Below are 144,179 nucleotides of genomic sequence, written 5' to 3'. Positions count from 1 at the left end.
AAGGTTAGTTAAAGTTGGAATAACTGTATATTTTAAGGAAATTAGCGTAAGTGTTGGCTCTGTGTGTGTATGCTATTAATGCAAACGAGGAGTAAGCTAACATAATTATCGTTTGTGTGCCTTTGTACACAGCTCTTACGTTGGTTTTGGGAATGTATCAACACATTTGAAATCATCAGTCAAGTGCAGAACCACTTATTATCTGTATGCTACATGATATATGTATGTATAAATATATATATATATATATATATATATATATATATAATATACTGAATTGTATTAATAAGATGTCCTTAGTATGTCAAAGTGTTGGAATAAATTAGTAGTAGTAATGCGTGTTTGATACCTTTTTTTGCATCATACTGGGATGTTTGCTGAAATTGATTAGATGGCCCTACCAAAAAAAAATTACACCAGCCGCCACTGTTTACAAGTTTTCTTTTTATTCAAATGTTGCAATGGACATTGATTGTTGAATATGAATTGTTGTCTTTTTTACTGCAACGGCATGAAGCTGTGTCCTCTTCATTGGCTGATACGTCTGAGCTGCTGGAACCGAAGAGGAGCTTACTTTGTCCTTCGGCACAGCAGAAAGTACAGAAAAAACATGGCAGTCACCTTGAATGCAAATTGAAGGACACATATATGCTGAATCCACATTAATGTCAGCTGGCTTTCTCCATGTGAAGTAAACGCATTAGATTGGATGCAGATTTGATATCAATTTAGGGAGCTTTCTGAAAAAGCTCAAAGCAATGTCGACTAAAAACATATTCAGATACGGTATACTATAATGTTGTCAATGCTTATTTTAGGAACTACTTTAAGGAACCGACATGAATGGCCGTAGTAAAGAGGACAATGTTTGCTTGTTTTTGTAAATGCTCAACATGAGAGAGATAAAAGTATTCGCTGTCAGAAATGTGAATGAACCCTCAATGGCTTTTATATTGCAAAATAAGTTTTGGCCCTACATTTATTTAGCTAAAAGACGCCCTCTTATTTGTGCTGTGAAATGTGTTAAGCAACCGCCTGCCTTTGCTCCCGTTCAGTCCACCCCCAGCGAAAACATTCCTTTCATTCATCGAAAAATTCCACACGATTGAAATTGCCCTCGGTGGAAACATATCATAGCCATCCACGGCTCTTGGATTGCTCCCGTTGGGCGGTTCAGGCCATGCCAAGCGTCTGGGTTGGCCGAGAGCCTCCAGGGAGGCCGGGGCTTATGTCTCCATGGGCCAGTAAGCCTAGGGGCCCCCGCAGCCATGGGAAACGTGGCAAATCAGGGGAGCACCTTGGCAGTGGCGGCTCCCTCCTCCCCTTAGCCTTAGGACTGTTGTAGCTAAAAGAAGGCTAATGGTGGCCAACTGTGCAGCGAGAAAAGGTCTGGGGTGTTGGGGGAGCGTGTCTGTAGGTTCATCTGGATTGGCGTCGATAAGGATGTGCGCTCTTCGTCCTCTGCCTATCACTGCCGTGCACAGGGTGGGAGCTGAGTGTGACGCGTTTATGTGTGTGTATGTTTTGCTGTTGTGCAGCGGTGGCACAATGATGAGGGGCTGGCAGGCCGTCTCCAGAATGCCAGCAGTGACTGATGCCACACCAGACATTCCTTTCAGAGGAAGCGGTGGCGTGGTCAGCACCATGCCAGCTTCCACAGGCCCTCAGGACCCTCTCCTTTAAGCAAAGACCACGGCAGTGATGGCACGAGCTTCCAACGAATGTGTGGAACTCTGCAAAAACAGGAAAACAAACAAAGTAGGAAGATGTGCTTGGTCTCAACTTTTCAGATTTCTTTTCTCTTTTTTTTATTTTTTATGTGCTGCAGTTTTGTTTCTCATTTGACTTTGATGAAGCAAATTATTTTACATGCAGACTACAGACGTCAGGCAATACTTAAAGGCTGGGAAGAAGCCTCAATTATAAGTTATTCATCCACTTCACTCCTGGCTAATTGTTTTTGAAAATATCTTCTCCCACTTGTGTCTATGATCAGTGCTGACACTGATTCCACTCCATTCAGATCGCGGCTTTAAGTCCTATTCGACACACAGATCCAAGAGCCGCAGCTGTAAACCAAAGACCATATAATCACCGGGAACAATGGCTGTTGTCCGTGTTTTTAGAGACCTGTCAATCACAAGGTAGCCCCTGCTTTATGGTCTATTTGACTCTAAATGGGACCATCATCATTTACTAAATTAACATCATGCTGTATTGAAATAAAACTTAAACATTACAATGTTTACTGAGGTAATAAATAAAGTGAAATGCAGGGTTATTTTCAAATAAACTTCTATACAATCAAACCACTATGGAAGCCCGTTACCGCCACAAAAAAAAAGAAAGATAAAAAGTTATAATTATGAGATAATAAAGTCAAAATTATGAGATAAAAAGTCATAATAATGAGATTGAAACGCTGGCTTTTCTCCTTCCTGTTATCTGCGCTGTCTTCACAAATCTCCTCATCCCCTCGCCGGTCTAACAATATGCAAGCGTAACTGTTGACGTTTTAGTTTAAGAAATAATAGCATTGCTATTAATGTAGCTGTTGCATGTGTTTCTCAAAGAGGCTACCGGTACGACAGCCCTTTAATCAAGATGTGTCATCACAGCCGTGGTGTCCTACTACCTATGGGGTGGCTGGGTCATGAGTGTGGCGGAGCGAGTGAGGTGGCATGTGTTGCTGCCTGTGCAGAGTTACCGGGAGCGGTGTCTGAAGATCTCATTATTATGACTTTTTATCTCATAATTTCGACTTTATTATCTGCCACATGTTTACTGCGACAGTATGGTGGACCGTCATAGTTTGACGTGCTGGGCTGTGTTTAAGAAGTAGACGTAGTCACCATGACATCACCCATTGGTTTCTTGGATTACTTGTTTTTTTTTTGCAATTTTCTCGCCAATGAACGGAAGTTACTATAGGAAACCATAGAGGAGTGATGCAGAGACGACGTATATGGCTCTGGTAGCAGCAGTGACCTGTCAATCATTATAGCCCCGCCCTGAAGCATACTCTGCTTTATGGTCTATTTGTGGTCTAGATCAGCAATCCCCAACCGCTTGATACATCCGTCTGTGGGACACATGTCAAGAGGTTACGTGATACGTTACCCCAAAAATTAAATTGAAAAGTCTGTTTCAACTCTGCTGGTGTTCTGGATTAAAATCAATGCAGAATATCCTGAGATCGCAAAAAAGCTCTGAAAACCCTGCTTCCATTTCCAACATCCTGTCTTCCGTTTAAGTTACGGGGTAGACCGGATATAAAGAACACACATTGGGTGTCATTGTCTCCCACCCCCCGAGATGGGACCTTATATGTGCTTTATAATTGTCTTTTTGCCGGTCATATAATTGTATTAGGTCATATTTATTACATCATATTTATCACCCACACCGTGAAGGCCGGTCCGTGTTACATGAAACCAGTCCGTAACGCAAAAAAGGTTGGGGACCGCTGGTCTACATGATGTATTGAAGAAGACTTGAAACTAGAGATTGAGACTATAAACTCATTTTTACAATGTTTACTGAGAGAATAAATCAAGAGAGAAGTAGAGTCATTTTCTCATAGACTTCTATACCAGTGGTTCTCAACCTTTTTTCAGTGATGAAATATTTATTCCCCCTGGTGGACATTATGGATAATGCAAGTTTAGGACACGTCTGCATTGGCTTCACTCAACAGAACCGGAGGTTAAAAAAGTGACACCAATGTGTCAGTATATGAGAACGTGTTGGAAACAGTGTTGTAACGGACAGGTGACGTGTGTCACTTATAGAACCGTTGCACTAAAACAAGAATTATTAATGTTATTTTCTTTTCTTTTTCACACATGTCCATTGAAAAGTTACGTGTAAGAAGCTTTGTTTCCACACAATTTGGGTGAATTGACTTGTGCCAGATCCCTGTTCACCTGTTGTAATTACTCATAGTTGTTCAAAATGTGCTTTTGTATTACTGGCAAGATTCAAACGTGTTTGGACTTTGTGGGGAAATCCATTGTTGTATGAGAAGTAAATAATCGTTGGTAGGTTTTAATAACCGTCAACTCAGTTCCTGGCTTTAGATATTCACTGGAAACACGTTTAATGCTCACTGAAGAAGAAAAAAGTCAAGTGGCTGCAGCAGATGCAAGTGACTATCTGGATGGGACATTGTGTTCTGTGTTTAACACATTATCCACGGTGATACGGAAACTAGACCACCAATGAAAGAAAATAAAAAAACAGGGCAGGTTTTTCCTTTTATACATTTGCTGGAAAAGTAAAATACCTTAAAATCCACACAGCCAGAGGTATCATGAGCCACCCTGCGCTCCTCCTGTCAGACGAGCCTCTCGTATCTCAAATTATTCCAGAGGTTAGGGGGGTATTCAATCGTCCACAGCCCCTCGTGCTCCACCAGGGCTTAAGTGATGACACAGAATGATTATAGCACAGTTAAATACCTGGTCTAATGAGCCAATTAGCCCTATTGACATCCATGGCTGTCTCGGAGGTGGAGCGAGTACCACGTACATGCTCCTTAATCAGAACCGATAACACCATTTAGCCTTCAAACGCTAATCCTGACTCCCGGGCTCTCTCTGGAATCCACTGTGATTTCTCTGTACTCACGCTGAGAAACTTCACGCCTGATTCATTTTCAATTCCACTCTTCTTGCACAGTTGTGTCTTCGCTGTGGTTTTACAACCTTATGACTGGAGAGTTTTGATATGATTCTTTTGCACAGGATGTTTCCTCGCTCAATATCTTTTGAAACGATTTCTGCAGAAGGGTCTCTTTTGCTCTGACAGCGTTCACTTATATATATTTAAGCCACAATAAAAAACTTTTTTTTGTATTATTAGTATGATCTGAGATGTTTTTGAGGGTGTAAAAGCAGACAGTGGAAAGCCTTTATTCTCGGTTGATTTCCGTTTGATGGGCTATAAAAAACGAAACCGAAAAAGTGGTGACAAGTGCTTCAGGTAAATTTGGGGCATTTCATTAAAACCTGAGCCACAACAAAGGGACTGAAAGACAGTTTTATCTGCGGGCACTTGTTGAGTCATAGTTGTGTGAATGTTTTGATATTATTCAAGTAACTGTAAAACAATTATGCATCCTCAGCCTTTCAGCACCGTGAGAATATTTCAATGTGTGCATATGAAACCGTTTTTCTTTTCGCATTATTGCTCAAGTTTATAAAAAAAAAAAAAGTGTGAAAAGAATCAGTTTGACCAGAAGCAGAAAAAAAAATCAAGATCTGCCTTCCAGCTCTCTTACAAAAAGTTTACCGGAAGAGATTTAAATGTCATATTCGAGGAAACGGGCTGGTTTTCTTTTACTAAGCGCAGGCAGGATGTAAACTTGAGTTTGATAGGGAATTAACTGAACATCTTTTGTGTCTTTGTAGTTGAAGGGAAGCGAGTAAAGAAGAACAACTGAGGTGAAAGTCTGCTGCTCATCCTCACTTAAGAGTAACAGACTTCAAGGTCAGTGACACACACACACACACACACACACACACACACACACACACACACACACACACACACACACACACACACACACACACACACACACAGCTGCTAATGTCCTATCAATCATGGGCCAGCAAGCACACACAAATGTAATACACACTTGCAAACACTTTGTATTTGCATTTGCCACATGTGCACACAAGCGTGCACATAGCTGACAGATACACGCACACAAACACCCTACTGTCACGAATCCCACTTCCTATAAATGTAAAACACACCTAAATAAACAATGTGTTAACGAGCAAACACACACACACACACAGTGAAACCACAACTGTTACTCCCTCTTAATGAAACCTGTCAAACCAACATGCACACACACACACACACACACACACACACACACACACACACACACACACACACACACACACACACACACCATGCCCACAACACACACAACCTTTAAATCATCCCATGTACTCCCACACTTTCTCACTGTATCTCTCCATCTCTATTCTTCTCTCTCTCTTTCATAAACACACACACGCGTGTTTAGTTGACGTGTGAGGACCTCCTCTGATGTAATACATTCTCGCTCCAAACTTTAACCAGAACTTTTTGAACATTTCTGCACTCACTTTAAGAAAATGTTTTTACTTTCCAAAAAGTGATCTCACTTAAAACAAAAGGAAAAAAAAGAATCCTCACCCCATCTCCAAAATGGCATAATTTCTTCTGTCTTTGAAAATGTCCCACTTAAATAAAATGTCTTAACCTTTCAACAACATCCCCACTTTCTGATAAGTTTTTTGACACTCGTTTTCAAAACAGTACACACATAAAAAAAAAACACAACTCAATATTCCCCCCAAAATGTCAAACCTAATTCCAAGAAATGTCCTCACAAAACATCCTCACTTTCACAAACAAAATGTAAAAAAAAATAAAAATGGCTTCACTTTCCAAAACATGCCCTCACAAGAGTATCCTCAGTTTCCAGAAATCACTTCCAAAGTCTTTACCACTCAGTCTGGTCCTCACAAAGATAGAAATACAATAACGTACACAACCGCCAGTCTGAACATACAGAGGTGTTATGTTCTGAAAGAATCCCGTCGAGTCTCTCAGGTCTCCGTCGGTTCGTCAGTAAATCTGGAGTCCAGATGGTGAAGCAGGGAGACATCAGACGGCCGTCCCCACAGAAGCGGATCCACAGAGTAGGGGCGTCGGCGTGAATCTCTTATCCGCCGGCGTCCCCGTGGACCGGCAGAAGTGTCTACCGGGCCACGTCTGCCTGCTTCTCCAAGTGGCCACGGGGGACGGCCAATTAGCAGTTCCCATGGAGAGGCGCTGTGGCCTTAATAAGAGATGGAGGGAGAAGGAGAATCAATTAAACCTGCACTGACCTCCAGAAACAACACGGGAGGATCCGCCTCCTCAGAGGCCCCGAAATGAGACGACAGCATGGCGGCCCGGGTTTCAACTCATGTCCCGCTGGATATGACGACGTAGGCCTCGCTTTTTCTTTTTGCAATGTCCTCACTTTCCAAACATGCCGTCACTTTCCAACAATGTCCTCACTTTTTAAAACGTCCTGACCTTTTCATAATGCCCCCACCTTTATATATAAATATATATATATATATATATATATATATATATATATATATATATATATATATATATATATATTTTTTTTTAAACGGCATCACGTCTTGAAAATGTCCTCACTTCGCAACAATGTCCTCACTTTTTAAAACGGCCTAACCTTTCAAAAAATGTCCCTACTTTCCAACAATGTCCTCACTTTTCAAATTGTCTTCACTCTTCCAAAATGTCTGCCCATTATCTGAAGAAAATAAAATACTGAGACTTTATTGTTTTCTACGAGGAATGTCGCTGGTGAACAAAAATGCCATTTCATTTTCTGTGGAATCTCAAATATCACTTTTCAGACAGTTATCTGCTCCAGACAGAGCTAAAAGTAAAAAGCTTTTCTTTGTTTCAAAACAAAAAAAGGTCCGATAGGAGGAAGTAGTGAGAGAAAGTGTGTAGATATGCAGTGCATTGTGGGTAGCTTCCTCTCATTTATGCTGTGGGAGCATGCCGACAAAGAACCAGCGGAGGCACCTCAGGAGGGAGGATAGGATAATGAAAAGTTTGATTATCTGTTGCACTCTGTTTTCGACAATAATTCAAACCAGAAATTACATTCTGCATACAGTTCTCTTAATTTGACTTTAATTAAACAATACTCTATAAATGGTACTTTCAATGACCAAATGTTCCCATGTAGCAAGGCAGTGGGTCCCCAGCCATTAACACTGATATAAAGCTGGTCCCGGGGGCGGGTCGGAGTCTGATTTGCAGGAATGACAGCTGATGACTTCAAAAAGTTAATTAACTTTTCAATTAGGACCAAATCTAACACTGCGGTTGTGTCTGCTGCCAAGGAACTAGACTGCTGTTCGGGGAGAAACAGACTTGTAAAATAGATTGATGCACTACAGCGTCTTTGAACACTTGAATAATGGTTTGTAATGTGAGTTTGCTGTGTGTTTGTTTCTATCATTGTGTTTGAGGATGACAGGAGTTTGCATCGGATATCAGATATTTGTATGAGGAATTTTTGTGGAAGTGCTGTTGCTGTATTGTTTTTATTTTTGCACAATTTTTGCCTATTTTATTTTGTATTTGTTAATATTACTTTCACTATGACCCTTAAAAGTGCATCAAAGTAAACTGTGTATTTAAACAACATTGGGAATGAATGTCAATCATTATTAATCATTTTTTGCCACAAATAAACACAACTATCACATAACACATTTTCTAAATAACCCAAAACACACCTGTTTGAAAGGTACGTAAATGATTTAAATATCGTACACTTGACAACAAAACAACCCAAAACTTATCAAAGACGTATTTTCGTCTGGTATCCTCTCATTATTTAAACTTTAGCACACTATTTAAACTTCGACACTTTATTTTAACCTCCCTATTCAGCATTTATAAGCAGTATTTAAACACAAATGTATGAGAGCGAACATTCTTCGTCAGGCATTCTTGTACTGTAAGTCTTCTCTTTAAGAAACAGTCCAAATGTTTTCCGCCCTCGTCCACATCGTCGGCAAACACGCGACACACTCGCTCCCTCTTCCCCAGAAACAACAACCCCTTTGTTCATCTTCCAGGATATCACATTGAATGTCCTCGCCATTTGCTCTCTTCCTTGAATGCAATATTTTCAATTAGCGCTTGAATTCCTCAATTCTGAGCTAATATTAAGGCGTGTGCCAGGCTTTAATTGAAGTGGCCGTGTGCACTGACGTGGGGACGATGTGCTAGCGCGGCGCCACTCATTAGCCCGACGGTGCCTTACACCTGGGGTTCATTCAGAGCACGGGTCAGAGGGCACAGGAATTTGTGCGATAATTATTGACAAGCAGATGTTATAAAATCATTTATGGTAATGCAATCATAATAAATGGGCTTTGTGTCGCCGGGCAGATGAGCGGAGGGGGAGAAAGTTTATGCGAGAAGGGGAGAAAGGAGGGGAAATTCACACCAAGCTGCTGGATTGATTGCATTTAAGCTCATGATGGAGAAAAGCAAATGTATGGAGTGAAGAGCACCTGCATGCACGCCCATACACACACATACATATATATTTAATTAAAACATTTTGAAGAAGTGGGAGAACGCTGCTTTCATGCTGTTTTCTTTGTTGCCTGTAAATTTAGTAAAATGACTATTTAGCGCAGACACATTTAGATCTCTATTTATTGCGTTTCGGAACCTGGTGGGATGTTGTGTAGCAAATAATACAGAATAAATCCCATTTTCCTTATGTCTTCGGACCGAACTTCAAATGTGTTTTTCAATATTTTGCTGCATGTCTAGCTGCTTTTGATCACAACGCCGGCATTTAATTATAAAAATAACCTCTATCCCCTACGAAAAGGAGGCTCCGCACAAACAAAATATTAGGAACTAAAAGGGCGAGGGTGGGGAGGGGGGCTAGGTGTCTTTACATATATTGTCATTTGCTATAAGACACCCTATCTGTCTCTCGAAATGTGTCAGGAATTACCGCCAATTCCAAAAACATGCATTAGCCCCCACCTTAGGTGCAACGGTTCTTTTTACAGCGGGCAAATATCGCAGCGAAACACGGCTGTGCGAGGCAGCTAACCTGGCAGCTGGCGGAGAATAACCCTGCACAGGAAGAAAGCAACCATGTTATCATGCACACACATGTGGCCTGGGTAAAAGATTAAGCCGTATTCATCCCTGGCTGCTTTCGCTCTCTCCTGCCTCAGTCCATCACAAGATATGGCAGCCGTTCAGCCAGGAAGCCAGGAGAGGTGCCACGGATTTCACGGCGTTCCCAAATCAGGCCGTCTGGAGACTCGGGCGAGGTGCTCCGCCGCTCCGCAACTCGCCTCGGCTTTCCCACAGATCATAAGCTCTGCACTGATGCCGGGGGTTTGGAATTTTGTTGGATGGGAACGTCGGCGCTAACAGAGGAGCTCCCCTCCACCCACCCTAACACACACACACACACACACACACACACACACACACGTATTCTTAATACAATCCCCTGTTGTGTGCATGGAATTGGGAATCATCTGCTGATTCATGCTTTCTGAGGACTATTGTTCGCAGCTTGTTAATATAGAGAGTGTAAGAAAGAAAATGATCATTTAGCATGGAGAAGTGAGGGATCACTGCATGTCCCTGCTGACATGTACATTATCATTGAATGGGACCAGGGGCTCAGAGTACTGCTGGCCGCGACTCGGGAGAGAGGCTTACACCCCGAGAGCTACTTAGGGGCCTCTCGGTGCTAAGCCGCTAATAATTCCTGCAGTTCCCTTAAAAAAAAAATAGGAGAAACACAAAGGGGAAACAAAGTGATGAATGTACAGGAGGGCTGTGAGGTAAATACATCAGGCCGTGTTCACCAGGAACCGGAGGCTTTTCTCAGCGCAGGTGGAGCAGCGAGAGCCATCAACGGTAATATTAATGGAGACCAGGTTCAGAAGAAGAGGAAGGAATTAAAAACAAGTTAAAGTAAGACTCCAGATGATTATTTTCATCATCGATTAACCGGCTGATTATTGTCTGGTATAAGTGATCTTTGTGTAAAGTCAGAAATCTACTGACAAAAATGCGTGTCATCATTTTCCGAGGCCTTAGATGGTGTTTTGTCCAACCTATGCTTCAGAACCTCAACATAATCAGTTAAATACTCCAAAAGACAACGGAAAGCAGCAAATTCCTACAATTGAGAGGTGGTACCCCAGGAAAATGTTGTATATTTGTTGGAAAAATGACTGGAATAATTATTTGATTGGCAAAATATTTTTTTTCTTCGGTTAACCAGATATTTGATAAATAAACTAATTATGGCTATCATGCATTCATAAGGAGGAGCAGAGCTACACCTAGGTCAATAAAAACAACCAGAATGACAAGATGAAGATGTGTAGATTTTGAAATACATGTTTTATGTTTTTATTCGTGACATAGTGACATGCACAATGTGACAGTGTTGGTGTAAAAGTCAATGAGATTTAGCTCATTTGCACCAGCTGTCAGGTGGTAAAATCATCTTTCTCTTTTGTCGTTCGAGACACACTCCTCATCGAGGGTGTTTGTCACAAAACCGGAGACCGGTTTGCACTTTGCACAGCGATGATCGCAGGTTGTTGAAAGCACACAAAAAAAAGAAAGAACAAACCATTGGTCCAAATTGGGTGCCGTGAACGTCAGTCGATAAGAGTCCCGATGTGTGGCCTCAACTTTTTAATGGAACTAAACGGAAACAAAAGGCACTCTGCGCTCGCCTTGAGGGAGCTCAGGAGTGATGCAGAAGGAGCCAGGTAATCACAACGGTGTATCCAGGCAGAAGCGATTAGCTTACCCATCTGAACATTCAAGGTGATGCCCGAGCCATTTGTGTTGCGCTTCCTACATCCTCGCTTCAGCACACACGGATGAGGGTGGGGGGAGGCACTGCGGTGGCGAATCCAAAGTGGTTTCCCTGTGTCAGTAATTTTTTATTTTCCAAAAAGCCACTCGTGCAGTGTATTAGTCATAATTTATGTTTATCATCGCTTGTACCCCGGCTGACTTCAACAAACCGTTTAACGCTCCAAGCATATGTGCATATGGCTGCTTTAATGGCTATTCTGCATGGAGGAGCACTTTAAAGACTCTAAATCATTTCTTTGGACAAACACTAATGAATTATGTCACCACAAGTGCAATTCAAAAGTGCAGGGGAACCAGTGGTAATTATTGGGAGGCTTGGAGACTTTAATTATGAGGAGTGGGCTTCTTTAAAGTGTGTAACAGGGCGACAGCGGGACACATCATTAGATCCTCTGATGGGAAGAAAGGCGACGGACAAGACAACCGAGTTTCACTCCAAAAGGACATGGACGGTCTGAAATAGGGGAAATTTATGAAGAAAAAAAATCTATACAAAATATATGAGATATATATTGATTCAAAACAATATCATTGTGTTAAGTGATGAAATTTCAACAGGAATATCTGTGCAACATTTGGTAAATTAACTCTTGAAATGGGGTTGAAAATAAAAACACGGTTCTGGGTAAATTGTTCCTTCTCATAAATTAATCAAAAGTTTTGTTTGTTTCTTGCATGCGTCAAGGCCTCCTGTCGCAGGGTGAACAATAGTTAAAGCATCCTCCTGTTTGTAGTCTTTTAATAAAACATTAGCTTTCCCCCTGTGTAACGCTCACGTGTACCCTCTGTTGTACAAATAAACAATACACTTTTTAGATTTAGCTCTGAAACGTTAAAAAAAACATGTTAATATATTAATGAGAATATTTTTTTGACACGTTTATGCTGATTTCAAGCGCCTTCTCTCAGCTGTCTGGAAACAGTAACTTGTCAGGAGAGGCGTCTGAATTCTGCAACAATTTCATCCCCTAATTTATTTTTGAATCATAATCCCAGACATTTTATGAAGTTTGTTTGTGAAGCCGGATACAGCTCTGAAGACTACTCTCGCCGCGCGATCCGTATTTATGTCTGAATACGGAGGCAGGACCGTTATGAATGTCCTGAAATCAGATTTATTTCGGTAAAAATACCCTCATTTCAAATCATTAAAAAATGGCAACAAGCTGTGTGTTTTTTTTCACACAAAAAATAGCTGAAATATGGCGCGTGAGAAATGTGCAAGGTGGCCGTCTTACAGAAGGTGTAGAGGTGGGATAAATTTAATTACAGCTTCAAATATTCATTTGGCAAATATATCAAGGTTGGAAACACAGGCCCAGAAATGGCAAGCCAGTCTGGCAGGCGCTCACAATAACGGATGGCAAATGACAGTAATCCATGAAAGGAGACCAGACATTTATAGAATTTATAGAGAAGGACTCGCCATCCCAGATCTCTGATGTTTGTGGGATTTGCTCACTGGCATGTTATAAGAAGGGAAACGTATATAATAATCCCAACCTGTTTTTCTTTCCTTTACTTTAGTTGCTAAATTTCCAAAAATTGATTTAATTATTGAGCCACATGTGAGAACAACTTACCGTATTTTTTCTCTTTTTCTTCCCTCCACACATTCACGGTGTTCTTGTGAGGTGTTGTTGGAGGAGAGGACACGTTTAAGTGAGGAGGAATGTGAGTTAGTGGAATGAACACAGAATCACCTTCGATAGTAATTCTGGGTAAAACAAAAATCTTCTCTGTGTCTCTTTTGTTTCGAGGCCTCAGACGGTCACTCGACACCGCCGCCCGCGGCAGGAAGCGCGACACGTGAGCCTCGCTGCTCTCTGATCCGACTCGCGCTCGCTGCCTCGCTTCCAGCTGTGCAACGGGTTGTAGCGGCAGCACCAGCGAGGCACAGGTGAAGGTACACCAGGGCACTTCCTCTTCCTGTGACAGCGAGTGAAAGCGGCCTACTTTGCCTCTGTTATCGCGCTTTGCCCTGCATAGGGTTGATTTAATCAGCAGGCTGGGAGGGGTGTGCGTGTGTGTGTGGGGCCTCACCTTTCAGAGCTTGGAACTGGAGGAGAGCACGGGGGCGGTAAGTGGTTCTCCGAAGACCACACAGTCGCAGAGAGTCCCGGTACCGGTGCCAAACAGCTCCCCAATGTGCCCTCCTCCCACCGACAACCAGATTAGAGCAGATCCAAACTCACCCACCTCGCCTCCGCCTCCAGGGGGCTCCCTCTCCGACTGCTACCGCCGAGCTGGAATCGCTCTCGTGGAGAAGACCCGGGCGTCAGCTGGTGCTGGTTTGGATGAGGCGCTATTAAACAAACGGGAGCAAAACATGCAAAAAAGTCAAAAAGGTGGAAACTGACACTGACCTAGATTGCCATAGCCACAAGCTATCTGCAGTTCACATCTTGCCTGCATGCACAGTTGTAATTTCTTATTTCGGGCACACAGTGAGTTCAGTGTTGTGAAGTCAGTTTAAAGTCAACTGAAGGATGTTTGATTTTAAAGAAACAAACACATATAACGGTTTGTTTTGAGCGAACTTTCAGGTGAGCTTTGTGTCAACGTGGTCTCAAATGTTCTTCCTGGGTGACCTGTCAGGCAGGAAGTGATGCGTTCATGTTAACAGCAACTTTAGTTTGAGAATTTGGGTTATTCTGAACAACAATGTGCCCCAAAGCAACTTGTGCTTACGTTCCAGTGACACCGCCCTCTAGTGGCCGCGGCAACTCTGACGGGAGGAAAGAAGGGTGACGTTTGTTATAGAGCGGCAAACTCCATGTGGGGAGGACCTCAGCGTGATGGGTCAACAGGGAGGTCACAGGACTTTCGACGGCATTAACCTCAGCCACTTGTTTATTATTGCCATAATGAAGATAAAGCTGCCCAACCTTAACAAAGGAGTTATTCAAATCCAAACTGTGATCTTTCCCTGAACCTTACAGAGTCCTCTTTAATGCTCACCGAACCTCCACCATATTAATCAGCATTTCCGTTAAACTGATACTTTTCAACTGTGGTTGCATGGGTCGTCCTAGAGGCCACGGACAACAAGCTACTTTGTCAGTTCATCAACAAAACAGAAGCAGAAATGGTTGAACTGAGTTGGATACAGGGGGGATTTCGCAAAAATTGAAGTCACTCATACGGATTTGAAATTGCCGGGTTGAAATTGCAGGTTGTCAAACTGCGTTTTTGCTCAAGAACATCTACCTGGGCAAGCACATCGGCTCAACAGATGTATTTTGTTGAGAACCGACAAAATAAAATGTTAAAATAAAGGTCCGCTAACAGGAGCCAATTCATCAAACGGCCTGCCGCCCTCTTGCTGCTGCAAACGAGCGGCCCGTGTGGAGGTATGGGAGACGCTGGCGGGTGGGAGCGGGGCGGGGTAGAGGTGGTGGTGGTGGTGGTGGGGTACTAATCGGGGAGGGAAGGAGGGATGGATGGATGTAGGAGGAGGAGGAGGAGGAAGGGAGGGTTGATAAAGCCTGATCTGTGCCACGGGGCATTTATGGCTGTTGGGGAAGCAGGGAGGGGGGTGGGGGGAGGGAACGGGTGGGAGGAGGCATTGTCTGCTGTGTCCGCGCGTTTATAGGATTGAGCTCAAGTTTCCTTTGTGTTTCCATTTTGTTGAGGGATTATGTTCTTTGAGAGAGTTGTGCAAGCAGGCAGGCACACAGTGGAGGCGGAGAGAGAGAGAGAGAGAGAGAGAGAAAAGATGGGTGAGGGGGGAGGGAGGGAGGATGTCTTTGTTCTGAGCGTTGATCATGAACAAGACAGATAGCAGAGGGTGTGTGTCTGCATGAGTATGTGTGTACAAGTGTATCAGTGTGGTTTTAGTGCCTGTGTGTGTGTGTGTGTGTGTCTGTGTGCGCACGCGTGCGTGTGTGTCGGAGAGCAAAGCAAGATGTCAGGACATGAACCAGCCATGTAACAATTTAAAATCAATTTGCCTCCCAAGAAGGAATTGCTCTGCGAGACGTTTTCTTTTCTTTTTTCTTTTTTTTTTTCTTCTTTTTTCTTTTCTGTCAGCCGTTTACTGGACTTTCATCCTATCTAAATAGATATCAATTACATAATCGCTTTTCTTCTCTCTCCGCCCGGCCGCAGACTGGAAAGTTTGTCACGCCGAGCTGAAGCGTAATTGTCCCCCCCCACCGCCCCCTCGCATAATGTTCTTCAATCGCTCGTGACATTTGCAGTGTCATTGATCAAACGGGGGCAGAGTTGTAATGAAGACGCCAAACACTGCGTCTGGAGTTGAGGTTGGAGGGTAGAGGCTGGAGGTTGGAGGCTGAAGAGTGGAGGCTGGCTATTTCCTGCTAACTGCGTTGACTGAAGCAACACGTTTCATGTTTCAACCGCCTTCCTTCCCTCTTTTTTAAAGTCACATCCAAAGCTCTTTTAATCGATCGGCGACGGATGAGAGTCTGTTCTCGCCTCCCCACGAACATTCAGAGAGAGAAAAGCAAAAAAGTAACTGGGAGTGTTAACTGGTGATAATCTGAGCGCTGAAAGTTTTCCAACTCCTCTCATTTAGAAAGAGAGAGAGAAAAAACACACCCTGGTGTCTTTACCTTGTTCCAACCCCGCTGGGTACCGGCGCCCATTGTGTTCTCCCCAAGTTGTTAAAGCGCCACATGGTGCATTTGCATAGGATAACCAACATATAGCGAATCATTTGCATGCCTGAAAGTGCACTTGAGTAACCGTAATTACACGTGACACCAATTACTCTGTTACTTTGTATTAAATTATAATGGAAAATTCCACTAGAGAATTGGAGCCTAATTGCATCTTAATTTGCATAATTTTGCATATTAATCACATCTCAGATGAATAATAAATTTCAGCAGATTTTTTAATTCATGCATGGATTCCAAAAACAAAGTTGAAACATAATTTGTGAGTGTTAAAAAAACACAAAAAACAGGACCTATTACTTAGAGCATTTGTGCTAATTTCTCTCATTACCCCCCCTCGAGTCAAAGATATCTGTACTCTTGATCAACAAGCATCGCACGTTTTGAAATGGAGAGTTAGCAAAAAGCTTCAACAGAAGAAAAGAAATGGAGGAACATACATTTTTGGAAATATCGATGCATCAATTTTACATAAAACTTTGTGGCTCCATCTGAGCTCTTTCCACGTCAGGGAAGCCAAACGCATTCTACAATAATTCTAATCACTTTTCTGCATTTCCCTTTTTCTCTCTTCTTTTTTTATTTTTTTTGGTCAACACCTGTGCCTGCTACTGTGTGTGGCTCCCTGCCAGCAGACACAGACATCAAATACCTGTAGCCCAAATGAAATTAAAATTTACAAAAACATTTTTTTACTATTTTTTTTTTATATTTTCCAGCGGAAAGTTGAGCAAGTTAATAAACCTGATAATGAAGAAAGGGAAAAAAACTGCTCTTTTGAGTCCATTATCACTTCCCTCTGGAACATTTTGAATAACATGTTCAGTTGGAATCAGAACAGAGAAGACATAAAATACATAAATCAGTTTCATATGATGTGTACCTATGAAGACGTATAGTGTTTCCACGATGTTTCTACGAAACCGGTTTTCTTCTGACCCTTAAAACAAAGAGCAGGCCGTCTACTCGTGGCCCTCTAAGACACTTTGTTGCATAATAATTAATGCAAATTATTTTGAACGTTTTCTCTAAAAATGTAATCTGAAAATAAAAACAAAGATTAGGAGGAAAAATGTGAAGAAAAAAATAAAAACGGTCTACCTCCAAAATTAGTCCCTCAACACTCGATAGTTTACTTTATAGTGAGCAGTAAATTGAGATTTTGGACACTTTGCATTCCTCCCTCAGAATAAGGACGCAGTAAATTATGTGCACCGTAGTAAATACGGAGTTATTTTAGATCATCATTTTCATTTCTCCAAACCCTCAGATTCAGTTTGCGGCCCCTTTTTAAGGGTCCAAGCCCGCCATTGTCTCCGGTATCACCACACCATCACCAAAGTTGCACCGTCATCAGCTTATTTTCATTTCCACGCATCCAAATCCTGTTTTCAGATTTCTTGCCCTTGCTTTTTAAAAGTTGTATCCAGAAAGCCGCATATCTTATTGATGAGGTTGTCTCATGAATATTGATGGACCAGGCCTCAGGTTTAACCGTACGCTCCACCGGTGACCCGCCTTGGAACCCTCTGGAGGATTGCTCAACACGACATCTTCCTTGTGTTCCCGAGGACTTCAGCCGTGGACAACAGTGCCTTTCAGTGGCGCAGCGAAGGAACGAGACGACACTGAAGCATGCCGACGTTCAGGCGCTCAGCAGGAGCGTCCCGGTGAAGCCTCACATGCCAGAAGCGTCAACGTTACAACCCGAGGAGGAAGTCTCTCTCAGAAAGAGGAGAACTAAACACGGTCGGTCGAGGCCGAAGAGTCACGAATCCAATTCATTTATTTATTCCATTGCAACCCTTCAAAAGTCTGTAAATGTCATGTATTCAATTAAAGAGTTTAATTTCTATTATTTGATCTCTAAATGATGGTCAAACTTATACTTCTAAATACTGAATGCTTTCATTACATTTTTTTATTGAATCTGTGGTTGTTGTTTTTTTATAAATACAGCCACATTAAAATGTATGAACACTTATTAATAATATTAAATAATTAACAAGGCCGACTGTGGCTAAGTGGTTAGCATGCCTGTCTTTCAATCAGAGGGTTGGTGGCTCGCCCCCCGGCCCGGCTCCGCTAGTCCATGTCGGTGTGTCCTTGAGCAAGACACTTAACCCTCAATTGCTCCCAATTGCTGTCTCTACGGTGTGTAGAGCAAAAATGTAAGTCGCTTTGGATAAAAGCGTCAGCTAAATGTAATGTAATAAGAAGATAATCATCTCCAAGTTGATACCAGAAGCAGCACAGAGGACGTGACCTCTGCGCCCCCTAAGCTACTGTCAGTTGACCTGGCAGGCTGGTTCTGAACTGGTTTTAAGAGGCACACAAGTGTTAATACCAGATTCAAAACTTGATTAATTAACCTGACCAAAAAAATGTAAAATCTCAAACACTTGATTTTTTTCCTTCTGGATTGCGAAGACGAATGCAGATGTTGTTATGCTATTGTGACAGTTGACGATTTCATTTCACGAGTCAGACCAAGTGTTAATTATTCAAGGAGGAAAACAAAAGGTGTAAAGCAGCTCATGTGGTCCGACTACATTGAAGTATTTTTGTCTTTTTCTTACTCCATCTTTTTTCCTTTCTCTTAATTTTGTTGTCTTCCCTCATACCTTCACTCCTTTAATTAGTTCCCTTCCTCCTCCTCCTCACTCTATTCTGGTCTTGATTATTGTGCTATAAACAGCAGCCTGGACTCACGCTCTTCTTCTTGTATTTATCTGCAGATTCCCCAACAATTAATGTGTTTCCAGTGAGGAAGTCGTTGATATTCTGCTCCATCCCACGAGCAGATGTAGAAGGCATCGTGGAGAAAGGTTTCCGTGTCTGAGCGTAATTTCAAATAACCAAGAGCCGCGCTGCTAATTATTGATAAATACAATTAGTTTGGGAGAACTTCAGGTGGGCGGGGCCGCGCGCAGGTGTCTGTCCGCGTGCGTGCGCGCACGCGCTGAAGAGGAGGAGAGAGAGAGCCATGAGGAAACGGCGCTGACCTGTAATCACCGAGAACAGCGGGGACTTAATGATGTTTTGGTCTGCTGATCAAATTTCACATTTTCGCACAATCATTTTGGGGCACCTGCGAAGAAAAAACAAAAAAACACAAAGACTGGGCGGAAACTGTTGGCCCGAAGGAACAACTTGTTCTGTGTGTGTGTGTGTGTGCGCGCGCGCGCGCTTGCAGACATTACTGGATTTAGTTGTAGTATTAACATATGCACGTATATCACACACAAAATGTGTTTTCTAGTTGCCTCTATACTTTATAACACGCACACACACACGCACACACGCGACGTGAGGCGGCTAAATGGATATTTATCTCCCTCTACTGGGAAATGTGTGTAAAGCACCGTTGGTGCCTTTACGTGCTGCTTGTAAATGTTAAACTTACTCAATCATAAAGGCAGAATATCAGCACAATATTGTCCCATAAAACCTTTGTCTGGTTTATGAATGAATGGACGACACCTGTTAAAATGTGGGCATAAAAAAAGCTATGGAAATGTTATATAACTATATATGTTATGATTTTCTGCCATTGGTGAATTAAATGTTGTAGAAAGATCTGTCATTGTTTAAAGTGACAGCCTCCACATACTGTACAAAATATGTTTGTACTTGATTACAAATAATGTCACATTTGAACAATAATGTGTTAATTCAAGACGATAATATATATGAATAAAAACTTAATACAAATAATAAAATATACTTAATATTAATTAAAAAAAAGCCAAAGTCAGAAACACCAGCCTACTACCACTCTGAGAAATGTCCTTATGTGATTGTTCCTGCATTTCCAACAGCACCTGAAGGCAGCAGTCATGTGTGTTTACGTCGGGAGTCGCGATAAGGATTGTGGGTACAGCAAGGGGTGAGTTGCGTAAGGTTACCAAAGGCAACTGTGAGGATGGAGGCTGCAGCCCCGGTTCGTGGTTCAGACGCCGCCGGCAGCGCCGCGTCCTCCCCGCTCTGATGCAGCGGCTCTGCGGCCTCGCGACGCGCGGCCCCGCGACCTGCGCCTGGAGGAGCGGCCCGACCTGCAGCCAGCAGCCGGCTGTGTGCCGACAGCGGGCGGGGGCGTGCGTGCGCCCTGCGCGTCCTTTCACCAGGGTGCCCGGTGGAGGCCGGAGGTTGCTCAAGCGGAGGCTCGTGTTCGCCGCTCAGAAACACGGACCGTTCAGCTCGCAGCCGGACGAGCCCCCGGGGAGCTGCGCGGGGCGGCCCGCCGTCTCCGTCGTTGGCATCCCGGACCCGATCACGTGGATCCGGTGCAGAGCGATCATGTATCTGGTCGATCTGCGCTTTGCGTTAGACATGAACTCTGCGGAGTTTGAGAAGGGAGTGAAGCAGGTAACTACCGACAAGAAGTTATAACATCCGGGTCACTTTTCTCCAGCTGTGGTTGAAAAAACAAACATTAGTGTTTGTTTATGCAAATAGCTTGAAAGCTTCCTGAGAGTCTTCAGGTTTAAATGAAACAAACTATTTTTATGTGATAAAGGTAGATTAGAAACTAGATAGGATTTAGAAAATGAAGACTAAAGTTGTTTTATCCTCACATTTCTAAGGGAGAAAATGGAGATTCTCACTCCTACAATTGCCTGATAATTAGGCAAACTCCATCTGCTGATGAAGATGACTCATGTGATTGAAAGCTGCAGAACAATCCACTAAAAAGGACTTCGGTCTGCAAATCATACGCTCTAAGAATTCTAACATTATTGTAAATAAATGTTACGATTATTTCCGGCTTTAAGATAAAGACATGAATTCCTGACCTGGTTTTAATCGGAGGCGCGGCCCACAAACACATTTGTAATAATAATAATAATAATAACTTCACATCATCCACCACGATGCAGGTGACTAAATCACCTTGTTGTTCCTCATCCGTCTCAGGCTTTGGTCCACGTCTCCACTCTGATGTCCAGTGGCCGATACCACAGTCTAGTGGGGATTGTGTCCAGAGAGGTAACCACTCGTACACAACTTTTTTTTTGCCTAATTTGTATAAATGAATATCTTTATAATGTAATAAATAACAAATGTAGGTGCAAATTCATAGCCAGGAGTCCTAACCATCGGAAGTACATTAGTGGAGACAATGATTAATTATCGGCGTCAGCTTTAGTTATTGATGGCCTCTTTTGTCTTCTCAGACGATAGATTACGTGGAGACGAGGTGCCGGTCTCTCAGCGAGGCTCAGAAAAAGCAGCTCGCCGTCACAATGGACGACATTATATTCATGCTGCCGGAAGACGTGTCCGTCGTCTTTGATGAACATGGTAAGTTTGGGTGCGATCAGTCGTCCTGCGTCACACCAACAGGTTGAGTGACAAAAGTGATTCCGGGACACTTTGAGTTGCGATCCATCAGGGTTTCCTTCTAGTCAGTTCCTGTCGTCCATAATCAAAGCGACTTCTTGAAAGTGATGACATGTCAATTGTCATAAAAGTGTCCACGCCGTCGTCCCAAGGAAGACATCATGGACTCATGACCTGGGTTTTGATTTCTGTCTATTTTTCCTCGCAGGGAGAAAGTTCTGCTTCGTGGTCATGAGGTTCTGGCTCCTGTCAACGTTCGAAGGCCCCGATGACCCCGAGGGCACGAAGATCTTTAAAGTGGCCGCCGGGGAAGATGGCGGTACCCAGAGGAGGATCGCGACGGCTGTCTATGAGTAAGCGCTCTGCTTGTCGTCTGGTTTCATGCAGTGTGTGGATTGCTCCTGCTCGGGGCTCATTTCTAGATCATTAATCTGCGATGATGTAATGAGCCAAAATCGGCTTCGCTAAATACATTTTAAAAAACGGTACAAATATTTACTTTGAGACTTAATTATATGTTTGCAAAAACTCAGTTACCTGCAGGCCTTCCAAAATCTGGCATGTCTGTTTTAGTTTGGTGGGTAACGGAGCTGATGGCGGCCACTTTAATGTTTTTCATATTTAAAAGTGTAAAGCATCATTTTGTAGAATACACGTTCGGGTTGATGAGAGTTCATCTAATATTCAATGCCTTGCTCGGGGAAACAGAGAGTGACATTTATTTCACTGGAGGGCTGCCACTAATATAAAACACAGAAATATTTAGAAGCACCGATTCGGAAATAAAAGGAAACAAAAAGCAGAGCGAGAGACTCTCCTATGATCTCATCTGTATTCACGTGAATACTCCTGTCGGTTCAGGCAGAGTGACACACTTTACAAACATTAACAGACACATTGTTCAGTCTGTGGAGCGCAACTGAAAGGTCCAAATAAGGAAACAAATATCTTATAATCGGAGGAGCTGTCCCATTATTTACATTTGCAAAGTTTCCATTGATGCCAACTGCATGAATGAAACTCTGAATATCCAGAAAAACGCTTCACACGCAGCATGAGACGCCGTCTTGTTTTTCGAGACAAAGCCGGCAGTGTTGTGAGTTTTCCGTCTCTAAAGGATCTTCTGATTGCTTGTCAAAAAAAAAGTGAATGTAAAATTCTGCCACTGCATCACTTCAGCTGTTGTGTTTTTCGGCTCTAAAAGAACCACGGCTATGATACGGAGAGGGGACATAATTCAAGTCCCAGTGCATGTAACAGTCAAAGCCTCTTTCCAGTTCCCGTAATCCGGTTAGTTGCTGGACCACATGGGCCGGCTGTGCTACCTAATGCCCACCTATCTAGTTAGCCAGATTCTCTTTCCTATTGTTTCCGGTCTTGGAAATCCCCTTCTGAGAAAGCTCCGTTACACTTCAAATGTTATCCTGAAGGCTAGCAAAACAGTTTGGCAGGATAAGGAAGCTATTTTCAGAACCCTCACCACATTGTTTTTCAAGGTGAGACGAGAAGCAGAACTATTTTGAGTTGAGTGTTTTTACCAGACCTGCCGTTCGATTTCTTCCGCTTCCGTTTCAGGGATTAATTTGCCTACGATTGTCACATTTGTACCTCAGCTTTGTGTAGTTTTTTTCTCACACGGCAACGTTCAAGAGAATGTGCGGGCAAGCCGTTCTCTCTTTCTTCAAAAATGTTACCAGGAAGATTTGCCTTAAAATGACTTTTCATGTTTTCGTTGTTTAAAATGGTCCACTCCAGCGAGCATCAAGACTGCGTCTGGAAAACAATGTCCTGACGCATCTTATTAGGAGATTGCTATGTTCACATAACTCAAGGTTTCTGTGAACAGCGGTTGTTTTGACAGCTGTGATCCGTCTTTTCCTTCAGCTCTTTGTATCCACTTCTACGACAAAGAAGAATTTAGGATGCTTTTCTGATGATTTCCATCAGTCATGTAAACCCTCGTAGTTCTCGTTAAACATGTTGACCCCGTTTTTCCTTCCAGATTCCACCGAGAGCTGACGAGCGGAGCGTCTCCCGACTGGACGGTCACGACCGTTTGGCACTGGCACTGGGAACTGGCCGAGTGACGACAAGGTCATTCGTCAGTCATCGGGACAGAACAGGGGAGTAGCATTCGGCTGAATGAAGAACGGTGCATCGGGATCACTTGAAACAGGACTCAGAGCCATAACACCCGGAGACCTCAGAGCTTTATAAATGAACCTCACTGCTTGAAGGTCGTCCTCAGACCCTCAGATGCTTTTTTTTTTTTTTTTTTTTTTTTTTTAAAGCTCCCCTCCAGTGAAAAGAAAACTTTGAGCAAATGCTTTCTCTGTGTTCCTCTGAATCACCTGTAAAAAGGTGTTCACTTTGACACAGTATATATAACAGAGTGATGAGGTCACTGGAGGGAGACTTTTAAAAGTGTTTCTTGTGAAAAAAAACCCAACAAAACCTCACTCCAGGTCAGCTTTCAACCACATTTCTTGGTCTTCTTCCGCAAATAGGGTTTGTCTCTCTGTCATGGTGATGTCACCACGCGTAAGTATGGTCAGGTGACGACAACAGAGCCACCTTCATGACGAACTATCCTCTGAGGAAGGCCATGGGATGCAGCTGAAAGTTCCAGAAAGAGCTTACTGCTGTTTCCAAATGTCAACAAGTAACTCTGTTGAGTTTGTTAAACCAATATGTTGCATCAATAAATTGCTGGATTATAAGACCAAATAGTTCCCATGACCCTTTCTTTACACAAGAATCCACCCGACCCCTCACCAGAGCATGAGAGCACAGCAGTGAGAATGTAATTACGCTCCGAAATACCAGAGGGCGCACAAACCAAATGTACTGTGAAGAATCAAAAAGGACAACCAGTGTAATGGGAAAAACGGCAACAAACCAACATCCACAATGCAGAGGAGGAATTGTCATAACGGTAAACTCATATCTCATATTCATGGACTATATTGCCTTTTTGCAAGCCTCGTAAAGAAAGTAGTCAAGTAGTACGCATTATCACGAAACAAAGGTTGAATATCCTGTAAACTCTTTGATTTGGCTGCAAAATATGTATTCTTAAGACTTTTTAGGACCTTCTAAGGCATCTGGAAAAACAAATTGTCCCTAAACATCTATCGTATCATCGTGTGGCATAAATCCACCTTTTTGGAACCATCTAGTCCAGAGACCGTCGACCATATTAGGTCGAGGGAAATTAACGATAAATTCTGGTTTCTCTCCCTTCATAATTTCTGTAATTTAACAACGGTTTGTGACCTCGACATCATCAAGCTAATGTAAAAGCTGCATTTACAGGTGAAGCCCTTGTATTCCATGACTGTATTCTCGGCATGTGATACATGAACTATATAAAAGGGACCAAATATATTAGTGTAAATGTATGCAATAGTGCAGTAGTGCAAGCAACAAGATAATTCAGCAACAAGATAATTCATTCTCCATAGTAAGCAGGAGGGGGGCGTATGTTCTGGTACATGGGTTTTTGGCAATAAAAAATAAAATAAAAAAGCACTTAATGGATCGACAACACAAGTCTCATACCAAGTGAAGTACAGAGTTATTCCATCGCTGCGAGCCAAGAGCGACAAATTCTCCCAGAAAACGTTCCCCAGCCGCTTAACTTCTTCTCACGCAGCCGGTTCGTCTGAGCCCACGGTCACTGCCAGAAACGTGTCACTTGTCAAAAAGCATTCCGTCTGACAGGCTGGTGAATGCTGCGTGTCATCCCATTCTGTGAAAAGCGTGCTGCAATATTATTAATGTTGACAACGTATCGGACAAACAGAGGATTCTGTCATTAGCGGCCTTTAATTCATGCATAATGAAATACGCTGAGGATTATTCTAATTTTCCTGCACAGCAATATGTGGTCTGTGGAAGTTTGCGTGGGTTTTCTTTTTTTTGGGTGTTCCAGTGGAGCATCTCGCAGAGTCTTAATGAGATTAAATGAGTGCGGTTAGCTTAGCACATGTCAATATGCTCGTGGATATGGTGAGAGCACATTAAACAATTTGCCACGCCTGTGCATCACTCAGTTTAATGGAAATTAACAAGGAAACAAAAACAAGTGGTGAATGTACAAACAGCTAATGGTGTTTTTTATTAGTTATTTCTCCGTTTTATAATCTGCAGACACGTGCGGCAGGCGAGGCGGCGTGCCAACCCGTTTCATTAATCTGGTTAACAAAACAGATTGCAAACAATTCCTCGTACCTCTGAGTCTGTTTTCAATGTCTCGGCTCCAAGAAGCCATAAATTAATTTTTGCCATCTCCGTCAGACTTCCCATTTCAAGGTTGATGAATAGAATTACAAGATAAATGTGCTTGGAATTCAAACTCCGACCGAACAAATGACGGGTCAGGAGGACCGCAGCTCTCAGTATTTACTCGGGTCTTTCACCGGCACAGAAACAGTCACGCCAACCGTTATTGTTAAGTCCAAAGCAATCAATTACAGATTTAACACTGGCTCCCAGCAGCTTAGGTGGACCAACAAAAGATGACATGTTGCCTCCAACAAAAGACAGATGAGTTGTTGACATGACAAATGAGCTGTTGCTGTGCATGAAATTCTATTTTTTTCATTTTAATAGACATTGATACTCTATAAACAGACATGTAATTGGAACGCCTCTTTTGTTTGCCGACACGTTTCTCTGAATCTGTGGCGTTATTAATATTTTGTGTTGTGACTAATTGAATGCTTAGTGTAGGTTGTTTATTGTGCAGGGAGATTAAATAAAGCAAGCACTTTAATAACTAGTTTTCATTTTAATTTTTCTCTCATCTTCAGCCTATTTTGTCATTTATTTTTCATGCCATTCTCCTGTGTGCGATTGTAGTTTCTACTTTTGTTTTGACAGAAAACCAGTTATAATATTCAGGCCAGAACAAAGACTGTTTGAGTCAAAACAACTCACAACTGAGGCTTCTTCAACACAACTTGCGATTTCAAAGATATTATTAAAAGATAATGATGAACACATTCTACTTTGTTCCACCCCTAAGTGAGTTCTTGTCATTTCCCTGCATGCCGATGTGAAAAGACGTGTATAAATATGAACCTGGTTGGTTTGTATTGAAGGTGAAAACCCACCCAAACACCCGACAGGTGAAGGTTTATTTATTGGTGCAAAATGTGCTCCATAGTGTATCAATAGCTACTTTGAACACTGCATGTAATACCACGATCATGTTAAGCAACAGTGTGAAATAAAAGTTGAAGTCAGTTAAAGAGAATAGCAGCAATATGTGACTGAAATAAATGATGTGCAGATGATGTTGTTCTTAGTATTAAAGTCCGGTCACATAGAAGATTTAAATGAAACTTGGTTTTCTGGAGTTCTTGTGTTAATGCATCAAAGCTGAATTTGTTCATTCAGATCCCCAGTAGCTTGAGTTCATATAAACAACAGTGTAATGACAGAAAGTGTTCTATTGCTTGTATAAAAATAAACAAAATGCTGGCCGGGTAGTGGAGATATTGTTCGGTGAGGAAACACTGGGCCGGTAAAAATATATTGAGCATCATATTGCTTTTATTTCCTTGAGTACGTTACGGAAAACCTCGACACAGACCTCCCCGGTCGGATGCTTCATAGACGCCAGCTTCCAGGCTTCTTCGAACGTCTCTTCAGAAACATTATCACACACATTCCTGAAGATCTTTGTAATCTGTGAATAGATGGATGAAAACGTTAATATAAAACAAATATTAACTATTTCACTATTTCACATGCTATTTCCAGCTCTAGAAAAGGCAATTTCCATGATATTCATATATTTGACGGTCCAACCCTGGATTAGTCAGGCAGATAGGTGTAACAATTGTGGGTTTATACGTACAAGCATGACATTTTGCACAGTCATATATAATAGTCTAATGAATAATTCTAGATATGGAGCCACCACGAAAACGTCCTATGGTAGCCATGGCGGCCATTTTACAAAATGGCCGTTTTGACCCCAAATATGTTTATATTGCAACCCTTTTTGCAATTACAACAAATCAGTTGCCTTGATGAAGTGCTGGCTTCAGGAAGCGTGGACCACAGGGGTTTCCAGTTTTGGGGATCGATCCATCCCCAATCCCCAGGTGAGGGCAGATCCATAACAACCTTGAGCATGTTTCCCCAGCAGTGCCCACCCGTGTACACAGCCCTCTTGATTTGTTGGACCAGGACTCCTCTGGTAGGGGGAATAGCTTCCATGGCTCGTCCTTTCTTTGTGAAGAGTGCCTGTCGAGCTTTGTCTATGTTGAGGAGATTGCTGGTGCGATCGTAGAGAAGAATGGTGAACCGTTCAAGTACTGCCACAATGTCATCAGAGATGTCTGCTGTCCCCGTGGACAGATCAACTAAGGCTGGCGTCAATTCGTCAAATGCTTTCCAGGTATCCCAGGCTATCTTCTTTCCCCGTGTATTAAACGACGACACTGTGTCACACCCTGTGTATACATGGAACATCGGGAGGGCCTGTGACTTATCTGGTCCAAGGAATGCTGCAATTTCATGTGCTGGTATATACCTGAAGTGCTTCCCTGTCCCAAAGGCCACCCAAAGCTCCTTGATTTTGAGTTTGGTTGTTGCTGCCACAGCCAATACCACAACATCTGTGTCCACCGTACGCAGAAGAATTTTCTGAAATCCATCACAGACTGCATCCGCGAGATGTAGCATCATTCGTGTATCAGCCTCCTCATGGTCACATGGGGCAAGATGACTGGTGTCCCGTGCGGGAATGCACGTCACATCTGAACCATTCGTGGTGACTATCTGCTTATCTGATACAAGATGTGTGATGTGTTTTGTCAAGAAGGCAAACAGTTCTGTTTTGTTTGCATCAATTCTCAGGAACTGCTGCCAATTACCTGGTAGAACAGTGGATCCGTCAACTCTCCTTCGAATGCCTTTCCCACGTTTGTCCCTGGCTTGAGATTTCAGGCTGTTATTACAGTACTGGTCCCAGACTATATCCACACGACAGGCTCTTTGCAAGTGTCCTTGTATGAATGGCAAGAATACTTTCAGTGCATAATCATCAAAGGTTTTGGCAGCAACTGGTTTCAGAAAGTTGACCAACACTGCCCCGTCAAGGATAGCGACGTCAGTATCTGGTTTTGGACCATCACCTCTGACCTCTGCGCTGATGATTCTGATGAACAGTGATTCTGTGGGGCACTGCAAACGTTCTGGTGTGATTGTTTGGCACAAAACACACTTGTTCCAATCCGTCTGTACCGGCGCCTTTGATGGTCCAGGTTGCAGTGGATCCACTAGCTGATAACTGTTGGACATGTCTCCATTCCCAACACCTACAAGCAACTAACCACCACCTCTACAACTACCTGAAAATACAAATGATAATCTGTGTTATTTTATGTCACAAACATCCTGATGGAACCATGTCGAACCATCAGATGCCCATAGCTAATTCATTATTCTATTTAGGTCGAATTAACCCACAGCAACGCACATGAACTTCAATATCTGAAATAGGATCAGAATTTATATTTCCCACACATTGACGACGTATAGTCTAATTTCGGCCGCCATAGTTTCAATATCCGCCCAGAATTATTTTACCTAGGGAAATGTACTTCACTAGCTGCTATAATAATAATAATAATAAAAATAATAATAATTAATAATACCTACACAGGTGGGAATCCTCGCAGCTGGTTTGGCGCTTGAACGTTTTTTTCCCCCGTTGCCATGGCAAAGCGTCCCCCACGCCCATCCCACACACAGCTGCGCAAGCTTGACAGTGCGCGTATGTCAAAACAATAGCACATGAGGACATTTGTATAAGGAATTTAATGATGACAATCCCTTAAATGAGTGTTGGGGGCCAAATGTAAGACTCGCAAGCTCCCAAGTAGTATCCCCCCTAAACTTTAAAAATTCCCCCTATGTGGAGCTCTTAAGGGGGGAATCCCCCCATTTTGAAAAATTAAACTTATGCCCTGAAGTTGTGATCATTTGGTGATTGAAATGATGGCACTATATGTGTATCTAGAGTAATTTCATTGGAACATAATGAAGCATTTGTGTCGTCTGGTAAAACATATTTGCGGTCAAAACTGCCATTTTATAAAATGGCCGCCATGGCTACCATAGGACGTTTTCGCGGTGGCTCCATATCTGGAATTATTCATTAGACTATTATATATGACTGTGCCAAATTTCATGCTTGTACGTATAAACCCACAATTCTTATGTATGGATGCACCTATCTGCCTGACTAGGATAGAGTATTTACTTCCAGTACATCTTATTTTGTCATTTAGAGACGCTAGTGCGTACGTACCTCTTTCTTGCTGCGAGGACAGAAGAAGTGTTTCTCATAAACACCCTCCAGGGCATTAACTGATGGATGCAGAAGATCTGCAGCCGTGGACGTATCCCCATAGTTGTTCTTGTCACTGACTCTCTTGATGCGGGGAGCTGGAAGGTCGGAGCGCACAGATGGGATCCCATAGGTGCGGCCATCTACGTGAAGACAGACCACATGATTCGTGAGGCCTTTTAGAAGATTGGAGTCAATAGAATATAAATACGCTGAATTAGCGCATATACAACTATATAGCAGTAGCAATCTCTACTCTATTTCTGACTTACTGGACGTGGGCGGATCACAGACGGACCCGATGAGGGAGGAGGAGGTCATGAAGGGGTCTGGGCCTACCCCGGGTCGCCTCAGGGTCCTGGTGGTCTTCAGTGAGCTGCCTGGCTTAATGGGCTCCAGGTCCTCAGGCTTAATTAAGGCCCGAGAGGCAGGAAGCTGTGCCGACTCAGATTGAGGCTTCCCCTCTGTGTTGTCTGGAGCCGTGCTGGGTTCAAGCTCTGCAGGAGACAACATCAAAAGAAAAATGTTCCAGAAAATGAGCCTCCACATGGAACCTCTGCATCACCCTCATGCTAGATGATGAACGCTTTAACTACCATGACTAGAAAACGCATGGCTTTTATTGCCAAAATCTGATGTTTGTGTTGTGTAGTAGTCTGAAATACTATAATAATAAATAAATCTGCATTTGTAATTCAGTAGCTGAGACCTGAGTGAGGGAAATGCATTCAAATTGTAAAGCGAAGCAGAGCGGTTTGTAAAACTGACCAGTCGTCATAATGCATTGCTCTCGACTGTTGATGGGCATCTTGTCCTTCCAGTTGAGGAAGTTGGCAAACTCCAGGAAGTTGATGAGACCGTCCTTGTCTGTGTCACAGTAGTCTATCAGGTCCTTCAGCACCGGCTGGCTCACGTCCAGCTGGAATTGACGACACACTGCCTGCAGGTCCTCTTTGTCAATCCTTCCCTTGCCCGCCTCGTGGTGTACATAAACAGATGCACTCGTAAACACATATTGTTGAGACTTTTGTGCGACTGAGATAAGAGAACTATAGGAGCATTGTTACTTTATCAATTCAATTTGATTTATTTTGTATAGCCCAAAATCCCAAATTTCCCTCAGAGGGCTTTACAATCTGCACACATACGACATCCTCTGTCCCGGGACCTCACGTCTCATCTCAAACCCTGCGACTATTATTTTTGTATACTAAAAGAATGTGTGGTCAACTTTGCACAAGGAATTAAATTAAGAAGGCTCACTGTATTCCTCCAGGTTAACTTTGAAGGTGATGAGTTGAATAGCCAGCAGAGTGTTGGTCAACAACGTACCTTGTCATAATTTCTGAAGGCCTGCAGCAAAGAGGGGAAGAGGTGGAAGTTGACCTTCTTCAGGTAGTGTCGCACTGCGTTGACCAGGCTGCGCTGGCGGTCTCGACCTCTCACGTACTGGCCTGGCTCTGTGGAGATTAAATCTCCAACACCTGTACAGGAAGCAGACAAACTGTAATTTGATGATGAACAAAAAAAGCTTCAGTCTGTAATTTTTCTTTTTTACATAAACTTTACCAAATTCATCCAGCGGCAAGCGTTTTCCAAAAGTGTGACCTGGTGGAAAATTCAAGGTATTTCCTCTCCTGAACAGATGGGTTTTAATGAGAGAAGGAGGTTGAACTTTAGTTAGTAAATTATAGTCGGTTCACAGTTGATCAGAAAAAGTGACATAAAAACGTACACTTTGGTTGTTTTGCCAAGTTGTGCCGCCATCTTTTCCTTGGTCCCAGATCTCTTCCAAACAGGGTTTGGGTTACAAAACCTAAATCACGGGGAATGAAGGCATGAATACACAGTGTTGTGGAAATTGAAAACATAGCAAGTTGTGCTCACTTAATTTAGCCCTTACTTCTGTGTCTCCCCCAGCCAGCGGAGGGTTTTGCAGGTATTTCGTCCGTCACTGTGATGAGGTGTGACGATCCCAAAGCTGCCGTCTTTACTGAAGTGACTCGAGTCGTACTTCCTATCGATCCTCTCACCTGCAGAAGAGCAAGGTGAGTTTAAGGGGATGAAAGCTATAAGTCATTTTTCAAAATGATCAATAAAATTGAACAAATAGATTGTTGGTAGTGAAACTAAAAGGCAATATGCGTAACTTTTTTTTTCATTTGTCTTACCAACAAAGTAAGCGTTGTGGCTGCGAAGGTAACCCTCATGTCCCTCCTGAGCTTCCCTCTCCACCTCTTCTACGGTTTTTGAAGGGTTAATAATCTCACGGATATCCAATCCTGAACAAAAGAGAACATTCTCACTTTTAACTATTCATATTTATAGACCTAGAATATAACACTTCAGAAAAACTGAACACCTTTTTTATAAACAATTAGCATTTTCATGTTACAGCATTTGTGTTTTAACAGACCATTTTATTATTATTTATTTGTTATCGTGTCAGCCATGACATTGCTGGACGGATCACATACCTTTGACTGTCTTCACACCATATGTAGTTTTGTTATTGTTGCAGGTGGGAAGTCCAACATGCTGAACATGTGACCTCCCCACGGCCTTTTGACTGGAGGCGTACACTGATTTCCTGAGTTCTTGCACCTTCTCCTGGAACAAGGTCTTTGGGGGAGGATTTAGCAAACTTCTGACCTGTTGGAATCATGTAAAAAATTAATCAATTATATCCATATGCTGGGTGTGTTTATATTAAACTGTGAACTGGGTGAAGCCAGCTTGTGCCAGAACGAATACCGTACACATTACGGTGAAACTAACTGCAACAAATCTTCTTTTCTTAAGTTGAGCTATTGTGAACACCAACAATTACAAATTACAAAGAGGCAATTAAATAATTAATAAAGAGCATCTTAAAATGCCAACAAGCAAATAATTGTATGTCCTAAATATGTGTAAGATATATGTTTTGAGAGCCATACATCTCATCACCAAGCGGAGTAATAACTGATCCATAATCATAGACTTAAAACATACCAACCCACCGGTTTGGAGTTGTATAAACACAAATGTTTTGCCTCTTTAGCGTTAACCCACAATGAGACGTGTGTGCTTCTGTTCTGTGTGGTACTCACACTGAGCCCAGATCTGGTGCTGATGCCATGAACAAGGGTGCTGGCAACAATTGGATCATTTGCCTTCCCATGGTGCACCCTGATGGCTCCTGGCTCCGGCTGGATGCTGTTGCGAAATGTCTTTACCCCCGGTGGGGTGAGGGCCTGCAGAGGAAACATGTTGACATGCACCTTCAAAGCTGCCTGACACTTTAATGAGACATCACTTAAATTGAGCTAATGTGCACTCTATAGATGAAGATCAACGAAGCACAAACACTAGCACTAGCATCCCACACACACACACACACACACACACACACACACACACACACACACACACACACACACACACACACACACACACACACACACACACACACAATAAACAAAGGACTTACTCTTGCAGCTTCTTGAAAGCAACATTTAGCCCGGTCTCCTGAAGGTATAAGTTTCCCGGCCTGGTGTGACGAGCATACGTTAGTATTCCGTGTAAACGGTTAATTTAAAGCAGAGAACAGCAGAGTTGAGCTTACCCGCGGTATGTCTGGACAGCAATCTGTATATTTCTGTTGGTGGGAAGTACTTCCGTCAGTCATATTCAACTTGAACTCACGTGTGCAAAGGCAAACCCTCTCATTTGAACTCTAACGCTTGTCCTCTCGACAGTTTCACCAAATTCTTGAGCTGAACGCCGAGCGGTGCTCCTGTTTTTTTTTAGTTTCGTTGCCTAGCAACGTGAGACCTTCAAACTCCAAACGTTAATTTATTTTGTATAATAAAGATTTTGTGATTTTTAAAATGAGTAGTTATTAAGGTAAATGTAAATGGTTAGTCAATCCCATATTTGTATTTATTAATATTAAGGCACGAGACAAACATTTTTTTTGTTGTTGTCTTTTTTTGTTTTAAACCCAAGAGTAATTCTTCTTTCCGCCCTATTTTCTCGCTGTACGTATTACTAGTATTTTTATTTATTATTATATTTTCTATTTTTTTATGGAAAGGCACATAACATCGGCAATAAACCCTTCCCTGTGATTGGTCCGTAGCACCAGGGGGAAAATGACGTAGGGGGGATTGTCAATTCCAGTCATACGATCTGTCATCATCCTTCGTCCGATGCGAAAAGGGAAGTTGAAATAAGTGGGAGAGAGGGACATCGCGCAGCCTTATGAAATCTAACGTCACGGTAGCCGGCTGGGTCATCGACACTCCGAACGGACAGTGAAGTGCCACAAAGACCCGGAAGACACCATTAACAACAACTCTCTCTGTCTCTCTGTCTCTCTTTGGTAGGTGAGTAGCTACTAGCAGCATTAGCTAACTGGCTAACGGCTCCTCCCGATGCGGCTAAACAGCGTTAGCTCTCCAAGGGCCAAGCTAGGTAACGTCGTACGGCTAGTGAATCCGGGACCGGTCGTTATGTTTACATTGCCCACGTTATAACCCATGTTTGATGTCGGGAAGAAATATGTAAACACAGATTAATGATGAGGAGGAGGAGGAGGAGGAGGAATTCACAAAATGAACGTCATGCAGCTAATGTTAGCCAGCTGTCACTAGCTTGTACACACCCAAAAAACTGCATCATCTGTGTGTTGGCATTCTCAAAACGTTACGTGGAGGTAAACGGCGGTGTGTGCGCGCGTTACCACCCAGATAAGACCAGTGTGTGTTCTTATAGGTCACATTAGAGATTGGTTTGAACTTAATCTGGGGGTTGTGTTGTTAACGCTAGCGGTCGTTAGCTTGCTACGAGCCAGTCAACAACAACACGACAGGTTATTTGTGGTTGGCTCGGTGTCGTAATGCGATTTAGACAAGAAGTTGACAGTCATTATTTTTGGACTGATGCTCTGTGTTTTCTTAATCGGTGGCAATGCCAAATGTCTAAGTTAGAGAGCGATTATGTTGTTGTCTGTATGATGTTGTTCTTCACCTTAAATCTATAGACATGGTGTGTGCATATATAAAGAAAACTAACATTTCCCCAGATCCACCCCGTACTAATCCCCCTCTGTGAAGCTCTGCCTCACATAACGTGAAGCTACAAGCAGGAGTTGCCAGAGGTTGTTGTTGTTACAGTTACACCAGTTGGGCAACTTTGACATTTCTAGATGTCTCAGTGAAATCAGTACAGCTGAGACACTTTTTGGCAACTTTTAGAAGCAGAAGTTCAGATGCACAAAATGTTGGGGCGGAAAAATGAAACATGCAAATGACGCAGCTAAACCCCTAGAGTGTTTTTGCCATACCTGTTTGCTTGTTATGGCAAGCAACCAACTATTGTGTGGAGGGGGGAGGAGAGGGAGAGAAGTGTGGCTGGTAATGTGAAACTCTTCTTCACTCACCTAAAGTAAAATTCCCTCCATGGCCATTGTATCATCTGTTACATGTGTTTGGACCGCTTGTTTTAAAATAAATATTGTTCGAACAACGGCATCGGTCCAGAGTTAACAGTGCCAACATGAGTTATAATAAATAACCGCTGCAATATTAAACAGGTATGCTGCTTCAGTAAATTTCATTTGAAAATGTGATTAATTAGCTGGACAATACTTTCTACCTTTTTTTTATTTGGTACATAAAACCAAGTTTTTGCGTGTTCTGTACCATGTTTTAAGGCTCTTTCACCTGCAGAGAAGACACTTACCTTATGATACATACTATAACTGTCTTTCCTTGCTTGTCCTAATCATGATTCATAGTTACAGAATATATGTGCCTTAATTTTCTAATGAAGACAGTTAACCTCTACATTTTTATTTTATCCATAGCTATCTTCTGACATAGATCTTTTTTATGTGGCACTGACACTTTGCTTTATTTTCTCTCTCTTCCGCTCAGATATTTTCTACCGTTTCTCACAGTAAGTCAGCTCCCAAAAGAAGAGACCGGGCAGTGTGACATGGCAAGTAGAGGCGGAGCTACACGACCCAATGGGCCAAACGCAGGCAACAAGATCTGCCAGTTCAAACTTGTGCTTCTAGGAGAGTCGGCTGTGGGGAAGTCAAGTCTTGTACTTCGTTTCGTCAAGGGGCAGTTTCACGAATTCCAAGAGAGCACAATCGGAGGTACATGTCTTTGTTTTTCCCCTCTGTGAACAGGCCTGCGAAATTTTATGAAAGGACTGACACTCTTTTATTTACCTTCTTGTCACAGGGAGACTTGCAATGGGTGGCACAGTGGAATAAGCTTTGAATATGTAGATCATCTTCTTAAGGGTAGGGTACAAACGGATAGCCGTCACAAGACTCCTATTTCCCAGTCAGTAAATATATTACGAAGTGTGGCAAACATCAGCATATGCGGGAATATAGAAAATAAGAGCAGAGCAAATTGGTATACAAGTTGTTTAACATCCCCAAAAAGAGCATGGGGGCCAACAATGAAGGATACGCATGAGAAGAAGGGGACATGAAGGGGAGATTGAGAACTGTGAGTGTGAAAAAGGCCGACAGGAACTGCAGGAGTTATTAGGTGAATTCCTGGGCGTCCTTATCTAGTTCCTGGTTTGTCCAGCAAATTACGTGATGTTAAAGCAGTCAGTTATCATCTACATACCCTTTCACCCTATTGGTCTTACATCCTGCTTACTGGATATCGTGTGGTTGACGAAAACAATCAAATGTAAAATTCTGGATGTTTTTGACCCGGGGATCGGCAGTCCAACCCCCAACGGCAAAAGTGAAGTTGTTTCCAGTGGAAATGTGTGTAACTGACTAATTGACATTAAAACTCCCTGTTCGCATTCAATCTACCCAGAGTAAATAATAATAATGTAAAAAAGGTGTTTGAGTGGATCCCACCCTAATTAATGCTTCAGCACCCATACAGACTATCGACTGTGTGTGTGTGTGTGTGTGTGTGTGTGTGTGTGTGTGCGCGTCTGCAGAACTGCTCTTAAATTATTACCTTTCACAGAAACAGGCTTTGTGGACCTCAGTAAACACATTTGTCATCGGTTCCTCCACTTTGTGCAGCTGCCTTCCTGACTCAGACGGTATGTTTGGACGACACAACGGTCAAGTTTGAAATCTGGGACACAGCTGGTCAGGAGCGCTACCACAGTCTGGCTCCCATGTACTACAGAGGCGCCCAGGCAGCCATCGTGGTGTACGATATCACAAATGAGGTGAGTCGGGTTGTCAGGTTTGCGTGTCACACGGATGAAGTTCTTGGCAGGAGTGGGGGGTTATTTTGACAAATGAAGAGATGAGTCATCGTTCAACAACACTGACGTATTAATTGCACATTGTCTAATAAACAGTCACTTGAGCACAACAATTTGTATCATTACAGTAAGTGCTGATGGATTTTCATCACAAAGACAATATTTTGGACGTGGAATCGTTAACCTTCACATGGTTAATATATTCAAAAATGTAGTGTCTTTTACACTACATTTAAATGTCAAGTGCAACTGAAAACAGCTGCCACTAAAAAAGACAACAGCCGATTTGTTTCTAATCTATTTGAAGTTGAAAGATAAAAGTGTAGCACACAGGCCAAGTGTTTTTTTCTCGTTTGCGCTGCATAACTTCCTAATGGCAGTATAACCGTGCCTCCAGCACTGTACGCACTGCTCCTACTGCACTGTGTTGGTTTCATTTTTCGTCTAAAGCATTATTTAATTGTTCCCATTGTTGTGTTTTGATCAAAAGATTAGCAAAAGCCCAGCCAGCCATCCTGGGAAGCCTCTAGTCGTCCCCACCTTTCCATCACATGGGTCTTATTGTTATTTTCACTAACAGAGTCCCCCTCCCCCTCCCGTCCTCTCCCTGTTTTTGCTTGCCAGGAGTCATTTGTACGGGCGAAGAACTGGGTTAAAGAGCTTCAGAGACAAGCCAGTCCAAACATTGTAATAGCTCTGGCTGGGAACAAGGCTGACCTCGCAAACAAGAGAACGCTCGACTTCCAGGTTCGTGCTGTTATTCATCAGTCGTGTAAATGGAACCAGAAATATCATTATACATACATGTCTGTTGAAGCTTACCTAAAACAATTGTCCTTGATCCTCTCTACAATACCTTCCCCCACATGTGGGTTTTTTGAGCATGTAAACTGTGAGCTACCAAAAATCATTTTAATGAATGATTTCCTGATGTTGTTTTCACTTTCGTAGGATGCACAGTCATACGCAGATGATAACAGCTTACTCTTCATGGAAACGTCAGCAAAGACCTCTATGAACGTGAACGAGATATTCATGGCCATTGGTGAGTGTCTCATCTCTTTTGTCCTTTCTTTTCTCATTTAAAATAAATCGAAGCAGAGCTAATCACCCATGTACCAGCCAGCTGTGGACAGACGGTGGTGCATTTAGGCCCACAAAGTTGGGAAAATGTACGTGTATTTGCATTCATGTTATGACTGATGAACTGGACTGAAGAAAAAGCAGGATTTTAATAAAGGTAGGCTGGGTTAATACTGAAATGAAATGTCACAGCCCATAATGTTCAACAAGTGCTGAGTATGGTACTCTTCTTTTTTTTTTTTTCTTCTTTTTTTAAAGAAACCTCCTGGCGGTTGTTGAAGTAATGGTGCGTTTTGTTAGACCCTGTTCTCTCTGGGAGAGACGTAGTCTTGGCCTCCAGCAGGTCTAGAGGTCACTGTGGCCTTTTTGAAGGGCGCAGCATCTGAAAGCTGGAGCTCCGTTTGAATTTAAAGGACACCTGTTTTTCTGGAATAAAGCATCACAACAAAGTCCCGTCAGCCCCAGGGCCCTGTTTCTCGTACCTGGCTAAACAAAGTCAAGAAAATGTCCTAATCTCCATCTTAAATTAGCGAGATGATTGACATCAGGCTATCTGGGTTTCTTCACGGCTGATCCGCGCTGAAACTCGCGCTCGTTAATTCGAGCCAGACGTCAGTCATCTGGATAAATGCGCGCGCCCGCTCCTCTTCAGAAGGGATAATAATCGAGCACTGACACCACAATGTTCTAACAGTACAATGGGAAATAAACTCAGAGGAACCTCTTTTTTATTTATCTGCTGAGAAACAGGAGATGATCATGAAGGCATATGAGGAAGTCAAGACCGTAGTCATTCACAGCAAACGCATTGCTAATATTCCAAAGTTTTTGCAACGTTGTTGCCGTGAACGCAACTTTAACACCGCCCCCGCTGCGAGACATAAGCGTCGCAAATATATCAGACAAGTTAAATGCGTCAGTGTTGGGAAAATGTATCGGCACATTTTAAGTGCTTCATTACCCAAATCAATCAGATTATATTTACGAATAAATATATACTTATGAGGATATATGTACTGTATGCGCGTATGAATCATGTACTATATGTATATATATGTATGTGTAGATTACCATATAACTAGGAGTTTGAATATGTGTATGGGCGGATCAGTATGTATGTATTATTCATAATCAGAAATTCAATCAATTGAAGCAGTGAAAATAAATTGTGTGTGATTCTCTGTATTCTCATCACGATCACCTTAATCATGTTCTACAATAATGATATGTATGGTGTACTAATAGCACTGTCATATAATTATGAGTGCTTTCAACACATCCATAAGTTTCTTAAGAGCTAAATAAACTTAAGAACAGCGGCATGCAGCGGCTGATAGTCTGTGTCTGAGACGGGCGATCAGCTGCGCCTGTAGCGATCAGTGTCCGCGGCTCGAGAAGCTCTCATAAATAAATTATTTCTTGCCGGCAAAATCTATATCGCCGCGTACAGGAAGTCATGATAATGTAAAGGATGGATCCTGGCGATCTGAAAGAACTCTCTCCCTATAAAACTAATATAACTAATATCGCTCCTTCATCAATGAGGAAGTGAGATGCCTTTTTTGTCCGTGGGAGTGGCCAGCTTATCCAGTGAATTTCAGTAAGCCTGCCCGGGAGCAGGTTTAAATTTTTGGCTGTGTTTCTATGGTGATTTATCTAAGCTTGCTTCAAGAAACTGAGAAAGCCTGACCTACGTCATCTTATCCTGACAATTAGCCCGCTAACTCAGTAAGCCAGGTACGAGAAACAGGGCCCAGGTGTGACACCCATGCCCCACCCACACAGGTGTTTTCACTTATGTTGCCTGATTAGACTTTTTTTTCCTCAAACAGCCGGTGCTTGATTGACAGCTCCCTCACTTTCCTGTCAGGGCGGGACAAATGGCACTGTTATTAGGCTCGTTCGTTAGAGCTGCGCCTCGCCTGGAATCCAGACGAGAGCAGGCGGCCGCAGCAGGAGGCGTTGACAAAAAACTGCAATCAAGTCGGACAGTTTTCAAAGTATACACAGGAAGTCACAGAAAAAAGTACTTCCTGTTAGTTCCGAACTTTTGTTTACTTGTAGTTTACAGATCACGTTTAGATTTATTATGTGTTTATAAATATATATATTTATGTAGAAATGACTGTGTAGCTACATCCTTTGGTATTTTTATGTCTGCCTGTGAAATACATTACTACTGGTTTAGATATGTGTTATGAAAATACGATTTTGTATTATCAACCACACAAGATATGTTTTTAGATTAAACATAAGACGAATAGTCAATAATCGAGGGTTAAGTATTACAACTACACATAAAATAAGGATTTTCTACAACACGTGGTGTTTGCTGTCAGATCTAAGAGCCAATCAGCTCTCTGATGTGGCGAGAGCCAGGCGTTTTCCATCATGCACTGGGCCAAGCAGTCGTTTTGAGAGCAACTGCAGCGACTGACTCTGAAATCGACAGCCGGCTTGGTCTAGTGAGAGTATCGTTGACCACGTGTGCATGATGTCAGAGCAAGTCGGACACAAATCTAACCGGCATGCATTGCACGCCGATCGCCGCCGATCGATTCTGCGCAGAACTGGCTCATCTCGAACGAGCCTAATGTTACTGCCAGTGTGTTGTGTTTGGCGGCATCGCGTAATTATGTGATCATTATGTGATCACCTGTGTGAGTGTGCAGGTCCCTTTTTTTTAAAGGGATCTTTATCCTAAATGGTTGTTTGTTAAATACAAAATGATTGTTTTCATTAGAAACTCTTAATTTAGAATAATCCCTTGAGATGCACCATCTCTTTTTTTTAGGGGTGTCCTTAGCGACAAATAATGCAATAGAAGTCAAATTTGACAAAACATAAAAAAATATGTATATAAATGTTCTAAAAACACACTTGGAGATCATACTCCACATGATAGCATTGATTAATACAGTTATAAAACATAATGAAGGGATCCTACATTTTAATAACTCAAATACTGATCTATGTATCGACCTAAATATTCAGCATTGGCTGGAATTATTCCTCTCTTTTATGATTTTTATGTCATAAACGGTACAAATTATATTAAATTAATTAAATTAAAATTGACAAAGAGCCACGTAGCCCCCTGTTTTAGCCTGAACATGCCCCATTCACAAACTCAAAACATGCATTCAAAACCAGTCCAGCCCAAACTTTTTTTTTTAAACTGTTTTTCATCTTGTTTGTTTTTTGTTTTACGACCAGAAGTGACACAAGAGGGTGCAGTTAAGTTATATTAACGTGGAATGAGACCTTTTCAGGCCAACAAAATGTTGCATTTAACTTTCATGAACTGAAAAGTTGTGAAATGAAAACAACTCCCAGACCAGAACATTATTTATGAACTGTATTGAAGATGAAACTAGAGATTGAGACAATAAACTCGTGTTTACAATGTTTACTGACGGAATAAATCAAGAGCGAAGTAGAGTCATTTTCTAATGACTTCTCTATACAACCTGACCGTTGTTTGCAACTAGAGGAGTCGCCCCCTGATGGCCATCAGAGAGAGTGCACGTTAAAGACACTTTCACTTTTCAGAACCAGAGGTTGCCGCCTGGTCGGGTCCCGTCTTTGCAAGTTGGAACAGTTGAATCGGGGGCGTGGTGTCCCAGAGAATGTCATAGAGTTGTAGCAGTTCGTTTGGAGGAGTCTAGGGGACAGAAGGTGTAGATTATTTTTCTGAAAAATATTTAAATAACCTCTGTTGTAATGTAGATCGAAACAGTGAAAAGTATAAAGAAGCGACTATACCCGAATATGGAGGGCTTGGCGTGAAGCTACACTTAGGAATAGTTTTTCGGCGACGTCATTGTTGACCTCGTTGCCGTGTCATTGCAGCAAAGAAGCTCCCCAAGAATGAGCCTCAAGCGGCCGGAGCCAGCAGCGGCCGGAACCGGGGGGTGGACCTGACGGAGACGGCGCAGCCCACCAGCCGTTCCTGCTGCAGTAACTAACTCTTCCTGCCTCTCTCTCTCTGTCTCTCTCTCTCTGTCTCTCTCTCTGTCTCTCTCTCTCTGTCTCTCTCTCTCTCTCTCTCTCTCACACCCTCCCTCCCAACTGGACATCGGGCTCCTTGGCTTCTTGACGTCAGCCTTGACCGTCAACCTCACTCCCCTGGAATAGCTAAAAGACTTTGTATAGCTGCATTTCTAATACCTTATTTTTTTTGTTATGTTCTTTTTCAAATCTTTTTTTAAGAAGTGTATATCAGTATAATGGATGCATGTATCACTACAACGCCTACAAAAACACACATTTGTATCTCTTATTCAGTTGGAAGACTAACCCACATTTAGAAAGACGAGCGAGCGACAAACCCGCGAGCGTGTGATTTGTGTGAATCTCCAAGTGTGATCTGCTGATGAGAAGGCGTAGCCTCATCTGTCACTTCACAGGGTCGACTGGGTGTGAATGGTGTTGCCTGTGATGCTCTTTGTGCCGCGGGTCAAGTTATGCTCACAATCAGAAAAAAAACTAATTGTTCCCTATCTTGAGATGCCTGTCGTCGATGCATTGAGACGGTGCCAGGAAAAGGACTGTTGTTGCAAACCAAGAAATCATCTGTTACACGGGAAGACGTCTTCATCCGAGGCTCCTAATGAAGGGCGGAAAATAGATTGTTGGTACTGTCCAGTTTTTGGAAGAAGAAAAAAAGTTAGGAAATACACACACAAAAAAAGAGTCTTTGAGAGTATTGAAAAGAAAAAACGCCTTGATACACATCCAGCTTCCTGTTCCACCATCTGTAGAGCAATATGGGCCACGTTGCCGCACATCAACAGCAAAGTCTTCGCTGTGTGGAAAACATGGAGTTTTGTAAAGGAACCAAAACCTTCAGGTCAACATGACGGGGTTTTCTTCTTAAATTCCGGCTTCGCCATTTTAACAAAATCCTTTCCGCGTCACATTTTGACACCGATATGGCTTCACGTGGGGGAAAGAACATCAACAGGAGCTGCTTCGTGAGCTGCAAAGACTTTTGAACACACAATGTTAAACTCTCGTCTTTGTTAATCCGCTCCCTTTCTGTCCCGGCTGGTCGTCGACCTGCACCGATTTGGATGATCTCAATCAAACGTTCAGGCCGCACACAAACAGAATATTGGACTACCACCCATCGTCTGTGGAAAAAAAATAATATAAATATATATATACTCAAATGTTGTTATAGGGTGCAATGTTATCTTCTTCCTCCTTTAGCACAGCTTGCTGAGCTCCTGAGCTCACAAGGAAATTGTCTAGAGATTCCGAACAATTGTACAGTTCAATATAGGCCCTCCTTTTTTTTTTTGCTTTAACCTAGACCGTGTCACAAATTGGTCAAATGTTAAGCAGTGGTGGTCTCTCTTAGGTATATGTAGTGTTATTAACAAAATCCCTCTCTGGTGTCTTGTTACTTTTCTCATGAAATGGTCCATGGTCATGTTTGAAAGGAACTTTTATTGCATTGCACAGTGTTGATCATGTTTTAATTAATGACTTGCCCTTCGATTTTATATGACGGACTGTATTGGACGTGCTAACCTACAGCTATGAGCGGGTGGCATAATTAACCTGAATGGTGGTCTCTCTTACAGCTTAATGAATTTTAATGATGTAATACAGCATTACTAGTGATGGGCTGATCAGTTTTGAGTGTCTGAATACAAACTTAATAAATTCAATAAAGAGGTCTCTTGTACGCCTTTTTGCTCTGAATGTGGGGGAAGTAAATATTCTGCTTTTATTGAACCCAAATGTCATGTTACTTGACAACTTAGATGTTTTGTTTTATTACAAAACTCCAGCCACAAAAGTCTGTAGAGATCGGAGCTTCATGGTTCATCTGCTCCTCACGAGGATTGTGAGGATTTCTAACTGGAGCTGCAATGATTATATAGATTGAAATACAGCTAATCACTGTTTAATTTTAATTAAGAGTTTACAGCTGTGTTTAGGCACAGTGCATGCTTTCCTCTAAATGCAAACATGCATTATGTTTTACCATGTCCACCATCTTAGCTTATCAAGCTGACATGCTATATTTGCTTATTAGCACAGATTTGGGCTGAGGTTTAATGGGAATGTCATAGGTTTTGAAGATATTTTGTAATAAACAAATGAAAATGTTGACCTTGCGATGGTGCTAAATGAAACAGGAGCATTAATGTGTGTGCCAACTGCCATTGCCATTCATTCTCTAGTCATTAGAACATGTCTCTGTTTCACGTGATTGTAAATTTGAAAAACCTACAATTCCCGCAATGCAACTTGATTGCTACTGGCCAAGACTCAAATCTCAGTGCAGAGCTGACCGCCTGGAAAGAGGAGTCCTGAGGCTGCGCGGCACGGGGATCAACAACCGATTAAACTCACGATCTCCCTCTCCTCATGGGAGCCTTGATTATTGGGAAATTATTCCTCAAGGAACATCTCTTTCCTAAAACAGTGCAATTGGCACATCGCTAAGCCCCTCCCCTTTTTGATTACTGTTGCTCGGCCTGTCAAACTTTTGCACCATGACATGGTATGGTGTTTTAAAAATAAAATACTAATATAAACTAAATTATCCTGCTTTTCCATTTGTTAAAAGTGCGCCAGGATATTGCTCGCACCTGGCTACACTGGATATCATAGATTAATCATTCATTTTCAACAGTCTTTGTTTGCTAACTCGTTAAGCGAGCTAACACAATTAGCGTCTTACTTTGGAGCAAACATAGTAGTTTATTTTGTTTATCTTTCATGGATTCAGCTGTGACTGAATACTTCCACACTACGTAATTCATATCTGACACATCTCCTCAGTTTTTCCCTTTGGGAAGGGGGAAAAAACAACTAAACTTTGAGGAAGTCTGCTGTTGGACCGCTGAAGGCTTGACCAGCCTCCTGCACCTACTTAAGGTTGCTAACCAAGGATTAGATGGTGACCGTTAGAGAGGGGCTAAACTATCCAAGGGTCTATTTCTTCAGTAAAGTTGGTCCCTGAAAATGTACATTGAGATCTGTGGATTATTTTACCAGGGACACTGTTTCTGAAAAGACATTTTTGTTGCATTTTTCTTTTTTTATGTATTTAAAATGTAAAACCTGTGAGCGCCATGAAGAGAACTTCACTCACCTTCATTTACATACATTTTGCAGATGGATGATGAGGTCATTTAGGAAACAATGCGGATACTTCTTTAACTTTCAGGTCACCATTGGATCCAATTTCATTATGAAAAAAAAACCTTTAGTTGATTGTATGGAAAGATGAACATTTAACAAATCTATAGTATTATCACAAATATAACAAATGCATGTGATTAATGATATTTACAGGCATTTTTCCACATTCCGTTATGAATTATGTGGTTCACTGCTTTCCCACAATGTGCCCTTTTTATTATGTTGAGAACCCACCAACCCAAGAGATGCACAAGGAAACTTTTTGCACAAAAGTTACACAGTTTGCTTTCATCACAGCGGAGCTTCTTCGCGTTAGTCGGACCCGATGAGTCACTTTGGACTCGATGAGTCACTTTGTCGCATGCTGCTTCGACTGAAAGAGCTACAAATATCTTCTTTGTCCGGAGAGTCAAATCACAGCCCTGTGATGAAAAGTTCAAACGTTAGAGTAATGACGACAACAGTTTTTTCGATTACAATCTGTCCCGTGGGAGGTTTTGATCCCGGATCTTTCACACCGTGAGCCTGCATGTTACATTCATGTCAATACATTATTTTGAATAAAACTTGTAATCCCAACACTGTTTTATCGTATTTTTAACTTCATCTCATGACACTGTTGCCAATAATAAAAACAGCGTTACCATGAATTAACAGGACAACTGCTCTGCTGTATTGTCTGTTTACAGTATGATACTGCTATTGGGTTTTATAGTATGATGCAAAGTGCTTCTAAAATTCACAAGAGAGCTGGTTACCGATGAATATGTTATAATGTAGAGGGAGCCAGAATTGCAACAAAAAAAGAAACTTATTTCCAGGCCGTAGGACCCGAGGATTGATGGACGTAACCGCTCATCCCGCTCTGCACCACAACTACAAGCAATGATGGTTGAGTCTATCTCTGTTTGTCTGAAGATATACATAACATCTTTTAAACTGAATTCAGCTGTTTGCAGACCTTTCAACAGTTTCCCTGGCAACACAATCAATTTGGGATTTGTGCAGGATTTAACTGTCTGCAACCTGCCAAAGAAGAGAAGAAAGTGAGAACAAAATGTGTTGTTGGTGTTGTGACATTTTTGGTCAAAAGCCTGCAAACGAGGTGTATCAAAGTTTTCACGTGTAAAGTGTGAAAAGTTTCAGCGCATCAAAAGGAACTGCACTCTGTCTGCATTCTGTCTTTGGCCGTGCGTTTTGTCAGAATTGATGGCAATTGTTTCAGTTCCAAATCTGGCACACTGACGGGAAACGTGGAAAACATGTTTTTGTAAAATGTGACAGGCGCCGAAAATAACGCTTACTTTGTGTATAAACCTTTCCGTCAGCAGTATATTAAAAGGTGACAACATGTGTTTTTAAAATGCCAAACAATAAATGTCTTGTGGATTTGAGTGTTTTTTGGCGTTCAGCCCTCGGCATGGAAACCCAGAGTAAAACAGCCAGGCGTTTTCTGAAGACATGTTGCATCATCTTTCCCCGATTAATCACTGCTATAAGACCGCGTTCAAATAAATCCTCAGGGCAGATCTCTCTTTATTGTCACTGGATCAGCTCCAGTTTACACTTGAGACTGTCTGTATGTCCGCAAATGTCAAAGGATTATCGTGTTGAGGGACCGAAACTGTTCAGAAGAAGCCTGTTTCTGGGCCGTCAATCACACATTTCCAAATTTAGCATTATCAATTTTTTTAAAGTTTTCTTGCACAGCTCAAGTTTTCATAAACTGCATTAAACACACTGAATACCAATGTTAATGTGTTTTGTTTTGTTTATTTTTATATTTCACACAGGCCATCTTTTAAAAGCTACAATGAGGAACTTACATTTTGTGTTGATTCTGGCGCTCCCTGTGGACAAAAGTGATAGTGTTTCTAAGCGCCAGAGTCTCTTTTAGAAAACCTCTCATTTTACTGCAGCTGGGTCTGCCAGACCCGCTCAGTCCTGGTTCAGGTTCTCCTGTGCCTCCCTTCCCTCCAGCAGGCCCGGCAATACGGTCTGTAAGTATGTAGCTCATGTAGAGGCATCAGTATTAGACTGAGGCTGTTTCGTAACCAGTTAAAAGTTCCTTATTATAACTTTAAACATGTCACAGTTAGAAAAGCACAGATGCATTTAAGTGTATTTAGTTGATAGGAAAGTTGTAAAAACAAGACACTTTGGGCAGTTTTATTGCTGCATGTTATGACTTAATTCATTTAGACTTGTACTAAAACATCACTTCATGTGACAGACTCCTGTCATGAGGTCTTTACATCCGGCCTGACTTATTGAAACTCAGGATTCAATACTTGCACATCCATTTCCCTCTGGTTGCCATGTGGGGGCAGCAGTGCACCGCGCTAACACACTGTTCCCATAAGTCCAACCATCTCTGGTTATGTTTGCAAAAACAGCCTAGAAAATAACATCCATCATACACCCTCTTAAAAAAATGGATGCATTTGCAGTTAAAATGTTGACGTGCTGGATTGATAACCACTTTTCACAGCACATCAGGTTCACTGTCAGCTACATAAAAATGTCAAATCTTGAGTTGAGCGAGTGGCAGGAGGGATGATGCAGCATTATTTTTTCACAGAGTAGTCCAATTAAACGGAAAAATAAATCTATTCAGTGAAAAATAAATCAAAGAACACCTTTTATATTGCGACCATTTGCAATAGAAATGGCCTGACCGCACACGTTTAAGTCTTTGCATGCAATTCCAGCACTGATAAAGCAACACTCACATGCACTGACAGGAAAAAAGGGAAGAAGTGAGTCTACTTGGTCACATGTCCTTGAGGGAAATCAGACATTTACATCGGCGATAACATGTTGCGTTTTCTTCAAGTTTCGGTTCTCTGCCCTCATCACATATCATTTTGTTCAAACTAAAGGCTAAAGAAATATAAAACGCATGACCTCATGAGCACCAGAGGACTTTGTCGTTGTGCTTTGAAATATAAAAGCTTTTGTGAACGATCTGAATCTGTATTTTTGATTGCACGGCCTATACCGGTTTACAAAGGTAGACCAGCAACCTTTCCACTCAACAGAAATGCCAGGTAACATCAGAAGTGCTGGTTGGCTGCCTGCATTTCGCTGCGACCCCCACCTGTCCTGGCTGTCAGGCGGTCACCCTGGGACGTCGCCCCGGTGACAGCCCCATTACGGTGAGAACTTGTCCGGCTGAGGACGGTTCCACTGTGTTTTTGTCCTCGTGATGTTATGATGCGCAGTGTTCCCGGCGACGGCCGGGAGGACTTTACACTCCTGAGCTTCAGATGCATTTCATCCACGTCCGACCTGCAGGCCGATGACGGGACAGAGGGACCGGTTACCATGGCGACACGCCGCAGCATCCACCGGCTCATAAGCCCGTGTGGTTTATCGCTCTGTGGCTGATGCCGATCTAACGCACCCAGCTCTCCGGTGGCTCACACCTTGACAGTAAACAGGTCACGTGGCGTTATATGCGCACACAAGAATAACATCTTCAAACAAGGCTTTGATATTGGATATTGTGCTTTTGATATTTGATTCCTTGATAACAACAACAGCGATGCCAGGCGTAAAGTTTCCATCTGACCCGGTGCCTTATGTTATTATTATTATTATCTCTGTACGTTGCACATATTCTTAATATGTTATTCTGGGAACTTCTCCACGTTCCTTTTAAATATACAGATATATTTGAAGTATTGTTTTAAAATGTATTTTTCCTTGTTTGTATTGCAATGTTCTTTTCTTTTTCTATTTGTAATTCTTTACTTTTTCAAAACTTGCATTTCATTTTTTTCTTTTTCTTACCGTGCTTATCGTTATGCACCGGCATAGCAAGGCACATTGGAAGGGTTATTCAACGTTGTGCAGTTTTGTTTTTAAGTTTTAAGTTGTGTTTTATTTTGTGATTTTTATCGATGAAATGTTTATTTTGCCATCTTGGCCTGCACCCCCTTGGAAAAGAGATTTTAAATCTCATTAGGACCCTCCTTGATATTTATCTAAAGAAAACCTAACATTTGGCGTTTTCCAATCACATGCTGGATTGCACATTATTATTTAATATCCAATGAAAGATGCAGCAATGAAGTGCCTCATTGCCAGCAGGTTGTGACAGTGTTGTAATTGCATTAAGTGTAAATGTACTTGTCTGTAGGGGGCGACATCAGCGCATCTACATCTGCAGTTTTCAACTGCTGCTGTTATTTCATCTCCTGAAGGTGGTCCAGGTTCTCAGGTGGTACAACTCAACAGTTGCCCCTTGTGGAGAATCATGCTGCTAAATGTGAATGAGTGAGTTTTGTCCACCTATAATTACAGATACCACTGTATAGTCCCAGAAGTGGAGTTGCTATGGAGAAAGCAAGCCAGAATTACTTCAACTCATCCTATTGCATTTATTCAATGAGATGTTTCAGCATTCTCATTATATTTCAGTAACTAACAAAATATGGAAACACGAACACACCAGGACGTGAATGACCGAATGTCTTCACAAACAATATGAAAATGACAAACAATTTTGGAAGGAAAGAACTGAACATTTGCATTTATTTATCATATAGTTTTTGAGAACGAGGGTGGTGTAATTCATCGAAACAATGTTCACGTCCTTTTTGTAAAATACTTGCTGAACTGTTCGGCATAACTTGAAATGAAACCCGAATGAAAAAGTTTTCTGAATCTGCTCTTTTGATTTCCAGAAGAGGATTTCACAGGGCGAACATTTCCAGAAGGTTCAAAATGATGTGCTTAGTTTTAAGTCAAAAACCTTTCATTTGACTTTCATTCTTCTTTTTCTTATCCTCGTATCTTTTATTCACTGTAGGAATCCAGATTTTTTAAGCACCGACTCCAGCAGCAGTGAGTTGTGTATTTGTGAGGAACTATTTTTAGTCGTGGACTGATTCACATTTGGACTCTCGTGAACGTTTCTGGCAGCCGGGCAGTGTATGTTGGATTCCACTCAAAATAAACCACAGTCAGGGTAATGAACAAACATGTCACAGTGTGACGGTGTGGCTCACTAATGTGTTTTTAATAGTTTTTAGTTTTTTTGGACTCTGTGTTCTATCCGGCTTTGGATGCACAGACGATGTTTGTTCGTACTTATTGTTTATCTTTATTGTTTATTGATTATAGTTATTGGATTGTTTGATAGTAAGAAAGTAGAGAATATCACACCGTGGTGTCACCGAGAAGGATCAAACATTGAGTGAAACATTCCTTCATTTAGGGATACCTGCCTCACATCAGTACGGCGCTTTCATCCGAAGCGCCACATATCTAAATGAACATCAGCGTCGAGGCCCCAGAGGGAGTAAAAGCAGGAACTCTTGAGAGCTTTAGTGCAGCGGTCTTCTCACCGAGCTGACTGAAATAAGCCAAATAAGTCTGAGCAGAAGATAAAATCACTCTCTAAGCTGAGCGTTCACTCTGAAGGGCTCCAGGAAGGTTATATTAAGAGATTGTGATCTTCCAGCCACCACCAGCTTGCATAGCACCAGTGAATCTCCAACTCTTTTCACAGACGCGTTCCCATCCATATGGCGCCAATTAAACGCGGGAAATGTATTTTTATTGGGATGCTTATTTTCTCCTTCGAAAAGAAATGGAGCGTAATGCTAAGTATTTACACCATCATGCATTCTGTTATACGAGCCGGCCCTTGTCGTGGAAGCTCACCTTCCACTGGGTCCCCTGTCCTTGAAATTTATAGCGCCTCTCCAATGTGTTCACGCTCGAGCGCTCACGGCCGGACGGTCGTGTTATTCATCGGGGTCAAAATGTCCCGTCTCACTTGACTGACGTCCGTTTGAGCCAATAATGAATGGTTCCATAATTGATGGTGGCCGTTACACAGGCGGGGAAATTACAGAGGGTTGATGTCAATCTGCAGCGCATGCTAATGGGAGGTCACCAACCAGCCGCCGCGGTATTGGACGCTGTACATTGACTGATGCGTCCATGGTGGGATGCATATTCCACTGCTAATCCTTTTAGTTTCTAGTGCCTTCAATGCAGTGGACACTCCATGGAGCAGGTGTCAGCACAGTGCTGGCTGATTTCATTTGTTTTGAGTGTTCACGCTGTAAATACTATGCAGCCACAGCTGGCGAATGTTTTTATGGTGTTTCGGAAGAGCATTTTGAAATAATGATAATTTTCGCGAATAAATTATTACAAATCATTCATCGGTATCTGTGTTTTCAGTATTCATTTTCTTTGTATGCTTTGAAATTACTCGATTGATTCCTCACTGAGTTGAGTTCATTAGACATTATTTTCACATTGTCACTCTCACTATGAAACATTTAGCTTTATTTATTTCACCTTGGACTGGATCAGATAGTGTAATGTTTCAAATCTATTCATTCACGACCTATACATGTTTGGTTTGCTTTTGACAGCTACACAGTTTTTTTGTAAGACTGCAACAAACCATTGTCTAAGGTTCATGGTGATATCTATACATTATAAATGATCTTTACAGGTCCTTTTCCATTAATTAGTTTTTTTTTCTCTCAGACAGAATCGTCAGCAGCATTTCCTTACACCAAACTCTCATTCCTGTCTACATCTGGAACGTTTTTACAGAGTGGTTTGTTCACATATCATTCATAGCCTGATTTGTATAATATTATATTTCTCAATTATTTTTTTTAAGTTAGAAGTATTATTTAATGAAAAATTCCTTCTGTAAAAAAACTCTGACTCTAAAGTGTCAAAAAAATGAAAGAATAAAATCATGAACCTGGCGGGAGGCAGACTTTCTAACCTTTGAACAGTCAGGCTACTGTTTCCCTCTGCTTCCAGTCTTTGTGCTAAGCTAAGCTAACCGGCTGCTTACATTTAACGGACAGATGTAAGTTGTATCCGTCTTCTCACACATATTGCTGCCAGAAAGCCAAACTGTATTTTCCAAAATGCGTTTTCCTTTAACCGTCTTGTTTTGGGACTTTACTTGAACGATTACTTTCGACTTGCAAAAGAAAATGCCTTGTGTGTAGATAGTGGACTACAATCAACATCAAAATCTAAAGAAGATGAACAGTTAAATAGCGAGAATGATTTTCTGAGTAAGCTGCTTAGTGGGAGTCACAATAACAGGACAAGGCAATGCTGTCTATATTCATGAGCGCTGTGATAAAACAGCTGTCAGCCAAGTCCTTGAAATGTTTTGGATTGCTCTCTTTGATCATGTACCCCTGTTCTTAGTCCCAGAGTTTTCAAGAGCCAGATGCAAGCCAGCGTCTGACAGTGAGACACTTCACAAGCGGTGTGTTTCTAAACTCAATCATACTGAGGTATGAATCTGTTTTTATGTCAGATTATAGAAAAACAAAAAAGTTTTCTACAAGAATACGTTGCTGAAACAGTGTCACTTTTTATTTTTTATTTCTGCTGCTTTCAAATTGAAGCATTGAGGTTGTATTTCTGACGTGGGATGTAATGTTCAGGGTGCGCTCAGCCTTTGAGTGGCTGAAGTTAAAGAGAAGACTCTTGCTAGTTGACTGACGAAGGGTTTAAAAAAGATTGTTGCGTCCTTGTGTCCTTTTTTAAAGTAACCTTGATTGGCTGTGACATTTTTAGAAACATTAGCATTTGTCGCAACTCGTGAACTAACTTTTGCAAAACTTCCGCTTAAAAATTTGAGAAAAGCCTAATTTATTTCAAATGGACTCGTCTTGTAAACATGGTCAACACAACCTCAGTTCAATTCACCATCTGCCTCATATATGCATATTATTATTATTATTATTATTATTATTATTATTATTATTATTATTATTATTATTATATTATACTATTTTTCTGTCTTTTTTTTCTGTTTTTCTTCATCCTTAGAAGTGGTTTGTGATGGCAAGGCTTAAAAAATATCCAGGGTTTGGAAAACCCCTCAAGTGGGGATGAACTGTGTATGGGTTCAAATTTCATTTATTTTTAAGATAAAGAAAGTGTTAAATTGCTCTAACTAGTAAAATCAAGCTTCTTTCTCTCCATCCGCCCAAAAAACTGTAACTTAAATTCTGCAGCTGAACAGCATCAAGGAGCAAAGCCCTCTCCTCCGTAATGCTGACATGTTAAAACTCCCAGTATTTAGAGCTCCTTGTGTATAATCTGAGTTATCATCGGACAACATGATTATTTTTATAAAATTCAAAATGGATCTATACTCCTTTACCATAAATCTACCACGGACACTTTATAGTTTCATTAACTAGAAAAGTGCACTCAGCAGAGTGCATATCTCCGTATGCCACCCTCTCCCCTCTCTAACAAAGTAGAGGCGGATCTCATCGTCAAGATGGTGGCGAAGATAACAAATCTGTGATTTATTCATCTCGTTTCAAGCCTAACTTTAGTAGATCGTAACATATTGGGGAGAGAATTAATCAGCAGATGCTCGGTTCAAATTGAGTCCGAAACTAGCGTATCAATACAGTCTGCAACTGAAGGAGCGAGGAGTCAGTGACGGCATAAAACAATCAATAAGATAGTTTTTTCAATAATGTTGAATCATCTCAACCTCAAGGTCCTTGAGAATACATGATGACAAATGAGCACAGCAAATATCGGGCTAATGATTCCAGTAGTGTGTGAGATTAGCTGCGGACAGACGGACAGAAGCCCAAGCACTCACACAAACAAACGCAACTTACACCTGCCAGACAAAAGTGATCCCAGTGTGTATGTGTGTGTGTGTGGATAGGCAGATTTGTGAGTGTATGTATAATGCATACATGTGTGTGGTAAAGGGGGGCTGTTTACTCGTGCTGTGAGGATATAAATCTGTTCACACAGTCACATTGTGGGGACTTACTTGCCTTTCATTTTGGGGACAAAATGCAGGTCCCCATGACGTAAACCATTACATCCTCGTGAAAAGACATGGTTAAGGTTACGGTGAGAGGAAGGATTAGACAAGTGACGTTTAGGGTTCGGGTAAGTCTGAAATGAATGTAATTCAATGTAATGTCCTTTAAAGTGATGGAAACAGTACTGTGTGTGTTTGTGTGTGCACAAATATTTATTTTACTTGTCTTGTGGGGACAGGTATCTATTCACACAGTCACTATGTGGGGACTTGCCTTTCTTATGGGTACAAAATGTGTGTCCCCATAATGTAAAATATTACATTTTAGGGTGAACACTTGGTTTAATGTTGGGGTAACGTTGGGTTAAGAGTTAAGGTTCGGGTAAAGCAATATAATGTCCCCAAAAGTCATGAAAATGTATGTAAGTGTGTGTGATGTATGTGTGGGGATGGGGTCCTTGAAGTAAGTCTCAACCTTCCTGCTCTAAACCTATTTTGAGCTTCAGTGAGTCACTTGAAAAAGTAGCCAAGGTGTTCAGTGAGCAAACCTTTTCAGCGCCTTCCCTTCTCGTTAAATCTTTATCTTTCGTTACTGGAGCCTAAAAGCCCTCTGTAAAAACACACACACAGGACACTAAAACCAGGGCGCTTTTAATGCAGGTGTTTTGTCAAATTCACAAGCGGGACCATGTTTCAAGGAGATCGTTGCCCGTGAGCGAGGCTTTTAGTAAAACGTCCGGATAGAGTAAAAATGTCAAAGCCTTTAATGGACTGGAATGTTGATTGAGGCATTTATCACGACGTTGAATCAAAGCCTTCACGCGGACATGTAAAAAGGGCTGCCTGGACCTGCACGGCCCCGTTGGGAGACCTGAGGGCACTGTCAGTGCAGCTCATGTCGAGTATCTGTTACAACATCTCGCCAGAGCGCTGCGGCCTGCAGGGGTTTCTCTTCTCGACAGTCTGCAAAAGAAAATTAAATTGCTACAGCAACAGAAGCACGAGGTGATACATCTCACATGGAACTGGGCCAAGGAGCAGGTCGCCTGCATTATGCATCTATAGCAAGTCATTATCTTCTATTAATCAATTCTAATAACAAAGCTACCATTGCTGTAATTCTGTTTAGCTATTCACTCGCTTCCTACAATTTTTTCTATATATATATTTTTTCTACAATTCAAAAGGTGATATCTGTTGGCCAGTATTTCTAAAACAGATGTCCACACGCTGTTTATTGTTACCGTGGGCTCCTCAGTTCAGTGCCGGGCTCCAATAAGAGTCATAAATAACTTTGTCAGACTTTGTGTTGTGCTATAATTCCTTTTTTACAAGTCGAACACTGCTTGTTGTAATTCTGAGCAGGAAACCAGTTGGATGTTGCTTTTATCCCATTGTTCTATTGTTTTCTTTGTACGTCACGGTGTATTAGGAAATGTCACATGTATCTAAAACGGGACTCTTTGGATCACAGGAGCAGGAAATGTCATGTAATTAAGACCCAGGATCCGTGACAACAGACTCGATGGAAAATAATCCTCCTTTTATATTTTTTACGATCATAACGAGCTTCATCAGGCCTGATGATAATGACGTACAGGTTTTGCCCATTAAAAGTAAATTATTGCGCCAGTTCAGTTTTCCATAAATATATTCTCGTAAAGAGGATTTTTCCTCCTTCTGTTTTCTTACCAGCTCCTCTAAATGATATTAAACTCAATTTTTTGCAATTCGTGCTTCTGAAAACGCTATAATTTTAGCCTGATAATTAAACTGCATTGCCAGTTAATTTCATGCCATCGTTCAGACTGACATCCTGTTGATGTTCGCCGTGCTCCGTTCTGGGAGAGTTGTGTTGTTTTACTCCAAACCAACAGATATTGTTTTCAGGCGACATGGACGCAGCAGCAGCAAGGAACAGTTAACATTCTTTTGAAGTTTAATCAAAGAAATATGACAACTTTAAGAATCTTTCTTTTCTTTTAGTCTACTTCGCTGCAGTCTGTGCAGCTGTGTCGACGTCATCTGTGCTTGTTACCGTTTACATGGCTTTTTATTTTTTATTTTGCCGCCATTCTTCTGGCTCTGGCACAAGAACACAGGAAGTCCACATTCTTAATCCCACAAACAAATCCATGATCGACGGGAAAGCAGCAATCAACAAGAAAAACAACCGACCTACAATTTGTGGGTTTTCAGCAACTTGAGCAGATTTTACATTCTTGCATTTGTTGGTTATTTTATGAACTGATTTTAGCAACAGAACTTATTTTTGGAGTCAGTAAATTTAAATATTTACTGTTTTTAGATTAAATATATGATTCTCTATTTCTCCAAAATCATCTTCCCCAGCAATGCATCTGGGCCTTCTTGTTTAGAATAAAAAAAGACAAAATTATGATTTTATATTTTAAATTATAGTCACAATTGTTCCTTTATTTGTTTAATACAACCCAAGTCGCCAGAAGTTAGCATTGCAAATTTTTGCAAATCACAAATGCAGGGCTCTCAAGTGTCACGCATTGAGTGTGACTGTCACGCATTTCGGTCTTAAGTCACGCCCTCCTGCCACACATCGTATTTCTCACGCTGAAAAAAAACTCTAGGCTATTTAATGTGCCGCAGCGCGCAAACATGACCTGGTCGCGCTGCCCTCACCATGGAGGAATCAAGCACGTCTCCTCCGAATCCCCTGCCAATCAATAAAAAGAAATGGGCGACACGAATAGCCAATCAGAAAAACGTATCTGTTGTATCTGGGTGAAATGTAATCCCCACTTAGATCATGTTTTGTTAAAATAATAATATAAAAATGTAACAGCGTAACGTAACTAGTGTAAAACAACTGCCGTTAGTGAACAATTATACAAAACATTACGCAGAAAGCTTAAAGTGAACACTTTTGGTTTATCGCAGACTCACCCGCTTCTGATTCTTCTTGCTAAAACTTTGCTCAACCTTCTAAGAATCTGTTGATTGGACCAATTCTAAAATAACAAAAAAATAAGTTCTTTATCATCACTTTATCAGTTTTGAGTCATTTAAATTGTATTACTTTTACATTGCTTGGCATTCATTAGGAAATTAATGAATGCTCATCAGGAAATAAATAAATGCTAAATTATATGTGAATTATTCATTAAACATGATATCAACTGTTGCACCGTAGCCTGATGATCATGAATATGTTAAATACTATTTGTATTATATATTTTAGTTTCAAGGTACACATATTCACTCACTATTTGTTATTGCTTTTTTACAAGCACACTTTGTGTTTTTCGTCATTATTGTATTCATTGTCTTGAAACTGGCTTCAGCTTTGGTTCACTCTTTAAGTCTTTCAGTATTAGTCTTGTCATCAAACTGGAGCCGAGAACGAAGACTTTCTCCTCTCCGAGTCGCACGTAATCTATATTCCACTGCTCGCTTGGTTGGACGTCCAGCTGTTCACAGCATTCTCCCCGCTGACGGTGAAGGAGTCAGGCAGTGTTTTTCTGCTAAAAGCTCTCCTGAACAGCAGATAGAGAGGCTCCGCGTCCCACTTACAGATGTTTGTGATCATTGCTCCAGTGAGATTAAATGGAAGCGAGATGGGGCCAGAGATGCTGTATTGGTTTTGGAGAGCGAGCATGGGAAAGAGGCTCCCCCATCTGGCTGCACGGCCATCTTTGATGCCTCGGGGAGTTCGGGGGGTAGATGTCCTACAAACGAAGGATGGATGAACAAGCTTAAGGGTTCATGGAAAAGTTCACAGACTGAACACAGAGTTTAATATGTACCGTATGAGTTATGGTGGTGTGGTGAACTGGGGTCCTTCCAAAAGATGTCAGCGTTAGGGCAGTCAGACCTGTTTTTGTCAGTGATGTTATTCCCTGGATGGGAAAAAGCCATGTGGGCTTTAAGATGTTAGACATCATGGATGTATTTATGGCGTGTGCATGTATGTCTGTGACTTTTTGTTGTTGCTCATATATGGGATGATGTTTGTCTGCCACATGAACATCTTTTATTCATCCCCAGCGTGTAATTACCACGGTATACTGCATATTAGTCACATTTGCAACAGGTTAATAGCTGCAGAATCTTTTTTCCATCGTGGTTACATCAATCAGCTTTAGATGCGCTGTTTGTGCTGAATGTATCGACGCTGTCTCTAAGACTGTACTTACAGGACAAAAGAGAAGTCTGGAGAAGAACTGCTCAACTTATTGTACAGAAGAAAATACTCAAACCAACTATACTGACGTCTGTCTAAGTATGACATTGCTGATACGTGGAATGTTATTATGTATTCGTGCCAAAAACAAATTCCACAGATCCGGAGCATTGAAGGATGAGGGTAAAGGTTATTGTCAACATAGACCATGAGAAGTTCAAAACCAAAAAAGGAATTTATCCTTCTAACAAGTATTGTCTGTGTCAACAAATATTGCAAAGTTTTTTTTTGTCCCAAAAAAATATATTAAAAACCCAAATGAGTCACCCTGTTGCAGTGGTTGTTCCTTCATTACCATAAACACACACATTGTGGTTTATTTTGTGTCAATCCCACTATCCTTCTGCTATAAATACTCAATAGAGCCCCAAATGTGTAATAATTCTTGGCTGGAAATAGTCCCAACAATTTATAACTGTTTAAGTAACGTTAACTAAAAATGACAGTGCCTAGCTCTTTGAGGAATTGATTTAAAACGCTGGGGCAGCGGAAGAGGCATTTTAGAAAAAGCCAAGTTAGCGAGCTTTTGACGCTGAATTAAAACGGTTCACAGCATCAAAATGTCTCTTTGTTGGGTGTTTAGTTGTCAGAGCCGATATTCCAACAGCAGTCAAGTTCTTCAGAATTTAAACAGTTTCGGTTTAACAAGGAGCCGCGTTACCCGGTGCCTTTCAGTGTTTGTGGTTGCTTGTCGTAATTTATGTCAATGATCGGCGTAGATAATAAACACAGATGAGTCTATTTTAAATTGATTGATTGCTTTTAGAAGGACACCTACATGTTCTGTTCGTCTTTTCAGCAGCTGCCTTCACTCTGAGTAACCATGACGCATTTAGCTGAGTCACCAGTTAACATGGTCCCTTGTTACACTGAAGCACTGGCAGCATCTATACACAGAAGCTATTAACAGGTTGATGACCACTGAACTGATCCAAAAATGCTCCTGTTGGTTGCATCCATTTTAAAACTGTATATCCTCAAACGTCAGAGTCTGCGTCATGGTGTTTGACGGGTTTGACGTTCTGTAGATAACGTACTTTCTCACCGGTGTAACGTCACACGCAAGGTTTCTCCACCAAATACGTGAAGATATCTGACCACTAAAACGTAGGTCCACTTGCTAATAAGCCATAGCGTGACACACATACTTACATATGTTGTCATTGTTTACTAATAATTAAAAGGGTAATGTGAAGGGACCTTCACACCAATCTGAATATGTTCAATAAGTTACTCAAAATGTACCTTTGTCGAACGGTCTGAGCCTATTGTGCCACCTTGTGCCTTTAGTATGGTTTTAGTTATCTAGAATCTTCTTTTTAAAGCACCTTCATTCCATTTAATATAAACTGTACTATTACAATATTAGCATGAATCCTAAAGTATTGAGAGATGTACTAACACATTGATGTATTTTTATGGGGTTTCCTAACGGTGAGAAAAGTACAATTAACCTTTGACGTAAAGCGAAGTGAAGCACTACAGTTGCCTTATCAGCCGCTGCTGGAGAACAATGTGCTGCATTATTATTCCAATAGGTCATCTGTCATTCAGTAACCTAGCGTGAATATTATACCCAATTGTAATACATTTAACATCGTTTGTAGACACATCTGCTCTGCTGGCTCGTTCTGGTTATGAACGATATGATGCAGTAAATAATTTAAAATTCACATCAGGATTATAGATTAGTTTGCGTATGACGAGCACACGCTGTGATACAAAGAAGCATATTATGTTAGCGGTGGAAATGGAGTTGTGTCGGGAATTTGAATGCTGTATTCTGGATTTGAATGAAGTCCTCTGAGAAACACAACGTTGTGGTAAGTGTAGCTATAAAACTGTGTGTATGAACTGAACTACTGAGCTAAACATCATCATTAACAAATTAGGACTCTTTTTATTTGAAATTGTTCACCTTTTACACACTTGACAGTTAATATACACAAGCCTTTGTGGTCCCTCTGGCCCGAGACATGATCAGTGACGATGTGTGCTGGGTATCAACTAGGATGGCCTATGGTGGATAGGAAGCTCACACACACACACACACACACACACACACACACACACACACACACACACACACACACACACACACACACACACACACATCCAAATACATACACTCAAGCACACATGCAGAAGCACACGCTTGCACACACATACAGATTTGCAAGAACGGATACAAAAAGACCACACGTCACGACACGTACTCTAACAATCTAACACGGTCTAGCCAGCTAATGTAGACATCAACAGAGGAGGGGCTTAAAGTGCATACGTGAACAGAGGAGGGCCTTGCTCGCTTTTAAGATCAGTAACAGCCTTTTAAATAACGAGTGACAGAAATCCTCCACTAAAGCAATGATCTTAGTGCCACGCTGTATCTTTACAAAAAGCACATCCCTACTGTAGTTGAGCTCAAACTGTGCCACGCATCATGAAATAATGACACTGCATAGTTCACGGGGGTTAGTCTTCTTCTATATTATTGCGGTACAATGTAGGTCCAGGTCCGGGGTCCGGCTACAAGCCGTGGGCTGCAGGATGGCACAGGAAACATGTATGTTGTAGTTTTCGGTGGGACCGGAGAAATAAATCCACCATGAGAAGATGCAGTTAAGTGTTGCCTTAAACGTGGGATAATCCATGTGAGGAGAGCGGTGAGAAGGTGTTTTCTCGGATGCATAGGAGGAGTGCAGATGCTGACACGACTCCTGGGCCTGGTCTGGATGAAGCACACGGTTTGGTCCCATGACGGAGGGGGAGGGGCGCCGCAGAACCGCCCCGGGTCAAATGGGTCAATAAGGGGAAAATAGGATTTGTGGGTGGGAGGTCCTGACAGGCCCGGGGGCCGGGCGGAGCAGTGCATGGGGGAGGGTCTGTGCCTGGAAGAGGGCAGGGGTGGGGCCGTGGTTGGCTGTGTGGTGGTTAGTACGGTGCCCGAATGCGTTGCCGAGGGCGGCGGCTGCTGCCACTGCCGCCAGGTGAGCGGGTAGGATCTGCGTGGTGAGAGGCGGACACTGGCGCTCCTTACACAGGGACAACGTTATCTGGGGGAGTCAAAAGACAGTCAGTAACTCTGTATATTCACAGGGTGGAGAAACAAAACACAATGCTAGAGATGTACGGTACTTTCAACACTACAGATACCAAAAGACTCACTGCATGAAATACAAACAAAGCCCTTTTTATATTATTTAACAAAAGAAGCCTATATCTGATCATATTACATGTCTTCTAAACATGTTATAGATAAGAGCTAAATAAAAAACAGATAAAAAAAGGATCGCAAATCTGACAGCTCATTCGATAGCGACACATTTTCTGTGCCAAATAATTTGCCAGTTAGTTAATTATATTGACATATTGTCACATTGCACTCTTTAAAAAAACACACATTTTCGAGTCAATTTCAATATTATCGCCCCAAATCTCAAATAATAGATTTGCCTCAGATTGCTTTACAGTCTGTGCAGCGTATGACACCCCCTCCCCAACAAAAACTTTTACTTTAGTCTGCTCTTCTTTATCAATGCAGTTTATCTGTTTTGTTCGGGACTGTTCGCTTTTACACCCCTGGATCAACATATGAACGTGGTGGTGTCCCTCTCTGTCTGATCAAAGGAGATCACAGGTGCCAGAAATCAGCTGCTGATTGCGAAGTGTTGCAGCTGACTGTGAGACGCCACAGCTCACATAGGAAGCAGCGTTTAATCACTTAACGATGTCGCTGCAATTTAGACAAGAGCCAATTAAAGAAGCTGAATCCAGACGTCTTTAATGTGTGTTTGCAGTGGTGATTTGTTTATTCCGAAGCCAAAGTCCCTTTTTTCTGGATAATATAAACTGAAGAATTGAGATAGTTTGGAGGTATGTGTTTTTTATCGAGGGAGAATAAAAAAGAGCGAATACGACAGACCCCCAACCTCCAAAAAACAACCTAATAGGGTGAAAAGGTCGCCAAAGTTATCTGGCTTAATCTTCTGTATCAGTAATGGAAAATCTACGGTCTCAGAGCACCGGGACGGCAGCGGTTGTCATGGGTTATCAATCACTGACTCAGGCATCGTAACCCTATGGGAGGCATTCTTTACTCTCCGCTCATCAAAGAAGCTCCTCTCCGTTAACTCAGTCAATGATGGGTTTCAGAAAAAGTCATTTCCCCCACACTGGCAACCACCCGCGCTTTGTCTCGGTAAACAGTGGGTGTGATTAATGCCGTCTTCTGAGAGCTTCTGTAGGGTGGAAAGTCAGACGCTCCTTTATCTTCCCTACATTGAATCCACATGGCTCCTTCATGCATCTGCGTCATGTAGCACTCCAAAAAGAAACAAACCCGCCTGGAGCGCGGTAATGCCGAGGGGGGTTTGCCACAAAGAGCAGCGAGGACCAGAAAGTTAAGCAATCAGCGTCAGGAAAGTATTCTGAAAGTTCTTTTCAGTCCACTTCTCGTATTTTGCGGTTTGTAAACGTGCCCGGCGCTAATGCAGAAGAACACACGTTGAGCTACTCCCAATAAGTCAAAACTGACATTTACAATTCCTTATAAATGGTGTTCGACCCCGGTCTGCATTCCACCTCCGGCGCGCTGACTCAGAGGAGCCTATATATACGCTGCATTTTTGTCAATAAAGTATCAAATTAAATCCCGCTGTTCGCTGCCAGTAATAAAAAGCCAGGTAACATGTGATCCGCTTATGAAAGTTGGCATTTCATTGAATTGGGCGCCATCAGGCGGATTGAAGACACTTTGAAAAGAGGTGTGGAGAGCTTTTTTTTGCCGATTAAAAAAAAAGAAAAGAAACAATAAGCTGCAAAATGTCTGCATCCATTTTTGGCGGCAAGACAGAATGATATTTATTTACTAATAACAGCTTCTCATGGCTTGATACTGCAGTCACTGTGATGGTTGTGATCAACACTCAAGATGGCTGAGACGTGCGGTGACTCACCGGCTGCTTGGTCGGGCCTTTCTGCGGTTTGCTGTAGGGGCTGTATTTAGGTTTGGCTGGTTTACCTGCTGCTCGGTCTTTATGACGCCGGCTGCTGATATGCTGAAAAGGAGACAAATATGTGTTTTTAAATGTGGCAGATAATATGGTTTCAGCATGTCCTTCTACTGTGGTTAAATATACAAAGGTTTTCTCCTTTGCCTTAAAATATTATCAAAAACATATATAAACAGAATAGAAAGGATTAATTATTATTTTTGTGTACCTGTGATCTTATGTACATGGATAAAATCCACAGGCCAAAGGTTGTAAAGGATCACCACGGAAAGTGGGGAAGGAGAAGGAGAAAGGCTTCCTGCTCTTATGATTGCTAAAATTAAAAATAAGAAAAAAAGCCACAGCTCTCCGGTTTGCAATCACTGAAGCCACAACGAGGAAAAAGAAAACAACTTGAACCGTGCACTTCTTCACCAGCAGTGAACAAACAGATCAATCAGCAAAAACGGCCTTGGAGCAACATCAAAACTGTTGTAATCATTGAAACATATAACCACATTTCCTTTTATGTTTCACAACCCACTCTTTTTGGCTATATAGCCAGATTGTGGATCGCGGCGAACTGTACTGCGCAGTTTGTTTGTGGACAACTGCAGCGATGCAGGTGGCCCACCAACCATTTTCTAATTTACAATGAAAATTAATTGCTTCAAAATGGGATTATTTTGTACCCTTTTAATGTAAATAAGGTGCAAGAGACACAATATAAATTAGAATTACCGACTCGCAGCCGTATGCCTCCACAAACCAATCAAGACGCAAATGACATCCACGTCAGTCTGAAATGTCATCACTTCATCGCTTCATCATTTTATCTTGTTAGACCTTTGTGGGGAAATTGTCATAATGAGCAGATGCATGATTGAGTTAGGGCCGAAAGTGTTCCTTGAATGTAACGATCCTTGAATGTCCTCAAATCGTAGAAACTAGTCTCCATCCTTGTGCCAAGTTAATTTAGCTAAAAGGTATAGAACAAATGAGTTTATTGGTTTTGTTGAGTCTCCCTGAGCTACAGGAAAGGCCTTGAGGTCATTAATATCAATGGTTCATCCTGTGGGAAGCATCTTTTGACATCTCTTCTGTGCAAGTGGCCTGACATTGGGGCTCGAGAAAAGATCAGTGGAGGTCACCAAAACCCTACGATCCATCTCCAGGGGATCATAAACATCCACAGCGATCCGACCGTCTGATTTATAGATCGCTTGTCAGACAAATTAGCTGGTTAACAGGAAACTTTGACCAGTTTCATGGCCATCTGCTGACACAGTACCTTTTTTTTTTTAGATACCGCAACTTTCTCTGGATATTCCATCAAAAAAAGTGTGAAAATTGTCATTATCTTTTATGACAGAGCTGCCTGTTACCTCAGCCTCAGGCTGGAAGCCATTTCAGGGTAGATAGCTTATCATGCGTTGAGGTGGGAACTGGACCAACAGAGAAGGAAAGGGCAGCACTGAAATACACCTCCGCTCTCGAGGCGGAGAGTATTCAAGCTTTATTGCGACTGGAGACACCCATGGTGAAGTACAATGCAGAAAGCATTTGCCAAATTTTTAAATAAAAGACCAGAGACCAATGGCTCTGAATAAACAAAGAAAATAGAAGAATCTGGAATGAAATAGACCGAAATCCTCTGTAATCTCCCGCCAATGAAAAATTCAGTGTGGGTACACGACAGTGGCGGGGCGTGGATTTTCTACCTGCGCCTTCAGTCTGAGTCATAGTCTCTATCAGATGTTCAACAGTCCTTGCAGTGGATTTAACAATCACACTTTTTTTCCTCTGGTTTCAAGCTGTAACTGAAATTTGCAGCACCGGATCCTTTTCACAGAGAATCGCTGGTGTTTTTTCATGCAGGGGTGTTTTAGAGTTACTCTAAAACACCCCTGCATGAAAAAGCCCCAGCATGAAAAATTCATACAAAGCCTGTCTCTTCTCAGGGAGAAATCTCAAGGTTAGCTCAGACAAAACCGAGTGGGTTTCAAGTATGGTGGATGAAATCCCCCCCCACTCCTCCAGTGACAGAATGATCAGCAGCTACAAGAGAAGACGATGTGTAGGGTGCCTGAAAGCAGCTAAAATACACATTCCTGCCAAGCCTGAGGAAAATATCCCAGAGATCAGATTATTGTGAGCTCTCTAGCCTCATTTCCTTAACTTCATGTGAACTAGAACCCCTTTGCTTTATTTGAGGTGAGGGATTAGCAGGAACTTGGTAAGCGTCACTTCTGCAGCAGAAACCTAATTTCTTGGCTTTGTTTATGCGTTATCAAGAGACTGGAAACACTTTGCTCTGACAGCAGCGCAGCAGGCAGTGTATCTTTCTATCCAGAATATTTTCCTGTTAAATCCAACAAAACAAGTGAAATCCGACACAGAAGCAAGTGAGTCTAAATGAGAAGGTTTTCCGCAGACGAACAGCAAAGGACTAGAAACTTTCAGAATCGTGCACGCAGTAAATTGGGTGCTTGATGACACATTGAGGCTATGCAGTAGGAAAACTAAGTGCATCAAAAGAAAAAGAATGAGCTAGAGTGAAATACAAAATACAGTTTCCATGTTCTTGTCAATTGTCCCTTTAGCCTAGTCGGCAGCATTTTCTTTTTGGCATTGTACGTTTCTGCAAACCCCAAATACACTGAACATTGATGTTTTTGCATTCTGCGACGTAGCACAAGGAGGATGTGCAGAGCAAGTGACCGTTATTGAAAGCATGTGGTATAATAATAATATGAGTATGACACACGAGAAAGTCCACTCAGGGCAGGATGGGTCAAACAAACACAGGACTTTCACCCAGGAGACAACTATTCGTGTCCTGTGTGAAACCAAAGTCAAAGTTTACATGGTTTCTTTCTTACATTATTAAGAATGCTCGTTTGCGGTTGTTTCATTACATTTTTACACTACACTGTGACATTTTGTTGTTACATTACAGTTTGTATGTTATGTTATGTTAAATGAACCACGTGTCATTGTGCATTTCTACATGTGTAATATGAGGCTACAAAACCTATTTATTAAACTGTCTTTCGACATTCCACATACAATGCCCAAAGAAAATCCACCGAGTTCAGTTATTTCTTTTTTACGACAAATATATACTTTTTTAATTAGTTTTTTTATATACAAATTTCACTCATCTGTTCTATGTCTCTACTCTAAAATACACCCCTGTTCAGTTTATTGCTTATACCATAACTGTTTCTCTCCTTCCAGACACAATTAATTTAGAGGTGACAGAGATTGGTGTCAATCCTCTCATCTAATTTGATGGCAAAATTGCAAATACGCATTTCTTCAAAGGCAAAATAAACATAAAAAGACATATGTGTTCTGTGGCATAATGATTTAATGTAGTAAAATATGACGTTTGTATCTGGTAAGATGCAGTACAATGTCGTGAACTTGTAGTTTGTAGTTTTTTAGATTATAATCCAGTCAAATATGTTTCCAAGTCTTTCCTTCACTTACTTTCTCTGTTGCTTAGATTTATTTTTTAAAGCTGCAGTCTGCAGGAAAGTGAAAGTTCGTTAGCGTTTGGAGCATTTCAGAGTTGTCAAAGTTGTCCTCTGTCCCTCTCACCTGTTTTAGCTGAGTCTCTGAGTTGACATGCACATCACACGTCTCACAGAAGAACGTTTTGTTCTGCAGGCCCGTCGTTGATTTGACGGCTGTAGGCAGTTTGCTTTTGACTCCCGGCCGGGGGAAAGACTTGATGGAGCCCACGCCGGTCCTGGCCTCGAGCATCGTCTTGTGCTTTGTACCTGCAGGTTCAAACAGGAAGCAGCCAGTACATTACCTTCAACCAATAGATGCAGCCTGAAGGGAAAGGTGAGATCAGAGGTTCACGGCTGTTATCTTTTCTCTGGTGTGGGTAATGTGAAGGTCAGTGTAAAAGGATCAACTTGTAAAGATCGTCTCAGATCAAAGTGGAGAACCCTGTTAAACTCATTGTTAAACTCAAATGTCATGGGTCCCACAAATCTCTATCTTTTTTAGGATGTCCCTGCAGGGCAGTGTTAACATTGATGTTTAGGTCAATCCTTAAGTGACTGGGCTTTCATGTGTAAACACCATATTATGTCCAGTTTGATACATCTTGTGTTAGTGTGCGCTCTTAAAACCGCAGCAGCGCAGTTGGCATCATTCACATGCATGTTCTTCAGGAAATGCAATTCTAGGTAATGATGATAAAAGGAGCAGCACAACAAACCAACAACAGCTGCAGCACTAAAAATAATAATAATATGTTATTTTTTAAGTCTTATCAACCTAGGCCAATACTTTATGGCATTAAATGTTTTTGTTTTTTGCTTTTAGTTTGGTAAAGTTGAACATATTATTTGGGGTGAGCTAGCTTTTTTTCAATACACTTTTTTTCACTACATTTTTACAACACTTTTTTTTTGACAAAGTTGCTGTCCTCTCAATATATATATTAAACAAAATGAGCAGTTCCAAGTCTTTGCAAAACTCATCTTTGGACTCTTTCCATCATCCCAGCCAAAAGGATGAAGCTGAGACACTGGAGGAAATGCATCCAACAACATGGCTCAGCTAGCTGGTTATGAAAGAGTTCCATCCTCTCTGTTGAACAAGCTTAATCAACATGAGTTCACGTGGGACCTTTTCACTGCCCGGCTATCTGTAGCTTTGGGGTTAAGGCTTGCTGTGCTTAAATATGAAGCGAAGCTGTCAGTGTGTCTGAGTCTGCCATGCCCCTGTTGATAGATTATTTAACTGCCTCTCACTACCGGAGTTCAATTCCGGCCTTGGGACTTCTGTTATCAGCCGATAGGATGCAGGTGTTATCAGAGGTTATCAGCATCATAGATGTGGTTGGAAGGGGCCTGCGACACCTACTAGTAGATCCAAAAGGCTGTTATCATATTGTCTTGATCACCAATCTGAATCTAAGAAGACAACGTCGACCTTTAGTGGCCGTAGTCATTTAAACGGGAGCAAAGGAGGTAGTCAGGACACGTAGTATAAAGAGCAACACACCATGTGTAGTGGCAGTGGTGACGGATTGGTCAGTCAAAAACAGGACTTTCACCCAGGAAACCGCTGTGTCTGTCCCTTGTGGAACTAAAAGTCAACTTTGATTTATTTTACTGTACTTTTGTATGCCAAGTAACGTCAGATATGTAACATGCCTACTTATTTGAACCCAAACCACAATATTTTCCAAAACCTAACCAAGTAGTTTTGGTTGCCGTGACCTAAAGTTGTTTTGTTTCAATTCCCAACGTTAACTTTCATAACGTGGTAGACGCAGTTTGGCCTGCCTGAAGCATTGGAATGGTTGTGATAAACACTGATAACGCATATTCAGTTGACTGGTCGTCATGCTGAAGTCACGTTGTTTAATTAGAAAACCTATTTCGTCTTCTGTACAAATACCTCATAATTATTACAAATGGTCAACTGATAACATTTGCAAAAATTGTCTCTCAGAAGTCTCTTACCGGTGTTGTGAGCATCCAGCTGCGATGCAGAGTTGACCGCCACTTTGCACAGCGAGCAATACAGAAGACGTTTAGCTTTCTCCTCCTCTGTTTCCGCATCCGTCTCCATCTCTGCCTCCGCCTCAGCCTCAACCTCCGGTTCGCCCTCAGGGTCCAGGTCTGGTTCTGAGGGCGAGCTGAGAGTCGAGTCCCCTCCAGCTGCTGAGGTAGTCTCCGGGGCAGTGGCTTCCGGGGTGCTCTGGACTATCGGCGAGGCCACAGGTGCCAGCGTTGGCATCCTGAGGGTCGCCAAGGAGGCCAAGGGTAGTGCCGCTCTGAGCACAGGGGATAGCGGTAGGGGCAGTGATCCAGGAACGGCATCTGCAGCGAGGAAATAGATCATTTATTTTAAATTAAATGGTTACATTCATCATTTAGGGGGCAAATATGTTGTATTCATGTATTGTTCAACCAACAGGTGTCCTTTAAAGACTTTGAGATGTGGACTTAAAAGCAAGATTATTTCCGTAGTTGAGTCTAAGTGCTGTATCAAGATGCGTTTTGTTAGGATTACGTGAGAGTTGGGTTAAAAGACAGATATTCTGTTAACATGTTGGTGTGTGAACATTTTAGTTTAGGACGCTGCAAAAACCACATTCAGTTGCCTTGCAACTACAAAAAATGCAAGCAAATGAAGAAAACATCTTCACCAATTTGACAGCACCTGTGCAGCATTTAGAAAATGATAGAGAGTTAGAAAGCATGACCAAATATAGAAACACAGAACACAACGGAAAATACGTTTAACAGGGAACAGAGTTTAATTGCTGCCAGTCTCAAACCCCAGAGATTAGATGTGTCCACAACAAGCAGAAAGGCTCTCGGAGAAAAGCAACCACAACAAAATATTGTGGAAATTTTGAATTTTAACTGTAAACATTTCACAATGTGGGGTTCATAAAGATTTAGACTGACAAAAATCTAAAGTTTTGTGCATTTATTTATCTAAATACATTTTCTGTTCGCAGCTCCCACAATTCTTGGTCATTTTCCAGGTTCTGAATCTCATACTAGGAGATTTTAAGCGTAAGTGAATATTTACACTCACCAGAAAGTGACTTAATTTATTTTGTGATAAATCAATATGGAAAAGCATCCCATGAGTGTTGGACTGGGCTACCCAGTGCATTAGAAAGTGTAACCAAGTATCAAAACTTCTCCAGTCAAGCAATACTGGCAATTGGTCCTTTTTGTACCCACATCTAGAACAAAAGACAGTTTGTTTGTCTGGTTCTGCTTGCAGCTAATCACCCACCGTGGGTCGGGTCTTGAGACCATTCACATAATGGGTAACGAATGAAGTACTCTGATGGTATCAGTATCACTCTGAGGCTACTGGTATTGATACTGGCAGCTACATTTTTTTAAACAATACCTAGGCCTACAAATAGACTATATTTTCTAATGGCAAAGTATATTAATGATGAGTTACTCAGATGATAATTTATCCAAAAAAACACAATCTGTATTATTGAAAGCGACGGCTCTGCAAGATAAGCTGACCTTTAAATTCACTGTTATTCCGTCAATGCTATGTTACACAAATAGCTGCTGTGATCTTAGTGAAATGTCTGATATTTTTAGGCATGAAGACTGCAGTCGATCAATATATATGACTCATAAAACAACACCACACGTCAGTGTATGGAATACAGAGGACTTGCTGCCACATATACGAAAATTAAATTTTGCCCTGGGAGCACCACCTGATCGATGCCAATGCCTCTTGAGTTCTCCGCACTCCGTTGTCACAAAATGAAGATCAGCCAGCCAGGAGAGCAAATCAATAGTGAATTATGTCACGCTATTTTTGTGAGCCATCATATATGGGTCTTATTTATCCCAGAGGAGGTGTCGACGATCAGTGCCGCAAAAAAATGCTTCACTTCTGGCAAAGGTTAAAAAAGCAAACATCAGAGTTTTGGAGCAGCAGGTATGTTTTCTGTTGTAACCTTTTGGTGAAAGAAAGTACACCCTTTACACAAGAAGAAGCAGAAAGCTTCTGGTGGTTTTCAATGTATGTAAATGTCTGCACTGTGTTTTTTCTCTTCTTTTCATCCATTAACCTTTGAAATGGGCTTATAGGCACATTTATATTTTGTTGTAATACTCTCCTCTTACAGTTGACTGACTCCAACTGTGAAATTCACTGCACTTTCATAAAATCTTTAAAATAATGGGCAGAAGCAGGTGGTAAGGAAATGTACAAAAACAATAGGACGTCTGCATTGAAATGAGGCAGAAAGCTGTAGGAGGCTTTTGAATGTTTTTGGCAGGGTTTGGAGAGCAACAAAGTAGAGACTAAATGACGGTGATGATGATATTTGAGAGGGTACTTCCCTAAAGCAGGACGTCAATGTATTGGTCAGGCTCCACACTCATTTCACTGGGGTGTTGGCTATGTTTACACAGCAGGCCGACCTGCTCTGAATCAGCAACACAAATACAACAAACAGCCAAAACAGACCAGCCTATGAATCTACTTCTCATCAGGGCTTGAAGTGGAAAAAAAACAAGTGCCAATATAACACGTATTCATTGTTCCTGTTGGCATGTGCATCGGCCGCTATCAAAAATTGTTATTACAGTCAGAATTTCTTTAGTGAATAAAAGGATTCTAGGCGATATTGGGCTTGGGGCTCCTTATTATTTAAAAACTATAAATGCAATTTCACATAGTTTTGGACCCCTCCTGTTACTATAAATAACACCCTAAAAGCTTAAAGATATATTTTGCTATTTTTAGATAATAATTGTATTATTTACACAGAGCACAACCTCACATTGAACATTTAAATATTCTGGAAATGTTTGCCCTGTAAAATCATACTGTTTAGATCAAGGAGATTCAGACAAAAACATATTCTTGAAAAAATATGTTTCATGAATTACATTTGTTCACAAATAAAAACGTTATGACGGCACACTTTTTTAATTTTCACTGATTATTGTAGAGAGGAAATCTGTGTTTATAAATTACAACGCAAGGAAAAGTCACTGGTACACGAACAAGTAAAATGAAGTGTCGGCACTGGATACCCACTTTGAGCACTGACTCTCACAACTACACAGACTATCACCACGAAGCTCAGCATTGTTCCAATGCTTTGCAGATACTCCATCCATCCTGGCTGCAGAGGCAACAAAGCAAAGTAACCCATCCGTGCTTCTCCACCTTCTAGGGAGCTCATGAGGCGTTTCCAGGCCAGATGGGATATTTAATCCCTCTAGTGGCCATCTAGAGGCCTCCTCCCGCTTGGTAATGTCTGGAGTACCTCCAGAGGGAGGCGTCCAGGAAGTATCCTAATCAGATGCCTGAACCATCTCAGCTGACCCCTTTTTAAAGTAAGGGAGCAGCATTTCTACTCCTCTCGAGCTCCTTCAGGATGTCTGAGCTCCCCAACGTATCTGTAACAGCAACTGAAGTGCCAGAGCAGGGCAATTATTTCCAACGGGCTCTTCCCCCATAGCAGCATCCACTGCACTGATTTTCCGACACGTAAAAAAAGAAAGAAAAAGGTCGCAAAAAGTCAACTAAATACTCCTGACCTCAACAAAATGTGTCCAGTGGGATTTAAGCCTCGTCAGGTGGAGAAAGTTATGATGGTGACAATTTTACGAAACGGAAGAATGGTGGGAAAATGTAATTAGTTTGGTGACTCTACTCTCCGAAACTACTGGGACTTCAGTGAAAAATCTCATGACAGCAGAAAATATTAGAGAGGAAGGTGATGCCCGGTTATCTAAGTGATACTTATAATGGTACTTTTAATTCCACGTCACCCAAACTACTTGTTTGCGATCCATCCTTTCAGGCCATGACCCCAAAGCTCATGACATTCAGTTGATATTAGGGATGGACAGATAGCGTTACTAATATTGCGCTAAAACTGACTCCGATATCTTGAACTTGAATTGGTGACAATTGGTGACAATGGGGCATGTGTTTCTTTACGATATACACTATGTTTATGGTCATTTTATTTATTTATTTACCAAATTGCTGGTGTATGCTTTATTAATTCATTATAATAATAACAATTGAGTTACCTATGTAACAGTTTTTTTATCTCTTTTTTACAAAGTTAAGTAATGCAAAAAGTCAACCTGTTGTTGCCATACAGATCAAAGAATGATCCCATTCACTTCAGCACGGTGAGGCATACACCTTATCTAAACACTGGTATCTGATTGGGACTGAAGAAGTCTGATTGGTGCCCCAGTTGAGATACCAAACAAGGCAAGAAGAAAGACTCAAGTTGCAATTTTTTGGGATGTACAAAATATTTGTATTTATATACATTAAGTTATATTTAAATGATAAACTTGATTGACATGGTGTGATGGACAAGCTTCTCTTTCCACTGTCAGGGTCGCTGCAGCAATTCTATTATACTATTTAAACTGTCGCTAATAAGATCTTTCCATCCCATGACCTTCAGCAAGGTCATCTAGATTATTGTTGCCATCAGAGGATTGAGCGTTGGTGATGCAATGCGGTGCAGCTATGACTAATTGACCTCTACCTGTAAATCTGTGTGTGTTTTCAGTAGACCCTGCCTGTGGATTGATCTAAAGAAGAACATCTGGCATTAAAAGGCCATTATTCCAGGCTGTTACTCTCCATACCATGACTGGAACATTTATTTAAAGCCTCTGTATGCTAAAATAGGGGGCCGGTGACTACAGTTATTAGTAGTGCGTAATTTATGTTCTGTTTAATTTAAGTTCAGGCTGAATGCTCTACAGGCAAGAGCCAGAACATCTACCCATTTATTTCACTTTACAGAGAATAAAAACTGCCACACTTAGTTTTACGATTACAGTTATCTGAACAAAAAAAACGCTTACATTTGAACTTCAGCCAAAGCAACACACCTTTTCAGATTTCATGTTGCTTTCAAACCCGAATGGTTGAAGAGCCATCAACGACACCAGGTGAAACTTTGCATTACAAAGGCCCATCAAGCCCAAGCCATTACCACAAGAACAATAATTAATCTGTGAACTATTTATGATGTTGGCTGACCTTGTCACTCCTGATGAATAATGTTTACGCCACGAGCAGAGCGGCAGCGACCTCTTTGCCCCCCTGCAATTAGCAACAACCCACTCCCAGTCGACGCCGGTGTGCCAGGCATCAAAACAACCTGAAATCACGCAGATTAACTCACTCGAAGCAAAAAGCTGCCATCGCACCTGCTTCTCTGGGCAGCTTTTCAATGGCACGGTCACCGGGACCGAGTTTTGGTTCCAGAGGAGTGCAAGGGAAGGTCTGGTGCTCATGTGAGCCGGTGTTTTTTTGTGTGCCTGCGAGTCATCATTGAACTGCTTTCGGCAGATGTTCACACTGCGAGCGAGCTGAAGGAAACGGCAGAATTATCTTAAAGTAGCTTTCAGAAATCTCTGCCGACCTTTAGAGATTGCTTTTAGTTCTTTCTTTAGATGGCCCTCTTTTTTTCCTCTTTCATCCATCAACAACGGGGAAGTATAATCTGCATCATTTTCTCACAAGGAGAATGTTTTCTGGCGAAGACAGAAAACACCAGTTGGGGAGGGTAAATGGTCCGGGTACTATTATTAACGAATACTCCAACATCTTTGGCATTCTGCTTGTTTTCTCTGATATGTGGAGTGTGAAAATCAATATCAATTTCATTTTTAGCAATTTAGTAGAGAGATGGCTCCATGATTTTTGTTTAGCGGGAGGTCAGGGAAAACAGCCTCCACAAGCTTTTAATATTGCGCGTTCAATTCTTCGACCTGGAAACAGTAGTTTGACATGTTATCTCTTCATCAGGGATGAACTCTTCTCAGTTTGTTTAGTGCTAGTTGGCTTTGCCAGGGATTTAATTTACGCGACATTCAAAGTAATAGTTAAACATTTTAGGGAAATACAATTATTCACATTCTTGCCGAAAGTAAGAAGGGGAAATTGAAACCATTTTCATGATGGAGCCAGGAGGATATTAGCTCAGTTTAGCATATCAATGAAAGAACCTTGTAAAACTAAAACCTGTCATTTTTAGATTTTCTGATTATTTACATTACATTTACATCAAAGAAACATCTTGTTTCTACTCGTCACAGGCACTTGCACAGATAGACCCCTAGTGGTGCTCAAGCACCTGCCCTTTCACCCTGGATGAGAAAAGTGCCCCTTCTGCTGGAGCCCAATTTTGTTTTCTTCATTCATCAGTATTTAAGAATAAAAATGACTCTCATCAACACATTCCCCCCAAATGTGTTTTGATATCTGACGGGGCATTTATTTGAGTTCTTGTGAGAATTTCCCCCGACATGCTCCACGGCGCTCACGAGCCCCCGCCGCGCCTCCTCCTCCTCCTCCTCCTCCTCCACTTGGTGCTCATGCAGTGCTGAGCGCCAGCGCCAGGCCAAACGGTGCAGCCTACTTCTCTGACCCGCAGCATCAGACAAACAGGTAATGACGGTGTTTGTGCAATCCTCCGACGTTGTTTGGTGATAAATTAACTACAACATTAGCGCCGCTGAAAACATTACGTCGCAACTGGTCTGACGTTTCCTAAAAAAATAAACAAACACAAAACTCACGAAGTCTGTTATTTCAAAGCCTTGTCCAGCTGTTTACTGACGTTTGTCATGTTTATTGTCGCTCGCGGAGCCGTTTTCAGTCTTTCACGGGCCTTTGCATGGGCAAAAAAAACAAACCCTGTGCTTTTATTTTGAAGGGAATTTTTAATGCAGCTGAGTGTCGTTTATTCAATTCCTGTCATATTCATTGCATGTGCTGTAGCTCCGTTATGTTATTCATTCTGGTCACGTGACGTGACATCTATTGCTTCTGTCCATCCGGGGAGAGGGATCCTCCTCTGTTGCTCTCTTGAAGGCTTCTTCCTTTTACTATCTTTATTTAGGGGAGTTTTTCCTGATCTGATATGAGGCCCGGACAGGGATGTGGGCAGGTAGAAAATCCACGGCCCGCCACTGTACAGTTACAACCGGCCCTTTGACTGCGACCATGATGCTGATGTGGCCCGGGGTGAAAATGAGTTTGCAACCCCTGCTTTAATTTATCCAGAGCAGAGTTTTGATACATTTTAAGTTAGAATATTTTTTGATTGCATTTGGTTATACAATATGGCCTTGTTTTGTCTGTTTTTGCCTGTTATTTATTTATTCAATTTGATAATTTGAGTTAGTTTGTTAACAAAAATAAATCTATAATTTGAAAACATCCTACTGTGTTTTTTATTTATTATAATTTTTAATTTCATAAATAATTTTGGCGATGGGTGCCCCTTTTTTTGGTTTGAGCACCTGCCCCCCAAAATGTATGTGCACGTGCCTGACTAGTCAGCTATAAAGATGTAGGCTAATCTATTTTATCTTTGGATCGAGCCAGTCAGCTGTTTACCACTGCTTTTTACCCCTGCTTCCGGTCTTTATGCTAAGTTAGGCTAATAGCCACCTGTCTCTTGACATGAGAGTGGAAGAAATCTTCTCATCTAACGCTCAGCAATGAAGTGGATCATCGTATGTCAAACTATACCTTCGAATTTAAATGCTGCTTCGGAGTTGTTAGAGCAAACTTTCGACACAGGGAAGATGCGCATGTTCTTGTTAAGTTAGGCTAAACATGTCAATGATCCAACCCTGTAATAAAACAGAGAGCAATCACATTCATACACAGCTTATAGAAAGTGCCTTTGTGTGCAAGCATGTTTTTCAACATTACTAAACCTGCTGACAGTAATAACCAAGTCAAAGCTAATGGCTGTTTAATCTCTGTATGATAGAGTGAAGAAAATTAGTATTAATCAACAAAGTGAGAAAGGTTCTGTCTTCATCTGCCTACGTATTGCCTTGTGGTTGGTGAGGCCATCCCATGTTAAGACATGCACGTCTTTGCCCTTGTGTTGGGGTGAACCCATCTTCCACGGTGTCATTAAAGAGCCATTTGCTGATGGAATGGCAGGTGATTAAAGTGTGCTTTGGCTGGCCTAGGACGCCGTGCACTCTGGGAAGCCTCCAGTAATCCATATCCCCAGTCAGTGTGACCTAACTGGCTCTGCAAGGCCCAGTTAAGAACTCAATCCCCTCTCATTAATGGAGGTAATGACTGTGATCAATCTAAAGTTGGTATGGGCGAGTGGGGCCCGACAGCAAGGTGGGAGGAGAAAGAAAGAGATAGAGAGGCCAGGTAGAAGAAAGGAGAGGATGAGAAACAAGAACAAAGGAGGCTAGATTTGGAGGGCAGATGGAGCAAGGAACGGGGAAAAGCTAAATGGAAGTGAAACTGGAAAAGTAAGCAAACTCAGACAAAACAACAGTGGAAAATCCAGAGTGTGGAATAAGGGGGAAAAGGACGGGGGAGGCAGGTGAGGGGACGTGCGAAGGTGAGAGGAGAGAGATAACATTGAAGGAGAGTAATCGAGTGTGGGACACAAAGGGAGAGAAATTGAGAGGGTGGGAGTGCTGAAGGCGACAAAGATAGAGAATCAAAAGAAAAGCAGAGAGGACAGGTGCTGCGACCCGCTGAGACAGGACACCGCCTTTTTTCTTCTTCTCCATCCTCCATTTGTACCTCGGCCTCTCTTCACGCTCCCCTGAGATTTGCGTTGGCGGTAGACGAGAAGCGGCGCTCTGAAATCCTTCCACTCTGCTTAGGCTTTCAGGCAATCACAGGACCCCCCAGAGATGTGATTACCTTTCTCAATGAAGCTGGATTAAGCTCTTTAATTAAAATGATTGGGCCTTATTATATGCTGTCACAACTTAAAGGACAGAAATCCCTCATGGCTCTTGAGTTCTGTCAAATTTAATTTGACGTGTATGATTCTTTTTTTCTCTCTCTTGTCAGCATTCAAAGGGAGTAAATGAGAAAAGAGTAACGGTTGAATATCCCTCCAATAAAAGATTGATAAGGTGAAAAATTTGCATTCACAAATGAGCGGGCGTCGAACGCTTGCAATCATCTTTTTGGTTGGTGAGGGTGGGGGGGGAAGCGGCATTAACTCCGATATTTAACAGCGACAGGAGTCACTGAATTGAATTCACACTGATTTATCTCTTTCCAATTTCATCTGAAAGCAAATGATCCGCGCCTAATTTCTGTTGGGAAGTTTTCTACGGTTACACATCCCCCCACAAATGAGAACATGTGCGGCGCCGCGCAGGTACGGAGCCAATCTAATCACACCTCATCAGGTCTGCTGACGTCTGTCTCTAAACGCTTTTTCCAGCCCAGCGTGCATCTACGGAGACTTAGACACAAAGGGGGGGTTTTTGTGTGTTTTTTTTCCTGGGTGGAGGTCGTGGAGGGTGGACGGAGGGCACCGGGAGCTGATGGGGACATGAGGAAGAAGGGTGTGGAGGGCTTCCTGCCTCCCTGCAGCCGGCTCCGTTGTGCAGCTGCTGTCAGTGCTGGCATGGCTCCCCTGACAATCTGCTCTTTAATAGCTAATATCAGGGTACATTTCCTCAGGCACTGGACTGGAACTGAGAGATGGCGGGCTGTGCTGTGGGCATTTCTCTCTCTCTCTCTCTCTCTCTCTCTCTCTCCCCCGCTTTGCCTCTCCTGCTCTCGCTCGCTCTGCTCACAAGGACACACAAATGCACACACACACACACACACACACACAAACTTGACAGGCGTCCGCTGAGTCACCCTTCTAATCTATACTCTCTCGCTGATGGACTGTCCGTCCATCGCAGAACAGACACGGGTTCAAAGACACAAAGTGCGTTTTATTACATCGAACCTGTGATTACACACTTTCACGCAGACTCATTATCCCTCAGCGATGCGCTTGTGTGTTCTTCGCACATCAACCCTAAACCGCCCCGAGCAGATGGACTAAATGAATAGTTTCTTCCATTACGTTGCTTAACAAGTTTTCTGTGTCTCTTCATGTCTTTTGCTTGCTTCTGTTGTTACTCTGGCTTTCCTGTGATGATATTCTAAAAACGGAAACTAGTATGCCGCCAGTAAAATATCATAGTGGAATCAACAAAGCTTTACCTTATGTATAAATTTAATTTATGTTTTTCATTCCAAGTTATTAACATCTCCAATTTCAGACATCGTTGAGGTGATGGGTTGAACGTCCTGCTGAGAGGTCACTCTACTCAGTCAAGAAGCTCTTATTCATTAATATATAAAACAAATCTGTCAGTGTCTCGTATCAGTGCATTTAAACAGTTGTTGATTAAACTTAATATCTTCGGTTTTCTGTCACTTAACTGAGTCAATTTCACGTTTTCAAACATTTGTTCTTAAATAGAGTTTTTTGAGCCGGCTTTAGTTTTACAGTGTTTTCTTACACAATAACAGCTGCTACAAAAAAAGAAAAGAAAAGACAAGCAATACTCAATACTAATACTAATTGGATGTAATCAATCATGTTGTTAAAAAACAGCTCTTGAAAGACACAATCAGGAAACAATCGGAAACAACCTTACATTGTTCTCGGCATGACTATATTGTGCTTTGGAATAAAATTATTACAGACCTGATATGTTTTTTTGTTGGTAATTTTAGCGCAAAACAAACCCATTGAAAGAACACTTGTTGTTTCTGCCTACTCTCACAACGGCCATTATTCTTCCCTGAACTCTACTTTTCATTAGCGAGAGCTCGGTGCCACTGATAAACCGTCAAATACTTCGGCCTCACAGATAATGCAGCATTTACTCACATCGACAATTCATTCTTGTGACATCCAAGCACATTAATATTCATTACCCAGAGCCACTTGTGACAAGCCGCCGCCCCCGTGCACTGGAGATACGATAGTCAGATGATGCAGGGTTTTTTTGTTTTGTAAGGGCACTGAAATGATTAATAGCCATTTGTCTGTGTGGTTATGAAGGCGAGTTCTCTGCGTATAATGTATGTACAATTGATTTGGTATGTTTTGTAAGTGACTGTTTATTGTCCGTTCTGTGTAGAGTCCATAACAGATGGTGCAGGTACAGTGAGAGGAGTTCTGAATCCCATCTTCACTGTTCAGCACTCAGAGAGGGAGTTTGTATAAAGAAGGCTACGAATGCCAGTGTTTACCTGATATGGACGCAAGTGTAAGGGAGTTGATGATTCCACTTGCCATCACTGTCCTTGATTTACAATGTGTTGTCAGTTGGCCACAAAGACTAGCGTGCTGTGTGACATTAGCGCCCCGCCCCGCCCCTGCTGGGCCCCTGCGGGAGCGGTGCACCCCGTGCGCTCTGCCCAGTCTACAGCACGTTGTCTCCGTGTACGGTATCTCCGTGTCACGGATCTACGGGAGCCGTCTAATTGAATAAACGACTGGTTGGAGCCAAGGCAAAATCAAGTGTGCTTGACTTACTAAAACACAACGCAAGAAAGAGTACACAACTGCTACACAAGCACCAAAAATTAACAAATTAAAACTACATTTTTTTAAAATATTAGTATCTCATTCCTCACCCTGACAATATAACATATAACATTCTCTATCAGCATCTTCCGTCAAGGCAATATGATGTTTATCTCCAAATAATACAAACCAAAAACTCAAAGACACATATCTTTGTTTAAATGTAAATTCTAGAGAAGATCTCAATCTATGGGTTTCGTTAAGTCAATGTTTTAACTGCACATTATAAGTCTGTATGGAATGAGCTGGAGTCAAGATGCTGCACAATAAATATGCGTCACCACAAAACTTTTTTTGCTACTCTTATTCAAATGAACTTTTGCGAAGTTAGAAAAAAAAACTTGCTTTGACACGCTTTTTCCCTATCTCTAGAATCTATTTCTGCAGCTCACCAGGTAAAACAACAAGCACAAATGCAGCTTGTGTCTGACACTGATGACAAGTGGGATAACCAAATAAACAGCCTTTATGGAGAATTGTGTCGTGATATAAAAACAGACTGGCTTCCAATAATCTGAAAAGAAGGATGAAATAATATTTCACATTAATGACCTTCATTTTAAACATTAATGGGATTATTTCTCAATTTTATAGTTTCATATTTTGTTTGAATATTTATTTTATTATGTTATTTTTAATCATCTCCATTCATAGCTTTAGGTCCAGTAATAGCCAAAGAGGCAAAAGAGTTCTAAGTTTTCCATCAGATTTAGCCAGGCAGCGACCTCCGGTTCTGCCGAGGGAAGACAATGCGGAAGTGTCTTTACACTTGCATTCTCTCTACTGACCTGCAGGGGGCGACTCCTCCGGATACAAAAAGAAGGCCAATTGCAATGAAAGTCTGTGCAAAAATGACCCTAACTCACACTTGATTTATCACCTCAGTAAACATTGTAAACATGAGTTTATGGTCTCAAAATAGACCATAAAGCAAAGTATGCTTTAGGGCTCACAGTGATTGACAGGTCGCTGCTGCTACCAGAGCCGTCCGTATACAGTGTCTCTACGTCACTCGCATTCCAAATATGAAAACTTTGCTTGATGGATTGCCAAAAAAACAACATGGTGACGGCCGTAATCCAAGATGACGAAGAAGATTTGCTAAACTCAAGGCTTCAAAACATCGGTCCACAAACCAATCGGTGATGTCACAACACCTACGTCCACTTCTTATATACATTCTATGGAATATGGAACCCAACTTTAGTTAAACAGTGTTGGCGTACAGTTTGACACAAATGTGTTCCACTGAGCTTGACTGACTCCGTTAGATGCTACATGATACAGCTGATCAACAACAGCTGCTAGTAGCTATATCCTATTATTTTAGGAAAAATTCAAGTGTAAAACCTGACTTTTAAAAAACTAATTGTAAGGAAACAAAACAATTTGTCAGACAATGTTCTGTAAAAACATTTTGCATATATTATATATACATTTCTAAATAACATTTTTTCTTCTTTCTAACAATCGTCGGGCCATTAATAATCTTACCAACCATTTTTGCTGGCCATCAATCATCATGTTTTTATGCCTTTTTCATTGACATGTCTTTCATTGAAAATGGACAATTAAGGTTCCAACAGCACACGACCCCCCCCCCCTTCCTTTTTGTTAACAGTGAATACAAAGTTTTAGCAAAAACTGCACGACATGTGATCTTTTTAAAAGTTGTTATACTTTAAGAAACGCATCCCGGATCCACTGTTGCTTGAGACATCCAAGATGGCAGCCAAAGGGTGCATTACGTGAAACTGGGAGCTCATTTACGGTAAATGTCGACAAATGGCAGCGTGGATTAGCTCAGGGGTTGCTTAAGTGCAAATTGCTCCACTTAACGGTCTGACGTTTGTATAGCAGTTTAGGAACTCTGTGAGATGCGACACAGAACACTGCCAGGTGTGAAGCTCTTAAAATTACATAAAGATTAGCGTGTGACCTGTGTGAGGTTAAATATGGAGAATTAAGTACTTGGCAATGCTGTTTTCTCACCTACTTTTGAACTCAACGGAGGAACATTATTTATATTTTTTGCATTTATGAGTCAAAATCGCCTGAACATACTCTCTCTGAGGCGTGATAAGAATACCTTCAATTTAATAGTTCAATTTTCACCTCATGCAACCTTTAAACTTGAATAGGTCAGACTTGACAAATAGGTCACGGTGCACAATGAGCTCCAGAAATGTGCTCCTAATTTAAATACTTGTGGAACATTGGAAGAAGTGCATGTGCAGAGGTAAAAAATAATTCCAGAGCGTGACGGCTCAATGTGTTTCCAATTCCTTTAAAAAAACGTCTATTGTTACAGTTAAAGGGGAAGACTTTCATTGGGCCAATTTCATGACATATTAACAGGCCGCTTAAGGAAATGACATCGGAGGAGACCGAGAGAGCAGATCTCGAGAGAAGACAAAGACGTTATCCTCCACCGAACCAATATGAAACACAGCAGATAAAAGCATATATAATAATCTGCATCTGGTTCCCGTCAGGTGCTGGAAGTTGCGGGCTTGTGTTTGTTTACTTTTTCAACACATTTTAAAGCAGGGAGTTCCATCGAGAATAAGAATGTTTTTTGGCAGACACCTGGCCGAGATAACCAGATTTACACAGCCACCTGGCTGCGCCGTGATGAATATTAAGTTGCACACAGTCAGCACGAAACAATGTGCACCGACAAAAATGTAATTAAAAACTGGATAACAGGCAAACGAAAGGTACAAATCCGATACGGGAGGTTGCAACGTTTTCGAAAAACGGCAGCATATTGAAGAATTCAGTGTCCTTCTTCGTACAACAACTACAGCTTCAAGTTTACCTGATCTGAATGGCCAAATGTAGAAGGACAGTTTACCACATTATCAAAAATACATACATGTCCTATTTATCAATCTAGATTGTTTTAGTTTGACCTGCTGAAATTTAGAGTAATCGATCATAGAGATGTCTGACTTCTCTCCAACATAATGGGACAAGATGGAACTCTGTTTGTGGTGCTCAGAGCGCCCAAAAAATAATTCATCACCCGGCTATTATAGAAAATCTACAGACCTCGTTGTGAGCAGTTTCATGTCGGAATTATAATTGAAAGAAAATAGTAGTATAGTCATATTATATTTGGGAGAAGGCAAACATCACTACGGCTAACAATCTAGATAAATAAACAGCACTACTGGTAAGAAGAAGGTCTGTTCTGTGTGTCTTTTGGTGTCACCGCAATGAATTGGACACATTGTGATAATGGTACACCCTTACAGACGTTCTCCCCTCAAAGGCATTTGTGGTGTTGCACTTGGTTTTACAAACAAAGAAGTGTCAAAAGTATTTGTGCAAAGGATGAAAAAAAAGAGAGCTTGAGAGAGAAAAGAAAAAACACCAGCGACATTGTCTTTTAGGACAAAGAATAAGGTAATTTGTGAGATCAAAGCGTTTCAGATTGTGGCCTTCATAGGACGGACTTGATGAACACAAAGATTCACGCTCAGGCTGTTGTCATACAGCGGCCGTAGCTGTACCCACGAAAATGATTGAGCTGCAATTAGATATCCCACAAAATGAATGTGTATGGTTTTATGTGGGAGGGGAAGTGGATGGGTCAAACGAAAAACTGTGTTTCAGCACATGTTTGTGTATTGATGTATATGTCACGTAAATGCCATACTTTTTTTTAACCCAAAGCACAACCTTTTGCAGTTTTGTTGCCTAAACAGAAGTTTACTTTGAAAAGACTGTATGCATGAAACAAGCAGGAATTGTTATGTATTGCTGCAGTTTCGTAGGTAAACGCACCAGCAATCCCTTTTTTCATCAGATAGCATCCAACCCGTAGTATGAGGATACGTTGTTATGCGACAAGTGATGCTGGAGTTTTTTTTTAAGTTAAACCTCCCTTAATTCTGCTGTCAGAGAGATGGGGTTTAAGACACTTTAGTGACATTCAGACTGGAAACGGCCCTGTATTTCGCCGCTGCTTCGACAATACAGTCTCATTCAAATGAATAAAGGAGCCACATGTTTCATATGGTGCTGTTTACCTCCTTTTTTTGTATTCTTAATTTTAATTTGTACCTTAAGCCTTAAGTTTTAAGTTAACTCTGTGTGGATGGAGGACCTAGCAAAGTAAGTTTTTCATTGTACAGAGTAAATGTCTATTTACTGTGTATATGACTTGAATATTGAATCTTGTTGTCCGTCTGACGTGACATGAGGATGAATTGACCAACATTTAGTTTAAAGCATACTCCGGCCCTACCCTCTTCTTTGGACTGCCTGACTGCCCTGTGTCCTGCAGAGATCTCTGAACTCTAAAAATTCAATATATGAGTCGGTAGCCAGCCGCTGGCAGAGCAGCCAACACAGGGTTGATGTAATCAACAGTGAGTCCATCCAACTCACTATAGAGATTGCATGTAAATTGCCAGAAAGGGGGGGGGGGGAGGGGTGTCCAACATTTATGCTCAGCTGAAAGGCAGCAGCTAAAAAAAGAAAGCAACAAAGAACATGTGTTGGGGAATGTGCAGCGAGCAGGAAAACACAAACCTTTCCTGTCGGTGCCGTTGGGGACCTGCGAGGTGTTGATGCCCTTGGCGGTCACCTGGTTGGCGGTTTCCTTGGTGACCACTGAGCCTTTGAGCTTACTCTTCGGAGAGTCCAGGGCTTTTAGCTTCTTGGCATGTTTGGTCCCCTTGTAGTGGGCCAAGGCCTGGCTCTGTGAGGAGAACAAATCGCAGGCTCAATATATCGCTGGGGAAGCAGCAAAACACAGAGCCAGGATGAAATGGAATATGAAAACTAGAGGAACGATGCAGTCAGTGAAGCACACTAAACATAATTAGCAGGGGGACAGTCGATGCAGTCCTGCAAAAAGTTTTATATTACAAAAATGATTAACACAGCCATGTAATTGGTTTTCTATGTAATGTATGTGCTTTATTTTTGGGTTGTGTTGGGTGAATAATGTCCTTGTTTTTTTTGTGTACGAGAAAGGCTAAATATTATTTAATGCAGCATTTTTTTAAATCACAAATAATGAATTGTTCTACAACAATAAACTTCTATAGAATGCTTTGATGTCTTTTTTGCAAAATATGTCCCTCACATCAGTAATTTGTCCTCATTTCCAGCTCCAAAATACCTGATGTGTCTGGCTACAAACTATAAAAGGGTGATACAAAAAAAACATTTCAGTGTGATTGTGATAATTCTTTATTAACACCTGCATGCCAATGATTGAGACATTTGTGTGACCCATGTATCATTTTGGGGGATTGGCTGTTTGCTAAGTCCAAACACGCAGCACAACTAAGATTCACCTTCACAGAACATTCACCGAAGCACACAGAGGTGGGACATATGCAAAGACTTTGAGCTGTCCTTGTTTACTTCTGCACACCATCCCTGCATACTTTGCCCGGGGCAGCAAGGACAGTGTCAGGAAAGAAGCAATTGCCTTTTGGAATAAATAGGTGTGCCAACCATGTATTCCCAAAAAGCATTTTAAGTGTCTTTATTGACGGGCCACAGTGGGGATATTCACTAAAGACGGCTGGGACAAAGAGACCATTCCAGGTCGTCCTCTCTGCATTATTACCATGGAAGCTAAATATTAGTCCGGTTTCTTTTGGTTCTTCTTCAGCAATTTGTGTCAATTGTTTTATAAGTACTGAGATTCTGAGATACTCAAAGGTGCTAACGGTGCTGACAGAGCTAACGGTGTTTACCTGAGGGGGGACTGGAGGTTGGGTGCTTAGATTGGGACGGCGTTATCAGCTGTATCCGGCCTCATGAGCGCTTTGCAGAATATTCTATTATTCTATTTTAACACTAACAAATTATTTTAATGTAGAGCCAATTTTTATTCCATACTACCATGCAGAGTAATACTGCATCGTATCATATGAGCATATATGTTTTTTTTATGTAAAACAAACAACAGTAACTAAGTGTCAGATTAATGTAGTGGAGTCATATAAAATGGAAATATTCAAGTAAAGTATGCCACAATTTTACAATACTTGAGTAAATGAACTTGTTACACTCCACCACTGGTTCTAGCAGGTTGATTTGGCCTCATTTACTTAGAATATTGATTGTGAAGTGTGTGTGACGGGTAAAAGGAATGAGACAAGTAAAGAGGTTTCAGTATGTGAGGGAAATAAAGTTATCTGCAAAGGTTGTGAAATTGCGGAGGTACTTCAAACGTTTTCCCTTCATCCTAGAAACCATTTTTGGATAGGGTGTCATTTTTTTTCAAACTGAGTGCACATCTTGTTCTGGCATGAAACTATTCATTTCGACCCACATTCATCACTGTCCACATACCAAAGACATAACTTATTTTTTTTGTCAGGAGACTCAGGTGATATGGATGGGTGTTTAATGTGACTACGCCAATAATTCATCTTTCATTAGAGCAATGAAGTGGAGGAATTGCTTGAATTCCAAGTTTGACACACGGAAGATTAAAACTGGGAGGGACACCATTTGTTTTCCTTGCAGGTGCTCCGTGAGGTGGAAAAGACATTAAACAAATCAGTCGCAGGATTTTTCTAGGACTTAGAGAGGCTTCCTGGGAACCAAAAGGTCACAGTTTAAATCCACATTTATCCATCAACAGACATGTGCCCATGAGCAAGATTACCCGTTTTGACATGTATACGAACCTGAATGTGAGTGTCTGCTAAAATGTAGCTGGGGCTTAGTCCTTCCATTAAGGTATTTAATAAATCAGCTTCTTACTGTGAGCGATGGGGTCGTACCTGAACCAAGTCGCCAGAAAAAATGTAGGCATGAACATATGGCGTTTCCCAACCAAAAATACATTTCATGAATAGGTTTCATAAATATGTTTCATAAATTTGTTTGCAGAAACAAAGAATATCACGTTCTTAACATTTTCTACCAAATATTACATTTTTTTAAAATAATTTCACATAACAGATTCATGCAGATATATTTGTCTGCTAGTCTAAGCTCAGTTTTTATGATGTGTTTTTACAATATTTGAGCTTTTGATTGATAATGAATAGGACAATACCCAAGGAACTTTAGCTTTGATTGTTTTTGTAGCTCGACAAGCTGCAAAACTGCATGCGCACAAAAAAAAAGGGTCTATAAACTCACTGTGCTCATCCGAAACGTCTGACAGTTAGAAACTAGCTGATGAACATAGCGGTGCATTTAATGGCTAAAGAGCCAGATATTACCCTTCAGAGTTTACCAAAAAAAAATTCACTGGAAAAGAGGAGGGAAGTTTCAAATGTTTGCTTTTACATCCCAGTGGCTCAATTATCTGATCATTGCAAAAGCTATAGGTTCATCATCTGCATGTGTGAGGATGGTGGTTGTCTTTTTTGTTGTGTGATTCATTAAACCCTTTTGTATTGAAGTAATTCTATTTTAATCTGGATAAGGTCTAAAAGACAAGACATTCGAGTGAAGCTACCTTGAATACTATAAACTAGTCTGTGAGTCACTGCAATCATCCAAGGCTCTAACAAAGCAACTTCAAATGTTCAGTGCAAATGAATAAAAGCCCTGTACAGAAATCTGAGGAAAAAAAAAAAGTTTTTCTGGAAAAAGGGGATCTTTTAGGTATTGAGACAGGAGGAGGGTTTCCAGAACATGTTCTGGTTTCATAATTTAATTAACTCAACATGATTTAAACAACATTGTGATCAATACCTTCCATAAACAGACCGAAAGCTCAAAACGTAGGAAAGTTTACAAATGTTACCGCTGTGTGTGTTTTCAGTTGCTCAGAGCCATTGACCTCCTGCTCCTCATAAGGCATCCATCAAATACTCATCAAGTTAATGTTCAAATAAAAAGGATCTCCAAAGCCCAGCATTGATGTAATGGAAGGTACCCCATCGTAAGTCATTTATATATATGTGGAACGGTTTACTCCAGTTGGAGTTGTCTCCCACTTTTATTTGTAGAGTTCATGCACTGTTTTTAGTCCGACCTAGATTCACATACTGCGTCCTGCAGCCAGTTGTATTGTGGAAGGACAGTGTTTTTTAAAGGCAGCTGACCGTTTTCTTCTCTTGATGGTCCTCCTGGTTGGTTTTGGTTTTGTGATGTTGTGGTGGGGGGTAGATCAGGTATCATGGGGGACTGAACCATTGTGTGAGTCAAATGAAGGACGCCTGAACCCAATGGAAATAAGCACATTCTTGAAATGTATTTCCCTCTGTCACCGGGCTGCTACCAACACCTGGTTGCTGCTGCATATATTAATATTTTCCCTCACACCCTTAAAAAATTCAAGTCTAACCTCCATTGGTGTGTACAAGTGTTGGGATGTGAATGCAAACACTTGTGAATTCAGGAATCATGGAACTAGCCCAAAAAAATAAGTAAAACGTACTGAGAGTATGTCAAGAACTGCAGAAAACCTTTGTGTACATTATCATGTATTACAATTGTTAAGTTAAGTTAGAAGCTGTGTGTCAGCATCAGTGTGTCAGTATCAGTGTGTGAGCAGTGTTTTACTGTTGTAGCAGCTCGTAGTTGCTGGAGCGAGTTTGAACAACTTCACATGCAGTTAAAATAGTTAAGTGCAGTAGTTTGCAAGCTTGGGGTCAGGCCCCTCCAAAAGGGTCACACGATAAATAGAAGGGGTCACAGGATGATTAGGTACCTGATCAGACAGAACACTCTTCAGCAGCCTGGTCCGCTCGATGCACCTCGCATTGAAAGAAAACTCAACTCGTGAGCAGACAAGCGCCCGACTTCATTGTGGTGACTTTTGCTGGATATCCAGAGTTATATAACTTAATGCTCCTTTAGTTACCATGATCTGAACTGGAGTTGTTTTAATTATTAAAAGTGTACTTGTAACTTTTAGGTAGTGTACAGATCATAGTTTGTGTTAAACTATTAACACGAAATGTTTGCTATAACAACAAAAGGGGTCTGTTGAGGGCCCAACAAAGTTATATGCCACATCAAATTATATTAATATGTTGGACTTCTGATTATCAGCTTCATTTATGAAATAGATTGTGCCTTTGCATTGTTAAAAAAAGTTTAATATACAAACTCAAAGTAAAAACTTTTTTTTTTTAAATGTACAAAGGGCTTACAACCAGTAAAGATGCATTCAACACAAACATGATGGATTGTCCTTTAATCCAGACCAGTGAACCTCAGGCCCTGTAATACACATTTTAAATGATGCGCTTCATTCCTAAGCCGACGGATCATGACCATTGAGAGAACCTTGCCCAGAACCCTCAAGATGCCAGACGCGAAGGCAATCATCATGAGTGCGTACATCACGCTGTTCAACCACGTCATTATGCACGCCGTTGAGTATATCTCCCGTCCTTCCAAGACCGTGCAGTTTCGGGAGGCGGCAGTGCAGTTACAAGAGTTGGGCACCACCGTTGAGTTACCCCAGTCAAGATGTCCGACAGAGAAACCACAACAGAACCGGGACCGCTCCACGTTGTGAACCGACGCCTGAACTTCCTCGGGCTGCTCGCTCAGCGGAATCAGCAGCTTCACGCGGTTCCTCCCCAGCTCCCGGGCAGCTGCGGTTCTTGAAACGTCTCTCAGCATTCCCACGACCAGCAGGATGAGGAGCATCATGAGCAGGCCCTTGCGGTTCTCCTTGACTGCTCCACGGCAGCCGAGGAAGCCAAAAACCAGAATCACGGCACCGATGAACATCGGGAGGTGTATGGCCGGGTGATGAAGCCCATCGGTGATCCAGTTGTCTGCTTCCTTGATCCTTATGTGTGTGGACAAACTGAGAATACCACCCACAAAAAGCAACATGTTGAAGATGAAGAGGAGGTGTTTCATGACTGCCATTGTTCACCTCCACCATCAAGCCAGGAGCTAAATGAGAAAGTATCCGACACAAGGTACTGCTGCTTAAATACGTTTAATATGGGTGGAGCTTTAAACCCTATGTTGGTTTCAGTGGGTGAGGGATCCCTTTGTTAAAAGCAGAGAACAATGAAAACTGAACTGAGGGTGTGAAGAAAAGCTATCAAGCTACCGAATCACACAACATTCATTGGAATATACAGTAACAATTTATACCTCTTTTTGACGAAATAATCCACAAACTAGGGAGCCACAGGAAGTGAATCAGACAATAAAAGTCACTTTTGCACATTCCTGTTCTTCTTTTGTTGACTTTGGCTTCACGTCATTCCGAAAAAGGAAAAGTCTTTGGAAGTATAATGAGGTTGAAAAAAAGGAGGAAGGGCCAAGACACTTTTCTGGCAAAAAGTTAAAAGAACTTTTAATCAGACAGCAATTTCGGTGTTAAATATTGACCATGCTGGAGCATGTTAAGATCAAACTGGGTTGCAACCCACACATCGCAGCAATACCAACAAGTGTCGTTGCGGCAACAAATACATAAATGACCATGATTCCTTTTGTCAAGGGCTACGCATGGATCAATATGTTTTCCTATACTTTGTTTGTGCCAAAACGTAAATCACAGACAGATGTAGTAGTATGACAGTATGTAATCTTACCAAATGACTAACTCCCTGCTCAACATTTATTAATACACTGTTGCATAACTCCAATAACACATGAAATCATGTTTGTAACCAGTTCTCCAAAAAATAATCGAGTTGAAACAACAACACAATGTGTTAAATAATGTTAAACAATTGTGTGGAGAGCGGGTTTCTCTTGAAACCAATCGGTTTCGTGTCCCTCACAGGGAAACATGACAGAGTCAATGTGCTCTTTGTGTTTATTTCTGCTCCAACTACAAAGAAACCGACAAAAAGTTTCTTATCAGTCTCATTGTTTTTTGTGATTTAATTCATAGTGTCATTTATTTTAAAGACATTTAATTCATTTTGCTATCCCTTATCGTAGATATGCTGCTGCTATTCCGTTGCTTTTTAAACGATCCTTTTGTTGATGTCTCATTTCAGTGAGGCCCTTTCCGTGGTCTGGATTTTAATTAAGTTTTTGTATCTTCTCATTCACACTCTCAATTTCTTTTTATCTCACTTTCTTTGGATTTCTATTGAAGTCAAACTTCATATAACTTTGTTTCTTCTCCTCGTCCAATTCACTGGTAATAGTGGCACCCAGTGCTTGTTAAAAGTGCCAGGACGGTTCTTCAGAGCTGCTTGTCTGAGGGTAGATTAGCTTTTGGAACCCCCCCCCCACGCGCACACACACACACACACACACACACACACACACACACACACACACACACACACACACACACACACACACACACACACACACACACACACCTTTCTGATATCAGATGAGGAGGTGAGAGCTTTGTCTGATGAAGCCATTAATTTTACCAAACCAATGATCCAAAATTCACGCTCAAATCCCACCGATGAACAGCGCCAGGGTTCGGACTTCTCGCCTCAGCTCATGTTCCTCCAGTATTGAAACAATATTTGTCACTTTCTCCGCGCACATTGTGTCATTATTCCTTTTTTTCTGTATTTAGTTAGTCCTGAACGGGATCCCTCCTGAGATCTCCATGAGATTTCTTCCTTTAATTCCCTATTACATTTTTTTGTTTGTTTTGGGAGTTTTTGCCTTTTCCTTTGCTGGACAGATTGTGAAGCCATCGGAGGCTAATTAGTTTGGCGATAATAATTAAATTGAACTGAATATTTAAATGCTAATTATCTGTCTTTTTAAAGCGTCTTTCCAGTGCGAATGTTCGGGACTGTTACACCTCGTATTATCTCGTTCTGTTCGGCTGTGTGACAGAATCTGTAAATTGAAGTTTGAGGTTTGTGTTTGACCAGTGAGCCCTGACAGTTTCCTGGACAGCAGAAAGCACCACCTTCTTTCTTTTTCTTTTAGCCGTGTTTCCACTGCAGGGTACGGCTCTGTTCTGCTCGACACGACATTTTGGTATTTTCAGTGTCGGCAGGATTCTGCTGATCACCATTAAACTGCCGTGACGGCATTAACGGTACATTTGTTGAATCCGTTCATCGGCAACTAAAGGAAGGGACATCTGCACTGCGTCAGTTGTACTCCGCAGTTTTGCCGGTTGACATTTAAAAAAAAAAAATAATAATTTGGGTCAAGGAAATAAAAGAATTGCGGACGCTATTTCAGAGCCAAAAATACCAGAGTCGCAGGAGTGACGATATTCTCTGCGACCAATAAATGATCTGCAGTGTTTTAACTCCTCCTTCCAGTGTCTTGAACCTCAACCGAAGTGGTACGGGAAAAAGTAGCAGATGTTTCCACAGCGTTTGCTGAACACAAAAGTAACTAATGTGGTGTAATAACGTGCAACCAACTGAACTGAGCTGCTTGCTGGAAGTACGACTTTTGCAGTTGTTGAACTATAGAAGAGTTGAACTTTGGTTCCTCCCGTAGAGATGGGGGATGTTCTTGAGTTCCTCAAATGCTCAGGCCTACTGGGGAAATTACTTCAGAGGAAAATAGACTAAAAAAAGAGGTGATATGTACATTTATTCATGTCTATTTCAATAACATGTAAGGAAATCCCCTTTAGATGACCAACTTGTAAAAGCTGCAGGTATGCACATTAAACAAGTTACATTTACAAAAACTCTGCGGTAGAGAGATAACAGAAGTGCTTTAAATGCATCAAATGTAAACGGTCTCTAAAGCGTTCCCTGTTAAGGGAGTTGTGTAAGTGTGGTGACTCACTCGCTGTCAACAAATTACAGACTTGATTCCAGTTTACGATCTCGTCTCATAAACATGACTGCATCTAGTAAAGCAGAAACTTACTTTAAATCTTTTGAAAGTGAGCAGCTCTTTTCTCTTTATGGTCTTCAGGTCATTAACTGGTTTACAAACAGACTTTCTGCCCTTCGGATCCGTTTTTAGCAGAAAAATCACAGGCTTCCTGCTCGGCATCATCTCTCAGTCCACTTTATGATAAACGACCACTGGTGAACATTGAGAAACTCCTCTCCTCTAGCTGTGGTTTCAAAACAAAGAGGGAGACCCTGAGGGTGTTTGAGACCTCCCAGCTCAACATAGCACTACCTGTTGAAGCCTTAAAATAAACAGCTGACGAACAGTAAATATACTCTGAGATAGATTCCCGCATGTAAAACATAATAACCTCATCCTGAGTAATCACCGACACAGTCGGCGTGCAAAATAGATTGATTACTCCTTTAATGAAAGAGCGATGGCATTGCTATTTAGGGACGCTTCTGATTTAACAACATGCAGCAGCGGCAGTGATTTTCCTTTCAAATATTTTGATTACTTCCAAAATGGTATGGAAATTGAGCGCGGGGGGGGATCAAAACCCATCTGCTGGTCCGTTGAATTCGGCAAGCTTGTATTAGTGCAATGCATTTCATTATAGTATCGTAGAGCGCCCGTATGAGTGGGTGACTGGAGAAAGACTTCGGGCTGAGCTCAGAGTTGGCAACAAGATCTCCTTCCCGTCATCTATTTTGCTCATTTGAAGCATTATATTGAAACCAAAGATGAAGACCAGCGATTCAGCCATAATCATGCTACCATGGGCTATTCATGAGCTTTGGTGAGGATAAATGCAATGCAGTGAGAAGAGAAAGAATCTTTCACAATAAAAAGTGCCCTTTTTAGACATGAGAAATGAATTAAGAATACAGATAAAACAGATTAAAAAATAAAACATTGCCACATTTGCAGCTTCAGGCTCAAAGGGAAACATCTCTCTATCGTCATGGCTCTTGGGATATGATAATTTTAAAAAAACACAACAAAGGACCGTTTACCCTTCATGTAGATGCCGAGGTTAAAGAGATATCAGAATGTCAGTGAAAGATGTTGTTCAGAGATGGTTGTAAGGACGAGTAAATACTGCTGCTTTTCCTTCACCTTCTGTACGTGACACAAACTCAGAGACGTTCTGATTTTCTTTCCCTAATATTTCACGTTGCATCGGACAAAGCAAATCCTCACAGCAAAATAGAAGTTAACAATGTTGGATTTTCTATCAACCTTTCACATGGACTGTATTTCAGCTCTTTTGTGTTAAATCTTCCAGTGACTCAACTATGTTCTGTTCCCTTTCAGCTACAGAACAAATCCGTTGCCAACCGTCATGAACCTCTATATCAACGTTTATTTGCTTATTAGTCATATACAGTATGTCACAGTGTTCCTTATTTTATTGTATAATGTGTGCATTTTTGTTGATGATAGTTGGTATCAGTGAATCACGGAGCTGGCCGATCTGCCTGAGATGGGCGGGACTTAGCAAAAGGTCAAATTGGTACCATGTTTTAGTCATTCACTACTTGGTAAGATGGCTGCTGCTGCCTACAAATCAGTCTCAATACTACAGTTCAGTTGACCTCATTTAACAATGTATGGGTCAGACTAAAAGGTTACTCAAATGCTGTTCAATGCTGTTTAAATTGAAATGCTTCATTGCTAGATGACTGCAGTTCACAGACACGACCAAAGACGAGCTGAAACCCAAGAAGACTGGACTCCAACAACTGTCCGTAACGACTTGAGCTCTGGTGGCAGACGACCTCTCAAATACCACAAATTAGCACTCAACAGAAAGTAGAGCTGAGGCTAGTGGGAATGTCGTTATAATTTTGTTGGTATTTAGTCATAATCCCAAAACGTAGACGCATATCATTTTTGACCTGCAGGTGGCACTAGAGGAAAAGAGTGTTTTGTGCAATCTATCCAATAGTTGTCAAGATATGTCAATGAATAAGGAAAACGTGGATGAAAAGTTATAATAGAATTGATCCTCTCGGGACCTTGAATATCGCTAGAGGAAAAGTCTAAACTATGACGCTGTACCTGCTGACGTGTCAATATATGCTAGTAACATTCTTAATAAACTTCCCTCCTCACAGGAGGTTTAGGTTTAGGCAACAAAACCTCGAAGCTAAGTGAAGGAAAAGAACATGGTTTACGTTGACATGACCGACCGTGACTAAAGGTTGATGTGACAAAATGTCAACTTTACTTTTAGTTTAGAACTGGACGAAAAAGTCCTGTGTGTGTTTAACCCATCCACCTCGCCTATCTCACACTGACCAAGCTGAGAATGGGTCAGTTAGGAGGATTAATCCTCTGGGGGGCACACGTTTTTCGAACCAAATTCCATGGCAATCCATGGAATGAGATGTATTCGTCTGGACCAAAGCAGTGGAGCGACAAAAAGACACAAAGCCGAATTCATAAATATGCCCTGCCCGACAGAATGATAACCATATGAAGGACAACACGGCTGACACCAGAGCAGGTGAAGCAATGTGGTCAGTGGGTTATTTCCTGTTCGTTTCACTCGTGACTTATGAACTTTGGCTCCTCTCCAGAAGAAGAAGTTGCTCACCTGCGAGTTGAACCTCAGCTGGCAAACGCTGCAGGAGACGTGCCTCCTCTTTACGGTGGGAGGGAGGCCGAGGGTGTGATGGAGGACGGCCTTCTGCACGGGGTCCATCTGGAGACCGGAGGGAGACACAGGGAGAAGGCTAATTAAAACAGTTGCTCAAGCTGACCTGTAAATCACCTTCAGTCCTTCATCACTCACTGGACTGTGACGTGAAAACAGGCTGCCTGGAGCCTGGAGCTTAGGTATTATCACTCCAGACACGCTATCGATGTTTGACTGCATGGACTTTCACTGTAATGACCATCGGCCAAATCCCTCAAATGAGCACTTGGGGGACACTCTTGGCATCGTTGCATCTCTTTATCATCACCAACAGTAAATTAGCCTACTAACAATTAACCCTTCTGAGTAGTCACAGTCTGCTTTAATGTCAGTGTTTGATTGAAAACCCACGAAAGAGCCATACTTTTGCGTTTGGTGAAGTATTTCTTCATTGTTTTCGGTGCGACGCGATGAGTTTACTGCTCACAGCTCATTAAATTATCAAAGCAGCGTAAAATAACAAGAACCACATGCGCCGAAGCCAACGTCTTTGTGTTCGGCAGAAACCTTTCTCAGAGGCGACGAACAAATGTGGAACACTTCGATCTGAGGAGAAGCCGTTGTTGAGAATAAATGCTTCATCACTCCGCTTTCCACCTGGCACGAGTGCCTGTTTGGATTGCAGTGAAGAGATACTGTATATCACCGAGTGCTGATTCTGGACACCAGCCGAGTTCAATGGAGGCACGAACAATATCAAGCTGTGGCAAGAGAACATTCATTGAGCCTCATGCAAGGCATTTTTTTATTTACATTTTTGTGATTTAGACATTTTTTCATATCGTCTCATAGGCCTGTGGTAGTCTGCATTTTCTGAATCTTAATGTGAGTAAAGATGGAGATTGAATGTTACCGAAATTAATTCACTAAAGTGAAAAATAACTAATTAAATGTAGGAAAAATAAATAACAATAATAATAATAATAGCGTATTTATTATGGCTTGTCAATTCACTTATATATATATGCATATATACAATACGAATTATCTTATCTGCATATTTTGGCAATTTATAAAGTGTATGACTTGCTAGGAACGGCGGTTATATTGTAACATCATCTGCCAGACCGGTCATTCCCAAAGACTGGGTCTAGACCTTCAGGTGGGTCGCAGGAGATTTTATCAGGGTTGCCAAATACATATGCATAATTACTCCCATTGTCTTATATTTACCATTTATATCTGAAGTACACCTTTGAGTGTAGGGAGCCTGAATGTTGGTATTGTTCTGGTAAATGTAGCCTAACGAGAGCCTGTTCACGCTGCCTGAATGCATTTATTTGGTCTCATTTATGAAGTATTTAACATGTGTATTTGTTTTTCTCTTCAGAATTCTTGTTTACATATTCAAGATAATATAGGGTGAATGGCAGTAAAAATAGTTAGGAAAATTCACGTACGCACCAAGTCATTTCTAAAACGTATGTCACTGTCAAGCCTACCATTATTATTGTGGTTATTACCCCATGGCAATGGTGCAGCAGCTCGGAGTAGGACGGAAACTACATTTTTGGAGTGGAAGTTAAAAAGATTGCACAACTGTCTACTGCGAAAAACAGAGGGCTTGTCAGCTGAATCGGCATTGTGTGAACTTGTTTAGCAATAGCTTGGATGTAATAGATGTTATAATTTACATGTAAAAGTCCCAAGTTTAAAGTCATGAACTGCTTCAATTTAGAAAAGCATGTATTATTATTTGTCACAATACTGCACTGATGACAAATAGTTGTCAAATGTATTAATAATGGTTAATGGACAACACTAACTTTGTTATATTTTGGTCCTCTGATTCCCGACAGCAGGATCACATAAGTGAAATTCATGTTTTTAATCTTTAAAAACATTCATGCAACTAAAAATGTCCCCACAAGTGAGAAAGTGATAAATGTACCATTGCACAGTCGAGAGAAATTGTTGAATTTGAACACCTGGCAAGCAGAGAGAAACAAAATGAGGCATACTTTTTAACATGTACACATAAACATGAGAAAAGAACCAGCACAACAAGCACATAGATTTTCATCTCTTAGAATATAACTGGGAGCGGGCTGCCGGTCTGGTTGGTGCCTGTTCCCTCTGGGTGGTGACGGGGCTTTGAGGAATGAAGAAACACATCTGCCTCGCAGTGGAAGGGTCTCAATAGGCACCACTTGGCTACAGAAGGAGGAAAGGTGCCGGCAGTGTGTGGGAGGATTAATCCACCTTGACAATTGTGCTGCAGAAGGTAAGCACAACAATGTTACGCTGTCACTTTCTGTGGACCCTGTTTTGTGGCTGAACTGAGGCTGTTCACATTATTTATTTATTATCTCAAAAGTGTTTGTGTGCAGAGGTGGAGGAAAAGGTTTCCTGAGATATTCACCTCTGGAACAAAAGTGGAAAACTACTCGCAGAAATAATCTGTGTCGGTGTCGTGCAGTATATCGTGTTGGTGGAGGTCTTTACTGAGAGGCATTCCTGATATTTTCATCGTCACCCACCTTGGCAGTACAACCAGCCAAACGATTCCTAAAGGACCGAGGCAGGAAGGCGAATAATCAGGTGCAGGTGACAGCAACTGCTGGAACGCCACAGTAGCTTGGAAATGCACGCGATCGGCCAAAGAATGCCTGAAAACAGGTCTCTGTATATATACACTGTGACGGGTTGAATGAGGAGCAGCTGGTTCGGCGGGTGACGGGGTCAGGTGATCTCCGGAGGAGGTAAACTCGCTGAGGGCAACTAGTGACGCAAAAACACGGAATGGAAATTTCCAGAAAAGACACAATTGGAGAAGAAGCAGAAGAAGGCTGAAGGAAGGGGAACAGGGAGGCACAGTGGATACATCCTTTTGACTGAACAGAAGCCATGCTCGACGGACAAACTTCCAACATTCCTGCAGGCCGGTCAGTGTGCCCAACAAAAGCTTGGACACAGCATGACGTTGCTCAGAGGGACTGGATGGAGGGTTCCTGGGAGAGTAAGGAATAACGGAGTCGGGCAGAAGCCTGATGGGGACAAACTGGAACTGGAGCTCGGAGAAGGCAAACTTGAACAGATGCTTTAATTAAATGCCAAGAAACACCAAACCGACATCAAAGAACTAGCGTCCCGGTGTTACGGCCAAAAAGTTGCGTTTGAACACCACAAAGACGATTCAGCATTTCGCTCAATCGGCCAAACAGCCAACGAAGTGGGACACATCACAAACTAGAAAATTTGCAAGAAATTTTGAAAGTGTGGCTACTACTGCCGTAAGACGTCTCAATACATATACATTACCGGTAGTGAGATGTGTTATTGAGGTTATTGAGGTACTTTATATATATATGCCAACATTAGCTGTGAGGGCTTGATGGTGTAAATATGAATGGGACAGCACTTTGCTGCAACATATCACGTGATTACATAAACAAATATTGTGTACAATTGTGTATTTATTTTCTATTTAATACAATAATCCTCATTTGAGCTTTATGTTAAGATACAGTTAAATCATGTGGCTTTTATGTTGAAAGGGAAGACAGAAAGACAGACAGGTAGACAGACAGGTAGACAGACAGGAGGCGTTACAATGCCTTTGACTGAATATCTCCAAGTCATGTATGTGCAGATTTTCATCCAAACCATCTGTTAAACCCCAGATTTCAAGGCAAAAACATGCTCAAATCTCTAATATAGTACATTCATCAGAGAGGAAACAAGCAGCCGATCGCATGGATATGCTTGAATATTTTTCTGGACTTAATAATGTGAACTTGAGCGTCAGTGGAGCTGTTAGTCCTGATTCAAAGTGACATGCGCTCGCACACACACGCAAACGTGGACGCGACCGTATTAACACGCGCACGCGCGGCCATTCACGCGGGTATGAATACCAGCCCCTATTGTCCTTGATCTCTCAAGAATCAATAACTCCTTGACTCTAAAATAAATAAATAAATATATATATATATATATATATAATTTATTTTTTGCATAAATATGATCAAAAGTCAAGAGTCTGAGTGCGCGCGGCCGTTCGCGCGTGCACGTATGTATGTGTGTGTGTCCCCACAAGGTAGTTAAAACAAGAATGAGTGTGAAGCGGCAGTGATTAGTTAACTTGAAACACCTGTGTCATGAGTGAGAGACTGAGTTGTATGATCCCCATAGCCTTCAGTGCATTATTTTTTTTTCATAAAAAGCTTCATATCTCATTGCGCACACTTAGACACACACATCAGTCAGGATGTCAGCTGACCAACTGACAGTTCCTCCTGTATGTGTGCGCCCGTGTCACTGGTTGCCATGGTGGCAGTCCTGATTGGCTAACTTGAAGCAGCTGTGTCACTGTCACTGAGCGGGAGACTGGACTGTGGATTTAATGAGAAAACAACCTTTCAAACTATTGTATTTGATGGACAACCGTGAATCCCATCGCGAAAATAACGTAATCATAAGAAGCACAAGACTTCTGAGAACGTTTCCGTCTACTTAAATATTTGTAAGGATTTAGAAATGAGAGCGTAACTTCAGTTTATAAAGTGCTCACGTTTCCGTGATGAGAGAAAATTGTGGTCCGATTTAACATGGAGGTTGATGAAGCAGTTGGCCGGACTTCATGTTGCTTTCAGGCTTGCTGACAAAAAAGTATAAGTTTGTTGGATTCCACGACGCATGTGTACTACAAGCACAATATTTCTAACGTTTTCATACATAAATTATGCCTCAAAAGTAAATATTGTGGAGTGAATGGCAAAATACAAATACAAATAAGAGAGTTAGTGCAAAGCTCCTCCTGCTCTAGCGATGACATCACAGCTCTAACCTGCCCCATACACACCCATTGTAAACTCTGAAATGGTTCCCACATTTTCCTAAACTTGAACAATAATTACATGAAAACAGTGCTAGCTATCAAAAAATGCCCAATTGGGCAAATAAACTCCAGACTTTTGTCAACGTTTTAAACTTTAAATCATTTCTCTACGATAAATTATGACGAGTCACTGTGGGCACAAAGATGAGTGTTTTTTTGCTCTCTTCAGTCCGAAACCCAAGTCAAGTGAATGGGACAATTTCTCGCCATTTTTCGCACTTTTCGTGAAAATGGCCGGTCGAATCTCTAAAAAAAGTAATTCCAGGCGATTCCCGACCAGGCCGCACGTTTTGATGTATTTTGACGCATGTGCGGGCAACGCCGCGGGAGGAGATATGGTCCAACGTCTATGACCCCTTGCAGCTGAGCCACACTTAACAAATGGGGCCACATGCGCACACCAACTGCTCGACACTTGTGCCGACTGGTGTATCACTGCCTTTTTGAAAAAAAGGATAAAGCTCTGCTCAGGAAACATGAGATGGGTATGAATTGGTTACAGACTCGGATAGAAGGACAGATACAGGCTACGACTGATTCCTGGCACGTACACAGGATGAGAGGCAGCTATAGGCTCAGACTGAGGAGGCGAGAGTGGCACTGAATGAAAAGCAGCAACAACTGGTTCTAACTGAAGAGACACATTCAAGTTCAGACTTACAGTCAGAGACCAATTGAGAAGCAGAAATCGATTCAGGTTCAGACAGAAGAGACAAGTTCAGGCTTAAAACAGATTCAGATAAAAGGATGAAAACTCAGCCGTCACAGAGAGGGACATGGCGTAATGATGGCTTAAATAAGCGGACACCAACAAACACTTTCAGGAAGTCCGTCAAGGAAAACATTCATAGTGTTGCATTCGGTTGTATGAAAAAGGATTAGTTGTTTAACACAACAGAGTGACTACAGCGACCCACGTGACTAAATGAGACAAAATGTCGACGTTTACTTTTAGTTTCGTACGGGACATGAACAGCGGTTTCCTGTGTTTGTTTGTTCTGAGCTCAGAAAGGTGTGGAATCCAAGAGGTTTCCGAAGCTGTTCAACCATCTGAACGCACCCGTATACTTCATCAGAACTGCTTGTCAGAGACAGAAACAGGTGCAGCCTGGGAAAGAGGGACAGCAGGGATATATAGTGGATTTATTGCAGGGTTGTAATGGGTTGCTAGAGTTATGAGCTCTCAATATGCTTCTGACTGACTTCAAATTTAATGCCAAAAAACACATTAAAATAGTCGCTCATTACTGAGCAGAGAAATCAAAATCTGTAAGTAGGCTACCCTACTGCACACTAAAGTACATATTTCTTCCTATTTTTAACCACTGGTGTCTTTCTCTTTGAATTTACCATGTCTCAAAGAAAGTGAGTTGTAACTGTATTTATTGAATGGTTCCACTTTCACAGATTGGATCCAGTCAATTTCTGTCAAAATGAATACATTTGGTTTTATACATGATATCAAAATCAGGCTACAACAATACAATGTTCCCCTCACAGCAAAACAATTACAGCAATTGAGCTGTCAGCGAAACTGAGGGAGTCTCACATGACTCGCTCGCAGTACTTATGTTCACAGACAATACTCAGTGTCACAAAGTAGTCCTTGGTGGGTGTTTTCACTGTGGCACTCAACATAAAAGGTTTTCTGACATGTGGCATTGTGTTTCAGCTCTGCAGAAAATGTGTATTTCTGATTGGAAATGTCTCCACAGAACATCTCAACTCGCAACGTGTTCACACATGGTCGGGACCCTCGACGTTGCTTTCTAACGTACTGCGTATTCCAACTGGTCAAACTGTAATGCTCCAATACGGTCGCAGAAAACACGCGGTTAACGTTGTGAATTAAAAACCATAACTCGTACATTTGGCAAAAAGAAATACAACATTGAGAAAAAAAATATCATGTTTGGGTTTAAAATACAACGTTTGTCAAGTAAAAAGTTCTCATTTGTACTCTGCTTTGTTTTTTTTTTGGTCTTTATTCAAAGTCATCAAACACTTTCTCTGAGCGTCTTATAAGTGTACATTGAAGTCACATGAAAGCCTGATGATGCTCACTATCAGACTCTGAGGGGCCTGACAAAACATAGTGATTTGACACCGTGATAATGAGACTGGACTGGAATAACAAGGTGCTGGTCGGCAGGGAGACTATATGTGGTTTTAACGGTCAATTGGGAGAATGACCCAGGATCAAACTCACAAATTGCTTTCAGCTGATTCATTCTTGAAGTAGTCGTAAGCAAAACACACAGTGTTTACAGCCCAAAAATGTTATTTAATTGTTGGTGGAAACCAAAACCGAGCTAAAAGTAGAATACACATTAGGCTTAACATTCATCAGGTCACTGGAAACACAAATCCAAGTGAATGCTGATGTTGCACCATGTCTGATGAATGTGTAATCTATCGTTTACAAGACACCTTCATCATATCAGCTTTATAAGGTGATACTAAGTTGATTTTACAACACGTTCCACTGTTGTACTCGGCAGAAACAGGTCCTCAGTCTTGCTCTCGAGATACATTTAAATATTTTGAAAAAGGAGGAGACAGCAGGAATTAATTCAAGCAAACTGTGGCAAGGTCAAAACCCTGTTATGTTAAAAATGGTTACACTTAAGTGAAAAATTGAAGTTATTCTGAATTGTTTAGCTAATAAATGTCCAGAGACAATAAAAGCTTTTACAGCTTCAGGAGCACTCAAAGGCAGAATGATATAACACACACCTACTTCACAGTTGGGAAAAATAAATTGGGATACATTATCTGCTTTTAATGGAGAACGAATTTACTGAAAATGTCTCTGAAAACGAAACATTTATATTATACAGCAGAGCATTTATCTCATGCCACGAGTGAAACTATGTGATCCTGCTACCATTAGACACCCGAGTTTACATCACTTCCACATCTGTTCATTGCTATGCTATGCACAACCAGCATCGTGAAACACGCTGCACTAAATGTGTAGGCAAAGTCAACAAGGTAGAAGCAAATAACTCCCACTTTCTCAGTTGAAATATATGTGATGAAATGCAGTAAAATGAGCAGCCTTTCACCCTGAAAACGCCGTTGAGTCTGCACTACATTACAAAGCAAAGGACTCTCCTCTGCCTGTGCTCTGACACACTTCGTTGCTAAATTGGAGAGAAAGAAAGAGTTACGCAACACTCTACCTTTGTACTGTAAATCTCACCCAAGTCTTTGGGAAGGGAGAAGGGGATGACACATTGAGTTGGCGAGGCTCGCTGGCAGAGGGGGAAAGAAACACTACAGCAGAGAACCAGGCACACTGCAGCCTGCTGGGAAACAGGGGCCTGAGCTCTGGGAGAGCTTACGCCAGTTAAAAACATCTGGGACACGAGAGAGCGGATGACCTCTTACTAGAAACACGCACTGAGCTTGAAACATGTTATTCCTCCGTCACTCTGGGGCAGATGCTGTGAAATGAATCTGTGGCGATGAGGCCACAGGACATGGAACGATCCCGCAAGATCATCAAGAGAGATTTAAGTACGTGGCAATACCATTAATCACCGGGTATAAAGTGGATTGAAAGTTGGCGGTTTGAATTCATCCCCGCTGTGCTATTTTTGGCGTCAAATTTACCCACAATTCCACGCTGAAATTCCACCTTTTCCTGTGCGTCTTTTCCATGTATCCTTTTTAAGAAATCCCCCGTGCGTTTTGTCCCCTGCACTGAAACACGATGTGCTCGAGCCTCGTCTGCAGAGAGCAGCTGCGGTGCCAGGGACATGTTATTCGCCCGAGCTCCTGCCCCCATCAGCCACCCACTGAGCCACACACGCCACATGGGCCACGGAAATGTCGCCGGAGCAAATGTACCGCGACACACATGTTAACGCACGCACGGCAACAGTCGCCCACGCATCCCAAAGCGCATCACACATGCCCATTTTTTTAAGCCTGCGGTGCGAACTCAGTGTCATCTTTCAAAATCATTTCCTTAAGCGGTAATATGCAATTTTTGTTCCTCTAGTTGGTTGAGTTCTAGCAACACTAACACTTGTCAATCATCCTGATGAGCTGTCTGCCTTGGAACGCGCTTTTCACCCGAGGCTGAGGTAACCGTGAAGCCGACGCAGACGATCAGAGAGCAGATAGCAAACACAGCCAATCTGCAAAGAAAGACAAATATGTTTGTAGTGTTTTTGAACAGGTCTTGCACTCAAATGAAGGTCTTTAACATCGAAAAAGAGTTGTATGTAAACAGGGAGCGTTTAGGATCTTACACACAGAGTCAAGGGTAAGGTGTGATTTCGCTTTAAAAGGTTTCGCTAATAAAGACCTAGAAAGAGGTTGCCTCATGCTGATTTATATTCTTTTTGATCTCTTAACGTGTTCTTCTTTCCTAAATTTCCCTTTTTAACCAGGCGGCAACCTCCGGTTCTGCCGATTGAAACCAATGCGTGTCTTATAACTTGCATTATCTCTACTGACATTATCTCTACTGACTCAAATGTGGTAACTTTAGTTTATCAGTTGCAAAATCATGGCGACGACTGTATGGCAACGGCAAAATCTGCGAACTCGAGGGTTCAAAACAGCAGTCCAAAAGCCAATGGCTGATGTCACGATGACTACGTCCTCTTCTCATTGGTCTATTTTTTCAACCTCCTTTTATGTTTTCTCTGTCCTTGGTTTGATGGCTTCATGCACGTGTTTGTTTTGTGTCATTTACAAAATCTGACCATGAAGTTGAATCGAAAAGCCGATTTTGAAGCTTGCAGACAACAGACATTGTAATGGTTCATTTTAATTGCAGGCCTTCTGAGAAAACTTATCAAGAGTCAAAAAAACTTAACAATTTAAGTAAACCTGCTTTTTTTCTCCCTTCACTTTGATGTCTCTCTCTGGCTGTCGACCCTCCATTCTTGATTCTGTCTTTGATTCACACTGATGCGACTCTGTCAGAGGAGACGTCGCCAGCGAGGGAGAATAAGCAGGTTATTTGCCGGATACCATCTGACAGCCCACAGAAGGCCTGTCCGTCTCAAAGTTCAGCCCGGCCGGCGCCGCTGACGTTCCCCCACTCAACGCTGCCGGATAATGTGACAGAACAAGACAGTGATGAGCTGAGACGGCAGCCGAGACGACTCGTACGCCTGACGCCTGATAAGAGAGACAGAAACGCACACACTGAGTGCGATCTGTTTCGGTTGCGCGAGGCTTCGTTTGCCGGCCGGCTCTGATATCGGTTTGTGTGTGACAGAAGGAGTTAGTGTCACAGGGAAAGCTGGCATTAAAATACACAACAAAAGGATCGAAGAATCAATTACGTGACATTTTGGTTTAATTCGGCTGCCTGAGCGCTTTCCGAGGAGATTAAAATGTCTTTGAAGGAGCAGTGCGTCACATATTTACTGCACGGTGGACGTGTGTTTATTGCTCTATTACGTGATGCGAGTTTGCAAAAGTATGATATTTTGCTTTGGACACAATGTCCCAATCCACAGAACGAATATAAACACTACTACCAAAAAGTGACATGTGACACAACCTGCTTTTCATTAAGGAATAACAATCTCTAAATTGTTAATTATTGATGCTATCATGGTTTGTTTACATCAGTTAAGCAGTCAAACCGGTGTGCATTTGGTTAATCATCAAGCCGCACACACAATGTTGGTTTACAGTGGCCTATAATTCTAACTTTTGCATTATGCATGTGAATCTATATACATAATTTATGTGGTCAAACAAATTACATATCAGAATATCTTGGAGGTGTACATCTGCTCTCTATGAACAAGACGGAAACTCATCTTTTGGACTTGCACACAAAGGTTCATATTATTCAAAATAATTGATCTATCACATCTATGGTGCTATCTCTAACGACCTGTATAAGCCATGTATGTATTCATGGCAATCATCGGTTGATTTGCAGTGCCAAAAATACTAATAATGCTCACGATCAGTTATTTATTCTTGAGCTGTGTGACACCAGAGAACAGAAATATACAACTTTTTTATTGTTGAAGCAAGCCCTTTAGAAAAGACCGACTTCCTCTTCGTCATGACGGCTAACCTTAGCGTAGTGACAGGTTCTGTCAGAAAGAGCCCCAAGGGTCATCGCTACAGCCTTTACAAAGACACATTGATTGATTGACAGGCACACAGACAAATCAGTGATGAAGCCAGACACGCGGTGCATTTTGAAGTTGGGCTAATGAATGGAACAGAACATGATAAAAGCCAGTGTAATTGCTGAAAACAAGTATACTATTACTTTAGTTGTGAAAACCGGTACAATTTCGTGGTGACTGTTGAAAACATGGACACACATTTGTCGGGATTCCGGCCCCCAAATATAAAACCGGGACATCTGGTCACCAGTGGTAGAGCCACTGACCAAGCTGCCGTATTTTGACTCCTCTGGTTGCAAGAAAAAGTCTGATTGTATAGAAGTCTATGAGAAAATGACTCTACTACTCTCAGTAAACATTAGTTTATGGTCTCAATCTCTAGTTTAAAGACTTCTCCAAGACGAGCAATGGCCAAAATGCCAACCAATGAGTGAAGTCACGACGACGTCCATCTGCTGTCTACAGTCTATGGTACGACTTCATGTCGTTTGTGTAAAAAAAAAAAAGAGTCAGTGTGAACACGAACTAAAAGGAAACAATGTATCATTGTTTTCTCTCTGGGTCTTGACCAAATGAACCAAACTGCAGGTGCGAGCAGCCTGAAATGAGGGAACGATGGGCGTCATGGTTAAAAGAAGCTGTTGACTGTTGGAGACGGAGCGTCTGGTGTCACATTCTCACACTTCATTGCTCAACTATCCACCCTGACCTCCTCTCAAAAGATTTTCATTTTTGTTGGGGCCTCATTTCTAAGAGCAATGACATGTGACAACTCCTAGCTCAATTTATTTGCAGAGAAGCATTTATCCCCGTCAGCCGTAGCAGCCTGTTTAAGCAGCCAGACTGGTCACTGATAGATTCTACTCCAATCCCAAATTGTAGTCAATTTGCTGATGGGTTTAAACTATACATTTTAAGTCCACATGCGCGCAAAATATTTAATTTTGTGTTTACAGAAAACAATGTATTCTTGCAGGAAACACAGCTCTGAATGTGCTTCAAGGAATATAAAATAGCAAATCAGCTGCTTATTTAGTGTTTTTCCAATTTTAAAAACTATAAGGCCTTTAAAAAAAATAAAACAAGAAATAATGGGCCCAGACAAAAGCCAAACTGGCTGCACATACATACATTTTAAATAATAGGGGATTTATTTGCAGCGCTGGCAGTTTGGAGGCTTTACAATGATGTCTTGTAAAGGTGCAGAGCCGCTGGATAGCACAAACCTGTCCAACCGACGCCTGTGTTTTGATCCATTATATACAATTTAGGCTATATGTGATGTATGTATATGACTGAGGCATGTCGTGTTTATACTGGGTGTTCTCTTCACATGCTCCCGAGGCACTGAGGAATCTACTCTGTAATAGCAACATGTACATTCATATCTACTAAAATACATATAGAAAGAGAGAGACTGGTCATTGAGGCACCACTGGTGAGGTCTAAATGCTCTATTCACAGCTGCCAGCCTCGCTTACTATTAACCAAAGTGGGATGAATGACCTGTCAAATGTAATCCTCCCCTCTATGTGTCTCCCAATTACCTCTGCCGCCTGGCCCAGTCCGTTAGTTCATCATCAGGCGATGTCGTAGATTGTTGCCGCACGGGAAGGACTTTGGGAATTAGCAAGTCAAATCCGAGGGGGGGGGATTTCATTGGCTTATAATGAGCGAGATCAGGCTTTCAGGTGCTCGTACAAAAATAGAGAACTTTATGAGACGGGAGCAAGGTGCGAGGGGTGACCACCAAAATATTGAGGCAGAGAATGTTTCAGGTAGAAAATGCAGCGAAGAATCCAGCTTTGAGGTTTTGAAAGTTAAAAAAACTGTGTTAAATCACTATAGTCAGGTTGTAATGTTCTCAGATATTAGACTATGGAGCCTTAAATTTAAATAGTTATATTGGATTAGATTTACTTTATTGTCCAGCTCAGTGGATTTGTGTCTTTGGTTTCTCCCAAGTACAGCAAGGCACATAAGACACTGTTCACCTCCAATCACCGCTCTGGACAAAAAGTGTAAAGGAAAGGAAATGTTGCAAGAGGAAAATATATGAATGAATAAATCTGTGCAAAGGCCTAAAATAAATGTGCCGAAGATGGATGAACTGATGATGAATGTCTGAACGAAATGAAGAATTAGCTCAGAGCGGCTAAACTCATTCGGAAATTGTGTTCTGAAGTGTGCAATTCTGTGCAGCTTTAGGTGTAATGAGTCTAACAGACACCCGAACACACAAGGAAGAGAAGGCTGATAGATAGGAAGGCAAAAGCGAGAGATTTTATTGTCGAGTGCTTCACTGGATAGGAAAATTCACACCGTCTGTGGTTTGAATGAAATTCATGTAATCTGCTTTCTGATTTCAAACACTCGGTTTTAACTGAGTTCCTAAAGATCTATTTGATTTGCCGAAAACTTTGTGGAAACAGTCTGTTTCCACTTGATAACTTGTACATTACACTCAAACAGGTCAGTGGGTTGAGCTTTTTTCTCAAATGCAGAGCTTCTGCTTGTAATTTAAGTCCAATTAGTGAAACCGGAATGATGAGCAGACAAAACAATGTAAAACACATCGTATGAACACATTGCATAATTTTTTTAAGGAGCGAGGTTGCTTAGTGAAGGAATACAATTGCCAAATGAAGGTGAAGAGACATATGAATAAAAAGAGGTGCTGTATGGGCCAAATGGATGTTTTATTGTAGGGAAAGTCAAACACTGCAATGATCTCTCTCTATAAATATATATATTTTGTTGTCTTCACCCTCCAATACTCAACCCTCTTACCACTCCAGCAACCATGTCACCTATAAAATTATGTTCCCATACAACTGATCACAGGTAACGGTTTTAAACACGTGGTTTACGTTGTAAAAAATGCAACAAAACCAATTGGTTTTGTGTATGAAACAGAACTAGTGAGTTGGATTTAGTAAAACATCATGGTTTGGCTTAAGATATGTATGTTTGTTACATTATTTAAGTTACAAACATAGATTAAAATATGCGAATGGCCGTCTCCTGGGTGAAAGTCCTGTGCTTGTTTGACCTTCCCATCCACCCCAACCAATAGAAACGTTGCATTTCTGGTTGGTTTCCCTCGAAACATAATTGACAATGCAGTGTTTTTATATTGGAATGTAATTTCAAGAGACCAGGCTGGCCCCAGATGCCACTTCTTGTTCGTCTCCTTTTATTCGATTTCTTCTCCACCATTTTTCTGTAACCCTGACCCATTTTGTCTACACTCCCTTTTCTTTCCTTCCTCTGCTCTCTTTGCACTTGCATTACACAGATCCAGTGTTTTTTCACCAAGTACGAATGTTCCCTCCGGATTTCCCATTGCTCTTCACCTCCGCGCTGACCCCTCTCACACCACTGGGCCCTATCAGGATGAAATATTGAACTGGGAGAGCTCCCTCAAGGCATTTGGCAGCCACACTGTATGTCCCCAGTCCAGCTAAGATAAAAAATAGCAATGTAACAGCGTAACCCTCCTCCTGCACTAGGTCCTCCCATAACCTTAAAGTGTTCCACTCACATAGTGTTCCAACTGGCTGCGATGCTTCCACGTAGACTGTTTATTCTAATCATCACATTATTATTTTTGTTCTATTCTCTTTGTGGCCAATCAGTCTTTCCTGTCCAGCGAATCAACGTTTTTACATCTGCCACCCTAAATCATCCAGGATCCCCAAAAAAGGTCTTCATGCAAACATTTGGACAGTATCACAAATTCCAGGAAGATCTTAATTGATCAAGAGTGCATTTCATGTTGCAGCCAGAGGCACGGCGAACACATGCATGCGTTTTGATTTATTTATTTATTATTTAGTCTTTATTTGTTTATTGGTGTTGAATCCAAAGTAAAGTAATGCAAAGTAATTCATGAAACTTGCGTTAAAGTTACTTTAATATTGTTCAACTTGGATGAGGTAAATTACTAAACAGTTTGACAGGTAATTGATTATAGTGATTGTAATTTAAAGGTAATTCCCCTACCACTGCAACGGCCTTTTACAAAGAAACACAACTGTATCGTCTGTAAACGTGTGGACTGAGTAGTGATGACAGCCAAACTGCTTTGTATTTAGTATGCATCCTTGAGAATGTATCTGTACTAAGCTACTGTAGCTAAAATCGCCATTTACAGAAACCCAAACATTAACGGAAAACCCCAGTAGAAAGCTGTTAAAGTCCCACCCACATTGTTTGATTGACATGTGATCTCTGACATTCAGTGACAAAAAAGTCTGTTAAAAAAACAGCAAAACAAAGAACATTGAGAAACCATCTTCATGGAGATAAAATAATGTTATTATGGACATGTAATTTGTGTTTGATAAAGTACACGTGCTTCAAATAATAATTTATTTGTCTTTTAACATGTACCATAATATGTTCTGGAAAAGTGCAATGTCAGGACATTGAAAGTCTTTTTGCATATAAATCACCATCCATGCAGTGAAACTCAAGAGGATGGAGTTCGATCGTGTTTTTGCTAAATTCCCTCACAGGCTAATTTCTAATCCATCATTATATCAGAGTGCTTCAGCTGCACCCACAGGATGGAGGAGAGTGTCTCACTCATGACAGGGTTCAATAAAAACTAAGATTAAACGATTTATCTTCTCATAATATTCCACCATGAATATCAAACGAGGCTGATGCCGTGGTAATGAGAGAGGAGCCCGAGGAGTGTGGCCATCTATTGGATTTCCAAAATCAATGCCCTTGGATAGAAAAATGCATGAGCCACCTGCAAACACTGGATCTTAACAATGCAACGTGCGTGTCAAATTCCCTGCAACTTTCCTCGCGGGCCCTGCGGGACATCAAGTTTCTAATCCTGCTTGCATTGATGTTGGTAATCTTTAGCTTCACTTAGGAAAAGTTTGCTGAGCCGGCATGCTTGACATCAACGCTCCCCGCTTCTCATTTATTCAGTTAAACATGTTTACCCATGCATAGCACTTGCACTCTTTGGCTGAATTTAAAGGGAGCTTCCTTAATGGTTTTGTGCGCTCTTCAAACTGCAACACGATGATGGCAGTTACTGCATTTCATTATTGCGCGTGGATTTTCCCGGGCAAAGCAAAGAATTCAAACCCCTGACTTTCAGCCCATTCTTCACTTCCAATGCAGCTGCCACCTTCTTATGGGGGCTTTGCGGCAGAAATGATCAACAGTTGACCCTTGTTTGAGTTCTCTGGGCACACGGGGGACACATTTCTGGAAGTTCGCGGAGAGAAAAACACTGCTCATGAGAGACAAACTATGAGAAAGCTTTACAGAGGGGAAGTATCACTGAAGACAAACAGGGTGTGTCTGAAGACCTGTGGCTGTCTCATCAAAACATTGATTCATTCCGCAGTCTGTCACTCTCGTTAAGTCCCCGGATCAACCTTGTCTCCGTGCAAAAAAGACACCGTTGTATTCTCCCTCTGGGACTAGTGTGCTTTTCATTGTGGGAAAAATGGTGTTGCAGGTGCAAACTGCTTGCACTCGCACTCCAGCTGGGTCTGTTTTGACAGTGAAACATGGTACAGCGTGAGGCCGACGCTAACGCTGAGGAGATTACTGAGGGACGGATGTCGGAGAAGGAGCATGCTGGGAAACTCACACACAGCTGTCTTTAAGGGTAATAGTACTCTGATTTCAGATATTTGAAGTGTGCAGATTCTTACACTGTAGTTTCATTGATATAAACAATTCCTGGAGGCAGAAACAATTTCCGCTTGAGTTAAACCTCAATGGGAAACTACAAACCACAGCTTTTCTGGCAAAGTAAAGGATCAGAGTCCTGCCTCTGGTGAGGCAGAAGAAGACGATTATAATATGGAGCCAATGCTCTTCTTATAAACTTGTGAAATTGAAACTTCAAAATTCATCCCAGCCATACTATCCCATTGTCATCAATGACAATAAGTCACAACCTTTTTAGCTTGGGACCCAAGCCAACTTGTTATCACAGGTTGTATCAGAAATGGATTTTCCCATCTCAGTTTGTTTCAGTTTAATTATTTTCAAAACTATTCAGTATTTCAAAATATGAGAGAAAGTGGGATATATATATATATATTTGAGAATCATCCATCCATCCATCCATCCATTATCAGCCGCTTATCCGGGGTCGGGTCGCGGTGGCAGCAGGTTCAGCAGGCCGACCCAGGCCTCCCTCTCACCCGCAACACTTTCCAGCTCATTCTGGGGGATCCCGAGGCGTTCCAAGGCCAGCCGGGAGATATAATCCCTCCAGCGTGTCCTCGGTCTTCCCCGGGGTCTCCTACCAGTTGGACGTGCCTGGAAAACCTCTAATGGGAGGCGTCCAGGAGGCATCCTGACTAGATGCCCGAACCACCTCAGCTGACTCCTTTCGACACGAAGGAGCAGCGACTCGACTCCAAGCTCCCTCCTGATGTCCGAGCTCCTTACCCTATCTCTAAGGCTGAGCCCGGCCACCCTGTGGAGGAAGCTCATTTCGGCCGCTTGTATTCGAGATCTCGTTCTTTCGGTCACGACCCAGAGTTCGTGACCATAGGTGAGGGTTGGAACATAGACCGACCAGTAAATGGAGAGCTTCGCCTTCCGGCTCAGCTCCCTCTTCACCAGGACGGACCGGTACAGCGCCTGTTTTATTGCTGCAGCCGCACCGATCCGTCTGTCGATCTCCCGCTCCACCTTACCCTCACTCGTGAACAAGACCCCGAGATACTTGAACTCCTTCGCTTGGGGTAGGCAGTTTGTCCCCACCTGGAGGGAGCAATCCACCGGTTTCCGGCAGAGCACCATGGCCTCAGATTTGGAGGCGCTAACTCTCATCCCTGCCGCTTCACACTCGGCTGCAAAACGCCCCAGTGAATGCTGGAGGTCACAATCCGAGGAGGCAAACAGGACCACATCATCCGCGAACAGCAGAGAGGCGATCCCGAGACTCCCGAACCGGATCCTCTCCGCCCCCTGGCTGCGCCTAGATATCCTGTCCATGAAAGTCACGAACAGGACCGGTGATAAAGGGCAGCCCTGGCGGAGGCCAACACCCACCGGGAACGTGTCTGACTTACTACCGAGGATACGAACACAGCTCCTACTGCAGGCGTACAAAGACCGGATAGCCCGTGCCAACGGGTCCGGCACCCCATACTCCCGCAGCACCCCCCACAAAAACCCCCGAGGGACCCGGTCGAAAGCCTTCTCCAAGTCCACAAAGCACATGTAGACTGGTTGGGCAAACTCCCAGGACCCCTCCAGTAGTCTTGCAAGGGTAAAGAGCTGGTCCACTGTTCCACGACCGGGACGGAATCCGCACTGCTCGTCTTGAATCTGAGGTTCGACAAGCGGTCGGAGCCTCCCTTCCAGCACCCTGGCATAAGCTTTTCCCGGGAGGCTGAGCAGTGTTTGAGAATCAGTTGATCCCTTACTAAGCTCCACCCCCTGCTGCTACTTAGTCAAGCTGTCAGCGCTACGGTATTATAGAGCCCACACTTATTAACTGCACTCCATTAAGAAATACGATCTAACTTCTGGGAAAAACTCAAAGCAGAGCTGTTTCAGAAGTTTTCCTTTCATCTGTTATAGATATTTTGTTATCAACTTTTGTTTTCCAGGCTTGTTTTATTTTTTGCAAAACATAGCAAGTTATCAAAACAACTTGGGTGGTTTTGGACTAGACTAGAGCCTTAAACTGCTGATTTCAACTGCAACATATGTTCTTGAATTTCTCAAATTGAGTATTCCCTTCTTTAGGCATTTAATGCTGACATATTTCAAAGAACCCCAAGCACGTAGCGACGCCATCAAATAAGCAAAAAACGATTGCTTCAGACTTCTATTCCTCTCCTACATCCAAAGCCCCTGATGTGCGGAGCGAGTGTGCCCTGAAACACAAGAGGGAAACAAATATACATCGCCGCTGTCCGCCTCACACCCAAGTGTTCATCGGTTATCACACCGTGGCTGACATTTCACAGGATTTAAACACCCAGAGGAGCTTTGAGAGTTGTTAGCCTGACTGCGGTGGACAGTGCAGTAGGTCACTCAGACAAGGAGGAGACACCGGACTACAGCATCGGCTCAGCTTCGCCTGGGAAGTTGGCGCTAAGCACCTCCATAAAAAATCATCTTGAGCTCCCCACTATTATCTCTGCATTCCACCGGGGAGAGAGAGACAGAGAGAGAGATGAGCTGGCAGCTATCCAGAGAGAGTGAAATATTATCGTGGGAGAAAACATCCGGACGAGCTCCGCCAACATACTTCTACTCAGTTCAGGGGGTTAAAAAGCCCCGGAGCACGAGCTAAATGATAAGGACCGCTGCGCCGCGCATTAGGCAGATATGCACTCCACTCCACCGCAGCAGGTGTGACTCGCTGGAGGGAAGGCGGCTGGCACGCTGGTGGTCCCGCTCACTCTCCAGCTTTGATCATCCCCGCCGTTTTTTGTGGGCTTGTACGCTTCCCCTGGGAATACGATTTATTGAGTCCATTAGATGTTTATGGGACACGTGTAAATCAAATAAGAGTCTGCAAAACAGCCTTTGTTCTTTTCATTTTATCTTCATACAGAGGATGATTTGAGCGATGGTTCGTCATTTGAAAGTCAATATGAAGAAACGAAAAGGATAAAGCTCATGCTTTTAATGATAATCACATAAATAGAGGAGTCCTCTCGCTATGTAGGTTTTGATTGGATTATACTTTGTTGTGAGAAACATTGTAAGATAAATGTAAATGCCACCAGGTTTAATTAATTCAACTCTAGGTGTTATGACTAACATGTTATAAGGCTAACAGCCTATTTATGCATCCAGCACAAATATAGCCTTCATTCTGAGTAGAAATATCTGGCTCTTTATATGCTATTTGAAAAAAAGGCCCATAAAACCAAAACAATGAGCTTAAAGATGCTAAAATACTTCATAGAGCTGAGAGGTACAATACATCACAAACAACAACGATCAAATTGCACAAAGTCATTTGATCAATTGTTAATTTAAATATGTTGAAGTGAATCTCAAATGTATGAGAAACTGCATCATTATTTTTGTCAGTTTAGTAGTCATTTCTAAACAATAAGCCATTTTTACAGCAGCCATTTTCACTCGTGATATCACGATAAATTGTTATATTTAGTGTGTCGGCAACATTACAGTGAGCCAGCATGCACAGCACCAGGGCCCTGACCCAACTAAATGAAACGTGGCCATAGTAAATGTTATTAATGACACCTGTGTTTATCCTTCAATGACATGTCAAAATGGCTGCTATGTAAAGGGCCTGTGGGCTACAGATGAGCCTCTGCTTCTGTTGCTATGGAGACCTTCAAATCTCATGCTCAAAACCTTTTTTGGGGGTTTCTTTTTTTGCCGTTAAACTCACCAACAGTTTTTTCTTTTTTTTTTTTACCAGTAGTCTAAGATGGTGACGGCCACATAGTGGAACTCGAGGCTTCATCACGGCAGTCCACAAACCAACGGGTGACGTCCACTTCTCACGTACGGTCTCTGCTTTACGTCCACGAGCAGACGTGAAGACGAGCTCGCCTCACACGACCTGGCGTTGCTGGATGTGTCATTTACGGCAAAATATTGTCTCTCACACTCACTATTCACATTTGGGATTGAATGTGTTGCATCTTGGCTAATGAAAATGCTGGGCGTTAATATGCTTTTAAACGACAAATAATTGTCCATTCCCCCCCTGAGACGTTGCTGTTGAGGCTTTCACAGGGGAAGTATCAATCGTAGTTCGCACACTGCCGGTGAGGCAATGGGGGAGATGGGGTGTGGGGTGTGGGGTCGGTCTACCTCTCTGGTTCTCAAATGGGAGTATGTGTACCCCTGGGGGTACGTGAGATCTTTTACAAATGTATTTAAAATTAGCATCAATAAAAAAAACATTTTTTTCAACCCAAAATGCTTTTCGCTGGTTAGGGGGTACTTGAAAAAAGGTTGAAACCCACTAGTCTATCTGACCTATAAAGCTCAACTGTTTCTCCAAACAGTCATCAATGAGCACAACATCAAAACCTGCAGAATATGAATCAGGTCATGAATCATGAATCGGTCAAGTTATTTCTGGAAGAGCAACTATCCCATAACATTAACAACAAATGGGATCTTTACTCCCAGAACCCTGAACACACAAAATAATTCCTCTCACTTCCCTGTGTTACTGTTTGTGCTTTGTCAAAGCGCACATTTCCATTACAGCCGTCAAAGCTAGCGTTGACGCGGGGGAGGGGACTGTGATGCTGTCGTGGGGTGCAGACGGAGGCCCGCGTGTCACTGCTGCTGCAGGAATACAAAGCAATTTCCCAGCGTGCAGATCTGCGCGCAGAATCGATAAATCACAATCCTGATTACTCTACGGGGGGAAATGGAGTTTGTATTGTTTTTCCAAGACAAATGTCGGCCCCGGGCAAGATAGATCTTATTTCCAGGGCCAAAGAAAGACAACCCAAACACACACATACACGACTCCGCTTGTTCGACTGAAAACTCCCTTTCCCACTTTTCTCTTCCATTACACACCAAAGCTCACCCGTTCCTGTTGAGCTGCCCCCCCTCCACACACACACACACACACACACACACCAACCCTGTTTTCTTCTCAATTTCTTTCAAGGTGGCAATTTCAATAACTCTTTCCGCGATTGAATCAATTGAAAGTTTGCAGAGCAATCCCAAAAGTTATTTCCCTCTGAAGTTTCGTAACAGGTCAACAGCAACACACGCTGACACATACAGTATGTTTGGGTCCACAGCTGTGTCAAAGTGGTTTAGGTTCAAGGATCAGTCGAAGGATTGAATTGCTCCTGAAACGGTTGAGAGATTTCTTGAATTCTTTCATCCGACATCGACGACGAGCGACGTAATGAAATGTGACGCGCTGCTCATTTTTCATTTTAGCTGCCCCGAATCCAAATGTTGTCCCCAAAGTGAAACAAAGCAAACACTGAATGTTTTTCCTGCTGATGTGAAAACAGATGAGGACTTTTATGTTGGACAAAGCTAGATTAGTTTAATGCAGATTAGTAACTGATATGTTCATCTATGCAGAGGTGCTGCTACGAATTGGAACAAGGCCCCTGACTCTAATGGGTCTAACTAGGTTGGAAATATAAATTAAATTCTACATAATTGAAGTAAATGTTTGCGTTTTTTATATACACCACAATATAGTGAATTGCCAAGATGTTCAGTTGATAGACTGTAAATAGATTAAATAAGAAGATGAGAATATCTGTTTGTTCCAGAGCCGGCAAGGGACCTAATTACAAATAACAAATAATTGTTGCAAAATAAACCCAAACTTATGAATGCGGTTTAATAGGCAGTGAAAGTGGTGATGCTACAGACAACCTAATGTAAAGGAGCTGCTTGGATTCAATGTATTTTTGTTTTGAGATATGTATGTGAATATAATTAGTATTTTTCCCTTTGAACAACTTTGTGTTTTATATCCCTTAATCATGTGTCAGAATCCTACCAATGTTATTTAATTCATGCGCGTACATTCTTAATGGGTGCACACAAAACAAGTCACGAACGGCCTGCAGGGCGATGGGATTGTGTCGAGTCGCAAATCTGAGGAAGGCTGTTAAACACATCTGATGCATTGAAACCGGATAGGAACCTGATGGTGGAGATGGGAGAAACTTCCCAAGGAAGGAAGAACTCCATGGATGTGGACATCGAGGCAGAGAGGCCAGACGGACGCCTCTCGTCAGTCAAAGAAAGGAACCTAAAGACTCTCCAACTGTGCGAAACAAGATTCTCAGGTCGGGGAAAACAGGATTGAACAGTTTTTGACCTCATCACCTGCACAATAACATCCCGGCGGTGAAGCATAGCGGTGGCAGGATCGTGCTGTGGGGTGTGTTTTTCAGCTGCAGGGACTATCGGGGCCCTGATTTAGTTTTTTTAGTAGTAGGGGGGGACTACTAAACTGTGCAGAGAATGAAGACCTGGTCCAGAGAGTTCAGGACCTCAGATGAGGTAGACCCGAAATCCAGGTGTGCAAAGCTCGTTGCGTCACACCCGAGAAGACTCTTACCAGACAACTAGGAACTCCGACAAGAAAAAGTGACGCATCACTCATATTGAGTTTCCACTTGTGAAATCATGGCAAAACAATGGAGGCGCACATTGTAAATAGTAAACCATCAACTATAAATGTAGTGTATATATGTGCCTGTATTTAATTAAAATAAAACATACTATCACATGGTAAACCATGATAGATAAACATGTCACTACACTTTTAGGTAAAGGGTTGGAGTAAACAATCCCTGAAAGTTCTTCTCCGCACAAAATGTATTTGGAAAAACGCTAAAAATGCCGGAAATAGAAATGCTTCAAATTCACTGCTGAGACTTCGGTTGAACGCACACCTGCCAAAGAAACATCAGTTTGTCACGGTCAGCCTTGGTTTGTGTTTAGGTTTGGCGCTGTGCACCTGGAACGCTCGGGTTGGAAATTTGAACTGGGAAAATTTCGACCTCTTGAGTTGTGTGTGAAGCAGCATATGTACCGAGTTAAAGATCGAAATACTCCATGTGATATTTAACTTTTCTTTTCAATAAATGTGCACTTATTTTTTGTAAAGTCTTGTTTTCTCTGTTGTTATGGGGTATATATGAGGGAAAAATGTTTAATTTGAACATTTCACTTCAGGCTACAACATAGAGTGCAGGGGTCTGAAAGCACTGTAGATGAATTGATAGATACTTCATTTCTGTTTCAAAAAAAGCATGAAACATCTTTTTTTTAAACAGCTGTATAAAAATATGATACATTAGAATAACTCAGCTATAAAAACAGACTTCGTCAATACAGACAGCAACCCTTCTTATAAGGGTCAGGTGCATGCAACCTCTGGGTCTGAAAATTGCCTTAAACCTGCATTCTCTCTAATGACCATCAGGGGCGACTATATCTCTATAATATTTGTATAGAAGTCTATAAGAAAAGCTAAATCTCTTGATTTATTCCCTAAGTAAACATTACACATGAGTTTATGTCTCAATCTCTAGTTTCAAGTCTTCTTCAATACAGTATGATCTTCATTTAGTAAATTATGAGGAACATAGTTAATGTTCAATAGTTAAATGTAACACTTTGATCACCTACAAAGATCTCGGTCAGCGTTCCATGGTACTTCTGGTTTTATGAAATAAAGCAAGATGGGGCTTCTGCGAAAATGCCGAACCGAGCCTATTAAATGAAGGCTGGGACACAGTGTTCAGCTATGAGGTGTGACACGTGTGCAGTGCTGCTGGAGCTGCAGTGTTGGAGGGATGCAGCAGACGGCTTACAAATGAAGGGGTGGTGCGCTTGGCCTGACACGTTTTTGGGTAAGCTAGAATGCGGGCGTGTTGAACTCCAACGATGGCGTGTGACGCTGTGACGCCATCTCTATTAACCCTGATCTCATGGCTTCAAGGTGGTGGTCCACGAACCAAAGGGGGACGTCACAGTGAATACGACCATTTCTTATACAGTCTGTGTTCGGGGGTGAAGGAACAGAAGTAGATATAAAGCAGCTCAAACGGCTCCACACCTGCTAATAAAAAAAAATGACCTTCTTCTTTTCCACTCTCTAAACTACTACACGTTTCTGTGAAAGCTCCATTCGAACTTGAGCCTCCTGAAAGACCTTTTTCACCGTCTCATGACCACATGTAGTTACACGCATGAGGTCTTTTTTTTTTTATGCCTTGAAGCCACATTTTTCTGTTACATGTTGGTACATTAAGAGGCCCACCAGGGACAAAAGACAGCCAAAATGCAGAGGAGGACGAACATCCTTTCTTCCCCCGGCTATATACTCCCAGATTATCTCAGTCACTAAGCCCAGAACAAGATTGCTCAACAAGATACTTTGGAATTACTCCCATTTCATGCAGGTGTGGACATGCACACAGTTTTATTTATTTGTCCACAGTATTTTCTTCTTGTACCACATATGAAACATAAATCCAATAATGTGTGTGTGTTCCTGGTTTGAAAAGTGTTCTTGTTGTGTCAACGAAAGCACTGTCATCATAGGATCATTTGGCGTTTTCTTTTTTTAATAAGGGCGGCGTAAATGTTTATTGAGCCCCGGGGGCACATAAGCAGATCTGACCTCATCTCAAGCAGATGTAAAGAGAGGGCTGTCAGTGGTAGTTCAGACGGAAACAAACTTCGGCTTCATCTGCAAATCACAAAATCTGCTGCACTCAATCGAAACAGCTGCTCGGTTTCTGTGCACGATTTATAATCAGAGATCCACATCTTCTAATAAACTGCTTGACTGAAGCCACATTGCCCATATGTGGCAGCTGTAAGCATTTGAGATGAAGCAAAGAAAGTTATTTAAGAACATATAATCGTATTTACATGTGTGCAGCTTCATACTTTGTACTGTGACATCTCAAGCTAAGTCTGTGTTCACTCCATATTGTAACAAACCAATTAAATATCTCTAATATATCTATTTCTCAGTCTTTTTATCCTGTGCTTTTCTTTTCTTATTTATTCTTTTCTCTCGTTACTTTCCTTTCCTACTTCCTGTCCTCCATTTTATCCCTATCGCCTTCATATATATATATATATATATATATATATATATATATATACATATACAGGCCCGGGGTGGGGTGGGGTGGGGTGGCTAATCGGGAGAGTCGGGAGAGTTCCCGGTGGGCCGCTTCACTTCTGGGCCAGTCGAGAATTTTATTTGTTGACATTTGTCACGTTAAGCCTAATTTATGGTTCTCCGTCAGGTCGACGCAAAGCCGTCGACGCAGACCCCCACGCTGTAGCCTGACGTGCACCTCCAAAAAATCCTAACTACGCGTCGCGTTGACGCGGACCGCAATCGCTGTAATTCGTCCGCTCAGAACGTAATTTCCGGCAGTTGCTTTTTCCGGTCTGTCTTCCTACACCACCTCCGCAAACGTCTTCTCTGTCGCCTGCGCTTCAACATTTGCAATATAAGCATTTGCTCTTCAATATTGATGAGCTCCAACTCCAAATGCAGCCGCTTCAACTTGGTCGCCATTGTTTACTGTGACCGGAAGAAAAAGCAAGGATTCGGCTATAACCCCTGAAACCACACAGCCACACAGGCACACACCCCTAGCGGTCCCTAGACGCAGAACTTTGATTGCTCAACGACGGCGTCACGTCGACGGCGTAGGTATGCCGTCGACGTGACAGAGAACCATAAAGTAGGCTTTAGTCCATCTTCTCTTAAAGTGGGCTACAAACGTTCTGCATTCTGACACCGCAGCCTCTGCATGGGTTGTACCATGTGAGGAAGTTCACCCCTCCCAAATAGAGTTGGTTCGGTCCGTAGCCCGTCTTTTCCAAAAAGTTTTCTCAGATAGGCTACCGATAGCTGGGCCGGCCCGACCGCAACGATACGCGTCAGGGAGGATGGACGGGAGGAAGAGGGCAGGAGGGGCTGAAAAAGCCAGGTTGAAAAAAAGAAAGGCATTGGAGGAGGATGCTGCCAAATGTGCCAAGCTTACCGATTTATTTTCAAGAGGACAAACACAAGAGAGACAAAGGCCTAATGATTAGCAATGTAGCTATTCGGCTAACGTTGTAGTCTTGATTAATATCGTTGTAGCGTTGTCAACCTATTCCCAAGCAAAATATTAAATTTTATTAAAATGTTAGCCTATTTATATCACCCAAAATATGGCGATCCATAGACTTTGAAAATATTATGCAAATATTGATATATAATATTGATATTGATATTCAAGTATGCAGTAATATGACTCTTCATTTTTCTTTGTAGCTTCGGAGCAGCAGATAAGACAGTCTCCTGCTGAAAATGATGAGCCCGACATTTGCAATGAGGAGGCCATGACTACAGGGACAAGCAACGACCCAGTTATAGATACAGTGGCTGAAACCAGTGATAATATAAATCCTTATATTCTGCAGATATTCTCCATTACTCTTCATGCCTATTAAAGTTCAGGTCAGCGAGGTCAGTATAACACAGCTATGCAGCTGGAGTTGGTTGTGTCTATGAAAGGTCCAGTTCTCAAGGGAAGTCAGTCACACGCCTGCGCACTTCAACACTCACAACTGTTTATCAGTATGTTGACATTAGTGAAGCAGACGGGTCGTTGCACGGTCCAGTCTTGTGAGAAAAGATGAGAACACGGGATTCTCCTCCTCTTGACAGGATAGAGCCAATCAGATGTGAGGACGAGGCGAGACCAACCTGTGACGATAACCTGTGTATGAAAGGCCCCACTTCCGTTTGGGGGGCAGTTGTTCTTGACCCAACCTGCGTGTTGGCCGTACCACTCACTGCTTTTGCAATTGCAGCGCTGAGTACTTTGCTTGTGATCATTTAGTAAATAAATATAGAGAACGAGAGAAGTTGTTGAACTGAGTTCTTCTGGAGGCTACACCAGGCATCCAATAATTAGCACGCATTAACACCAGTGCACTGCTTAGGCGGTTACTGATGCTGTAGATGCTGTTGGTGCTATTCACAATGTAACTGTATACTGTACTGTGAGTTGAACTGTAAACATTAGTTCAATATGCCTCTTTGTTGAAGAGTGGGATACGTTTCAAATGTTTTATTTATTTATTTCTGCTTTGTTAATTTATCAACCTATCCTTGTGGAATAGTGGAATATTTTTTGTTAACTTTGCATCTTAAGTGGATTATTATTGTTGTATTTAACCTTTACATTATTTGTTGGACCATGGTATTAACCTTTTAAGCCCCGTTGAGCACCAAGGCATTTTTTAGGATTTAGCTCGAAATAGCATACCCAAACTAAAAAGGGTGTATCTCTGCAACCACAAGGGCTATTTGAATAATTTTGGTGTTATAATAAAGGCAACCCTTGTGAGCTTTTGGTCAGATGTGTAAATATTAGTATATATGTTGCTGGCTAAGAGTAAATAAAGATTGAAACACAGAACAAATAGAAGTTCCAGGTCCGCCTATAGAAAAAAGCACTTTCAGGATGATTATCTCCTTGAAATGATGCTTCACTAAGCCCTGAAGCTCTCTTTGGGAGACAGTCTCTCTGCACTGTTTTCACTTGAAAAAGTGAAGCAGAACAAAGTCAGATTGGGTAAAGTACAGAGAGAATTCAGGCGAGGTTTCCAAAATTTGCATTTCGGCACATTTGCGCATATTTTCGCGCATCTGTGACATTTGAATTTTTTCATGTAGCAAACCTTATATTTCACTTTCATATGACTTATGGTGTTAAATAAACTTGTATCAGTGTGGATTTACTGAGGGAAATGCATTTTTTCAACAAAAAAAATAAAGTTTAAAAATGTGCTGACTCAGCGATTTATGTTGCTGTGTTCTTTGGTTCATATCATGATGCTTTGCAGCAGAGGGATTTGAATAGATTTGGAATCTGTGTGGAATTGTCTTGCTTTTTGCTATTTGTCTTTTTCTGATAGCACCAAGCTACGGGCTGCTAGTTCCTGAAACATGCAGAGTGGGCTGACTCGTGACAAAATTATAACTACTTTATTTTAATAATTATTTTAGTTGGTGTTTGAGTTGTGTTGAAATGGCTGACTAATTATTGTAGCCCAGGTTCTCTTGTTTAATTTGATGTGTCGCATCAATATATTTGTTAATGATTATTGTAATGTTTTACACAGTTTAATTAAAATGTTAAAAAAAGGACCTATATAGGTCCATGTGGGGCTTAAAAGGTTTTAATGCAAAAAAACGACAGGATAGTAAGAGCTGAACTGTTCATTTATCCAATTTCCACTACCATGAAAAAAGTGGGCCGGTCTTGAGCCTGAAATTCCCGGGCTGAAAAGTGGCCCCACTCTCTGTATGTATATATATATATATATTAATTGTACTGATAATATTTACAGTATATCTACTAAATTTAAACAACCTGTCCCAAAATTTGATCTCTAGCTATTTTTGGCAAATTTACATTGAGGTGAAAACTGAAATGTTTATTAATGTGCATTGTCCCTGGTACATTAATGAATTAATAAAATAAATTAGGAACCCAGATATTAGTGCTATGATAGCAGGATTGGTTACTAATTTAACTTAGTAGAAATAACGTTTTTCTTTTCTTTGCTACAATTAACAATAACATCACTCCGGTAGTTCCACTGTGGGCCATTTCCGCTACCTGGGGATAGCTACTGAAAGCCGTCATGTTGAGTTACACGCCATTTTGTGGAGTTTCCTCTGAACTCAATTTTCTCTGGCGAGCGGCGATGCAATGAATATGTCGCAGGCTTTTACCACGAACGGTAAAAACGTGAGCTGGAATGCGCTGCTGTTGATAATAAATAAATAAAGAGTTTTTATTATTGTATTACCTTCATAAGTGTATGTAATATATACAACTTGAGTGCTATCCTCTTCCTTTAAGCTGTATTTTCCCAGGAGATCGCGGCAGGACTACATGGTGAAAGTGAAGCCCAAAAGCGTCACTATTCTGGATCGTCTAATCAACTTTTCCTTCCTAATGATGGATCAAAACCAAATACGTGTCTGCTATACTTTTAAGTACAATTTTGCTGCCATTTTCCCCCGCAACTTTTACGCAACTAACAATTTGTGGCAATGATGTGACATTTCATCACTTCCAGCACTAAGACGTGTAAAAGATCCTTTCCCGCCGTGGAAGCCACCGCATGTGTGACGCTTAAAGAAAACCCGGCAAAAACAGTCTCTTTTAGTTGCACCCTTGAAAACTAAACTTGCACTGTTGTCGAAGAACAGAAGAACTGTAACTTGTGTGTGAACTCCTTCTCGTGAAGCTTCGAGTGTCAGCCCCTCGGAGCTCGGAGGAAAGTTTGAGTGAATAAAGCAACCAAAAAGGGAAAAGAGGCAGAGAGAGAAAAGAGAGCGTGTTTGTGAGAGGTGATTATTTTTGTGTTAATCTAGTATCAGCTTTCCAACGCTTGGAGGCTTCCCAGTGTATTACTCATTATCTGCAGACAAGTCAGTTAAATACAGATTAGACGGGACAAGAAAACGGGGACGTGGTATTCCTGAACTTTCCCATGAAGCAATCTGTCTCGCTCTGTGTTATCTGGGCTTTTCTCCACGATGTCCCATTTTTTTTTTCATTCTTTTTTTCCTGGTTCTTCACATGTTTCTCTTTCTCAAACTTATCCAGCTGTGTGCCATATTTCAACCCCTCTTTCCAGCCGATTTTAAATTGAGCTGTCCTTGTAATTCAAAAGACAACACTGAAGAAAAGAAGAAAAAAAACTGTAGACTTTTATCTCTCAGGGGTTTTCTATTGTCTATTCTATAGTCATCAAAAAAAATGTGATGACCTCGCTGATTTTGAGCTGCGTGAGGCCACATACTTCCTCATAATTACCTTCTACTTTCAAAAACTGAAGATCAATAGATCCATACCAGTGTGCATATGAGTCCTGCTACAGTAAGTGCACATCGGGTGAGTGCTCCATTTAAAAGGCAGCGCCTCACCGATTGCAAATCCAATAGGGTCTGGGTAGTAGCCACCTGCCACCGTTGCATTATAGAAAGCTGTTAACAGCCGTCTTGATGCTGGAGAAACGGTCGATTAAAGAACCGCTCTATGAAACATGACACCCCTGTTTAAAAAACACGATGAGCTCGAGGAGAGTTATTTTAAATGTCGACGTCAACATAACAGATAACTAGTAAACCTATAAGGTAATAATATAATATAATAACAAAGCCAACACCAATCGCAGCAAAGAATGGGAAGTGGTCACCATTGTGTTTATGGCTGCAAATAATGGTTATTTTGTATTATTGATTGCTGATCTTTTTATTTGTATGAATCAATTAATGGTTTGGTCTGCATAATGTCAGAAAATACTTGAAAAGTCCAAATCCGATAAAGATAATTGGTTTAATCCTACACGATACAAATGTAGCAAATCCTCACATTTGAGTTTCTCAAACACGGAAATGTGCGGCTTTGTAGTATAGTCGTAGAATAGTTGTTTCTGTCAATCACTTCAGTTCTAATTGTATCTCAGGAGTTGCTATTGTGGGAAAATACAGTATATTATCAGTAAACATTTTACATTTTACACTAGGTACTTGACAGACATGTTGATTAGTAATATTTCTACATCATGTTTTTAATAATTAGTTTTGTATAAATGTAATTTATAGGAAATGGAGTTGAAAAATGAGTCCATGCGAGAACAGAAACATTAGTTGAGATCTTGCCCAGAAATACAACCACCGGTTATCAGATGTTTATGAATAAAAACTAGTAAGTGGACCTTTTGTCCGATACGACAAAAATGGCTTTTGAGCCGATACCAAGTATTACCATATTAGTAATATGCAGTGTTGCGGGTAACAAGTTACAAAGTAACGGATTACAGTAGCGATATTACTATCATAGGTAACAAAGTAAAGTAACGCATTACACTCAAAATATTGGTAACTACACTACTTTACTAGACCTCAGTAACGCGCTTTCCTGCGTTATCCAAGCCATTTTCACCAGTCCGAAAAGTTCTCTTTTAGTGGCGCGTGAGTCACATGACACTTCCTGCATGAACAGTAGCAACAAGCTGCTAGCTAGCGCTGCTGCTGCTACTGCCCGCGACCCCTCTGCCCAAGTTGGGTGTCGAGCCTGGTCCCGCTACCTTCGGTGGTTTTCGGGGAGCTAGCGGAAGTTAACGGGGAGCTAGCGGAAGTAGGATGACGGGGCAGGAGCCCTAGCTGGCTACAGCGGGGAGCTAACAGGGAATCTGACCGAAGGTAGTAGCGGCTCGTAACTCGCGCAATTATTATTATAGGAAATTATATTAATTAATAAAAATACATTATTATTGAAAATTGAAAATAAAGTGATGAAAGGGCCATGATGTTTGTCCATGTATCTTTGCGGTTAATTTGGACATTTGCTTAAAGTAAAATAAAGTAAAGTAACTAGTAGTGAAGTTACTTTTCAAATGCAGCAACTAGTAAAGTAATCTAGTTACATTTTTCAGAAGTAACGTGTAAATAGTTTTTCTGAGTAACTACCCCAACACTGGTAATATGCTTAACCCTTCAGAGATGCACAGAAAACACAAGACGATCGGTGTTTCTTTCCAACAAAAGACCTGAGACTGAACTCTGAAGTTAGTTCAATGACTAATAACGTTTAAGGACTTTCCGTCAAATAACTATGTGACGTGGCACTAATTGTGAGGAAAATTCCTGGTTTTTGCACATTCAGCTCACCTGCTGTTTCAGTGTTTCATTCATTAAAGTGTAACATTGTCTCTATTTTCCACAAAATGTGATCGTTCTTCCAGAAGAAATCTTGAAGATTATTAATAAATCATTTCAGAAATCGCAGACCAGTCGAAATAAAGATTTGCCAAATGCTTTGAGCTGCTTTGAAACATCTCTGCTGTGGAACTTTTAGCTTTCTCCAGATTGCGCACAACATACTGCAATCTCAGGAGGAGGTGACACCCATTAAGACTATCATATTCCAAACTGACATGAGAGCAATATGCAGCACGATTTGCAAACTTTCATTGCTCTCAGAACTTCTCACAAAAGATGCACTAAAAGGCAGCCTGGTTACTGTGGGAAATAGAGGTTTGCAAAGAGACATTTAGAGCACCGGCATTCACTGCACATTTCAAATACACGTCTGTAATGTTTTGGACGAGTAGAATGCCAACTGGCTTTAAGCCCTTTCTACGGTAAAATGTGTCTTATATATATATATCTTTATTTCTGTGTCAGAGTAAAACTAAAACAGATGTGAATGTTAACAAGGAGTTAAGTTGTACTGGAGAGTCAAATTCCTCAAAAGAGAAATAACCTACTTTCAGTTAATGAGTTTTGATGTGAGAGCCTAAAGACACAGCTGTCAATAAATCTCCATGATAGAGTTGAAAATGTAAACTGTGTGGGGAGGAGAATAATCACCCAATTTCCAGTATGCGCCTCTGCTTTTTCTTTTTTGCATCGCTGAAAGATGCATTTCAATAGTAATACACCGAAAAGAGATTAAATAAGGGATTTTTACACACTGAATGAATGTTTGCATGAAAAAAAATTCTACATTTCTCCGACAGAAAGATGTTCTCCTCTTGAGTGTCAGAGTCCCTGCATTTGTCAAAGCATTGAAAAGCATCATTTCAATAAGATGATTCAAATCAAGTCTCGAAATGTCAATATTTTAGGGATGATATTACAAGTAAAGACGTCTCCTACAATCAACACATCCGACTGACCTCAGCGAGGGTCAAACAGCATGTGAAGGCCTGTGAGCCGATCTCGTGGCACAAACACGACAAACGAAGGACGTGACTCACCGTGTTGAATCCCGGGAAGAGGCTCACCGCCGTGGTCGCATCCAATGGAAACCGGAGGAACTGCTTCATGCCCAGCGAGGTCTGGATGGCAGGCAGGGTGGGGCGCATCAAGGTGGGCATTAGGCCATTTTGACATGTGTTACCTGCGGGAGGGAGAGCAAAGGCAACACGTTGAACAGCAGACGCCTCGGGGACCGGAGCCTCCGCCAAAACCTCTCAGTGTACATCCAAGTGAACCTTCGGTGTGTTTGTTTAGTCTGCATCATAAAGCGTCTGGCATCTTATCTCAGTCTTATCCATGTACATATTTAACACCTGAGCAAAAAGTGAGACATTCTTAACATTATTTCCAGCATGAGTTGATTTGATTTAAAATAATGCCGGGAGTAAAAACTACCTAATTTTCAGCTCTAGCTCATCAAATTGCATGGAAATCTCCAATTTGAATGGTTTTCATTTAACAAGCTTTTTATTATTTAATAAAAAAAAACTCTTCACTAGTTTATTTCCCATCTCAAAACTCAAAAAGCTTTTAACATCCAATATAAAATATTTATGACAAAATAATCTCAATTTAAGGTCCACTTAATTAAGTAAATACATGTATTAATGTAAGGTCCACTCAACGCTGGTTGAGAGCTCCTGAACTAGTAGGTATAGATTGAGTTGAGACTAGTTTAGGTCCCATGGTCAATAATTAATTTCTATGCTCAAATAAATGAATAAGATTCTTTGTTTTTATTTGACTGTTTTTGCAATGAGGTTTGTTGCATAGAAAGGGGTCCAATTTGTGCCAAATGTCCGTGTATTAATACTTAATTTAAAGACATGCAAAAAGCACAGCAGCACCAAGATGTTATTTATGTCAGCGGCACAATTATGTGTTCATTATCTGAGAAGGTTTCACTTAGTCTCATCTGTGCAGGTTTAGCAGCCGCAAAAGCTGCTGGATCGCACAACGCCTGTGTCGACTTGGAAGAGTTTCCAGAGCTTTTCGATCTCATCCCGGCTGACGAAGGCCGCGAGATATTGATCCCGAGGTCAGGAATGAAATTCCCCGCTCAGACAAAAAAAATAACTCCAGTATGAAAAACCTTGAATCTCGCACCTTTCAGAGATTCTGATGATCTCTTTACAAAGTTGTAACTATTTAATTACATGCTCATCAAATTCCCTGTAAAGTCTCCTGTTTGGGGGATTTTCATTCAGTCGATGCATCACAGAGAAGGCATGTTACTTCACAATGAGTACTTTTACTTTTGATGTATAAGTACACTATGCGTGTTTATTTACTTGTATTTCGAGGTTGTAATTTCCAAGACTTCATACTCTTAACTGTGGTGGTCGTTGGTCTCCTTTAGCTCAAAGACTTGTCGGTGATAAATTGGCTGCAGGCTCATGAATTCTCTTCTCGTAATCACAATCAGACCCAAATGGCGCCAAGTGTTGGGGCCAAATAAGCCTCCCCCTCTTCCAAACCCCCTACGTCAGGGCCCCTTGCTCGGGGGGCCAAATTCATTCCCAAATTCTGCTTTCATTGTGATCCCAACCATACACCTGCAAAGTTCCATAACTCGCTTCTTGCACGGCTTTGACAAAGATCTGTGTGCAGAAATATAAACACCCGGCAAAGTAGTCAAAACTGATTTTTGCAGTACGGTGACGACAGGACCACATATTGGCACGGTGACTCGCACGCAGACCCACAACTTGAAAACAATAATTACCGGTATGCACTGAGAACAAGTTGCACTGAGAACACACTCGGATGACCACTGCGTGACGCTCCGGCGATGTTAATCCCTCTGAACAGATGTTCTCATTCTGAAATTGTCCCCTCAAACTGACGCGGGATGAGTCAATAGCGAGAGAGGCCTGGCTCTCACATCTCTAGGACAAACAAAAGTAAATACTTCACTTTTATTGTCATGTGAGACTACGCCAGCGGAGCGCTATATAAACCACCAATTGGAAACAGCACAGGGCTGATTTCAACACTATGGGATTTGAAAAAAGAAGAAGAAAAGAGGCAGAAATCCGTCACAGCCCTCCAAAACATAGGAATTAAAGAAGCCATTTCGTAAAGCTGTAATGAGAACCAGAGGGATGATTTTTTTTATTTATCGCTGCACATTTAACAATGCATGGCTCTAAAGCGCTGGCAGCTACAGTATCACACCGACGTCTCGAGACAAATAAAAACAAGGGTTTGCCACGTTTCGGTCCCCGGGCCGTGGTGAGGGGTAACTGAAAAGCAAAAGTCATAAAGCCCAGAGGAGAAAAGAGAAAAACCACAGATTGTCCCCCCACCACCCCTCTTCCCTCACTCCTCTTCTCCCTCCAGTCACCGGAGCGCTGCCATCTGTTGGAAAGAGAACACACGCCGTCTCTCATGTGGAGGCACGTCTTCGACCCAACTTTAGCAAAGCGTGTCCTTCTGTAGGGATCAACCAACCGCGCCATCTCTCGACATGCCGGCCTGACGTCAGCCCGCAGGCACGCCTCACCAAAAAAAACTCAGCGACAGTCAAAACAGGCCGCTCTCAAACACCCGGCCCGACATGTGGGATTAGTCTGCAGCGAGATGAAGAGTGACAAACTGAAATGTGAATTTGTTTGATAGGGTCGTGTTTGGTTTGCTGAGTGATGGGAGATGAAATCTGACGTGTCACCACAGCTGAGGTCTGAGAGCTTTTTTTTTTAAGTATTTAGCTTCACAATAAGTTTTTCTTTTGACACCGGCGGATGAAGTATTCAGATCCTTTACTTGAGTTAAAAAAGCAAATACGATAATGTTAAAATACCCCATTCCAAGTGTAAATCGTACTTCTGGACATGGGGTACTTGTGCAGAATGGGAACTTATCGTACTATTGTGTCACGGTTCAATGATGCAGCTGTATAAAAATAAGTAAGGGCTACTTTTAACTTTGCATGAAATCTGATCGTCTGCTTTTAATAAACAGTGTTCAGCCATGCTCGGATCAGATACGTCTGCTTCCATTTTACGTGTGTAACTACATTTTGTCAGGGGCATTGTGTGTTGGGCTGTGAGCAAAAGTCATGATGAGGCTGGATTCAAAGTTAAAGGATCGTTACCCTTGTTAGCTGGAATAAACACGGAACCATTAATGTAACAGGTGTCCAGTGTTGGGGGTAACGAGTTACAAAGTAACGGATTACAGTAGCGTAATTACTTTTACAGGTAACGAAGTAAAGTAACGCATTACACTCAAAATATTGGTAACTACACTACTTTACTAGACCTCAGTAACGCGCGTTCCTGCGTTACTCAAGACATTTTTACCAGTCCGAAAAGTTCTCTTTTAGCGGCGCGCGAGTCACACGACACTTCCTGCATGAACAACCTATCACAGAACTCGATCTGAGTGATTTGAGTGACGTAGCTGCTGGTGCGTAGGAGGAGGGAAGCGAGGAATGGATGAGACGGAGACGGAGTGCCCGGACCCAACTGGGAGGTTCTCTCCAGGTTCCCTAGGATTAAGGATATTGCAAAGCAATACAACACTCAATACCATCAAGTGCACCTGTCTGTAATGACGTGGAGCTTCTAATGAGGACAAGACACGTCTGGTATGAACGGAATCACTTTACTGGTGAACTGCAGTAATACAACTGTTAAAGCGATTGAGAACGCGCTCTTGCACCCGACATGTATATATTTTCCACACGTAACATCAACATTAGTTAGCGTCAACAAGCACGTATCATTGTACTTTCTGCCTTCAAAGTAAAAGTTCTTCCTGTTTACATGCTCTTCACAATAAGAGTAAATCATGTAATAAAACAAGTTACAACACTGTGGAAAGGCTTTTCAGGCTGTCGGATAAAAGATTGCAGAGACTTTTACTCATGCGATACAATCGCTATTTTGAAGGGTTAGGGAATAGAGAAAAATGATAAACTTCATAGGATATAGTGCACTTTCTGTTTATTTAGGCAAAGATGATGTGGATTTTCTGTTTATTTAATTGCATTTTCAGTTGAGGCATATTTCTTTGGTCAGACAGTGTGAACAGGGTTAATGTTCGTTCAAGTTAATGGCTGAGTTTTATTTGCCATTTTGTTTTACATGTTTACAATATACTATGTGGAAAGGCTAAGAGATCCCCTTTATTGAAAATAAAGTGATGAAAGGGCCATGATGTTTGTCCATGTATCTTTGCGGTTAATTTGGACATTTGCTTAAAAAAATGGAAAGTAAAGTAACTAGGAGTGAAGTTACTTTTCAAATGCAGTAACTAGTAAAGTAATCTAGTTACAATTTTCAGAAGTAACTAGTAACTTGTAACTAGTTACTTTTTCTGAGTAACTACCCCAACACTGCAGGTGTCTTTGTATACACGAGGATGAACATTAAGAAAGAAGAGCACATTAAGCGTCTGATAGCATCAAATAATTATCTCGCTGAATAAAAATGAATCAATCCACAGACCAAGTTTTTTTCTAAGCACCAGGCTTTTCCTCAGATCTTTGTACAGAACAAAGAGGCGCCATCTTTAAATGCCCATATTGCATAGACAAGGACAATGTGACCAAATATTAAAATGTATGGTATATTACATATATGCACCAATAGTATATCAATATATATATGTGAAAAGTACAGAAGGCACATGAAGATGATGATGGTATGAATGAACTGGCCGTCCCTCCCTGGACACACTGTTTATTGGATTGAACCTCTCGTAACCTCACATACCTTCCTAAAGCTCCAACCGTTTGAGGTCAAACAAGGCAAATTACATTTCTTTATCTCCTGTTGTGAACCGGTAATGAGCAACAATTACAATGCAGAAAACATGCCCAAACATAAGGGCACATTCCAGCCTGCAGCCGCGGAGAGCGTTTATACTCTCTTAAGCCTAATCATCTGTCGCCGCCAGAAAAAGGTAAAGAAATATATATATAAAGGCAGAGCTGGAAAACAGAAGACCTGGCTGCTAATCTGACCTTTAACCCTGACCTCTGAGCGCCACACACACACTTCAAGATGCTCCAGCACTCCGGCAGGAAAGAAAAAAGCCTGTTACAGCAGGCTCTGGCAGAGACGCACAGATGGCAGTCATAATTATCACTTTGTTTGTTAGAGGTGTCAATATTTGACTTGATTTCAGCTAAAAAAGAACAAGTTAATATTTGAGTTCTATATTTTGACTCCAGCGGCAGAGTGCAGGGCCCAGGTGGGCTGAGTCTCACCAGCAGACGCTGTCATCTACTTTGCATGGAGAGTCACTCAGGAGACTCGCTCCACCGCAAAAGGTCATCTGGTGAGAGTCATTAAAATAACTAGCAGAAGACTGTCTGAGCAGCGCGGGAGAAAAACAAAGAGGAATTCACACTTTTAGTCTTCAGCTTAAATTATGTTTTTTTCTTCTGTCAGGAGCATTTATTAAGACGATTAAAACAAAAACAATCAGCAAACCACAAATGAATGAAAAGCCAAGGTTGTGCGTCCGTCATGCCCAGCAGCACTGATGTGTTTACACAGTGGATGATGCAGAAGCTCCCCACAATGAGTCGCCGAAAGCAAGAATGTGCTGGTTGAATGGAAGAATATGAGGTTGTTAGATGTTGTTCAATGTTAAATTGTAGCCACATATTTGTATTTGAGGCCTCACAGAACGCTGCAAAGCGTGGTCACAACGAGCCTGAATGCAACAAATCATCGGATATTCAAATGAAATACAAATGACCTGTAAATGGGCCTCAGAGGGAATCAGCTGCTGTGTAACCCCCCTTCTCTGTGCATTTTGTCCAGTATTGCTATGAGGGGAATACTCAATTTGCATGCATGATCAATTCAAATATGAATATACAGTAAGCACATTGCTGAAATAATGAAATAATTCAAATGTGATTTTGCCCACAAAAAGCTCTAAAAACCCGACTGTGGGCCACACCAACTAACGTCAGAATTAGCCTGTGAACATTTAGCAGCCAAAGAGACGGATATTTAGTGGACACCAAGTCACAGCTGGAGAAGGAAAGTGAATTTCACTTAATCCATCACGCCACCAGAAACAGGGCTCCCAATGAATATCGTCTGGAAGTGTTTGCAAACACATTTATCCGTGTCATTGTTTAATATGTTAATATATATATGTGTGTGTGTGTGTGTGTGTATGTGTGTGTGTGTGTGTGTGTGTGTGTTTCTTCCAGAGTGACTAAACAAAACTAATGAATGCAGCTGTGAAGTCCTTATCGTGTCAGTAGATATTGTGCTTCGGGGCTCGTATTCTTAAACACCATTCTAATTAAATTACCACAAACCAGTCGACACTCACTGAACCTGCGGCTTTTGGAGATGTTTTTAGTTTTTTGGGGAATGGGTGGGAGGGGGGTTGCCCGCTTTGCCCAGCAGTGTAATGATGTAGAACCGAGATGCGATCCGACTTCTGGAAATCTTTGAAACGGATCAGGATTAATGAAAAGTTTACACCCACTGGCCTTTGTTTATCCATTCCCTTTGAGGCCGTGTTTAATGACGCAGGAGCGGCGCACACAGCGCGAGACATTAAGGGCAGCTCATTGGACGAGACGTTTTTCACGACTGTCCTCTGCATTGCCCTTCCTGAAAGATTCCCTTATCTCTGCTGAAGCGTTCCTACTCCTGCGGCAGTACGGCGAGAGAGGGAGAGAGTTAAAATGATGTCTGGAGGACGCCGACCGGCATTAATAATTAATCATCCTGCGCTGCTCTCCTCCACCGCCCGCCTCCTGTTAGCATCCTGAACCTGGCTGCTCCTCCGATAAGATCTGTCCAGAGAGGCCGAGAGAGCCTCAAAGCAAAACACCCGCTTTGTGCATAACCTTCCCTCAGCAAACATAAATCCAATTATTAGATAAATCTGAATATCACTGGAAATCATTTGTATGCCGATGACGCTCTGGATGTGATTAACGCCGTCATGTTTTTCATGGAGTGTGCTGATTGTATTCTTTGGCCCTTAACATGCTCTGAGATCAGTACGTCCCTTCAAGCGATGGGGATAACATCATCTCACTCCTATTAAATTGAACAAAGTGAGCACAAAGGGTAGATTTAAAGCATTATCTCTCTTAAAAAAGAAAAGCCACACTTTCACTGATTTTGCAATTAACCTTTCCACGATAAACTCTGCATTCTCGTGAGATTCCAGTAAATCTCGCCCATGTGTTTGGCTTCGAGGAACACAACACACCCTGCAGATTAGCATACTGTAGCGCATGCTGCTGACACGCGTGGAGCTGGCTAATAAACAGAGCTGCCTCTGACTTAGATCCAACAATCACTGCCCCGTGTGCTCTGTAATCTGAGGTTAACCAAAAAGATATTTAACACGCCGCCACACCGGATAGATTTCCTCTGCGAGGCTCAATGACACTAATAGCTCGTATGATTGTAGCGCACACTCAAGACCTATTAGCCTGCTGGGTTACGGTTGCTGCGCTGGTTGCTTTTGATGCATGTGGACAGCTTTTAATGTAAGAGGTGCGTTCTCTTCTGCTCTGTTTATTCTTTTGTATTCTTCCAAGAGTCTCATCATATATATCTGTCTCCTGATATTAATCACTTTAACATTAAACGTGTTCCGGTTAGCAGCAATGCAGAGCAGCGGTGTTATTAATCTTTTTTACAAGATACCATCCATTCTCTCTGAGCAGCGCAGTCGTGCACTCAGTAATCATAAATGTTAAAGTGGCGCACATCCTGTACGCAAACATTGACCTTTACTCCTCTTGTAGTTTTGTTTTACACTGTGCTGAAGACAAGATGTTTCATGGTATTTTGTCTGACCAAAAAAAAAAAGAAACACCAACCACCGAGCTGTTCTTTTCTTGAGGGCTGTCTCGAGCCTCTCCACATTTTGTGGGGGGGGGGGGGGGGGGGGGGGGGGTTAAAAGGGGTCAAATTCCAAACCCATCCACCCAACCAGACCTGCATCACCTCTCTGCTCTCCAGAACCTGACCGAGCATCTGTGGTGGATCTCAAAGAGCGGAAGCTTGTCTCTGCACCTGACAGCTTATTCATTTATACGCTCCCCAGCATATCCTCCGCTGTGTATGGCATAACAAGAGAAAATCCTTCTCGCTCTGTAACTTCAGATCGCTTTAATCCCTGGGATGAAAAAAAGTATTTCATTTAACAAATCAACCCCCTTAGAACTCCGGATCCCTGTGTAATTATTCCTTCTATGTGACCGTAAGCCAGCCGTGAGAAGAGCACTTGAAGAGGAGCCACTCGCGCATTAAGTCTTCCTAAGCCTCCTCCATAAAAACTAATGGAAGGGGCCTTCCTCTAAAATATCCTATACACAGAATATTAAGTGGCTCTCGACGCTGGCATCTCCGATCTTATTTGAACAGTCAGCTGGTCAAACGGCCACAGTGGAATCCAAAGCTCGTATTCTCGGCCGCGAAAAAACAGCTGTGATTTAGTCCAATAAAGCAGAAAACGAGCACGAGGACGCGGGTTACCTGGTGAGCAGGTTCATTCAACAGTTTTAGGAGCCCTCAGTGTGCAACTTCATGCTTTCCTTCCTCTCTTTTACTTTTTATGATTTTGTGCTGTACCAGCAGCCAGCTCTCCTCTCCATCTTTTTTAGTTTGCAGAACAACTAATAGGCAACCCTGGAACCCAGATTTAGGAGACGGGGAGTGTGTGCACTTATACTCTGCATTTGACTGTGATGAAGCACATTCAGTGAACACACACACGCACACACACAACAACCCAGGTGTGTAACGTCACACTCTTTTTTTCCCCTTCGAATGGATACCAGCGCTTCTTCTCTTCGGGCTTTCCAGACCAAGCGAGAACACACACATTTAGATGAAGGAATCTGCCCCCCCCCCCACACACACACATGAGATAAAATTACAACACATATGAATGCAAACTCACCAAAAAACATGCTGCTCTCCATAACTCCTCAAGCTCGGGGGTCTGCTGTATTTCCTCTCTGGTGCCCTGCCAGTGTGTGTGTGTCCATGGACGGCAGCCTGGGCATGTCTCATACACTCCTCAGGGGTGTGTGTGTCTGTGCATGTGTGTGCTCAAATCCAACTGCAGCGTCAACGGCCAGCCTGCATGCTGCACTCTGTACGCCGCTGCTGTCTGTGGACCTCCGTATCTGCCTCTCTCTCTCTCTCTCTCTCTCTCTCTCTCTCTCTCTCTCTCTCTCTCCCTCTCCCCCCCCCCTCTCTCCTGGTACTGGTCCTCCCTCGTCTGTCTCGTCCCCTCCCCTCCCCATTAGCTCCCCCTCCTCCGTCTTCCTCCTCCTCTCCGGCCCCTCCACACACTAGATCCCGCTTCTGTCCTTTATCTTTTTGCGAGGTGTCTATCTACATTTGTTTTTGTTTTTTTCAGCAACAGCCTCCTCTCCACGAGCGTGTGTGTCTCTCTCTAGGTGTCTCATCTTTGTTTTATGTGTCAACTCTGCTTCGCTCTCACTCTCACTGCCTTGCTTTCCCCCCGCTGTCTCTCATTTATTTGATCCTATTCCCCTTTCCCTGCTTCCATCCCCGACTCGCTCCTTTTTCTTTTTTCTTTATTCTGACTGTTCTCTCGCTCTCCTCTTCCCTCTCTCTCTCTCTCTGTTTCTCTCTGTGTTTCCACTAAATATCTTTGCAGTGTGTTGTTTTGTTTATTTTCTCATGCGCTCCTCACTTACTCTTCTGGTCTCTTATTGTTTTCTCCCTTTCCCTCAGCACGTTTACACACAAAAGAAGTAATGCAAGTTGCTGGGAGAAATCAGGTCAAGTTGGAAATTGGAAGAGAACTATCACCCGACCTCCCTCGGCTCTGAAGGAGCGTTTTTATCTTCTTTCAGCTTCGCTGTTTTTTTTTTTTTTTACGCTGCCCACATCTTTACAGCTTTGGTTTTCTCTCACTCCTCTCAGCCTCATTTTTGGCCGCAAAGTGCTCTCAAACCCGACTGCCCGCTGCCCAGCACCACACGGCAGACAGAGCAAGGAACTACTGCTTAGGAACTACAGCTGCTGGTGCACATAGTGAAGCATTAAGCAGCTAAAGCCAAGTTCAAAAGAGCTCGTCTGGTCTCTTAACTATGCTTTGACACAAAAAGAAAACACGCAAGAGGATATTTGGTAAATTATTTATGTATGTGGAAGGCAGTATTGGGTTTGTTCAAGCAATCTGCAGAACTTCCCTTGTAACCACGAGCTTGTGGATGTAATCGTAGTCACACATCTTTTGTCCATGTTGAAAATCCTAATCCATTTACTATTTCCTTTGATCACAAGCGACCCCTCCGTCAGGTTTTCCCTCAACCCGTGTCTTACGGTTGCCAATGACGCACCAGGTCCAGATATTCATATTGTAACTACGTTTGGAAAGAAAGGTATTTAGTTTACGTTTGCTTTTGACGTATCACAAATAAGTTTCAAATGACTCGATGGAAATCGGCGTAAGGAGGAAGTCGGTGTGGTGGATGTTTCAAAAACCACAAGGCTTGCACCCAGAAAACCTACTACTTTTGTTGCATTTTAGTTTTGTCAATTCAAGGTCATTTTAAGCCAAACCATGATGTTTTTACTGAACATAACCAATTGGATTTGGATCCTTTTTTGTTAATCACGTATTTAAAATATTTAAAATGCAGCTGTAAGCCGGGAGAAAATATGTTCGTTCAAATAGTAAGTAAGTAAACATATGTTTGCAGTTTAAGGGAACGTAAGAGTCGGGGGTTTATTAGCGATCGCAAACGCCAATTTGCCTCTGATCTGGGGCTTTTGTCGGGGATCTCCAAAGATTGTCGGCGAGTAGAAAATCCGTGGAAAAGTCGTGAATTGTGAACTGAGCACAAAGAGCCAGATATTTCCATGCTAATATTGTTGTAACCAAGTGACCAAATAAAAGTATTACGTCAAGGATCAAGAAGTATTATTTATTCAGACGGACAGAAGTATCTTCCATTAACATCAATACAAACCTTGTTAAAATGAATGTGTTGCATGATTTCCTGAGTTCTGCTCAGCTGGTGGAAGAATTGTTTCAATCATAGCTTTAACATCTCCTAACGTACGTACTGCTGCTCCGAAGCACTCCGATTAGAAACAGAGATAAAACTCTGGCGCCATCTTTGATTTGACATGATTTGTGCTGACGTTAATGGAAGAGGTTTTTTTACTTTCTAGTAACTGCACAATTTTGATTTGCAGTTTGTATTCTCTCCCATCACCACGTGTTTGAACACTTAGACTGATGCAGTCCAACCAGACTCTGCAGCAAGAGGGCACAATGATTTTCTTGTTGAACCTGATTTATTTATACTTCCAGAGGCTACGATGGGTTTAAATTCTAGTCATTAAATTAATTTTAAAGACTTTTGCATCGCTTCATCCAGCAGTTCAAAGTCTTTCCTCCAGGAGAAATGTAGCGAGGTGATTAGTTTTCGTTAATCGCCTACCCCAATTATGGAAACCAGATTTCTTGTTTACATGACATGACATTTAAGTAATCCAATTACTGCAGAAAGCTGACAGTAACACAGTAACTTAAGTGCATGTGAGTGCACTGATTCTGTTTTGTGTCCTTCCCTTCCTCCTCTTTTACACCTCCATTACACTCTTTGTTGATGACACTCTCTTTTGTTTCCACTCTGACACTCACACACTCATTCCCAGACTTCCCAGTCTTTTTCTTGCATTTTGCTTCCTTCCGCCTTGTTTCTCTCTCTCTCTCTCTCTCTCTCTCTCTCTCTCTCTCTCTCTCTCTCTCTCTCTCTCTCTCTCCCTCTCTCTCTCTCTCTCCCTCCCTCCCTCTCTCTCTCTCTCTCTGATTCGTTTTTTCTTCTTCCTCTCTCTGGCTGGTTGTAATCAGACTCAACAAGAGCTGATATCAGGCTGCTGCTTCTCTGCTCCTGCAGCCATGAGACCGAGCTGCTGCTCCCCTCTATCTCTGCTCTTTACACACACACACACACACGCACGCACGCACGCACGCACGCACGCACGCACGAACGAACGAACGAAAACACACACACACACACACACATACACAGATAGACGAATATGCACCAACCTGAATGTAACTATGTACACACGCAAACATAGACAGGATTTTAAGAAACCTAGCACAGGAACAAAACATGTCCCAACTGCTCATCTACTACACAATCACAGGTACCTATGCACACATGAAGACAAGCTCAGCAAGAGATATGCAGCATGTACAGGCTGCATAAAGCACACAAGCACACAAGCACACACACACACAAACACATACACACACACACACACACGGAGACTTCCAGAAACGGATAAACAACAACACTCTTGCATACTAAATTATATGCGCAAAACACACAACCAAAAGAGGGTCAAAATAAGAAGCACACATGGACCCAAAAACATTGACAACATCCAAAAACACACACACACACACCTACACACACACACACACACACACACACACACACACACACACACACACACACACACACACACACAAACACACACACACACACACACACACACACACACACACACACACATACACAGATAGACGAATGTGCACCAACTCCAACCAAAACATATAAACAACTGTATGTACAGTATACCGACTTTACACACCCAAATGCACATAGTTACATTCAGACCTGCAACACAAGGAAAAAATGAGGGACATGACTCTAGACTGTTTTGAAAGATTACACATCATTTATAAATATATGATGAACAAGGAAATCAATTTTCCTGTTACATTTCCAGGTGCAATCTTTGTTTGGTTGATAGAAAAAAAATCTCACTTTGTGAACCGGCAAACCTCTTTTTAGTGTTTTTTTTACTCCTGTCGGCAGCACATTGAGGAGGTCTTTAAGATGAGAAGAAATCAAATGATAAGCCAGGTTGTTTTTTCTGGGGGTTTTGGGCCTTGTATTTATCTCGCGGCTTATGTTGTGACTCAAATGTAATCCTCAAAGCAAAACGATGATTACATAACAGCCACAAACTGAGAGCTGACACATCGTCACCGCTTCCCACCTGATACGATGTTTACTGTATGTAATTGCAAGGAATTGATTTGTTCGCTTTGTCCACACAAACTACACGAGGGCATTTTATCCAGCCCTCCCATATAATTAATTTCTCTTTAGTTTTTTCTTTTTCCGTTGGAGTTGAGGAGGCAGCAGCACACTGGACCTCTGGACTTTAACAGCTGCAGACCCCAATAAGCAAATCACTTGGCGCGTTCCAGGTCAAACTCAATTTTATTTTTAAATTACTTTTTGTGCAGTACGACTCGCTAGCTGCCACTCAGTTTTCGCCAGCCTGTGTTTAGATAGCAGAAGGAAGCAAAGTTAGACCTTTCAACTTTCTTTAGAGTATGGTCACATTGCACGGATTGAGATCACATCTCATTCCTATCACACCGGGCATCAACATACGATATTTCCTCTTCCAGACACCGATTTTTGTGTGCAGCGTTGAGCCTGTAACCCGAATCCTCCGCTTGACTTATTGAGACACACGACAACAGTCATTCCCAAGCAATGTGATTCCTTGCATTGTTTATGTTCCTGATCGTTGTCTTTGTAAATAATATCACTTGTGCAGTGCTTCAGTAGCATCTGGAGAGCCCACCAACCCACAAACTGTGACAGAAGACGACCCAGTCCGTTTTGTATGGTCTAGATCAGAAAAAAATGTGATTCAACCAGCCATTCACATTATGTCACATGCAGGCTCTAAATCAAATATAACCCCAAAAACCTCAAATACAAGTATAACATTTAGCATATAACAAAGAGGTTACTATTTCAAGGTCATCTTGTCCCACCTCCTGTGACTGAGTTCATAGATGTGAATGAGGGAAAAACAAGTATAAGCGGGAGGAGCAGGTCCTACAACGTCATTTTATATAAATATTTGTTTTAAATCAGCTTCCACTTTCCTTTAATGCATTCTGCCCTAATTGATCTGACAAACAGTTTTGAGATATTTTTTCTCTGGTGTGAAAACATGCTAACAGAGCCAATCAGTGAGTGCATGTTTGTATATTTTCGTACACGTGTTGAAACAAGAACGATGGCCACAAGAATCTGTGCACTGTGTCTCCACACAGATGTGTTGTGTTTGTACAGCATTGAGAGCAGAAGAAACCATCCCGAAGGTCTCGGCAGGAATGTGTGTGTGTGTGTGTGTGTGTGTGTGTGTGTGTGTGTGTGTGTGTGTGTGTGTGTGTGTGTGTGTGTGTGTGTGTGTGTGTGTGTTTTGGATGCTATTCCTGCATTTGCATGTTTAACCCCCAGCTGGGTTTTGGCACACACACACACACACACACACACACACACACACACACACACACACTCTGTCTGATTGGCCCACTGTAAAGCTGCCGCTGAAGGTCAGACAGAATTGACCGCTCTCGAGCTCAGGCCGCCGGTATCGACTGCGAATGAGACGTTTTTTTTTTTTATCAAAGCGATGTCGACACACACACACAGACTCCTCTAGAGCGAAACAAATAAATAAATAACCTACAGAATGAAATATAATAAATGTTCTCAAGAGCTGGTTGTGATTCCTCCCTGCTATCGTCCCCTTCAGGCTCCTCGGCTGCAGCCCTTTTGCAGCACAGATGTTTTCAATTAATCCTGAATTCCCATTCTCCCTGTCCGCCCCTCTCCCCCCGCCACCACCACCACCACCACCACCACCGCCTCCCCTGACTCCCCCACTGCGTCCGGCTCCAGTAAATAAGTTTATTCTCCGAGATGGCGGCTCTCCCTTTTCTCTTCTCCTCCCTCATTGTCCTCCCTCCCTCTTTCTTCCATCTCCAGTTCCTTTATCCACCCCCCACTCCACACCCAGCCGTCCTCCGCCGCGCTCCGGCAGTGGCGAATATGTTTTTTAACCTTGACTCGCAGGTGTCAGTGGCAGAATAGGGCATTATTTGTCACCATAAATAGCGGTTAAGGAGCGGCGGCAGCCCGGCAGGATAAAAAAGCCCCAGTGCGCCGCATGTGAGTGCAGCACGGGATACTTCATTAATCTTGCTGTCACTTCCGTGACACTTTTCATTAGTCATAGGGCTATCTGATCAACAGGCAGACTCCAGACTCCTCAAAAGCCGTCCACCAGCAGCCGGAGAGAGGAGAGAGGGAGAAGACGAGCTGCAGGTTTGTAAAGAGACATGAGAAATGAGACCTAGAGAATCAAAAGAAGGACTCCTGCTGGAGGGAGGTGGACCC

At 41.9% G+C, this 144,179-nt stretch overlaps 4 protein-coding genes across 5 annotated transcripts; 2 read left to right on the top strand and 2 right to left on the bottom strand.

Moving 5' to 3' along the window:
* Positions 1–20,123: 20,123 nt before the first annotated feature.
* Positions 20,124–23,728, top strand: LOC306745253 (m-AAA protease-interacting protein 1, mitochondrial; the record flags this gene model as incomplete). Its single annotated transcript, XM_079228006.1, has 5 exons — positions 20,124–20,501; positions 21,051–21,122; positions 21,311–21,437; positions 21,685–21,829; positions 23,479–23,728. 5 exons carry the CDS (start codon positions 20,124–20,126, stop codon positions 23,561–23,563), a joined length of 807 nt encoding a protein of 268 aa, XP_079084132.1. The 3' UTR covers positions 23,564–23,728.
* A 3,296-nt stretch (positions 23,729–27,024) lies between these two features.
* Positions 27,025–33,095, bottom strand: efhb (EF-hand domain family, member B; the record flags this gene model as incomplete). Its single annotated transcript, XM_079228005.1, has 11 exons — positions 27,025–27,171; positions 29,806–29,987; positions 30,117–30,341; positions 30,613–30,820; positions 31,177–31,328; positions 31,414–31,481; positions 31,580–31,660; positions 31,748–31,877; positions 32,016–32,126; positions 32,322–32,496; positions 32,937–33,095. 11 exons carry the CDS (start codon positions 33,093–33,095, stop codon positions 27,025–27,027), a joined length of 1,638 nt encoding a protein of 545 aa, XP_079084131.1.
* Positions 33,096–34,058: 963 nt separating this feature from the next.
* On the top strand, positions 34,059–44,717 carry rab5ab (RAB5A, member RAS oncogene family, b). Of its 2 annotated transcripts, none has more exons than XM_079227189.1 (6): positions 34,059–34,210; positions 35,766–35,992; positions 36,902–37,053; positions 37,717–37,839; positions 38,044–38,137; positions 42,028–44,717. In XM_079227189.1, exons 2-6 carry the CDS (start codon positions 35,827–35,829, stop codon positions 42,141–42,143), a joined length of 651 nt encoding a protein of 216 aa, XP_079083315.1. In that variant the 5' UTR covers positions 34,059–34,210; positions 35,766–35,826; the 3' UTR covers positions 42,144–44,717. The 2 variants fall into 2 exon arrangements, with proteins under 2 accessions (XP_079083315.1, XP_079083314.1); XM_079227188.1 differs by having other exon boundaries at positions 34,059–34,214.
* A 16,451-nt stretch (positions 44,718–61,168) lies between these two features.
* Positions 61,169–137,888, bottom strand: znf385d (zinc finger protein 385D; the record flags this gene model as incomplete). The annotated part of the gene is made up of 8 exons (XM_079227675.1): positions 61,169–61,420; positions 63,323–63,424; positions 66,965–67,146; positions 68,851–69,210; positions 84,813–84,981; positions 95,584–95,691; positions 128,959–129,101; positions 137,867–137,888. 8 exons carry the CDS (start codon positions 137,886–137,888, stop codon positions 61,169–61,171), a joined length of 1,338 nt encoding a protein of 445 aa, XP_079083801.1.
* Between the last annotated feature and the right edge of the window lie 6,291 nt (positions 137,889–144,179).

This window comes from Taurulus bubalis, assembly GCF_910589615.1.
Source record: "Taurulus bubalis genome assembly, chromosome: 12".
Taxonomy (NCBI): domain Eukaryota; kingdom Metazoa; phylum Chordata; class Actinopteri; order Perciformes; family Cottidae; genus Taurulus; species Taurulus bubalis.
Note: the sequence above shows the minus strand (reverse complement) of the source record. Positions and strands in the feature narration are given on the sequence as shown.

Bases quoted from the DNA above. Each gene is read 5' to 3' on its own strand.
- rab5ab (XM_079227189.1), top strand. From the start codon at position 35,827: ATGGCAAGTAGAGGCGGAGCTACACGACCCAATGGGCCAAACGCAGGC. The intron at 35,993-36,901 runs GTACATGTCTTT...CACTTTGTGCAG, and splicing joins CCAAGAGAGCACAATCGGAG to CTGCCTTCCTGACTCAGACG. The intron at 37,054-37,716 runs GTGAGTCGGGTT...TTTGCTTGCCAG, and splicing joins TGTACGATATCACAAATGAG to GAGTCATTTGTACGGGCGAA.